The sequence below is a fragment of the Phacochoerus africanus genome, chromosome 3 (assembly GCF_016906955.1).
Source record: "Phacochoerus africanus isolate WHEZ1 chromosome 3, ROS_Pafr_v1, whole genome shotgun sequence".
Lineage (NCBI taxonomy): Eukaryota > Metazoa > Chordata > Mammalia > Artiodactyla > Suidae > Phacochoerus > Phacochoerus africanus.
This window is the reverse complement of record NC_062546.1, coordinates 143370013-143482373: the sequence shown is the minus strand read 5'-3', so window position 1 is coordinate 143482373 and position 112361 is coordinate 143370013. Positions and strand designations below refer to the sequence as shown.

General features: G+C 38.3%; 1 protein-coding gene across 2 annotated transcripts; it reads left to right on the top strand.

Annotated features, from left to right (window-relative positions):
• Positions 1-5333: 5333 nt before the first annotated feature.
• Positions 5334-105051, top strand: SLC25A12 (solute carrier family 25 member 12). Of its 2 annotated transcripts, XM_047772879.1 has the most exons (18): positions 5334-5412; positions 6370-6423; positions 26651-26793; positions 39592-39707; positions 48132-48271; positions 58586-58732; positions 61036-61174; positions 61840-61933; positions 63811-63895; positions 75615-75696; positions 77225-77383; positions 80634-80686; positions 80923-81003; positions 96783-96923; positions 99289-99427; positions 101840-101998; positions 102114-102204; positions 103948-105051. In XM_047772879.1, exons 1-18 carry the CDS (start codon positions 5401-5403, stop codon positions 104144-104146), a joined length of 2034 nt encoding a protein of 677 aa, XP_047628835.1. In that variant the 5' UTR covers positions 5334-5400; the 3' UTR covers positions 104147-105051. The 2 variants fall into 2 exon arrangements, with proteins under 2 accessions (XP_047628835.1, XP_047628836.1); XM_047772880.1 differs by lacking the exons at positions 5334-5412; positions 6370-6423; positions 26651-26793 and adding an exon at positions 44553-44656.
• The last annotated feature ends 7310 nt before the right edge of the window (positions 105052-112361 follow it).

The window sequence follows — 112361 nt, the reverse complement described above, 5'->3', positions numbered from 1 at the left end:
TAAACATCCAATGGATCACTGAAAAAATCAAAGAGGAAATAAAAAATACCTAGAAGCAAATGATAGTAAAGATACAACACTCCAAAACCTATGGGATGCAGCAAAAGCAGTATTAAGAGGAAAGTTTATAGCAGTACAAGCCTACCTCAGGAAACAAGAAAAAGCGCAAATAAACAAGCTAACTTTACATCTAAAGCAGCTCAAGAGAGAAGAACAGACTAGACCTAAAGTTAGTAGAAAGAAAGAAATCATTAAGATCAGAGCAGAAATCAATGAAATAGAAATGAAGAAAATATAGAAAAGATCAATGAAACGAAAAGCTGGTTCTTTGAACAGATCAACAAAATTGACAAACCCTTAGCCAGAACTTATCAAGAAAAAAAGAGAGAGGACTCAAATAAATAAAATTAGAAGTGAAAAAGGAGAAGTTACAATGGACATCACAGAAATACAAAGGATCATAAGAGACTACTATGTGCAACTACACGCCAATAAAATGGAAAACCTAGAAGAAATGGACAAATTCTTAGAAAAGTACAATGTTCCAAGACTAAACCAAGGTGCAGTAGAAAAGATGAACGGACCAATTGCAAGTACTGAAATTGAAACCGTGATTAAAAAACTTCCAACAAACAAAAGTCCGGAACCAGATGGTTTCACAGGCAAATTCTATATCAAACGTTTAGAGAAGAGCCAACACCTCTCCTTCTGAAACTATTTCAAAAAATTGCAGAGGAAGTGACATTCCCAAACTCATTCTATGAGGCCACCATCACCTTGATATCAAAACCAGACAAAGATACCACAACAAAAGAAAACTACGGGCCCATTTCACTGATGAACATCGATGCAAAAATCCTCAACAAAATACTAGCAAACCTAATCCAACAATACATGAAAAGGATTGTACATCATAATCAAGTGGGATTTATCCCAGGGATACAAGGGTTCTTCAATATCCACAAATCAATCAGTGTGATACACCACATTAACAAACTGAAGAATAAAAACCACATGATCCTCTCAATAAATGCAGAAGAAGCTTTTGTCAAAACCCAACACCCATTTCTGATAAAAACCCTTCAGAAAGTGGGCATGGAGGGAAACTACCTCCACGTAATAAAGACCATATATGACAAACCCACAGCTAACATCATTCTCAATGGTGAAAAGCTGAAAGATATCCCGCTGAGATCAGGAAGAAGACAAGGATGTTTGCTCTGGCCACTACTCTTCAACATAATTTTGGAAGTCCTAGCCACAGAAATCAGAGAAGTGAAAGAGATAAAAGGAGTCCAAACTGGAAAGGAAGAAGTAAAACTATCCCTACTTGCAGATGACTCATCATTACTATACCTAGAGAATCCTAAAGACTCTACCAGAAAATTGTTAGGGCTCATCCACGAATTTGGCAAGGTCACAGGATACAAAATTAATACACAGAAATCGACTGCATTTTTGTATACTAACAATGAAAAGATCAGAAAGAGGAATTAGGGAAGCAATCCCGTGTACCATCACATCCAAAAGAACAAAATACCTGGGACTAAACCTACCTAATGAGACAAAAGACCTGTACTCTGAAAACTATAAGATGATGATGAAAGAAATCAAAGATGACACAAACAGATGGAAAGACATACCATGCTCTTGGACTGGAAGAGTCAGTATTATCAAAATGACTGTACTAGCCAAGGCAATCTACAGATTCAATGCAATCTCTATCAAATTACCAAGGACATTTTTCACAGAACTTGAACAAAATATTTTAAAGTTTGTTTGGAAGCACAAAAGACCCAGAATAGCCAAGCCATCCTGAAAAAGAAACATGGAGCTGGAGGAATCAGGCTCCCTGACTTCAGACGATACTACAAAGCTACAGTCATCAAAACTGTATGGTACTGGCACAAAGACAGAACTATAGATCAGCGGAACGGGTTAGGAAGTCCAGAATTAAACCCATGCAACTACAGTCAACTAATCTATGACAAAGGAGGTAAGAATATACAATGGAGAAAAGACAGCCCCTTCAATAAGTGGTGCTGGGAAAACTGCACAGCCACATGGAAAAGAATGAAATTAGAACACTCCCTAACACCAGACACAAAAATAAACTCCAAATGGATTAAAGATCTAGATCTAAGACCAGACACTATAAAACTCTTAGAGGAAAACACATGCCAAATACTCTCTGACATAAACGACAGCAACATCTTCTCAGATCCACCTCTTAGAGTAATTACACTAAAAATATTTTTTTAGACTTTTAATTATCAAGTTTCCAACTTATAGTTGTTCCACAGTTTTAAAATTCTTTCTTGTTTACAGGTATCATTTGCAATTTAAAGAGAGTTATAAATGACTACTTTGGCATTTTATTTGTTTTTAATGGTTTTTTTGGTGTGTGTTTGTGTGTTTTATGCCTGCACCCGAGGCATAAGGAAGTTTCGTGGCTAGAGGTCAAAGCTCAAATTGGAGCTATAGCCGCTGGCCTACACCACAGCCACAGCAACATGGGATCTGAGCCATGTCTGTGACCTATACTGCAGCTCACATTAACGCTGGATCCTTAATCCACTGAGTGAGGCCAGGGATCGAACCTGCATCCTTATGAGTACTAGTCAGATTCATTTTCACTGACCATGACAGGAACTCAGGCATTTTAGTTTTAAAATTATGAAAAGTTTGAATTATTTCTACCTCCTTTCTCCAAATATATTGTGAATTTTATTTAACAGGTTGGTCTTTTGATATCCCATTAACTTAATTTTCTCTCAATCCTGATCATCTACAATTGAGGCAAAAGTAAGTTTTAATTTGTTTTTATATCTAATAGTGCTATTAGCTAATCATTATAACAGAACAGATTGCAAAATTTTGGGGGGTAGAAGCTCTAACATATGCTTTTGTATTCCTTTTAATACTTAGGTCATCTTATATCACTTACTTTTATACATTTGTTCTTTTTATTATTTATTATATTTGGATAGATTAAAAAAATCTAGCAAAATTCACCTTAATTTAGGCCAGTTGAGCTCTTCTAACTTCTCTATATGGCAGTCTTAGTTTTAAATTATTTTTTATTTGTCTTTTTTTGTCATTTCTTGGGCCACTCCCACGGCATATGGAGGTTCCCCATCTAGGGGTCCAATTGGAGCTGTAGCTGCCAGCCTACGCCACAGCCACAGCAACACGGGATCCCAGCAGCGTCTGAAACCTACACCACAGCTCACCGCAAAGCCGGCTACTTAACCTACTGAGCAAGGCCAGGGATAGAACCCGCAACCTCATGGTTTCTAGTCGGATTCATTAACCATTCCATGACGGGAACTCCAGTTTTAAATTATTATATCATCTCCATTGTGACTAGATTGGCACCAGTAAAACCCTGGGGCTTGCTCAAAGATCAGCTTTTTTTTTTCTCTTTTTTATTTAGGAATATTCTTATTCTGGCCTGGTGAATTATTGTGGTAGGTCCCGTCTAAATGTATTGTTGTCTTCCTCTCTAGGAGTAGCCAGCCTGACCCTAAATATTCACTCCAACAGTATGATTTTGTCAATAACAGTGTGTTCCAATAGAAAGTAATCCCGTCGTTAAAAAAAAAAAAAAAAAAAAAAAGCGGAGTTCCCGTCGTGGTGCAGTGGTTAACCAATCCGACTAGGAACCGTGAGGTTGCGGTTCGATCCCTGGCCTTGCTCAGTGGGTTAAGGATCCGGCGTTGCCGTGAGCTGTGGTGTAGGTCACAGACGCGGCTCGGATCCCCCGTTTCTGTGGCTCTGGCGTAGGCTGGTGGATACAGCTCCAATTAGACCCCTAGCCTGGGAACCTTCATATGCTGTGGGAGTGGCCCCAGAAAAAGGCAAAAAGACACACACACACACACACACACGCCTTCCTTTCCCTTAAGTACTTTTATTCAAACTGAAGGACTTTGGACTACAGACAAGACTTCCTTTCTTTGGAAGGTAACATAAAATGAACATCTTGGGATTGGTAAAATAAGAGAGAGCAGAGAGAGTATCAGGGATATAAGGTGCTAGCAGAACAAAATATGAATTTGTAAATCTTTATGTCCAATTACATTATCAAAAAAACTTTGAAGAAAGAGATGTAATGGTGGCAGTCATATCAACTGCAGCAAAAAAGGTTCATTTTAGGAGTATTAGTAAAATATCATTCCTTATCAACAATTTCCATTTGCCACTCCTCTTTCCTCATTTCTACTAATTTGGATACTTAATACAAATAGTAAGATTAGTGAGACTGGAGAAAAAGGAAACTTCCTATAAGAGCCCACACTGGAAATAGAAAAGAGAGGTTATAGTGCTAAATGAGATTAAGATAAATCTTGGAGTTGTTAGACTTTTTTTTTTTTAAATAGGGGACATGCTTGGTTTAAAGACACAAAAAAAATACACATACAGTTGGAATTGTGGGCAAGTACTGGCCGTCTGAAAACTCCTGGGTTAATAACTTCAATAGGTACTTCTGTATGTTATTAATCTTTGCATTCTTTATAAGCAGAACTGTTATCTGGCGTATAATAGATGCCCAGCAAATATTTGTTGAACGACTTCATATTCGACTCAATATAGTCATACTGGCAAGATTCAGTTTCAGAGAGATTATTTTCATTCAATATAGAGCTAATACTTCTTAGATGGGGCTAGAAACTTTTACATAGGGTCAAGTTGGGCCAGGATTCAGTGCCAGCCCTGTCAGATGGATTCTTTTTTCCCCAGGCATTTGTGCCCCACTTCATTGCACAAAGGATTTGGGTGATAAGGAATGTGAAGTCTACTAAGAAGGCCTTATAATAGCGCATGAAACACCGGTATATTAAGCCTATTCATTCCATGTCAGTCTAAGGGCTTATTTCTCATGTTTACTTAGGTTTTCCCCAGAGTGAGTGGTTCCTAATTTGTTTTATTATCAGTATTTCCCGTTACTTATCATCGATTCTCTTATTTTTCTTATTGAGATAAGTTCTTTGATCCTTTCAAACCTTGCTCAATCTAGGCCCCAAGTGCTCCTTTAAGTCTCTGGGGAAAACGACTTGGGTTGAAGCCAAAGCTACACCCACTAGGAGGCCTTGAGAAACCTGGGGATCTTTTGGCGGCGACCCAGTGGTCCGTAACCACCGTGCGCGTCGGAATCCCACGGGTTGGCACCGCAGTCCTCCCAGCGGGAGAAGCGCTCCCCTCCGCGCAGCAGACCGACTCTTTCTGGCCCCGACACCGAGCCTTTTCCTGGCCCCGCCCGCCCCAGGCTCATTTGCATAGAGACGCGCGCGGCGCCGACGAGCGGGAGGGCGGGCGCGGTCGGGGAGGCGGCGCGCGCGCGCCCTGACAGCTCGGCCCTGCTCGCTCACTCGCTCGTCCCCGGCTTCCGAGCACAGCATGGCGGTCAAGGTGACTCTAACTCTCTGCTGCTCCTTTATAGCATAAGAGATATTCCCGGGACCCCGCCTGCAGCCCCTCACCTCTTTCCATTTACTTTTTTGCTTAGTTCTTAGATAGCATGTCCTGGAGCTCCAGGGAGAGCTGTTCGGCGCTTGGACCGGGAGGGAGAGGATGCCCGACTGGGGGAGGGGAAGGAGGAGGGTTTGTGAGTTGGAGGGGTTTATGAGGACCACAGGTCGGTGAAGGAAGTAATATTCTGCCCTAGGTACAGGGGATTCTGAGCCCGGAGTTGGAGGGCATCAGAACGGGAGTAGAAAGAAATGGCATGTATGGCCGAAGATACCTCAGGCATCTGTCTATTGCGGTGGGGGAGGGGGTGAGTTAATTGAGTAATTTGGGGCCTCTGGAGCCTGGGGCAGTGGTTGGTTTTTCACCACAGGTGATAGGATGTCTAAGTATTTGGAAACGTTGTAGCAGCTTTCATTATTTTAGGTTGTGTGGAGAAAGAGGGGCGTGGAGATAATTATATTCTGCTTTGCTTTCCATTGGGAAGACAGGCCAGTAGGCCATGAGATTAATTTGGGTGTTTCAACTTTCCTGTTGTTTCTACTATTGCTGACCTCTTGATTTGAAAGTGCGTGGTTTCTAACTGTGTTGCTAGTGGATGTGGAGTAAAGTAAGAGATTTGATCTTCATGCCCTTCCCTTTCCAGTCCAGAGGAAATCTTTCCGGTCAATTTGCTATATCTTAGGCTCTTCACACCTGTCTTTCCACCTTGTGGTAGCAGATCTCCAATTTGACAGTTGTTATCAGTATTAGTGCTTTTGGTTTGCTTTAAATTAAATGCCCCTATAAAAGATAAGAGCATTGATTGAGAGCATCTGTGAACTCTGATCTGAGGAGATTACATGTGGTCTCTAGTGAAGCATTAAAGGGCTTTTTTTTTTTTTCCCCCTTTCCTTACAGGTGCAGACAACCAAGCGAGGTGATCCTCATGAGTTAAGAAATATATTCCTACAGGTAAATTGGTTTTTGTGCCATGCTTTTTCTTTGGGGCGGGGAGAAGGGAGAAGGTATAAGTCCAGTACTTTTCAGGCCTTAACTTTCAGGAATATTTTATTTTCATGTATCCTTAAGAAACAACAATAGACAATACAGATTACAATCTCTTATTTTATTAGAACTTGATAAAAATTCTCCAAATCTTTTTTAACGTGACTTAAGATTTGTAAAAAAAAAAAAGAAAAGAAAAAACCCAAAACACTAAAAAGAATTTCCAGCTTCCCTTAAGCATTGTGACCAAAATAAAATTTCCAAATGTATTGATACTCTTGTGCAGTTGATAGGTAGATGGTTAAAATTCTTTCTTCCCTGAAAGTTGCATGTGTATGGTTTTCCTACTTATATATAATTCTCTATGTAATTTGTTACAGAGATAAGAATATTATAGCTATTCTTAAATTGTATGTGTCTTTTCTCCCTCTCTATTATAGCCATAGGCTTTGGGGTGTTGTGTTACAAAGTGTTACTCTCTGATTCTTGGAGGAATCCACCTTAACTTCTAAGTTTTTAGGATCAGTGACTTGGCTGTAGACATTAAAAAAAAAACTGGCTTAGTTTTTGTTTTCTTAATTTTTAAAAGTTCTGCATGTAGGAAATTGTACTTAAGAAGTACATGTAAAGGGAGACAAGCTAAGATGTTCCACTAAATACTGTGTTCTTCTCTAAAACCTGCTTTTGAGACCTTTCTGTTCTGAACCTGGTTCTTGTATAGAGCCTTTGACCTTGGGCAGGTCCCTGCTGGGTATTAGTTTCCTCTGTAAAATGAGAGGTGATCTCCAAGGTTCCTTCCAACTTCAGAAGTCTATGATTCTATATTAGGAACAGGTTCTAACATATGCAGAGCAGCCTGGAATAGATGACATTTTTATCTGAGACATGGATTGCTTAACCTATTGTTAGGGAGGAGGTTGCCTAAATGACCAGTTTAGTGAAAATGAGAATCTCAGATTTTATAAAATTTGATAAAGGAAGGCATCATTTCCAGAGCAAAAGTAATTATAATAGACATGCTCTGTTTATGGCTTGAAACCTTTATTCTTCATAAGTGTTCTTGAAAATAAACAAAAAAGTGTCAGTATTAACCATGCCATATACACAGTTGTTTTATGAGGAATTCATGTGATATCATTAATTTTATTTCGTAAATTAAGTAGGCATGGAAGAAGTCAGTTGAAATGCTGCATGATGTAGTGACAGAGTCTTGACTCAGGTGTCAGGAACACTGGGTTCAATTCCCAGTCCTGCCTCTATCTGGTTGTTGTACCTGTAGGGTAACTATCCAGCCTTCCTGGGCTTCATCTTCTCATGTTGGACTCAATGGGATGTAAGGGAGTGGGAATTGAAGTCCTTTCAGCTTTAAACATCCTATGGGAAAAAAATCTGTAATTCTGTATGGATTTGGCTTTTGGAAGGGAGGGGAGGTTGAAAGTACAAAGAGAAAGCTGGGACTTTGCCTAGCTTTTTGAAAGCTTTTAAATCTTTTTATACATTATTTTGATGATGTTCTTATTTTTATATTGAAAGTTTGTGGAATTCATAATTGCACATTTGGCACCAACTATAAAGCATTGACCCAAGAACTATTGATGAGACAGAGCAGAGCTACGTACCTTAAGGAAACCATAATGTAGCTAGAAAGATACAATATAGTTAGTTGAACCAATTTGAAGGCCGTTAGCAAGTGACATCTTAGATTTTTAAATTTCTGTCTTAAATACTTCAAACTGTGGTTACTTGAAGCTATAGGGTCTTGTTCAGAAACAGTTTTGTTTTAGATGCATGTGATTTATTAATATCTCAGTGATAATAGTAAACAAAAATACATACTATGTATTTCTTTAGCAACTTAACATATTTACCCCCACGAATATTTACTGAGGATTATTTGCTGTGCGCCATATATGCACTTTTATTTAGTTTAGTAGTAGTAGACACTAAGCTATTGAATAATTAAAGGGAAAGATTGAGCCAGTTCTTGAATATGACTACCTCCTCTTTGAGACCTATTTTATCTTCCAGTTTGTGGTTGAGGGAGTCAAAAATAGTGAAGGCAAATGCCTAGCCTCTGGTAGGACAATCGAATTGGCTTTTCTAGCTCAGAGTGGCCATGTATATTTAATTATGACAATAGCTGTCATTCTGCAGTGTGCTGGACATTGACCTAGTCCTTTGAAGGTATTATATAAATTTTCATAACCTTAGGAGGTAGATTTATTGTCCCTGTTAAACAGGTGAATTTAAATGACTTGGTGAATATCACTTAGTTCCTAAGTGGTAGAGACTGGTTAAAACTCAAACTGTAGAACCCACGTATTTAACCCTTATGTCTTTTCTGCTGTATAGCAGGGTGACCCAGTCAAACATACATGTATACATTCTTTTTTTCTCATATTATCATGCTCCATCACAAGTGACCAGACATAGTTCCCATTGCTATACAGTGCTAACCCTTATGTGGGATCTTGAAATGGGGTGACTTTGAAAGCTAGAATTATGTGTCTAATGGCAGCCTGTGTTTGTTAAGAGTTAAAGAAAAAAAAATCTGGTGACTTAGGTGATGAAAAAATTACCTTTATATTGTGACTACTATACTATGGCCAAGAAGTTTGGATTTGAAACAGTAGGAAGGTGCCATGGGTTTCTGAGTGGGCACAATTTAAGTGGTGGATTCTGGCAGCAATTTGTATAGGTTGGATAAAGTGTGGAGAGGTTGGAAGTAGGTAGGGAGATCAGCTAAGAGGCTGTTGAAATAATTCATATGGGAGATAATGACCTGGAGTGGCTGATAGCTCTGGAAGTGGAATGGAAGGACAATACCAAGGGCTTTGTAAGGAGTGGATAGGTTGAATTTGGTATAAAATATGAAAGTAAAGGAAGGAGTAGTGAATCTGGCATTTGTGGGATAGAAGTTCATTTATAAGGTATCTATTTTGGGAATTTTGGAGAGGGGGAGGAGTTAAAGTTTGGCTGCTAAATAAATGTGCCCAATAAGTTAAAGTCAGGACAGATACAAATTTGTACAGGTGGTAGACGAATCCTTGGGAGGATTAATTATAAACGAGACAAGAAATAAGGGGCTGATTTAAACTGCTACTGATGTGGAAGGAGGAAGAAGGGTACTAGGGAGAGGGGTCCTATGGAAGTTTAAAGTAGCATTTCACAAAAAGGATATAATCAAAGACTAGAATCTAGATTATTCTGTTATTAGTATAATTTGATTTTGGTAGGATTTGGGGGCCACTTGAGCTTACATTCGAGCTACTGAAAGACTACAGAGGAGATTTCTTTTTTATTTTTTTTAATAATGATTTTTATTTTTTCCATTATAGCTGGTTTACAGTGTTCTGTCAATTTTCTCCTGTACAGCACGGTGACCCAGTCACACATACATGTATACATTCTTTTTTCTCGCATTATCCTCCATCATAAGTGACTGGATATAGTTCCCAGTGCTATACAGCACTATCTCATTGCTTTTCCCTTCCAAAGGTAATAGTTTGCATCTATTAATCCCAAATTCCCAGTCCATCCCACTCCCTCCTTCTCCCCCTTGGCAACCACAGGTCTGTTTTCCATGTCCATGAATTTCTTTTCTGTGGAAAGGTTCATTTGTGTATTATAGAATACAATTGAAAGTTCTCTTTTGTAAAATTTAGATCTATGGCATTAACTGTCTAAATTCACAAATAGTCTATATGGCTCAAAAAGTCATTTGTTTTGTAAAGAGCAAAATATTCCTATTTAAAAGTGCTAGTATAACTATATTTAATGGAATTATGTGTGCAAGTTCATAAAAGTAAAAGATTGTTCTGAGAATAGGGAAATAGGTTAATTTTTTTCTATTTTCATTGTTTCTCACATTGGATGAGCTCTGTTTTCTGTTAGTTAAAATAATATTTACCAGGATTCTGCTTTTTCCTGCCTCCAAGTTCATAACATGGGAGCACAACAAATGAATTCTTGTGTTATAGACTGCTGTAATTTTATAACTAGCTGTCAAGCTAATATTTTACTATTACTACCCTTATAGCTGTCATTTCTTGATTTATGTCTTCTTTTACCCACATGCTATCATTGACCCAGATTTGCTACATCAAAAGTCTGGAGTAGTAAAAGGAGACAATAGAAGCAATAAAAAGGGAGGTGAGGTGAGGACAACCAGAAATGTCACAGGCTGTTTGTTATCAGCCTAAGAGATTTAAAAACGAAGGGTTAATCTGGTTTGGTTTGTGTTTTGTGGTAAAGTAGGTTTATCAAAAAAAAAACTTTTAAATGAATAATTTTTCAAAATCTCTTTTTTAAGTTGATAGACTTTCTGTTGTTCATCTATCAATGTATTCTATGGTAAAAGCAATACATGTTGAGACTGTACTGTTATATATGCTAGACCAAAAATGCAGCACTCAAATATTATTTTGATCCTTTTTCTATCACCAGTGTAAAAATGAAATATACAGTTATGAAAATGCATTTTTTCACAGATTGATTCTTCCTTAGAGTTTCTATAACAGATATATTTTTAATCGAAAGAAATATTCTTTTATTCAGTAAATATTTGTTTACATATTATGTATTTATTTACTTTTGACAGTAACCTGGGGCTGAGAAGGAAATTAAGCAGGAGACTTTTCTGTTTTGTTGAAATATGAGTTAGAGCTATGTTTTCCAAAGTATAAGTTTTGAACCACAATGTTACTGTTACAATGAGACTATCAAGTATTGAAAGATGATAACATCTACTGAGGCCAAATGTGAAGAAAAAAGGTGCTCTCATACTGTGTTCGTGGAAACAGAGACTCTTTGAAAGCAGTTGGCAATGGTTTAAAATAAAAAAGATATCGTTTTAAACAAACAATCCTACTTTGGGGATATTTATCCTAGGGAAATAAAAATACCCATAAGAATACATGCGTATAGTGTTGTTTACTTGCAACAATCAGTTGTTCCTCAGAAATAAAAAGGGACAAAATAAGTGCTATCAAAGGGCAGTGGTAGAAAAATTACAAGGGAGTTCCTATCATGATGCAGCGGAAACGAATCCAACTAGGAATCATGAGGTTGCAGGTTTGATCCCTGGTCTTGCTCAGTGGGTTAAGCATCCACCGTGGCTGTGGTAAAGGCCGGCAGCTGTAGTTCTGATTCATCTCCTAGCGTGGGAACCTCCATATGCCACAGTTGTGGCCCTAAAAAGCAAAAAAAAGAAAAAAAAAAGAAAAAGAAAAAGAAAAATTGTGAGATAACCATATCAAGGAAAATCATGCAGATAATAAAAAGAGGCCTATTCCAGCTGATTTAGAGGGATTTCCAATGTACTATAAGTGAAGAAAGGAGGACAGAATGATTCCGGTTTCCTAAAAATCACTTCATATATGTTGTTGTAGGTATATTTAAACGTATATGTATGTTTGTATGATTTAACGGACATTAAGAAAGGTGTGGAATGATAGAAAATGTTAACTTGATTGGGGAAATATTTTGAGGGAAATGAAAACAAAGTCTCAATGTATATTATTAAATTTTGAGCGAATGAATAATTTAAAAAGTGAGAACTTAGTAATTCAGAACCTGAAGTTAAAAGGGAACTTCCCAGCGTAAAATGGATTGAAGAACCAGTGAGAGACAGGAGGGAATCTATAGTTTTCTTAGAAGGGTTTTCACCAGTTCTTCAGACTATAGAAGTTGAAGGTGAGAACCTTTATCTTTAGTTTATAAAGGATTTGCCATAAACTATATAGAGTTCTCATTTAAAAAAAAGTGCTAAGCATTAAGGGCATACTCGTAACATAGTGCAGACTTTAATCTTGAGTCAACTGGACAGATTAAAAAAATAACTGAAAAGATGAGAAAATTAGTGTTATTAAATGCCATCTTATGTTCTAAGAATCCATTTTTTCTTTCATTCGTCTCTTTTTTAAAATTATAGTTGATTTACAGTGCTATGCCAACCAATCAATACCTTTTTAATTGCCTACGATGTGATAGGCTGGGCATTATGGTAGGTTCTAACTTGGTAGATAGGAATTCAGCGAAGGTAGGACCTCACATTCTAGGTAGGGTTGAGACCGACGTGGCAAAGCCCGCACATTAAAAATGGACAAACAAAAGAAACAACTACAGATTGTGACAAGTCCAATAAATGGAATGATGGAAACGGTGATCGTTTTTCAAGATGATGGCCAGTGAAGGCCCCTGAGGAAGTCCTGTTGGGGCTGAGAACGAAAAGGTAGAAATAGAGAATTCCACACATGCGAAGTTCACAAGAACCAAGGCCTAGATGTGGATAGGGTTTAGTATGCTTAACAAACCAAAAGGAGGCCAGGGTGTCTGAAGCATCAGTGAGTGAGAGGGTCAATGACTATAAGAGATAAGGATGAAGGAGCCACATTAAGCAGAACCTTGTTTGGAGTTCTTGTCCTGGCCCAGCAGTTAACGAACCTGACTGGTATTCATGAGGACTCGGATTTGATCCCTGGCCTTGCTCAGTGAGTTAAGGATCCAGCATTGCCGTGAGCTGTGGTGTAGGTCGCAGATGTGGCTTGATCCCACACTGCTGTGACTCTGGCATAGGCTGGCAGCTACAGCTCCAATTGGACCCCTAGCCTGGGAACCTCCATATGCCAAGAGTGCAGCACTAAAAAGAAAAAGGCGGGGGCAGGACCTTGTTTGTAGGCCATGGGGAAGAGTTTGGGGGTTTTTGTTTCTTTAATTTTTTTCAAAAAATGATAGTTCATTTACAGTGTTGTGCCAATTTCTGCTATATAGTGAAGTGACCCAGTCATACATATACATACATTCCCTTTCTCATATTATCCCCAATTATGTTCTGTCTCAAGAGATTGGACACAATTCCCTGTTCTATACAGTAGGACCTCATTGCCCATTGATTTTTTTTTTTTTTAAGAATGTCATGGAAACTGCTGACAGTCTTCTACCTTGGAAGTGGAATCACTCCATTTATATTTTAAATGATTATATTTAAATAGATCATACTGAAATGTAAGCTTTCTCATACATTTTTGTGCTTTCTCATGGATGACTGCTTTGAGTTGACTGTGGTTCTTCCAATTTAATTTCCTCTTGTCCATAGCACTTTTAGAATATTTTTTTTTTTTTTTTTGCTTTAAGACCACACCCACGGCATATGGAAGTTCCTGGGCTAGGGGTCAACTGGAGCTACAGCTGCCAGCCACAGCCACAGCCATGGCAATGCAGGATCTGAGCAGGATCTGACACCGGATACCCTACTCACTGAGCAGGGCCAGGGATTGAACCCACATCCTCATGGGTACTAGTTGGATTCATTTCTGCTGCACCATGATAGGAACTCCTAGAAAATCTTGAACTGGGTCTCAGTTGACTTTTTTTCATCCAGGAGGCAATTGAGTGTGGCTGGAACCTACATGGATTTTGTAGTCTAACCTGAATTTGAATCCTTATTTCATCCTCTTTTGTTGTGTGACCTTAGATGTTTACATTACTTTTGGAGTCTCTTTCCTAATCTAAGAGAGGATAACTACACCTAGCACGTAGGAATGTTATAAAGATAAATGAGGTAATATGTAAATAGTGCCTGACACATGGAGAATGTACTAAAGCTTAGGTCTTTGTCCCCTTCCTTTTTTTTCTGAGATGAGAACTTTTTTTTCCTGAGTAGGGTCAGAGTCCATTGTGTTCATCTGGTAACTGTGCTGGATGTATAAAGTGACTAAGATGCTAGTATGTGTTTATGTGCATGTAATCAGTTATGTTTTTGAGATACATATTCAAAAATCTTCACAAATCACTACATTCAGGAATGCCACCTTAAGAGGTGATTTCTTTTAAGTCTGTAGGCTCTGAGGAGGGGTAGAGCCAAGGACTAAAACTGAGAGTCTGGAAGATATGTATAGCTTTTTCTTTTGAACCTTCAATTGCTTATCTGAACCAGAGAAGGAATAATAGTCCAACCAAGCAATACCAAGCAAGATGTGGACCTGAAAGATACTTGTAATTCATTCTTATGTGTATAATTTTGAAAAAAAAAAATCATCTTCTATTTCTGTCCATCTCTCTTCACTTAGTATGGCTGAAATTTCTGAAGCATCAATTCACTGAAACCAGTGCCATGGGCACTGGTATTGGGCTTCTAAAACTGTGCTGTTATTTACTTACTGAGTCACTGTTATGTCTTAGGCATTATTCTAAGTGGTTTATACCATCATCGTATGTAATTCTTAGAACAACTCTATGAGGTAGGTGCCATTAACATTCCTATTTTATAGATGAGGAAACTGAGCCCCAGAAATGTTAAACAACCTCCTCAAGGTTATATGGTAAATGGAGGAGACTTGCATTTTGTATTTTAATGCAGCTTGCCTTTTTTATTTAATATTGTGAGACAACACAGTATGGTAGTACATATAGGATCATCTCATTGCTTTTCTGTAGGTTTTTAAAAAGGCTTTTTCTTTATTATGGCAGATTTCAAGCATATGTGCATTTAGAGAAAGTAGTATAATGAATTGTCATATGCCTGTCACTGAACTTCACCAACTATCATGGCCGATTTTGCCTCATCTGTATTGCAACTGCATTGGATTATTTTGAAGCAATTTCCACACACCTAACACTGTACTGTAAATACTACAGTATCTATCTCTAGAAGATGGTGACTCTGAAAAACCAACCAAAAAAACCTCAATACTATTATCATACATAATTTTTTTCCCTTGAAACATGGGTTTCCATTCAATGTTGAAATTTCCATGCTTGTGTCATTTTTTTGAAAAGTTGCTTTATTAGGAGTTCCCGTCGTGGCGCAGTGGTTAACGAATCCGACTAGGAACCATGAGGTTGCGGGTTCAGTCCCTGCCCTTGCTCAGTGGGTTAACGATCCGGCGTTGCCGTGAGCTGTGGTGTAGGTCGCAGACGCGGCTCGGATCCCGAGTTGCTGTGGCTCTGGCGTAGGCCGGTGGCTACAGCTCCGATTCAACCCCTAGCCTGGGAACCTCCATATGCAGCGGGAGTGGCCCAAGAAATAGCAACAACAACAACAACAACAACAACAAAAGACAAAAGACCAAAAAAAAAAAAAAGTTGCTTTATTAAAATCAGGATCTCGGTGTTCACATTGTGGCTCAAGGGGTTAAGAACCCAACTAGTATCCTTGAGGATGTGAGTTCGATCCCTGGCCTTGCTCAGTGGGTGAAAGTATCTGGCATTGCCATAAGCTGTGGTATAGGTTGCAGATGTGGCTTGGATCTGTCATTGCTGTGGCTGTGGTGTAGGCTGGCAAATGCAGCTCTGATTCGACTCCTAGCCAGGAACTTCCGTATGTCATAGGTGTGGCCCTAAAAAAGGAAGGAAAAAAAAAAATCAGGATCCACGCCAGGTTCATACATTGCATTTGGTTGCTCTGTATCTGCTCCCTACCAGCGTAAAGGTCCTTCTTTCTCTATGGCAAAAGTCTTGGTATTTAATCAAGGCTTACCAATAGTAAAGCAATCTATACTCCTAGGAGCTGTAATGTGATTGTCAAACACATGATTTGTTAAGGGTTATAAATATATATATGCTCCTTATATGTTTCCATGGTTACTTAGACCGCAAGATTGAAATATTTATTTTAAGAACAATGCAAATTAATTATTCAACTCAATCTGCCCTGAGAAGCATTCTAGTTCCAGTTATTGAGTTCTCTGGAGTCCTTATTTTATTTCCAAGGTTTTGGACCATTTTTAGGGGCAAAATTATTTTGGTAAACCTAGTTTATTATGGTAGCTTCAGTTGATTTCAGTGATTAACAAGGATCTTGCACCTCCTCACTCTGTTAGAAATTGCATTGTTTAGTACCTAACAGTGGGACGTTACAGTATAATGGACAGTGAAAAGACGTAAATAAAGGGAAAAGAAGATAGTATTTCATGGAAGCATCTGAGTTAGAAAGGCATACTTCTAGAGAATTTTCTTTGCAAAATTAAGAAGGTTTTGCTTATAGTATATGTGAAATATGCAGCTTACAGTGCTAATTAGATGTATAAAATTGCCTTTTCCTAATGCATGTGTAGATTTTAGTAAACATCAGAAAAATTTTGTCACTAATTAAAATCTCTGTTTTAAAAAATCAGTGTGGCACAATAGAATTGTTAAAATTGATGTGGCCATATGTGTTAAAATTTATTTTTTTCTCATTAAAATATTATTTCCGATAGATGAACGCCGCACTGTATTACCATAACAGGGTTTGTGTGGTCAGATCTGTTGTGGCCTTTCTTGTTACATAGAGTGCTTGTGTAGTGAAAAGGCCATGCATTCCTGACTAAATTTGGCTTCTATTAGGAGTAAGGCCGTGATAGTGAAGAACAGCAAGAGGATTAGCTTCATATGCTCAGTGCTTGCCTTGGTACATGTTTCTCTTCCATTGCTCATGTGATTTATTTTTCTATATGGAAAGTGCTCTATGTGATATTTGTCATCACTGAACTTTGTGACATTGTCATTTGAAGGTTACTGAAGTCGAAAGGATGTTAAAACCTGAAAATGTCAGTTTATCTCAGTTGGAACAGAGTCGTGGAGGAGCAGTTTGTTTTGACTCGTATTACAGCCATGTGTTGGATAAACAGAGATAAAGCTGCCTAGACCAGTTAGGACTGATTTTCTGGTAAACCCCCAAAAGCAGCAGCCAACCCCAAGGAAACCTTGGTTTGGAGAAAGGTGAGGAGTTGGAAAAGTAACTCCTTGTTTGGGCAAAAGCAGAAAAATTCAGTATGCAAGGAGGGAAACTGGGATCCTCAGCTTTTCTGCTTTGAAGCATTTTTAGAATAATTGTTTCTCTTTTCTGGCCAAGGCATTTGGAAGTTCCTGGGACAGGGATTGAACCCATGCTTCAGCAGTGACATTGTCAGATCCTTAATCTGCTGAGCTAACAGGGAAATCCTAGAATAACTATTTCATTTGCATTAGCTTTATAGTTTCCAAGTACTTTTGTGTTCAGGGTATCATTTTTTTTCCTCTTAAAAAATATCTACCTTTCTATAACTCCTTGTTAAAAGAGTCAGAAGCTGTGTGTTTGCTCAAGAAATCTCTACTGGTTAATGGTGCAGGGAATTACAACATTTTTCTGACCCTAGTTTTGGTGTCAATTATACCATTGTTTCTGAGCTGCTTGAGGGCAAGAAGTATGTTTGTTTTTTGATCTCTGCATCTCTAGTACAAGCCATAGTGCCCAGCACAAAATTGGTATTTGAGGAAGTTCCCATCGTGGTTCAGCGGTTAGCAAACCTGACTAGCATCCATGAGGACTTGGGTTTGATCCTTGGCCTCACTCAGTGGGTTAAGGATCTGGTGTTGCTGTGAGCTGTGGTGTAGACCACAGACGCAGCTCTGATCTCGATGTTGCTGTGGCTCTGGTGTAGGCTGGTGGCTACAGCTCTAATTGGACCCCTAGCCTGGGAACCTCCATATACTGCAGGTTCGGCCCTAAAAGACAAAAAAAAAAAAATAGTGTTTGATAACTATTTTTTTTTTGTCTTTTTGTCTTTGTTGTTGTTGTTGTTGTTGCCATTTCTTGGGCCGCTCCCGTGGCATATGGAGGTTCCCAGGCTAGGGGTTGAATCGGAGCTGTAGCCACCGGCCTCCGCCAGAGCCACAGCAACGCGGGATCCGAGCCACGTCTGCAACCTACACCACAGCTCACGGCAACACCGGATCGTTAACCCACTGAGCAAGGGCAGGGACTGAACCCGCAACCTCATGGTTCCTAGTCGGATTCGTTAACCACTGCGCCACGACGGGAACTCCTGATAACTATTTTAAAATGAATACACAGTAACCTGAAAGATTTGATTTAAGCAGATTTTCAGTTTAAAAAGTAGTGCTTTTAGATAATAGTTTTGTTGTACATACTGAAAAAGAAAATCCTTAATCTTGATACATTGTATGAATTTTTTTTAAACTAACCACCTTTCTAGTCACAGCCCATCAGAATTTTCCTTTATAATCTCTGGAAAATATTTTAGAAATATAAAACTGTTTTGAGTTTAAACCTTTTAAACAGGTAGTTTATGTCACTTAGACTATTTGGGTTTGTTTACTCAGTCATGTCATTGAATTTTTAAGTTAACATTTTGTTTCCTTACGCAATGGAAATTAGGGTTGTGTGTAAACTCTTTGTAAAGTCTACTCTATGGTTAACCAGTGATGTAGTTGCATACATTCTAAAGGTCACTTAAGGTTAAACTTGGTAAATTGCGGAGGAGTTACTACTATGCAGTTTACTCCAGTCAAATGAGATCTTGATATGTTGATCTTTTGGCTTGATAGGCAAAACATTTCTAGATAACATGATCCTCTGATTTAGAACTAGGGGTCGTTCAATGTAAGTACAACATCAATCTGTGCATGAAACCCTACCATCTTTTATTGGCAATAACTTTGACTCAATGTATAAGGATTCTAATCTTTCATTAAGATTCATTTTCTTTCTTCAAAATGTCATGGCTTTTTCAAGCACATATGAACTATACTCAGTGTAAATTCAAATATTTGTGGAAATGTCAAATCTGTGTGTACTTTTATTTTAAAATACTTGGGTTAGGCTTGGGAAAAGTTTAACAGAGAAAATAGACCACCTATTTTTATTCAGATACTGTCAGCTACTTCTTGTCTATGTCTTTCACATGTCCTTGACTTCTTGCCCAAGAGAGATTTATGAGTGCTTAAGAAACATCTTTGAAATGGCAAATGATTAACTCTAAAGTTATTTGGAGTAGGGATATAATATTTGGTTAATTTCATTTAAAGTCATTTTAGTTCAGTCTTTGAAATGATAGAAATGAAATAGAAATGATATTGTGAAAATACTAAGTTACTATATTAAATTTTTAGAATAAGTGTTAGCCTAGGAGACTGAAAAAGTTTTGCTTTTTGTCATTATTAGTATAAGCAGGCAAGTCATTTTGATTAGCAGAAAGAGAGGGTCTCCATAAGGCCTCTTAACCTCTTATTTCTAGTTATATGTGTTACTTTAGGCCATTGCTTACTTTTTTGGTTTGTGTAAACATTATTTGCCAGTCAGTTAAACTAAGCATTAAAAGTAATGACGTTATTTAAAATAAATAGGGTCATTCCTATTTTAAAAAATACTTTTGGTTTAAATGTATCACCTGTTTTAGAGGTACCTGCTTTTCTGTTAACATAATGCCTGAAATGTTTTAGTCATAATGCTTGACTGTGAGTAGATTCTAGTTTCAGTTCTAAATTCCCTCTTCTGTTTTGTCTGTTCAGGCAGCAGGCTCACTGACATTGCCAAGTAATTGTCTCTAATTTAATGAGTTAATTAGTTAACTGTCTCCTGCAGAAGTCAAGTGCTGACTCCTTGCGGATGAGAAGACTTTTTTTTTTTTCCCCCTCTGAGCTATGCACTTTATCTTTCAGTTAAAATCAAGTTAAAATAGACTAGGAGAGTTGGGGAAAACACTAGCAGAATACCTCAGGGTAAATGATTCTCTGGCATCATTTATAACCCCAGATATTGGCAAACCTGTTCCAAATACATGTCAGCAGAAGCATTTGTTTTCCTTGTTGGCAGCGGTGTCCTTGGTGGTTTGTGCTAAGGCTGTTCTATTCCATGATAGTTTTAGTCAAGAATGTTGTGAAATCCTGGTGATGTCAGTAAGTACAGTATACTTTCTGTGTTTGTGTGAGTATATATATTCTGCGTGTGTAGTGGTCATAGTCCTGGCAATCAAATTCGAGTATTAGTATTAGATATTAGACATCTCTGTGATAAAAAGAAATGGACAATTAGTTGCTATATTTTGTTTAATACTAACTGAAATGTTTTCATGTTGTTTCTTTTGAAAATCGACGTCTACGAATTAAACAATTAGGAAGCAAGAGAACAAAGATCACCATAACCTATCCCTTGTATCTCTTATATTTTCTTTTTCTCTCTCTCTCTCTTTTTTTTTTAGGGCTGCACCTGCAGCACATGGAAGTTCCCAGGCTAGGCGTTGAATCGGAGCAACATCAGATCTGAGCCGCATGTGCGACCTATACCACAGCTCATAACAATACCGGATCCTTAACCCAATGAGCGAGGCCAGGGATCCGACCTGCTTCCTCATGGAGACTAGTCAGATTTGTTACTCCTGAGCCACGGCAGGAACTCCTCTTAAATTTTTTTTGTAGGAGTCAGGCCCATAATTCTTTGTCAAAGGATATGAGCATTTTTATGGTTCTTTATTTATGATATATTGCTAAATCTCTTTTTAAAAGGACTAAATTTGAAAAAGCAAAATGTACACAACAGTGTAAATAGTATGTTATCATTTATGTAAAAAAGAAATGGATATGAATATTCATATATATGTATTTGTGTGTGTATTTATTAGCATAAATAATAGATATAAAATTTACTTGTTTATGCACAAAACGTCTCTGGAAGGATATACAAGAAATTGAGAATTGGGTGCCTGGGGACAGAGGTGGGAGGAAGATTTTTCACTGTATACCCTTTTTTTTTTTTTTTTAAATAATTTTTTTTTGTCTTTTTTTTCTATTTCTTGGTCCGCTCCTGCAGCATATGGAGGTTCCCAGGCTAGGGGTCCAATCGGAGCTGTAGCCACTGGCCTACGCCAGAGCCACAGCAACGTGGGATCCGAGCCGCGTCTGCGACCTACACCACAGCTCACGGCAACGCCGGATTGTTAACCCACTGAGCAAGGGCAGGGATCGAACCTACAACCTCATGGTTCCTAGTCGGGATTTGTTAACCACTGCGCCACGACGGGAACTCCTGTATATCCTTTTTAATTTCAAATGGTACGAATTAATATTATTGAAATCATAAATAAAATAAAAAGCCTTTAGCAATGAATGATAGTACTCATTGTTTTTTCTTTTTTCTTTTTTGGTCTTTTTAGGGCCACCCCTGAGGCACATGGAGGTTCCCCAGGCTAGGGGTCGAATCTAGCACAGAAAGGCCAGATCCAAGCCACATCTGCAACCTACACCACAGCTCACGGCAACTCTGTATCCTTAACCCCCTAAGCAAGGCCAGGGATTGAACCTTCATCCTCATGGATATTGGTCAGATTGGTTTCCGCTGAGCCTTGACAAGAACTCCCCCCCATTGTTTTTTCATTTTCATTCCCACTGCCTCAGTTCAGGCCTCAGTCTCTTTTACCTGGATCTTTTTTTTTTGGTCTTTTTGCCTTTTCTAGGGCCGCTTTCGTGGCATATGGAGGTTCCCAGGCTAGGGGTCTAATTGGAGCTATAGCCGCCGGTTTACGCCACAGCAACTCGGCATCTGAGCCTCATCTGTGATCTGCGCCACAGCTCACGGCAATGCCGGATCCTTAACCCACTGAGCAAGGCCAGGGAGCAACCTCATGGTTCCTAGTCGGATTCGTTAACCACTGTGCCACGACGGGAACTCCTCACCTGGATCTTTGCGGAAGCCACTACCTGATCTCCCTGCTCGCAGTAAGTTTCTCTCTCTTTCTCACTGCCATCAGAGAGCACAGATCAGATCGTGTCTCTCTCCCCTCCTGCAATTTTTAGTGGCATCCGTGGTCCGTAGGATAAAGTTCAGACTAATCAGTTTAGCATTCCAAGTCTTCCACTATTTGGTCTCAAACTGCCTTTTCAGCTTCACTTTCTTCTGCATATCTTTGTGTACCTTCTTTTTATTACCATTTCTTTCTCCAACTGACTCCCTTCCCCCTCAAAAAGAAAAAAATATTTTAAAACATTTCTGTATTTGTTGACTTTTTTTTTTTTTAAAGCCCGAAATATCCTTTCTCTCCATTTGCAGTTGAAATTGAATTTTACTTTCAGGGGCTATTCTGAATGTTACTTTCTTTTTTCTCCTGCCAACCATCCCACATGTCCTCAGAATGAATCATTTTATTTTGGTTTCCATTGTGCATTTGTCATACTCTTGTTGGTGCTCATTCTAGTTAGTGGTTGACTTGTCAGTCTCTTTAAATTCTATTTTTAAACTTCCTTGTGTTGATTCCTCTTTCCAGTTGCAGTAGTGTCCCTGACATTGTACCCTTCCCTACTCCTGCCTGTCCTTAACTCTGGGGTTTTTCTTGTCTTGGTAAACATGTCAGATTATGTCATACATTGAAGAATGAGGAGAAGAAGCAATTGACTAGAATTGGTAGAATCCACTCACTATCATTAGCAGTGCCATTCAGTTTATTTTCTCTTTAGCCTATGTTTGCATGCCTATTGTTTTGAAATGTTAAAGATTATTTCGTTTTCATTTTATATAGATGTGTGATGTATAGAGGCCTGGGAGGAGAATGGCATTGTTGAAGGACTCATAGCCGTTCTTCTCCCTCTGTTCTTCTCATTATATTTATAATTGTTAAATTAATATTTGGTATCTACATTACTGTGACTATATATACTGTTTATTTTGAGCCAAGCATGTATTATAATATTTTTAATTTTTGTACAACAAAAATACTTGTTTATAATTTACTTTTCTTTTTTTTGTCTTTTTAGGGCTGTACCCTTGGCATATGGAGGTTCCCATGCAAGGGGGCGAATTGGAGCTGCAGCTGCCAGCCTATGCCACAGTCACAGCAATTTGGGATCTGAGCTAAGTGACCTATAGCACAACTCATGGCAAGGCCGGATTGTTAACTCACTGAACAAGGCCAGGGATCAAATCTGATGGATACTAGTTGTTTTCATTACTGCTGAGCCATGACAGGAACTCCAATTTGCCTTTTTATAGAGTTAAAAATTATTTAACTTTTCACTTAGTGATTTGAATTATTACTAATTCACTAACAAGTATTTATTGGGTGCCTACCATGTGCCAGGTATTATTCTTGGGGCTTGAGATATTTCAATGAACAAACTGGACAAAGATTCTTTCTTTTGTGATATTTACATTCTAGTTGGGAGATTGACAATAAACATAATAAAGTAAAATATGTAGTGTATTAGAAGATAATAGGTGCTGAGGGGAAAAAAGCAGAACAACAGAATAATAGGAATGAAGGCATGGGTGGTAATGCTAAATAGGATGATAGAGAGTAGGTCTCTGGAGTTCCCGTCGTGGCGCAGTGGTTAGCAAATCCGACTAGGAACCATGAGGTTGCGGGTTTGATCCCTGCCCTTGCTCAGTGGGTTAACGATCCGGCGTTGCCGTGAGCTGTGGTGTAGGTTGCAGACGCGGCTCGGATCCCGAGTTGCTGTGGCTCTGGCGTAGGCCGGTGGCTTACAGCTCCGATTCAACCCCTAGCCTGGGAACCTCCATGTGCCGCGGTAGCGGCCCAAGAAATAGCAACAATAACAACAACAAAAAAGACAAAAGAAAAAAAAAAAGGAAAAAGAGTAGGTCTCATTGAGAAGATAAGGGCTTTAGCAGAGATTCACTCTCCTCCCAGTGTTACTTTCTTGGATAACCTGACATTGCAGTTTCCATAGTGGCTTGCCCTCTTGGAGCCCCCATCTGCCCCAGCCAGACCAGCACCCTGCAGGCCTCAGCACAGCTGTCTTGGGATTTCTCTTGGCCACTTTACTGGGTTGGATCATTTATTTCTTGGATCCTCCATCTTTCTCTTACTTGGTTCATGCTGTCTCTCTCTCTCTCTCTCTCTCTTTTTTTTTTTTTTTTGGATTTCTTAGGGCTGCTGCACATGGAGGTTCCCAGGCTAGGGGATGAATTGGAGCTACAGCTGCCGGCCTATGCCAGAGCCACAGCCACACCAAATCCGAGCTGAGTCTTCGACCTACACCACAGCTCACAGCAACTCAGGATCCTTAACCCACTGATCGAGGTCAGGGATCACACCCACAACCGCATGGTTGCTAGTGGGATTCATTTCCAGTGCACCACAACAGGAAGTCCCATGCTCTCTTTTTGATAGAGCAAACTGTGCTCTAGTTTCCTGAGAAAGGATACATAGAAGGGAAAAAAGTATTGAGAACCTGGATATCTCAGTACTTTTAATCTGTCCTTAAAATTGAAAGTTTGGCTCAGTTTAGAATTCTAGGTTATAAATCATTTATGCAAGAATTTTCAAGGCCTTACTGCCTTGTCTTCAAGCTTCCAATCTTCTGTTGAGGAAACATTGATATCTATGATTCATAGTTCTTTATATATGTGACCTTTTTTTTTTCCTCTCTGAAAACTTCAGATTTTCTCTTTATTCTAATGTTCTGTGATTTTATGATGATGGGCCAGGCCCTGGTGTGAGGTTTTGTTTTGATTTATTATGGTTGGCATTTAGTGGGCCCTTGTATTCCTCCTTTTTTTCCATTTTTGGCTGCCCTGCTGCATATGGAGTTCCCACGCCAGGGATCAGATCTGAGCTATAGCTGTGACTTAAGCCATAGCTGCAGCAACAAGGGATCCTTAACCCACTGTGCGGTGCAGGGGATCAAACCTGTGTCGCAGGCTCTCAAGACGCTGCCAATCCTATTGTGCCACGGTGGGAATTCCTGGGGAATTTTCTGATGTTACTACTTTGATAGTGGATTGAAGTAGCCAGACTAATCAGTTGCAACCCAAGGAGGAGGGCTTTGGTTGTTTGCATAAAATCCTTAAAATAATGAGGCATTTATTTGATAAGCAGGTATTATTATTTTATTCTCTAAAATTATCAATAATAGGTAGAACTTTTTTTCTTTTTTCCAGCTGCTGGAACTTGGAAGAAATACTTGGGAGGAATGGTCTTATACTTTTCTCATTCATTTTACTTAAAATTTTTTTTATTGGGTATAGTTGATTTATAGTGCTGTATTCATTTGTTAAGCACAGTAAAGTGATTCAGTTATATATTATATTCTTATTCATATTCTTTTCTATTATGGATTGTCACAGGATATTGAATATAGTTCCCTGTGCACAATAGGACCTTGTTTATCCATCCTATATATAATAGCCTCTGCTCATTGCCAGATTCCCAATCCTTCCCTCTCATTTTATTTTTAAGGCTTATTAGCAGGTTATGTCTCTACTCCTACCCCCGACCCTTGTAGGCAGGAAGCCTCGTGGTGTCTCCAGATGTTATCTTCTCATTTTCAGGTCTTGCTTACTTTGGCTGCCCTTTTGCCTTTCTTTGTCTTTCTTGTATTTTTTTTTTTTTCACGTATACATACACACAAATTTGAGATAAAAGTCACATAATATAACATTTACTAATTTTTTTTTTCTTTTTGGGGCCATTCCCATGGCATATGAAAGTTCCCAGTCTAGGGGAGGAATTGGAGCTACAGCTGCTGGTCTATGCCACAGCCACAGCAGCACAGGATCTGAGCCGTGTCTGTGACATACGCCACAGCTCACGGCTAAGCTGGATCCTTTAACCCACTAATAGAGGGCAGGGATCGAACCTGCATCCTCATGGATACTCGTTGGGTTCTTAACCCACTGAGCCACAACGGGAACTCCAAAAGTGACTATTTTAAAGTATACAAGTTAGTGTCTTTTAGTTTATTTACAATATCATGTGGCTGTTAGCACTATCTAAATCTAGAACATTTTCTTCACCCCCCCCCCCCAAAAAAAAACCCCTCTACTTGTTAAAGCAAATACTTTCCATTCCCTCTCCTCCTCACTCCTGGTAACTACTCTGTGGATTTGCTTAGACACTATGGATTTGCTCATTAGACACATTTCGTATACTTGGGGTCGTGCAGTATGTGGCCTTTTCTGTGTTTTTTTTAATCTTACTGTGTTTTCAGGCTTCATCCATATTGTACCATGTATCAATACTTAACTAGTGTTTTTTGTTTTGTTTTGTTTCGCTTTTTAGGGCCACCTGAAGCATATGGAAGTTCCCAGGCTAGGGGTCAAATCAGACATGCAGCTGCTGGCCTACACCACAGCCACAGCAATGTGGGATATGAACTGTGTCTGCAACCCACACAATAGTTCAGGGCAATGCCAGATCCCCGACTCACTGAGCAAGGCCAGGGATTGAACCCGCATCCTTCATAGTGGATACTAGTCGGATTTGTTTCTGCTGTGCCATAACGGGAACTCCCTTAATTAGTGTTCTTAAATCAGGCTCTGGGTGTTTGTTTTTTGACTACACTTAGAAAAATTCTGCATTTATTGTCCTTATTTCAATTTTGAGACTGGCCTTTAATTTACCTTTTCGCAAAACATTTGTTGGCTGTAAAATGATCATGATTATTTTAATTTTAAGTATATATTATTTATTTATTTTTTTAGTATGCCAGTACTGAGGTTGATGGAGAACATTACATGACCCCAGAAGACTTTGTCCAACGCTATCTTGGGCTGTATAATGATCCAAATAGCAATCCAAAGATTGTGCAACTCTTGGCAGGTGTAGCTGATCAAACCAAGGATGGGTAAGAACTTTTGTACTTTTTAAAAATACTAATGTTCTTCAATATCTTATTAAAAAATAGGAAAACCTATAAATTTACCCATGGCCATCTGGAATTTTAATAAAACATGTCTTTTCTTCAAAGTTCATAAAAACTGTTCACTGCCATTATCAAGTATACCAGATTTTTTTGAGAAAAAAAATTACATGTGAAAGTCATATTTTATATTGAATAATCTGAGCAGAATGGTTTTCAGATTGAGTATATTTCATTCATTCATTCATTCATTCATTCAATAAATAGTGAGTTCCTACTGTATCATTTAGGCACTGTTCTAAGTGCTAGAATTCCATCAGTGAATAAATCAGAAAAACAATAAAAAATTTTAAAAGTAAATTATAACATTGGGGGTTATAACTGCTATGAAGAAAAATCAGGGAGGAATTTTTGTTGACTGATTTATCTGCATATCTATCTGACAGATATTTATTGAACAACCACCATTTGCCAGGCACTATGGAATTAGAAATAAAAACAAAATGAGGTTCCTGGCCTTAACAAGCTCATGGCTTAGTGAGAAAGAGGATGAGTAAAGAAAGAAAAAAAGTAATACTTTGGGAATAAGGTGTTATAATAGAACCATACGAAGCATGCAAAGGACGGCTAAGAAAGCATGGTTAACTCTGTTTTAGGTGGTCTGAACAGCATCTTAGAAGACACGATGCTTGCGTGAAATCTGGCAAGACAAAAAGGAGCTTGCTGATGGTTGAACAAATAGGAGAATTACAGGAAAGGGAACAGTAGTGACCTGAGCCATCAAGGGCACAGGCATGTTTGCATCTCATACATGGTGGGAAATTTGTTATAAGTACTTTGGTGTGGCTGTGGCATTACTTTGTTGCTGTCAGAGCTGTGATTGGAGTGCATCAGAACTATTTTTAGCCTGGCAGTGTATGGGTGGGTGCAGTCACAGGAATTACAAGGTGCATCTTACTGGAGTGTCAGTTTACTCAAATCAAGGGGAAAAGACATTTTTATATTAAAATCAAATATGACTATTACGGAGGGAATGAAATATTTATATGCTTTGCTTTGTGAGTTCCAAGCTACAGCCCCAGGACTCCAATGGCCTGTTTCTTTCTCCTACCTCTAAGAGGTACTTGTTTGAAAAACTTTTAAAGACTCCTTATTGCCTAGTTTTTCAAAGTTATTTCTGGAGTTCCCGTCGTGGCGCAGTGGGTTAATGAATCCGACTAGGAACCATGAGGTTGCGGGTTCGGTCCCTGCCCTTGCTCAGTGGGTTAACGATCCGGCATTGCCGTGAGCTGTGGTGTAGGTTGCAGACGTGGCTCGGATCCCGCGTTGCTGTGGCTCTGGCGTAGGCTGGTGGCTACAGCTCCGATTCAACCCCTAGCCTGGGAACCTCCATATGCCGTGGGAGTGGCCCAAAGAAATAGCAAAAAAAAAAAGTTATTTCTGTTATCTCAGATATGATCAGATTTTAGAAAAATTGTAGGTTAGATTAGGACAAGACTTATGTGCAATGAAATCCACTTAGAGGGCTATTGTAAAAAAGTAGAAGTGTTGGTTTCTGAGTTCTTTGAATCTGGAGTTACTGTGTTCATTTGTATTTTCTCATAGAATCTGGCACAGTGCATGAAATTTACTATGAGTATTTTATATCTTAGGAATATTTTATATAATTTATCAATGATAATGATACTAGCGAATTTGTATACTTTTTGAGCCTAGTCTCTAAAAAAGTCATATCAACTGCTGAGTTACTGTGGACCATAAAATCATTGGGCCTCTCAATATTAATTAGACAGTAAGGCCTATAAAAATTAATTGTATTTAATCAGAATGCCTTCTTCAGGAGTTACCATTGGGGCACAGTGGAAACGAATCCAACTAGGAACCATGAGGTTGTGGGTTCGATCCCTGGCCTCGCTCAGTGGGTTAAGGATCCTATGTTGCCATGAGCTGTGGTGTAGGTCGAAGATGCAGCTCGGATCCCAAGTTACTGTGGCTGTGACGTGGGCCGGCAACCATAGTTCCAATTTGACTGCTAGCCTGGGAACCTCCCTATGTGTGGGTGTGGTCCTAAAAAGCGGAAAAAAAAACCCCTTCTTCAGAATTACTAAGTCTCTTTTAGAAACATGTAGACTACTTATTGCCATTATTTTGGTCTGGGACTTGCTATCAGATTTCCATATCTTTTCAGATGCTTCTTTTTGTGACCCTCTGCTCTGGTGCATCTCAGTAGTTATCTTACCTGAAGCTTCATGTGGTTCTCCCAGACTTAGTTGTGTTGTTAAAGTGTGGTCAAGTGGAATCAAGTGTCTAAGTTGCCAGAGTAGAATAGATCAAAAATGGGTATTGACCAGTAAGGAATCTAACAATATATATATATATTTTTTGGTCTTTTTAGCTATTTCTTGGGCCGCTCCCGCGGCATATGGAGGTTCCCAGGCTAGGTGTTGAATCGGAGCTGTAGCCACCGGCCTACGCCAGAGCCACAGCAACTCGGGATCCGAGCCGCGTCTGCAGCCTACACCACAGCTCACGGCAATGCCGGATCGTTAACCCACTGAGCAAGGGCAGGGACGAACCCGCAACCTCATGGTTCCTAGTCAGATTCGTTAACCACTGCGCCACGACGGGAACTCCCAAGAAATCTAACAATATTGAATCATATTTACATTTAAAAAAAATGTTTCTCTTTTGAAAAGGTAAATCTGTTTTTTTTCAAATTTTATTTTATTTTTTGGTTTTTTTATTGAAGTATAGTTGATTTACAATGTGTTAATTTCTGCTGTATAGCAAAGTGGTTCAGTTATAGATACATATATACATTTTTTCTTATATTTTTTCCATTATGTTTTATCTCTGGATATTAAATATAGTTCCCTGTGCTATACAGTAGGACCTTGTTTATTTCAAATTTTAAAAACTTTTTTTTTTTTTTTTTAAGGGCTGCAGGTGTGGCATATGGAGGTCCCCAGGCTAGAGGTTATGTCGAAGCTGCAGCTTCTGGCCTACACCACAGCCACAGCAATGTGGGATCAGAGCTGCATTTTGACCTACACCACAGCTCATGCAATGCCGGATCCTTAACCCACTGGGCGGGGCCAGGGATCAAACCCACATCTTCATGGACACTAGTTGGGTTCGTTTCTGCTGAGCCATAATGGGAACTCCCAAAAACTTCTTAAACTTCTCTTCTCCCTCTTTCTTTGAAAGGAGTCAGATTGAGATTAGGTAGGAAATCTGATTCATAGAGTTAGGTCATAAAAACTATGACCTTATGATAAATATATTTATGAATCATTATTTCTAGAAGCAGAGATAATTGGAATTTTCTAGAAATAGAGATTTTTTTTTTTTTTTTTTGGTCTTTTTAGGGCCACACACGCAGCATATGGTGGTTCCCAGGCTAGGGGTTGAGCCACAGCGACGCCAGATCCAAGCCGTGTCTGCAACCTACACCACAGCTCACAGCAACGCTGGATCCTTAACCCACTGAGCAAGGCCAGGGGTTGAACCTGCGTCCTCATGGATACTAGTCAGATTCACAGAAACAGTGGTTCTTAACGTCCTGTTCATGGATGGTCTTCAGAGTTTCCTGAACTTGCTAAAATATAATGCAAAATGAGTGAATTTGTATCTGCATTTTTCTGGGGAGAAATTATAGGTTTTCAGAAAAGTCTGTGACTTCATAAACGTTAAATATCAGTTAAAAGTTTCTTTAACTACTTTTAATTTAACAGAATCAAAGGCTTTGATAATGTTTAATTTATTCCGAGTAGCCAGCCCTTCCTCATTTAACATTTAAGGAAAATGAGCTCCAGAGAGGTTGATTGACTTGCCCAGTGGCACAAGATTAGTTCTCTTAATTTTTAGTTCTTTTTCCTTGTAATCATTTTAAAAATTACCTTTTCTCCATTGTTCTGTTTCCCACCCTTTTACCCAGGGCAGTGATAGAAAGTTAGAATAGTTCAAGAGTTCCCACTGTGGCACAGTAGGTTAAGAATCCCACTGGAGCAGCTTGGGTCCCTGCAAAGGTGCAGGTTTGATACGCAGCCAGGTGCAGTGGGTTAAAGGATCTGGCATTGCCTCAGCTGCAGCATAGATCATAGCTGCAACTCGGATTCAGTCCCTGACCCAGGAACTTCTGTTTGCTGTGGGTGCAACCATTAAAAAAACATTGAATAATTCAGTTGGTACATTTTTCCGATCTCCAGGAAGGTATTCCTTGGTTCTGTTGTAGTTTTTTGATGATGAGTCCTTATAGGTATGTAACTTAAAATAATACTATATAGTATTATTTATAATTACACCAGACTAGATCTCAATTAAGAACTCACATAAGGAAGTTGCTGATTAAGTGGGAGGAAAAGTGGGTTTAAGAGTGATCAATACCATGCCCTTTTTGTGCTCTTCCACTACCCCCTTGTTTTCTTAGCCCCCTTTCTCTCCTATGCTGCTTTTTCTCCAATAGATAGTAACAAAAGCAAAAGTGTGTTCATGAAGGTGCTTGCTATGGAGAACCATGTAGAAGCAGCATTGTATAGTATCTATGGCATGATGAGTTGTCTAAAAGTAAGAGCCAAGCATTGTTGGTGAGATTGTGGCTGAAACTTTGAAGTTCTGATTATATAAGGAAAAGCAAAATGATTTTGTGCATTAAATGCAGATCAGGGACTATTATTGTGTGATTTAATCTGAACTATTTTGACAGTTGCTTGTTTGAAACTGTAACTTCTAGAATGCTAGTTTATATTTACCTCTGTCAGAATTTCATCAGGAAGCTCTATTCTCTTGTAATGTGGAAAACTGTATTTTCTTTTCTTAATTTTTCACAAGTGTTTTCCTTTAATAGTCTACATGAATATAGAAAAACCTCTTACGAAGTAATCTTGGTGGTTTAAAAATTACAAAATTAATGTATTAATATTTTGAAATTTTGTTAGTTTGCATTCAGTAAATTATTATTATTATCATTATTATTAATTGGCTTTTTAGGGCCACACCTGAGGCATATGGAAGTTCCCAGGCTAGGTGTTGAATTGGAGCTGCAGTTGCCAGCCCACACCATAGCCACAGCAACATGGGATCCAAGCCCCATTTCCAACCTACACCACAGCTCAGAGCAACGCAGACCCTTAACCCACTGAACAAGGCCAGGGATCTAATATGTTCCTCATGGATACTATTTGGGCTCATTACTGCTGAACCACAACAGGAACTCCAACCCTGGATTACTTTAAAGCAAATTTATGATGATGTATTTCATCTGTAAATATCTTAATATGTATTTCTAAAAGATAAGAAAAATGACCAAGCCAAAACAAAACAAAACCTCCTCAGAAATATTAATGTCTTAATGTCATTGGGTATTTGGATTATATCAATATTTGATTTTCTTATAAATTAAATTAAAAAATTGTTTTGCTTGAATCAGAATCCAAATAAGGGAGTTCCTGTTGTGGCTCAGCAGTAACAAATCTGCCTAGTATCCATGAGTACGCATTTGATCCAGATCTGGTGCATTGATGTGGCTGTGGCAGCTGCAGCTCTGATTCAGCCCCTTGCCTGGGACCTTTCTTTTGCCACAGGTTCGACCCTAAAAAGCAAAAAAAAAAACCCCAAAAACCCCCAAAAAAACAAAACCAAAAAAAAACCCCAAAAGGAATCCAAATAAGATCTGTATTGTATCTTGTAATTAATTAATTGCTATATCTGCACCCTTGGCATATGGAAGTTCCCAGGCTACAGGTCAAATCAGGAACTGTAGCTGCCGGCCTACACCATAGCAATGCCAGATCCGAGCCATGTCTGCAACTTACCCACAGACCACAGCAATACTGGATCCTTAGCCCACTGAGCGAGGCCAGGGATCGAAACTGCATTCCCAGGGATTGCAGGGATTTGTTACCGCAGAGCCATGACGGGAACTACCCTCTTCGGTCTTTAATGAGGTCCTCCTCCGTATCTTGAAAAGTTATTTATTTATTTATTTATTTATTTATTTTGGCAACTACAGATTGTTTGCCTTATATTTTCCCAGAGTCTGCATTTTTGCTGATTGTGTTTCTGTGGTAATGTTTAATTTAACATGTTCCTTTGTCCTTTCTATTTTCTCTAAATTGTTGATTACATCTAAATTAGTGGTTCTCCACACCCCCACACCATCCACAAAAATAAACTCAACATGGCTTAAAGACTTAAATGTAGGACAAGACACCATCAAACTCCTAGAAGAGAACATAGGCAAAACATTCTCTGATATCAACCTTACAAATATTTTCTCAGGTCAGTCTCCCAAAGCAACAGAAATAAAAGCAGAAATAAACCAATGAGAACTAATCAAGCTGACAAGCTTTTGCACAGCAAAGAAAACCATAAAAAAACAAAACAAAACAAAAAGACAATTTACAGAATGGGAGAAAATAGTCCCAAATGATGCAACTGACAAGGGCTTAATCTCTAAAATATACAAACAACTTATATAGCTCAACAGCAAAAAGGCCAACAACCCAATTGAAAAATGGGCAAAAGACCTGGATAGACATTTCTCCAAAGAAGATCTACAGATGGCCAACAAGCACATGAAAAAATGCTCAACATCACTGGTTATTAGAGAAATGCAAAGCAAAAACTGCTGTAGGTACCACCTCCCACAAGTCAGAATGGCCATCATTAATAAATCTACAAATAACAAATGCTGGAGAGGGTGTGGAGAAAAGGGAATCCTCCTTCAGTATTGGTGGGAATGTAAGCTGGTACAACCACTATGGAAAACAGTATGGAGGTACCTCGGAAAACTAAATATAGAACTTCCATATAATTTAGGAATCCCACTCTTGGGCATCTATCCGGACAAAACTTTCCTTGAAAAAGACACATGTACCCATGTGTTCATTGCAGCACTATTCACAATAGTTAAGACATGGAAAAAACCTAAATGTGCATGACAGATGACTGGATGAAGAAGATGTGGTATATACACACAGTGGAATACTACTCAGCCATAAAAAAGAACAAAATAATGCCACAACACAGTAACTGCAGCAACCTGGATGGAACTAGAGACTCTCATACTGAGGAAAGTTAGTCAGAAAGAGAAAGACAAATACCATATGATATCATTTATATCTGGAATCTGATACATGGCATAAATGAACCTTTCCACAGAAAAGAAAATCACAGACATGGAGAACAGACTTGTGATTACCAAGGGGGAGGGAGTGGGATGGACTGGAAATTTGGAATTAATAGATGCAAACTACTGCTTTTGGAATGGATAAGCAATGAGATCCTGTTGTATAGCACTGGGAACTATATCTAGTCACTTATGATGGAGCATGATAATGTGAAAAAAGAATGTATGTGTGACTGGGTCACCTTGCTGTGCAGTAGAAAATTGACAGAACACTGTAAACCAGCTGTAATGGAAAAAATAAAAATCATTGTAAAAAATAAATTAGTGGTTCTCAGTGTGGTAAATGGTATTGGCATCTAGTCCATAGAGTCCAGTAATGCTGTTAAACATGATGCGATGCACAGGAGGCTCCCACAACAAAGAATTATCCAGCTTAAAATGGCACTCTTGAGTGCCAAGGTTTAGAAATTCTGCTATAGAGAGTTGATCAGATTCACATGTAATTATTTTTGGTCTGGTATCTCTCTTGATGTTAGGGTCTATTGATTATTGCCCAGGTCCATTAATGTGTTAGGGGTTTACAATGGGTAGTGATCTGTCATTCTTTTTTTTTTTTTTGTATTTTTAAAAAATTAAAGTATAGTTGATCAACAATGTTATACCAGTTTCTGCTGGACAGCAAAGTGACCCAGCCACACATGTATATTACATTCCCCCTCTTATGCCATCTTCCATCATGGTCCATCCCAAGAGACTGGATATAGTTCTTTGTGCTGTATAGCAGGACCTTGCTGCTCATCCATTCCAAACATAATAGTTTGTATCTACCAACCACAAAATTCCCAGTCCATCCCATTCCCTCCCCCTTCTGCCTAGCCAACCACAAGTCTGTACTCTATGTTTGTGAGTCTGTTTCTGTTTTGTAGATAGGTTCATTTGTGCCACATTTTAGACTCCACATATAAGAGCTATCATATGGTATTTGCCTTTCCGTTTCTGACTGACTTCATTTAGTATTATAATCTCTAGTTGCATCCATGTTGCTGCAGATGGTATTATTTCATTATTTTTGATGGTTGAGTAGTATTCCATTGTATATATGTACCACATCTTCTTAATCCACTCATCTCTTAATGGACATTTAGATTGCTTCTATATTTTGGCTATTGTGAACAGTGCTGCTGTGAACATACGGGTGTATATGTTTTTGTTTTTGTTTTTTAGGGCTGAACCTGTAGTCTATGGAAGTTCCCAGCCTAGGGGTCCAATCAGAGCTGCAACTGCTAGCCTATGCCATATCCATAGCAACTCAGGATCTGAGCCACACCTGTGACCTACACCACAGTTCATGGCATCAATGCCAAATTCTTAACCCCCTGAATGGGGCCAGGGATCGAACCCAAGTCCTCATGGATACTAGTCCATTTCATTACCACTGAGCCACAGTGGGAACTCTGAATGTGTCTTTTTTAATTGTAATTTTTTCCAGATGTATGCCCAGGAGTGGGCTGCTGGATCCTTCCTTCTTTCCTTCCTTTCTTTCTTTCTGGCCACATCTGCAGCATAGGGAAGTTCCCAGGCTAGGGGTCAAATCAGAACTGCAGCTGCTGGCCTGCACCATAGCCACAGCAATGCTTGATCTGAGCCACGTTTGCAACCTATACCACAGCTCATGGCAACACCATATCCTTAACCCACTGAGCAAGGCCAGGAATCCTCATGGATACTAACTAGTTGGGTTTGTTACCGCTGAGCCATGATGTGAACATCTATCATTCTTTCTTTAAAAATTTTTATTGAAATACAGTTGATTTATAGTGTTGTGTTAATTTCTTCTGTAAAGCAAAGTGATTTAGTTATGTGTATATATATATAATATATATAAAAATATATACTTTTTCATATTCTTTTCCATTATGGTTTGTCACAGGATATTGAATATGGTTCTTATGCTACACAGTGGTACCTAATTTATCCATCCTATACATAATAGTTTTCCTCTGCTAATCCCGAACTCCCAGTCCTTCCTTCCACCACCCTCTCCCCCTTGGTAACCACAACTCTGTTCTGTATACCCATGAGTCTGTTTTTGTTTCATAGATATGTTGATTTGTGTCGGGTTTTCTGTTTGTTTCTTTGGCTGAGCTTGTGGCATGCAAAAATTACTGCTCCAGGGATTGAACTTGCGCCGCAGCAGTGACCTGAGCCATAGCAGTGACAACACCAGATCCTTAACTGCTACACCACTAGGGAACTTTGATTTGTGTCTACTTTAGATTCCACATATAAGAGATAATGATGTGGTATTTGTCTTTCTTTTTCCAACTTACTTCACACCATGATAAGCTCTAGATCCATCCATGTCACTGCAAATGGCATTATTTTATTATTTTTATTTATTTTTTATTATTATTTTTTGGCTTTTTAGAGCCACACCCACAGCATATGGAGGTTCCCAGGCTAGGGGTCTACTCGGAGCTACAGGTGCCGGCCTATGCCACAGCCACAGCAACACAGGATCTGAGCTGCATCTGTGACCTGTACCATAGCTCACGGCAATGCCAGATCCTTAACCCACTGAGCAAGGCCAGGGATCGAACCTGCAGCCTAATGCTTCCAAGTTGGATTAGTTTCCGCTGCGCCATGACAGGAACTCTTGTGCGTAACATGTTTGATCCATTTATCTGTTGATAGATATTTAGGTTGTTTCCATGTCTTGGCTGTCATGAATAGTGCTGCTATGAACATAGGAATTCATTTATCTTTTTTTTTTTTTGGATTTTTTTTCTTTTTTTTCTTTTTAAGCTGCCCTGCAGCATATGGAGTTCCTGGGTCAGGGATTGGATCTGAGCCACAGTTGCAACTTAACCTGTGGCCACGGCAATGCCAGATCCTTAACCCACTGTGCCATGCTGGGGATCGAACCTATGTCCCAGTGCTCCCAAGATGCTGCTGATCCTGTTGTGCCACAGTGGGAACTCCCACGTATCTTTTTGAATTATAGTTTTGTCTGGGTATATGCTTAGGAGTGGGATTGCTGAATCAAATGGCAACTCTATTTTTAGTTTTCTTGAAAAAGCTTCACACTTTTCCACAGTGTCTGCACCAGTTTACATTCCTACGAATAATGTAGGAGGGTTCCCTTTTCTCCACACCCTCTTCATCATTTATTATTTGTAGACTTTTAAATGATGGCCATTCTGACCAGTGTGAGGTGGTACCTTATTGCAGTTTCGATTTTCATTTCTCTAAAAATAGCGATGTTGAGCATCTTTTCATGTGCGTATTGGCCATCTGTATGTCTCTGGAGAAATATCTATTTAGGTCATCTGTCCATTTTTCAATTGGTTCCTTTTTTGTTGTTGAATTATATAAGTTATTTGTATGTTTTGGAGATAAAGCCCTTGTTGGTTACATTGTTTGCAAATATTTTCTCCCATTCTGTAGGATGTCTTTTTGTTTTTTTATGGCATTTTTTGCTGTGCAAAAGCTTGTAAGTTTGACTAGGTCCCACCAGTTTATTTTTGCTGGGATTTAAATTGTCTTAGGAGACTGATCTAAGAAAACATTGGTACAATTTATGTCAGAGAATGTTCTGCTTATGTTCTCTTCTAGAAGTTTTATGGTGTCTTGTCCTTTTTTTTTTTAAAAAAAAAAAAGCAAACATTTTTTGGAGTACCCATTGTTGCATAATGGTATCAGTGAATCTGGAGTTGCTGCAGCTTAGTTTGCGACTGCTGCTCGGATCTAAACCCTGGCCTGGGAAGCTCCATATACTGCAGGGCAGCCAAAAACGCTGTACCTGTGGCATGTAGAAATTCCTGTACCATGGATTAAACCCAAGCCATAGCAGTGACCCAAGCCACTGCAGTGACAATACCAGATCCTTAACTGCCATGGCACAAGGGAACTCCGGTGTCTTATCTTAAGTATAAGACAAGTAAATATAAGTCTTTAAGCTATTTTGAGTTTATTTTTTTGTATGGTGTGAAGATGTGTTGTAGCTTCATTGATTTACATGCAGCTGTCTAACTCCCCACCACTTGCTAAAGAGCCTGTCTTTTCCTGATTGTGTAGTTTTGCCTCCTTTGTCGAAGATTGTCTATAGGTGTGTGGATTTATTTCTGGTCTGTCTCATGTCCCATTGATCCATATGTCAATTTTTGGCCCAATACTTTGTTGTTTTGATTACTATAGCCTTGTAGTATTGTCTGAAGTCTGGGAAGGTTATGCCTTCTGCTTTGCTCTTTTTCCTAAGGATAGCTTTGGCAATTGAGTCGTTTATGGTTCCATATAAATTTTAGGATTATTTATCCTAGTTCTGTGAAAAATGTCATGAGTAATTTGATAGGGATTGCATTAAATCTGTATATTGCTTTGGGTAGTATTGCCATTTTTAACAACATTAGTTCTTCCAAACCAAGAGCATGGGATTTCTTTCCATCTGTTTGCATCCTCTTTAGTTTCCTTTATTAATATTTTATAGTTCCCAGCATATGTCTTTTACCTCCTTGGCGAGGTTTATTCCTAAGTACTTTTTTTTTTTTAATTTTTATTTTTTAGCTGCACTTGCAGAAGAAGTTCCCAAGCCAGGGATCGAATCCACACCACAGTAGCAACCTGAGCCATAGAAGTGACAACACTGGATCCCTAACCTGCTGTGCCATCAGGGAACTCCTGATGTGATTTTAAAAGGGATTGTTTGGGAGCTCCCACTGTGGTACAGTGGGTTAAGGATCCAGCATTGCTGCAGCTGTGGTATAGGTTGCAGCTCCAGCTTGGATTTGATCCCTGGCCTGGGAACTTGATGAATATAGATATGCCACGTGTGCATATAGTGACAATTTTACCTCTTCCCTACCAATTTGAATACCTTTGGTTTTTCTTATCTGACTGCTGTTGCTGGTACTTCCAGTACGATGTTGAAAAGAAGTGATGAGAGTGGGTATCCTTGTCCTATTCCAGAGTTTAGCACGAAGGCTTTTAGCGTTTCACCATTGAGTATCATATTGGCTGTGGGTTTTTCATAAACAGCTTTTATCATGTTGAGATATGTTCCCTTTATACCAACTTTTGTAAGGGTTTTTAGCATAAATGGATATTGAATCTATCAAAGACTTTTTCTGCATCTATTGAGATGACCATGTGGTTTTGTCTTTTCTTTTGTTGATATGTGTATCACCTCAATTGATTTGCATATGTTTAACCATCCTTGTGGCCTTGGAATGAATCCAGCTTGGTCATGGTGTATGACCTTTTTGATATGTTGTTGGATTTGGCTTGCTAATATTTTATTGAGAATTTTTGCATCTATATTCATCAAGGATATTGTCCTGTAATTTTCTTTTTCGGTAGTGTCTTTGTCTGGTTTTTGTATCAGGCTGATAGTAGCCTCATAGAATATCTTTGGGAGTGTTCCTTCCTTTTCAGTCTTTTGGAAGAGTTTGAAAAGGATTGGTAGAACTTCTTTGTCTGTTTGGTAGAATTACCCAATGAAATCATCTGGTCCTGGACTTCTGATTGTATCTTTCTTTATTATCTGGAATACTTCCATAAAGAGGAACTTCCTTTCATCAGTTTCTTGGTTACCCTGTGCTATTGTTCATACAGTAAAGGCAGGTTACCAGCCAATAATATTTTATATTTTATTCCAGATTGATCTCCTATCAAGAATTTTTGGCATTTGAATCTGTTTTATGTGCTCCAGATTCCATGTTCATAGTGGCTTTCCAATTATTTGACAAGAGTGGAAATGGAGAGGTGACGTTTGGTAAGAAAAAGAAAAGATTATATAGTTAAGTCAAGTTAGTGAGGCTGGTTCAGTCTTTAATTGCTAAATTTAGTAACTGCACAGAGATTACTGCCTTTTTAAGAGCTAGTCAATAAATGAAGTATGAATTTTCTAAAAGGATTTACATAGGTAAAATTTAAATGGTTTTATTTTCTTTAAAATATTAGACTATTGGAAAAATTAAGGAATCTAGGAATGTTGTTGCTTCAGCTCATTAAGTCTCTGCCAATTTCACATTCCTGAAGTAGGTGGTATAAAATTATCTTGTTAGGGGCCAGCCTGGGCAAAATTTTCATGAAACAGACTGAACAACATAGACTAATCATCTCATTCTTTAAGGGATTTTTGACTGGATAGTTCACAATTTCTTTTTAGCTTCTTTGGAAAATTGCTACAGTGTCATTTTAACACCCAAGAATGGACCTAAAGGAGTTAGGGCAAGACTAGTTAGTATTTTCTGAACCCCCATTTTAGATTTTTTGGTTTTAGGAAACAAGGCTAGGATATTAAAGTTGCCATGTGAATTGGATGTAGAAATCAATTTAGGAGTTCCCGTCGTGGCTCAGTGGTTAGCGAATCCGACTAGGAACCATGAGGTTGTGGGTTTGATCCCTGGCCTTGCTCAGTGGGTTAAGGATCCGGCATTGCCGTGAGCTGTGGTATAGGTTGCAGACGCGGCTTGGATCCCGCGTTGCTGTGGCTGTGGTGTAGGCCGGCGGCTACGGCTCCAATTTGACCCCTAGCCTGGGAACCTCCGTATGCCATGGGAGCGGCCCAAGAAATGGCAAAAAGACAAAAAAAAAAAAAGAAATCAATTTAAATCCTTTTGTAGGCACATAATCTAGCATATTGTGGATGTCTCAAAGCATATAAACTATTGGGATTTCTATTTTTAGCCATATGTTAGTTTTTTAAAGAGACTTACTTGCAGAAATTAGTTTGTGTTTAGTAAGAGTATCAGTTTTTCCTGTAATACGTTTTTCAGTAAAAATAATTTAGTGTTTTCAAGAACGTAGAGCACTCCTCCCTTTTTAAAAAATTTTTTGGATTTTTAAAAAATTGTGCTAAAGCAATGCATAGCATAAACCTTAGCATCTTAGCCATTTATAAGTGTACAGTTCAGTAGAGTTAAGTATATTTACATTGTGAATCAGATTTCTAAAACTTTTTCGTCTCGTAAAACTGAGTTTAAGGCCCTTTTGTAGTATGAATTGGCATCTATATGTGGTAGAAAAACTTGAAAATCAGGCTTCCCTTGAGCCATAGTGCTACATATTTATTCACTGTAATGTTTGTTATAAAACAAATATCCTCTAGTTAAACCCAAAGGAAGAAGTTTCACTGCTATGGTAAGAATGTGAGAAAGTCCAAGTATTTGAAAGGACTGGTGGTTCCTTTGCCATCATCTCAGTGGGCACACAGTCTAGCTTGGCATTGATTGTTTCCTTCCTTCTGCCACTGACCCAATTGTCTTCAGTATAAGATTTTCCCAAATAAATAGAGCTCTTTAGGTTTCTGTGTATATCTTGTCATTCTCCCTGCTTTAGAGCACTCTGGCCATTCTGCCTCCTAAAGAATGTTGACTTTCCTCAGAAACACATAGATTTTATAGTTTAAAGCATAAAAATTTATCACCTCATCATTCAGCATTAAAACTGTACTACTAAGAATGCTACATTTTCTGTTTTCAGTAGGTATCACCACACATGCTCATATGTGGCGAAATGGCTTGGGAAGTAACTTGATATAACTATCTGCATTAGTGACAGTATGCCTGTGCTTCTATCCTCTGTCCATTGCTTAAAAATTAGATTTCTCTTACATACATAATAAGAAAAAAAAATTAGATTTCTCAAAACCAAATTCTAATTTATCTTGTCCCCTTTACCTTGGTATCATGATTCTTTGTCTCTTCCATTTGATTGTGCTTCCCAATTTCTATTTTAAGAAATAAGTCACTCAAGTCAGTTTATTCAACAGACTAACTATAGAGACTCATGCCATTGTTGATTAGTACATTAAAATGTATAGGAGGTAGCTGAGTAGTTTATACACACCTTATTATTTCATGCAAATGAAAGCTTGTAGTTATTAGATGCCAATGTTGGCATTTTCTAGATCTTTTGTTTTTCTTTCAGACAATGATTTATGATTAAAATTTCAAGAAAATGTAGATAGGATTAAAAGCAGAACAAATCAGTTTTAGTTTTTATAGCACCTTGGGATGAACTGAAGAACCCTTCAGAATCCCTCATTCTTTTGCTCCATAATCTTAGAGATAGGAAGATTCTTATGGAGTAAGATAGAGTTGAACCCCTTTCAACATTGTCCTTGTGGTTCCTGGCCAACTGGATGGTTCTCTTGATGGTGCTCATCTGTTTCTTGGGAACCTTGGCCATTTCCCCTCCCTGCCCTCCCTCCCTATTTTGAGGGTCCATTTTTCAACAAAGCTTCTTAACTAAAATGAAAAGAATCGTAATGAAGGAGAGAAAGTTTAATTTTACATTAAGAAAAGAAGAAAGGCATTGAAACTGTTACAAATGCTTTTTAACAAGATTTCTAAAGCCCACTCATTTCAGGCTGTATTTGTGACTACCAAATTTCAGCATAAGGAAATAATTAACTTGGAGTTTATTTTAATAGGATTTTGGATCTGTGATAAAGGTCAGTTTTCATGTTTGTACTCACTTAAAATGAATCATACTTATGTATTTATAGACATATGTTTTGGTAAAAGGAAATTTTAGATGTATTCTAACTCATGATCCTTTTCACCAAATGGCCTTATGTTTTCTGGTTTGGAGCTTATTTAAAGTATAGTTTTTGCTTGTACACATCAGGAAAGAAAGGTGGGAGAGAATACTGAATGCAAGGTGTAGTGGTGTGGGGCAAGACTATTATGCCATTGGTATATCTCATGGACTATGATGATGATGATGTTATCTGTGTACTTGTATATATTGTTCTCATCTATGCTTTTGTTTTTTTAGATACGCTTTTTACACACATCAAATTGTGTACTTAAGTTGTGTGCATCTTTGCGCATATATATATACATATATTTGGTAATATTGAACAACGTTTACTTGAATGCTGGACAAGTTTTTTTCTTTTTTTAAGTAGAGATACCTCTGCTCTGAGGGAGAGGACTTACACTGAGACCTTGATAATCCATTTCAGAATGTATAAGCTCAAGAGAGGGTTCTGGAGTTTTTAAAAGAGGGAATAAAATCGTTAGTTGTTTCTTCTTTGGTGTTCTTTTAATGAAACTTTTAATGCATGCTGTGGATGATTACTTAATGGCTTGAATATCTGCTACTGCCTGGTGGCATGAGCCTTATAGGGGCCATTGCATGACTGGTATGTGCTAGATATAGTGTAAACTTGCCTTGGTCTCACTATTGTCCACTAGTGTACTAGATATTGTGCTCAATAGAATTAGACTGAGGCTAGATAACCAGCTATTCTACATTGTGTTGTCAGTACTTGCCATGCATTTGTCCCAAGTTAAAAAAAAAAAAACCTATTATTTTAACAAGATTGTAATCATTCTAAAAAATACCCGATAAACACTCTTATCTATTAACAAATAAATGAATATAAAACATGTTATATATTCTGAATTTCTATTGAAAATCTCATCAACATTGTGTTCCAAAGTGTTTGCCTCGGAAGGAAACTTTTCCAGGGGCACATCTTTATTCCTTAACTGTAGAACCCTCAAAAAGTAGGGCTTCCTTTTGATTTTGTACTGTGTTTGACCACCAATATGTATAGCAAATAAAAATGTGTTGCATTTGTGCCTCCAAAATACTTTTTTCTCTAAGGGGAATAATAGATTGGGATGTTTTAGGCATGACCACTGCTATTATTAAAAATTCAATGAGATGGAAGTCTTGATACAAAAAATGTCATATTCTCTCTCTCTCAGTGGAAACAAAGTTGTAGACATGGTTTAATATGGAATTCTTTCAAAATAAATACCTAGTTCAATTTCCTAAGAATTAGAGTTTCACTTTGATGTTCAAATTAAATCAGGAAAAAATTTTGAGACTCCTTTCACATATCACAGGGAGGGTTGTATTAATTCTCAAGGCTATAGAGTAGCTTAGAGTTAGAGAGGACATGGTGTTACTACTTGGTTTTAAGCCATTTGGTGATCGATTGTTGAAGCATCTAGCTTTTATAGTAATAGATGCTCTTTAAATGTAAACTCATTTTTCCTGAAAAATGGACCTTTACATATATTTGGCAGCGGGACTACTCGGTTGACTGTACAGTAATCCCCTTTGGAGGTAGGTAAAGGGTTAATAGAAATACTTTCCCTCAGTAAAACAGAGCAGGTCACCCAGGAAACTAATAACCCACCTGGAAGGAGAACCGAGAAGTCTGGCCTGACATGCTGTGTTGGCTGGGCCTTCTACAAGTTCCTGTTGTTGATCTTTTTGTTGTTGTTGTTTGTTTTCCTTTGTTTTCTTTTTTGGTCTCTTAGTTGTTCCTCTTCTTTCCCCCCAAGTTTTCCTTCACTGAGAAACTCTTTACTTCCATAAGTCTTGCCATTGTTTTTGTTCAGTAATAATCAAGGTTATTCATTGTTCATGGTGGGAGTTCTTCTGAAAGCCTCTCTGACTTCACTTTAAGAACTGTGCAGGTGAAACTCAGATATTGAGGACTTTTTTTCCCCCTGACAATAAAAATGTTTGGTCTCAAGCCTGTAAGTTGGAAGCAGTGGCTCCTGCTGGGCTGGAATCCTTGGAATCAGGATGTCGTTGGGCTGATGGTAGGTGGGCTGTGTCACAGGGCTGATGGCTTGTATACCTACAGGAGGAGTTCTCTGGCCACACCGTTGGTACAGCAGCTCCTTCCAGGCTCATTCATGGAACAGGCATGGTGGCAGTCTTGGAGAAGAGTGCCAGCCCCGGTCAGAGGTAATTTTGTACTGCAGAAAGGTGAACAAGACCAATAGGAAGCTCCCATAAGGACCAGGGGAGGGATGAGGGTGGATGAGATGGGGAGACACAGTATGGGCTGCTGGGGAAATGATAACCTCTGTTAAGACATATTGACATAATATCTATGCTTCAATGTGTATTTCATCTAGTCCAATCATCATAAGTGACTGCTACAGCTAAACTGACTAATGTTATATGTCTGTGAACATTTTTACTTAACCATTTTCACCATTACCTGCCCTCCTGATAAATCATTGGGCTCCTCTCCTTTAAACAATAATGACAGGCTACTTTTGCATCTGACCCCAGTTCCCCTTTCAGAGGAATTATAAACCATCTCTTTCATAAGCCCACGCTCTCCAGGAAGTGAAAAAGTGGGCTGTTGTTTTCTATATGTCAGAAAACGAATGGATTCCTATTTCCATTAGCAAGGCCACCCTAGTATAAAACACTAGATCATGATCTTGCTGCCAGTAAGATGTGACTGTCATATCCCTTTCATCCATGCCAGAACTGTCGCCACTGAAATAGCACTCCTTGGAGAACTAAAGACCCTTGTTTGCCACTGGAAAGACGGGATTCTCTCTGGGGGGAAAACTTGCTTTGTGGTTTCAGTTGGATAAATTGGGAGATTATTTGAGATTATTGGTGTTCCCTTTCATGTCATGCAGAACATGATAAAACTGAGTAAGATGAAGAACATGAGTTCTTTGGGCTCTTGCCTCACACAAGTCAAGTATAAGCTGACATCCTGGTAAAAGTCAGTGAAAGTTATGGATTTGACTTCCAAACAATAGTTGTACTAACTATTTCAGTAAGCTTCCTGATTTAGCCTTAGGCAGCTGGTAGTGGAAATAATAACAGAAGGGAAGTGGGCTACATCAGGAGGTGCCAAGTAGGTTTGAAATTTTATTAGTTCTAGAAACTGTAGTTGTAACCTATGCCATGGCTAAAATAAAAGTGTTTGGGAGTAGTTAATAAACCACAGCACATAATAATGGTTATAATAAAACCATATACGAAGCTGTCAATTGACCAGTGTGGGAGAAGTGGGAAGAAATGTTCAGACAAATACTCATGGAAAATAACACTTCTGTATTTGACGAAATGAATATGAGTAGTTTAAGCCATCATTTTAATTGTTTCAAAGGTACAGCGAGATCTTATTTAGAGATTGCTAGGAGATTTACAAAATAGGATTTTAGTTAAAAGTTTTTATGTTAGAGCTATTTTTCTGAGCTATTTTTTTACATATTGCAGTTTGGGTTTAGAAATATCATTTTTGTAATAGAAAATTTTCATAGTTAATTGAATTTTCTTAAGTTTGAAAAATTTTGAATCTTTGGCTTTATTTGATAATAGTTTCACACTTGAGATTCTGATATTTTCTAGTCATACAAAGGGAATTCAACTTTATTCCACTATTGTATAATATGTGCATATATATGTATATTTTTTTTTGCTGCATCCATGGCATATGGAAGTTCCCTGGCCAGGGATCAAACCCATGCCACCGCAGCAACCCAAGGTGCTGCAATAGCAATGCCAGATCTTTAACCCACTTGCCACAAAGTAACTCTGCAGTGTGTATGTTTGTTATCAAATAGTTGATTTGGGGGAGCTGTGACCTTTAAAACAAAGGTTATATGATAATTTATTCCCTTTAATAATTTATCTTTATATTCCTTAAATGTATGTTGTAATTTATCTTTAATTTCTTCATAATTCCCTTAGTTTAATGCTTTGTTAGAATTTAAAAATAAGAAATCAAATTAATTAATTTGGAAACAGAAGCAGCTAATTAATTAAGTTAGGATCCTAAAAATCTTTGCTAATCTGTCATAATAATTTTAGCTCTAAATATTTTTTCCAATCTGTGTTTTAGTTATTTTTGTAAACTTTAACATGTTTTACAACTTGTCGAAGTTTCATATAGATTTAAGGGTAATATTTTGTGTTGTTTAGGATCCCATGAATTGCTACTGAGTTAATCCTTTGCTTTTATAAACAAAAATTCATATATTTAATTTGTATTTATAGAATGTGAAAATAATTGACATGATTTGAAAACTCTGAAATACTGTTGCTACTTAGGCAAGAAATAAATACTGCATTCTATTTGAAAGAAAAGATGAGAATCCCATCTCCCCAGTGACATCCAATGCCTTCTTCCAACTTATTGATTGCTATGACTTATTCAGAGCTGCCATATTGAGTCCAGACTGGTAGGATTTCCAGTTCAGGATTCTTATACTTCCCCGATCCCCCACCATAACAATGCTTTTACTTAAAAAAAAAAAAAAAAAAAAAAAAAGTGAAACCAAAGGGAATCCATTAAACCATTTACAGTATGAGGTCTAAATCTTATTCAGAGAATTTGCAGAAATTAGAGAAAACAGTATAGTTGAAGATTATTAAACATTAAGCTTGTGTTTACTAATTCTTTAGTGTAATTGATAGCTATTGATGGTAGAATCCTTTCACTAATATAATTGGCTTAAATTTGAAAATAATTTTGCTCTTAAGACATCAGTAAAACAGGCTTCCTGCTTTCTTTGTTAATTTTTTTTTTTTTTTTGGCATGAGCTTCTAAATTAGTCTATCCAGTCTATGCTTGTTAAAGTACCAGTCATTTGTGAATTGACTTTTATAGTTAAGTGTAGAACTGTGTAAGGAAGTGAATGACATTGTTAGTGCATGAAGACAAGCTGTCAGAGGGTTTTGGTTGTATATTACACAGTGTGACTGGTTCCTATCAAAAAGTTAGTATACTGTGTTTAGTCCTTCTTTATTTAAAAGTGAATCACTAATTTCACTTATCTTAAAATAGTTTAATAGTTGAGACTAATAATCATGGTTTTTATGGGGATTTTGAAGCTTTGTGTCAAGACCATATTTTTGACAATATCAGAAGCTTTTAATAAGGTGCTTGCTGCTGAGCTAATGATATGCTTTTGGTAGTATTTCTTATACCTATCTTCAATAGACATATTCAGGCTAGTGTGAATGTAATAATCAAGCCTCAATCAAGCCATACTTAGTATGACAAATATTGCATTATACTGTAATTTAGGTATTCATGCTTCTGATAAAGGGCTTAATTCGACTCCTTGAGGAACCGGGAAAACACTATTGATTTTATACGCAATGCAAAGTAGCAGCCATTTATAGTGCAAGATATAAATCACTTCCTAATTAAAATTAAATCAAGAGAAATTAAGAATCTCATGGCCTTATATGTAATGGTACACAATCTTAACTGTAAAATTATATTTTGTATCAATTGTGTTCCTGTGCATGGGTTTCTGAACACAAAAATTTTGCAGCTAATCTTAGAAGCAGATAATATTGACTTTTAAAATCTCTCTCAATTTCTTTCTGTAGGAACATTGCAGTGGACCAAGCTACTTATTCCAGATATAATTTATTTATTTTTGTTTTCCCTTTTAAGAAAATGTCAAAGAAATTTTTGGACAGACAATTATTCATCATCATATTCCTTTTAACTGGGACTGTGAATTTATCCGGCTACATTTTGGGCATAATCGAAAGAAGCATCTTAACTACACAGAATTCACACAGTTTCTTCAGGTGAGCTTAGTTTTCATAACCAGTGTGAATATGTGCCATTCCTTCTCCATCTCCTTCCCTTTTAGTTTTATTACAAAAAATAGCAACCTCTGTGGCATTTCACCCCCATTTTTCATTTCCTACTCCCAGAGGCAATTTATTTAAAATTTTTTAATTGTTTCTTTCAGCATTTTCTTTCTTTCTCTCTTCCTTCCTTCTTTCAGGGCTGCACCTGCAGAATATGGAAGTTCCCAGGCTAGGGGTCAAATCAGATCTGTAGCTGCTAGCCTACACCACAGCAACACCACATCCGAGCTGCATCTGAGGCCTACACCACAGCTCACAGCAATGCCGGATCCTTAACCCACTCAGCAAGGCCAGGGATGGAACCTGAGTCCTCATGGATACTAGTTGGGTTCATTACTGCTGAGCCACCAGGGGAACTCCTCAGTGTTTACTTTCATAGCTTTAAATAATAAACATGTGCTGGCACTTCTGCTTTTTAATTTCTCACTTTTAGGTATTTTTCTAATTTAATTTGAACTCTGGGACATTAGGAGCTAGCTCTTTTCATCTTTCCTTCTCTATCACGGACTTGGACATTTTCTGTCCCCACTCTCCATACAATTATGTCATGATTCTGCTTAAATCAGTAATCGTATTTGAATTACCACAATTTTGCAAATACTATGCATGACTAAAGTGATTACTTTTCTTAGAGATTCTAATGGTAATTCTTTCTCAAACTTTGCCTCAGTAAAATCTCATTTTAATATGTTTTTTTTTGTTGTTTTTTTGCCATTTCTTGGGCCACTCCCGCGGCATATGGAGGTTCCCAGGCTAGGGGTTGAATTGGAGCTGTAGCCGCCAGCCTACACCACAGCCACAGCAATTGGGGATCCGAGCCATGTCTGCGACCTACACCACAGCTCACGGCAATGCCGTATCCTTAACCCACTGCACAAGGCCAGGGATTGAACCTGCGACCTCATGGTTCCTAGTCGGATTTGTTAACTATTGAGCCACGACGGGAACTCCTCATTTTAATATGTTTAAAACCCAGTAGGTATTCTATCAATTTCATCCTCTTAGAGCAATCCAGGAACTTTCTTTTATTAAAAAAATTGAGGTAAAATTCTCTTAAAATTAACCACGTGAAAGTGCACAATTTATAGCATCTAGTACATTTACAGTGTTGTACAGCCACCACTTTTATCTAATTCCAGAACCTTTTCATTACCCCCGAAGAAAACCGTGTACTGATTTAGTAGTCACATCCCATCCTTGCTTCTCTTTAGCCCCTGACAACCACCAATTTACTTTCTGTTTCTGGATATTTCATATAAATGGAATTACACAATATTTTTGTGTGTCTGGCGTTTTCTTAGCGTAATGTTTTCAAGAATTATCTGTGTGTAGCATGTATTAATTATACATTCCTTTTTATGGCTGAATAATATTCCATTATATGGCTATATTTTATTTTGTCTACTCATTTGTTAGTTGCCTTTAAGCTATGAATAGTGCTGCTATAAACATTGGTGTACATGTATTTGAATACCTGTTTTCAAATCTTTTGAGTATATCCTTAAAGTGCAGGATTACTGGGTCACATGGTAATCTTATGTTTAACTTTTTGAGGAACCACCAGACTGTTTTCCGTCACCCCTACACCATTTTCTTGGAACTCTCTGGCCTGCCTCACAGTCAGATGCTGGACTTTGTACTTATTACATAGCTGTCAGTTTGTGATCTCCCTTCACCTTCATCCTCAGGAGTCCATTTGCCCTTGTGTTATGTGGAACCTCTCATTTGCTGAATTTCATCTCTTCCTTTATTACTTCCTCTTTTTGGTAGAATACTTCCTGCATGGGTTTCCTGAGGAAAATAAAATATTTTTTCGTGAGACTTGATGTCTGAAAACCTCTGCTCTATTGTTGCATTTAGTTTGGCTGGGTATAGAATTTTAATAAGAATTCGTTTTCCTCCTAAGTTGAAAATATATCTCTTTTGTGTTCTAGCTTACAGTGTTGCTACTGAGAAGTCTAGTACCATTCTAATTCTTTCTTTTTTTTTTTAAACTTTATGGCCACACCTGTGACACATGGAAGCTCCCAGGCCAGGGATAGAATCCGAGCCACATCTGTAGCCTACGCAATAGCTATGACTTATGTCATAGCTGTGGCAACGCCAAATCCTTAATTCACTGCGCCTGGCTGGGGGTCAAACCAGCAATGCCACAGAGACAAGCTGAATCATTAACTCACTGCACCACAGTGAGAATGCCTGCACTACAGCAAGAACTGTGGCACAGCTGGAACTCCCCATTCTAATTTTTGATTCTGTTTTGAAGCTTTTTTTTTTTTGTCTTTTTGCTATTTTTTGGGCCGCCCCTGCGGCATATGGAGGTTCCCAGGCTAGGGGTCGAATCGGAGCCATAGCCACCAGCCTACGCCAGAGCCACAGCAACGCAGGATCCGAGCCGCGTCTGCATCCTACACCACAGCTCATGGCAACGCCGGATTGTTAACCCACTGAGCAAGGGCAGGGACCGAACCCGCAACCTCATGGTTCCTAGTCGGATTCGTTAACCGCTGCGCCACGACAGGAACTCCAGATTTTTTTTTAATTTTTCTATTTTTAATTTATTTTTATTTTTTATTTTTGCTTTCTTCACTTTCTGGTTGTCCCTTGCCCTTTTGCTCTTTAATCTTAAAAATGTAGTTATCTCCTCTTCTTTATCCTTGGGTTTCTGTTTTGTTTTGTTTTGTTGTTTACTTCTTTACTGTGATTTTTAGTGTAGAGTTTTGGAAGACAGCAGGGCTAAATGTGCTAGTTCAGTCTCATCCAAAGTCTCAGTATTTCTGAAGCTCTCCTATTTTCATCTCATAGTTAGATGAAATGCATTTCTAAGAGTACAAGATCTTTAGCGTAACTTCCTTTATTTATCCTTTCCCTCAATTCCCCTACCCACACTTTCAGTCTGAAAGCAGATTTATCTTTTATTTGTAAGAGAATTTTTCTCTCTTTAGAATATCTTTATCTTTTATATGTCCAGAACATTGTTTTTCTTCATTAACATGATCACAGTATCTGTTGTACCCTGATGTTTTGATTATACTATACAAATGGAGAATTTGGGAGTGTTTTTCTTTCCTTTTCTTGGATGGGGGGGAAATTACACCTGCAGCATATGGAAGTCCCTGGGCCAGGGGTTGAATCTGAGCTGCAGCTGCAACCTACACCATTGCTGTGGCAATGCCAGATCCTTAACCCACTCCTCTTGGCTGGGGGACAAACCCATGTCGCCATAGTGACCTGACCCATTGCAGTCGGATTCTTAACCTACTGCACTATAGCAGGAACTCCGTGGAGAGCATTATATGCATAATTTTTTTCCTTTATTTTCTTTTTTAATTCCCTTATCTAACTTTTTAACTTTTTAGTTTGAAAGACTTCAAAGTATTTAAAAATGGAGAGAACAGTATAATGAGCCCCTATGTACCCATCTCCCAGCTTCAACAATTATTAACTGTTGGCCAGTCTTTTTTTAATTTATACTCTCCACTCTGTCCCCTACAGGATCATCTGGAAGCCAATCCCATATACTCTATAGTTTCATCTGTGATATTTCAAATATGTATCTTTAAAAGATACAAGAGCATCCTTCAACTGTTGACCTAATAGAAAATAGAAAATGTATTCTTCTAACATTACTCTTGGCATGAGGATTCTGCTTTTTCTTTAATATTAAGGTGTACATTTTCTTCAGTACTGAGTGTCATTAATAAGGCTTAATCATGCCCATGATTGCCACTGGGTATTTCTGAGAGGCTAAAACATAGGCATGGAGAAGACAAAGACATAACAAGGCACAAATAGGGAGGAAAAAAAAAAGGAGTTACGAAGGGAAAACCTATTAAGATAGGGAGTGGACCTACATCTGCTTCTGATGTTCCTCAGGAATATCCTTTCCATGGGAAACACTTTCAACCATTTTTCAAGGCAGAAATAAAGACAGAAAATTCCTGCTTCATTTGAAGGAGGATATGGTTGGAGTTGAGGTGATAGAAAGGTGGAATGACTATAAAGTAGAAGAAGAGAAAATTTGCAAATTGGAGATTGAGCAACATTCTCATAAATAATGAACGGTTCATAGAAGAAATCAAAAAATATTTTGAGACAAATGAAAATGGAAACACAGCATACCAAACTTATAGGATATAGAAAAAGCTGTTCTAAGAGGGAAGTTTATAGTGATAAACACCTACATTAAGAAAAAATTTTATGCAACCTACCTTTATACCTTAAGGAACTAAAAAAAGAATAAGCCCAAAGTCAGTAAAAGGAAGGAAATAACAGAGATCACAGCATAAATAAATGAAATAGAGACCAGAAAGATAATAGAAAAGATCAGTGAAACCAAGAACTGTTTTTTTTGTAAAGGTAAAATTGACCAACATTTAGCTAGATTAAGAATTTATTTCAAATAAAATTAGAAATGAAAGGAGACATTACAACTGATAATGATCATAAAAAACTGCTGTGAACAGCTGTACACCAACAAATGAGGTAATCTAGAAGAAATGGATGAATTCCTAGAAACATACAACCTACCAAGACAATCATGAAGAAATGGAAAATTTTAACAGACCAGTTAACTAACAAGGAGATTGAATCAATAATCAAAAACCTCTCAATAAAGCAAAGTCCAGGACCAGAGGACTTCACTGATGAACACTACTGAATATTTTAGGAAGAATACAGAAACAGACTCATGGATATAAAGAATAGACTTGGGGTTGCCAGGGGAGAAGGGATTGGGGAAGGGATGGAGTGGGAGGTTGGGGTTAGCAGATGGAAGCTATTATACATAGAGTGGGTAAACAACAAGTCCTACTGTATAACACACGGACCTACATTCAGCCTATTATAAACCATAATAGAAAAGAATGTTTAAGAAAGAATGTGTATGTGTATAATATATATGTAACTGAATCACTTTGCTGTGCAGCAGAAATTAACACAGCATTGTAAATCAACTATACATCAGTAAAGACAAAATTAGAATAATACCTTGATTAAAAAAAAAAAACCTTACACCAGTCCTTCTCAAGCTTTTCCAAAAAACAAACAAACAAACAAAAAAACCAGGAAGTAGACTTCTTCCGAATTTATTGTACAAGACCAGTTTTACCCTCATACCAAAGCCAGACAGGGATACCACAAGAAAAGAAAGTTACAGGTCAATATCCGTGGTGAAGATAAAGATATTCTCAACAAAATATTAGCAAGCTGAATTCAATAGAACATTAAAAGGTCATACACCATAATCAAGTGGGACTTATTCCTGTGATGCAAAGATGGTTTAGCACATGCTAATCATTAAATGTGATATGCCATATTAACAAGATGAAGGATAAAAACCATGATCATCTCGCTAGATGTAGATGCAAAAAAAGCATTTGACAAAATTCTATATCCTTTTATGGTAAAAACTCTTTTAACAGATTAGGTATAGATGGAATTATACCTAATAAAGTCTGTGGATGACAAGCCCAAAGCTAACATTATACTCAGCAGTGAAAAGCTGAAAGCTTTTTCACTAAGATCAGAAAACAAGACAAGGATACCCACTGTTGCCACTGTTATTCAAAAAGTAATGGAACCCCTAGCCAGAGTAATTAGACAAGAAAAAGAAAGAAAAGGCATCCAAGTTGGTAGGGAAAAATTAAAATTGCCTGCCCTTGTAGAGGATGTAACATTATATGTAGAAAACCTTAAAGACCTCACACACACAAAATACTGTTAGAACTAATGAACGACTTCATTAAAATTGCAGAATACAAAATCAGTATACAAAAATGAGTTGCATTTCCATACGAATAATCTGTTGGAAAGAAGTTAAGAAAACAATAATTAACAATAACATTAAAAAGAAATTTAAGGAAGTGAAAGATCTGTAATTGAAGACTGTAAGACACTGAAAAGAAATTGAAGACAACATAAATGGAAAGATATTTTGTTTTCAAGACTGGAAGAATTAAAATTGTTAAAATGTCCATACTACTCAAAGTGATCTATAGATTCAACACAAGCCCTATCAAAATTCCAATGGTGTTTTTTACAGAAATAGAAAAAAACAATCCTCAAATTTATATGGACCCACGAAAGACCCTAAACAGCCAAAGTAACTTGAGAACAAAACTGAAGACATCACACTTCCTGAATTCAAAATATATTGTGAAGGTATAGTATTCAAAACAGTATGATATTGTCATAAAACAGACACATAGATCAGTAGGACAATAGCCAAAAATATCTGATGAGGGATTTATATCTGAAATCTACTATCATTCAACTCAGTAGCAAAACAAAACAAAACCCCCCAAATAGCCCAATTGAAAAATGGGCTAGGGATCTGAATAGTCATTTTCCAAAGAAGATGTACAGATGGTCAACATGTACATGAAAAGCTGCTCAGCATTGCTAATCATCGGGGAAAAAAGCAAATCAAAACCACAATGAAATATCACCTCATACTTTTTAGGATGTCTGTTTTTTAAAGATTTTTTTTAGGGCTGTACCCATGGCATGTGGAAGTTCCCTGGTTAGTGGTCGAATCAGAGCTGCACCTGCCAGCCTATACCATAGCCACAGCAACATCAGATCCAAGCTGCATCTGTTATTTGCAGTTCATGGCAACACTGGATCCTTCAGCCACTGAATGAGACCAAGAATTGAACCCGCACCCTCATGGGTACTAGTCGGGTTCTTAAGCTACTGAGCCACAATGGGAACTCCAGGATGTCTGTTTTTAAAAAGACCAGAGACAAGTGCTGTCAAGTATATAGAAGAAAGAGATGCCATTAATGTGAAAGTAAACTGGTATAGCCACTATGGAAAACAATTTGGAAATTCCTCAAGAAATTAAAAATAGAGCTGCTGTGATCTGCAGTCCTGCTTCTGGGTGTACATCCAAAGGAAGCAAAATCATTATTTTAAAGAGATTTGTACTCCTATGTTTATTGAAGCATTATTGCAACAGCCAAAGTATAGAAATAACCTAAGTGCCCTTTGACAGGTGAATGGGTAAAGAAAATATGGTGTGTGTGTATATGAATATCTGTATATATCCCATTGTATGTGGTGTATATGTATGTGTGTGTGTTTATTATTTCACATACACGCAGTGGAACTTGTCATTTGCAACAACATGAATGAACTTGGAGGGCATTATGTGAAGTGAAATAAGCCAGACAGAGAAAGCAAATGCTCCATGGTGTCAAACGTAGAATCTTAAAAAAAAAAAAAAAAAAAAAAGTTGGCATTCCCATCGTGGCACAGCAGAAATGAATCCGACTAGAAACCATGAAGTTGTGGGTTTGATCTCTGGCCTTACTCAGTGGGTTGAGGATCTGGTGTTGCTGTGAGCTGTGGTGTAGGTCACAGATGTGGCTCAGATCCCGTGTTGCTATGGCCGTGGCCGTGGCTGTGGCTGTGGCTGGCAGCTGTAGCTCTGATTCGACCTCTAGCCTAGGAACTTCCATGTGCCATGAGTGCGGCCCTATAAAGAAAAAAAAAAAAGTTGAACATGTGGTTTCCAGTGGTTGCCAGTGGCTAGGGAGTGGGAAAAATAGGCTAGAAAAAGGACTATTGTAAGATGAATAAGATCTGAAGAGCTAATGTATAACATGATGACTATGGTTGATAATACTGTATTGAATAATTGAAATTTGCCAAGATAGTAGAAGTGTTCTCATAAAGGAAAAAAAAAATAAAGGGGTGGGGGAAGTTCCCATTGTAGCTCAGCGGGTTACCAACTACATTAGTATCCATGTCGATGTGGGCTCGATCCCTGGCCTTACTTAGTGAGTTAAGGATCCCATGTTGCTGCAAGTTGGGGTGTAAGTTTCAGACACAGCTCAGATCCCACATTGCTGTGGCTGTGGCACAGGGTGGCAGCTGCAGCTCCGATTTAAACCCTAGCCCAGAAACTTCCATATGCTGCAGGTGTGGCCCTAAAAATAAATAAATGAATGAATGTGTGAAATGATGATATGTTTAGATTAACTCAGTGGTGGAATCCTTTCACAGTATATACAAATCAAATCATCATCTTATACACTTTAAATATATTACAGTTTTGTCACTCATTTAAGTTGAAGTTTTTAAAAAAAGGGATGGAAAAGAGAAAACTTTGTCAAATCATTCTGGTTGTTTATTCTGTACTCTTTATATTTTGTACATATTTACCAGGTGAGTTTTAGTTTCTCTACTTCTATTGGTCTTTTCAAGAAAAATCCAGATATTTAGATGTTTGATGATAGATGTTAAAATGTTTATCCTTTTTATCAGAGTTCCCATTGTGGCTCAGTGGGTTAAAAAACAGTGTTGGTGAGGATGTAGATTCGATCCCTGGCCTCTCTCAGTGGGTTAGGGAGCCAGCATTGTCTCAGGCTGCTGTGTAGGTTGCAACTGTGGCTCAATCCAGTGTTGCTGTGGCTGTGGTGTAGACCAGGGACTTCCATATGCCACAAGTGTGGCTGTAAAAAGAAAAAAAAACTTAGATGTTTTTCACTATGTTATTAAATATTTTTAAAGTTCAGATTATTGAAAGACTTAGTAGGTTTGATATATTTGTCTCTAGCTTATCAACCTTCTAAGAAAAGATACTTGAAAATCTTATTTTGTCTTAAATATAAAAATACAGAAAGACATATAAAACAAATGTATTGCTTAATGAATTATGAGACAAATAGCTATAAAGGCGATTTTAATGTCTTTGAATTACTATTGAGATCTAGGAAAATGTAATTAGTAAAATGCTGAAATTTCTATCAAAAACTATTTTAAGTGTGGACACTTGATTTGTAGGCTTTTGTAAATTAATGGTAATGCAAATTTCAATGTATAATTTTATCTATGAATAATATTTGTATATATTTAGACAGGAATACTATTTCCAGAGTTGCAAATATTGTGAAAATTGGCATCCAGTTTCATCGTTATGTTGCGATAACAGAGTTTGGCTTTTGTCCTAGGTCTTCAGGGCAGAAATGCTCTAATTTTGACTTTTATAAAGTACTTAGGGTATTATTGGCGCATTTTATTTATATTACCTATTATAAAGTTTGGCTGCTCAGTTAGTTTAAAAGTTCAGAGATTTTGTGTGTTGTTACTGTTTATGAATAACTGTGCCCAAAGCCACACAGAGGGATAGCTGAACATGAGTTATGCAGTTTGTTATTCCTAAGTTTCATGTTGGAATTCAAGCTTCAGTTGGTTTAATCCACATAGGCAGAACCCTCAGATGAGGAGGGCCAACTGTAATTCAAAAAGTATTCTTGGACAACAAGAATGCTTTTAAGGAGTTCCCGTCGTGGCGCAGTGGTTAACGAATCCGACTAGGAACCATGAGGTTGCGGGTTCGGTCCCTGCCCTTGCTCAGTGGGTTAACGATCCGGCGTTGCCGTGAGCTGTGGTGTAGGTTGCAGAGGCGGCTCGGATCCCGAGTTGCTGTGGCTCTGGCGTAGGCCGGTGGCTACAGCTCCGATTGGACCCCTAGCCTGGGAACCTCCATATGCCGCGGGAGCGGCCCAAGAAATAGCAAAAAGACAAAAAAAAAAAAAGACACACACAAAAAAAGAATGCTTTTAAGCAGGAGAGTTACTATTTATTTTTTGTTTTTATTTATTTATTTTTGCTTTTCAGAGCTGCAACCATGGCATATGGAGATTCCCAGGCTAGGGGGTCTAATCAGAGCTATAGCTGCTGGCCTCTGCCACAGCCCCAACAATGCCAGATCTGAGCCACGTCTGCGACCTACACCACAGCTCACGGCAATGCCAAATCCTTAACCCACTGAGTGAAGTCAGGGATCGAACCTGTAACCTCATGGTTCATAGTCAGATTTGTTTCCTTTGTGCCACAATGGGTACTCCTTATTTTAATTTTTAATTTTTATTTTTTGGTCTTATTGGCTTTTTAGGGCTGCACCCGCAGCATATGGAGGTTCCCAGGCTAGGGGTCTAATTGGAGCTGTAGCCCTCCGGGCTACACCAGAACCAGAGCAACGTGGGATCTGAGCTGCGTCTGCGACCTACACCACAGCTCACGGCAATGCCAGATCCTTAACCCACTGAGCAAGGCCAGGGATCAAACCTGCAACCTCATGGTTCCTAGTCAGATTCGTTAACCACTGCGCCACTATGGGAACTCCTGTTGTTCATCTTTGTAGTAAATAGGGAAAGGATGCCTACCTTCTTTTCTAAAACATACACTTGAGATGTGCTCTAATCAGTCTAATGACCTCTTTCTAACTTTTCCCTCCAGGAACTGCAGTTGGAACATGCGAGACAAGCCTTTGCACTGAAAGACAAAAACAAAAGTGGCATGATTTCTGGTCTGGATTTCAGTGACATCATGGTTACAATTCGGTCTCACATGCTTACTCCTTTCGTGGAGGAGAACTTAGTTTCAGTAAGTAAAAAGCAATCACTTCAACTTTCTATTTCCTTAAACCCTTGGAACTCTTGTCCTGGATTGCCTCCCTGCACCTATCTCTCACCTGCTCTGACCTTATGCTTGATTGGTAGAAGGTAAACACTTGTGTGTAAGGGAGGCGGTGGGGGTGATAGCGAGTAGCCTTTCCCCAGATCATAGCTTTTTTTTTTTCAGCGCCACCATCTTGCTCTCATATATTTCCAAATTGTTTATTTCCATTTACAGAGTCCACCTAAAGAAAACAAGGGAGTTTGTAGACAAGGGTGTGCAATTACTTTTTCCAGTGGGCAGTTCTTCTCCCGGACACCTCTGCCTTTACCTTTGGCCTCTTTCCATCCCACCAGGCTCCCAAAGCCTTGCTATAAGGATGGCTCTTTCCTTTGTTGCCTGCAGGGTGCTGTTTGCTAGAGGGATCATCACTGGCCTCTACAGTGTTTTAATCATGGCTGTGGCAGAAGGTATGGAGGAAATATGTGGGCGTCAGCCTCTGTGGCTCACTCCTCTCTCTGCCCCTTCACCTGTGCATTCAGTCTGCATGGACCAGACAGTTTTTTGTTCTCTAAACTGCTAATCTCTGTAAAGCAATCATCTGGACCAATAGCAAACTGATGTCATCCACTTCCTCACAAAAGAGTGGTGAAACTTTCCTCACTTATCAATTTTCTTGTTCATGTGTTACACTTAACGTATAAGTTTTTGATTGCTGCTTGTTTTAAATGGAGGGAAGCCAATGGATGCTTTTGTTTTTTCAGCTGAAGATCATTATCCCTGATTTAGACTGGGGTAGAAAGATCAACTTCTGTTCTTTTTCTTCAGTGAATTTGAACATGGAGCATGTCACTTTCTCCTACACATTTCACCTCCTTGACACTCATCTTCCACTCCCCCTACCTTCACCCCATACCCCAGCCAAAAAATGAAAGAAGGAAGGAAAGAAACAAAGGGAGAAAGGGAGGGAGGAAGGAAAAAAAATCCTACAAAGAAGGACTCCATGCCTTAGGGTGAGGGAACCCATTTAATCTTTTCCAGTTGGGTTAGATAGACCTGTTATTGCCTCAGTTTACCAAATGCCATTTCAATTTCTGGAGGAATGTATTAAGTAATTTGAATCTGGCTTTTGGAACACTGGTATCCAAATTTAGGCTAATAGAAATATCATATATGTTTGGGTTAACGTGTGTGACGGATGGCAGGGGTGGGAACCTTTGCCCATTATTACCTACACTATTCTTAATAGACCTTTATGATTAAGGTTGTCACCCTGGAATTTCCATAAGTATTTCTTTTTCAGGTTGGGTTTGGTTTTGTTTTGACTGCAGCATGTAGCAGCTTGCTGTGGGCTCTCAGTTCCCAGACCACGGATTGAACCCTGGGCCACAGTGGTTAAAGCACTGCATCCTAACCACTAGACCACCAGAGAACTCCCTCTTTTGAGTTTTTAATACAGAACATTTTTAATCATCTGGGTTCCTTTGTGTCTTGGCTTAAAAATGAGGCTTTTGCAAACCATGGAGAATACTTTCCTTTGAGTTTATGCCCAAGTGTTGGACAGAGGGAGGAATTACCTCCTCACGCTGCAGAGGTAATAAAGGCCTTATTGTCCCCCATCCTTCCTCAGGCATTAGAGAATCTCTTTAGTGCTATTCCAGTAAAGACACAACATGCAGCAGATAAATCATCCCTAGATTTTCTCTGCATCTTTTGCAGTTTTGGGTAGTTGTGGTGGAGATTCAGAGCCCAGAATAGATTGTTCTACATCTAAATTATAACAATGGCCTTAAAAAAGAAAAGGTTAGGAATTTGATGCAGTGAAATAGTCTTAAAAATTAAAATTACCACTGTTTTTTGTATATGTATTTGGGAAAAAAAAAAAGTGACTTAACAAATGCTCCTTATATTGCACATTGAGGTTTGGATTACCCAGCACTAGCCTGAGTTCCATAGTTGAAGGCCTTGAAAATCCTGTTTAAATAGTCATTGGTTTTGATCTGTGATAATTGTATTTGTTGTTTCTGACCTTATAGGTAGATGAACCATGAAGTCCAACTTCCAGATGTTGCTTTCTTCCCTAAAACCTAAATTGCATAGACTTCCCTGAGAGCATGAAACACACTGACAGTGTTTCAGCACGATACCTTCCTTGTGTTTATGGACTGGTTGTTAATCGTTTTAATAATGAAGGCTCCTCTGGATTTTCTTTGAGAAAAGTTCAGTATCCATAAATCTGAGTTTTTTTGTTTGTGTTTGTGTTTTTAACTTTTGGTGTTGTCATTTCCTAGGCAGCTGGAGGAAGTATTTCACACCAGGTTAGCTTCTCCTACTTCAATGCATTTAACTCCTTACTGAATAACATGGAGCTTGTTCGTAAGATATATAGCACTCTAGCTGGCACAAGGAAAGATGTTGAAGTCACAAAGGGTAAGATTTAAAATATGTACATTGATTTGAAATTCAGCATTTTCACTTTTCTTTATCTAGGACATGAGGTTGATTTAAGTTTACTATTCTGAAGCAGATCTAGAAAGTATGTTACCATGTGTGTATGCTTCACTTGGGCCATAATGGTCTCTGAAAATCCAGGTGGATTTGATGGGATGCTGAGGTCAGGAATGGAGAAGTGGCTTTGACAGTTTTGAAAAAAAACTTTAGACTGTCATACAGGTCAGTGGCTTCTTTGTATGAGGAAAGGGTTGCCACAGAAGATTGGGCAAGCCTACTCATTTTGCTGGATTGTAGTAGGGTGTTTTAGGTGACTGGACAATAGCCAATTCTTTTAGCTTGTAACTCTGGAAACCAAAGCGAATAAACAAGAGAAAGGATTCCAAAAATATTGTTTTATCTCTGAAGTTAATTTGTCTTTATCTGGTATACTGTTTCATCATCTTAACATTTTATCTTTTGCCAGCTTTCATATTTTCACAGTTATTTTATATGTAGTTGAACATAGATATTTGAAATTCAGTTTTAGACTTTCAAAATAATACTAAATTGCTCTTAGCTTTCAGATAATAGTTGGTTATGGTAGATCTTTGTTGTATGTTAAGAATATTTCAAGATTTTAAAATATTTTCTTTTTCTTCCAGAGGAATTTGCCCAGAGTGCCATACGCTATGGACAAGTCACCCCATTAGAGATTGATATCCTGTATCAGCTTGCAGACTTATATAATGCTACAGGGTAACTATTCTAATAATTTCTTGTAAATTTTTTTTTTGACTGCACCCACAGTATGCAGAAGTTCCCAAGCCAAGGATCAGAACCAAGCCACAGCAGTGACAGTGCTAAATCCCTAACCGCTGGGCTACCAAGGAACTCATTCTTGTGATAATTCTCAAGACAGTTATTTTAACATGAAACAATAGTATTCTTTCAGTTTATTTATTTAAACAGCAGTTTATTCGGTATATAAGTCCCAAGAAAGAGACAAGCAGATGTGAGAAACAGGGGAGGGGAGACAGAATAAGACAGAGTATAGGTAGGAGGAGAATGGAGGGAGGGAAAGGGAGAGAGAATAAGAGGGGAACAGAGAGAGGAGGGGAAGAAAAGAGGAGGGAAGAAATAGAGAGAGAGGTAAGAGAAAGGGAGTAAGGAGTTGAAAGGTGTGAGAGAGGGAAGTGAGGTAGGAAGAAAAATGAGAGGACGAGGGTAGGGAAGTAAGAGAGGGATGGAAATTTTGATTTAATCTGGATTCTCTGGAGGCGTAGGAATTTTTAGAGGATTTGTGGAAATGTGCCTTAATTTATAAAATAAATTGAGGTACATGTTCAGGAATCTTTATCTTTTTGTTGTGAGCCACACAGGAAGTCCAGGAATCTTATCTTTTTGATTCAGTGTGAATGGGCATTTTACTAAACAGCATATACCATTTTGTGTTGGAGAGTGTCATTTGCCATCTGGGACATTATCATCATGGTTATCATCATAGATAAGCTCAGATGTTTTATGCCTCTATTTTATAGATTGAAAAAACCCAAAACACACAGAGGGTATTTAATTTGCCAAGTCTTATACAAATCCAGGTGAAAAACCCTTGTCTTTGGGCACCCAGTGGGACCTGTGGGTTAGGGAACTTAATGATCGGTTAAGTTATCAGGGTTTTTTAGTCACTTCTAGTAATTATTTAAGTGTAGGATTTCTGAAAAAATGGGTTTTAATCCTACAGCTGAGTACTAATAGAAGTTGAGGGTAAATAGATAATTCCTTGCCTTCATGCTGCATGATGAATTGTTGAGCTGGGGATGATTTTGAATAAACCAGCAAGTCTTTGATGATTGACATGAAATATCAGGCCATGTCTCGCCCATCTAGAATTCACATTTTTTGTAAAGGTGTTGAATCTACAGCATCATAATAAATTCTTTGAAAAAATGCTTCTCAAAACTGGATCTGAAGTGACCTACTAGCTGGTTTATGGAACTTACCTATTTTAAAGTAAAATTTTTCAGAAACAGTAGTGCATTCACGTGGTTCAAAACTCAGCGAGTTTAAAAGGGCATGCCATGGAGTTCCCTAGTGGCTCAGTGGATTAAGGATCTAGCATTCAGCCTCTGGCCCGGGAACTTCCACATGCCAGTTGCATGGCCAAAAAATAAAAAATTTTTAAAAATTAAAAAAAAAAGAGCATACCATTAAAAAGTATCTCTTCTACCCTTACGTCTTTACTTAAAAGCAACCAGTGTATATTAGTTTTATATTTATCCTTCTCAAGAGACTTTGCACTTATGCATTAAATATGAATGCTAGGAGAATATATTTAGTATGTATGAATGCTCAATGTTTATACTTTGCTTCTAGCAAAAATTATTTCTTTAATTTTAACATCTATCTTTGAACTATTTAATTTGTGTACTCCACATTATCTCTCCAGAGTCTTTTGCTTTTTGTGTGGCAAACAGGATCTGAAGATTTTTTTCTCACTAAAATGATCTGTGTGAATAGAAAAATGCTACTTTTAAACCATAGTTCTTTTTTGCTCCCTTTTTTTTTTGAAGAACGATGATCTTAGTATGAGGAGTTTTTAATGATTCTTTCTTTCCCATATTTTTTGCCCGAAGGCGCTTAACTCTGGCAGATATTGAGAGAATAGCCCCATTGGCTGAGGGGGCCTTACCTTACAACCTGGCGGAACTTCAGAGACAGGTAGGAGGAGTCTCATAAACAGAATCACCTTCAAAAATGCTGAAACAGTATATGTACACGACAGCCTCGAGCTTCTGAATCCATGAAAATTGCTTTATAGAGAAAGACTTTCCTCAAAGATTACCTTTATGGACTGTTACCCTCCACCCTCATAGAGTATTTTTATGGGGCAACTAGGTTTATGTTTGTGGTTTTTTCTTTCAGCTTATTAAGATAGGGAAATAAGACTGCAAACATACGTGGGCTTGGCTTCCCTCTCCCTAGGAGGAATGGTCTTTTCCTTTCATTTGTCTCCTGACATTTAAAGATTAGTGTTAAGTTTGCTTTGTATCATTAAACTGATTATTTATAGAGTTTTCAAAATACAAAACATTCCTTTAATGAAATAAATCTTTCACGAGAATGTGCCTTATAGGTACAGCAACGCAGGAAAACTAATTAATGAGCCAGAGAGAAAACCTTGATTAGTACATTTTTGATAATATCAGGATTATTTAAATGTTAAGAATGTCAAAAACAGTAGCTTCTGAGTCCTATAAAGTTAATGCAGTCTTATGTCTGGTTTCAAAAATACTATCTTGATAGGAAAAGAAACCCCATGATATTAACCTTAAAGAGTGAAATGGAGCGGTTTCTTAACAGTCTTCTTTCAAATTGAAACCGTATTTCTGGAGCACTTGGAGGAAATCTCTGTTGCATCGATGGTTTTGTGCAGGGCTGAGGGTTATAGGAGGGCTAGTCTTTGTCCTCCTGGTTGTTTTTCTGTTCTGATAGACATGAGACCTGTGTCCCTCATCATTCTTTAGGAGTCTATGATATCCTATGAGGCTAGGAGACATAGGGAGGGCATGGGGAGAGGGGGAAATAAGACAAGAAACAAGAAGAGAGAGGAAAAAAAGCTAAATGAGCATGCCACGGAAAGAGCCTAGGCCTCCTTTTTCTTCACTGCTGCCACATCAGTGAATAGCCAGATATGCTAATGAAAGATCAGGGTATGTAAGTGTGGTTCACTTTAGGAAGTTTCAGTAGCAAATCTCTCTTCTACTCAAGCTCTCTGATTCTGTCTCTGAAAAGAAGTAGAATTTCCAGTTTTAACTGTGCATAATAAACAAGAACTTTTGTAGTCAGGTAAGTAAATTAAAAATGGAAATATTGCTTTTATATCTGTATTTTGTGTTAATATTTTGCTTGGTGTATAATAAAGATTTCTGTATATTAAAATATATTTGTAGCCTACAGCAATGTAGCTTCTTTACTGCCGTCAAAGTTTATTTTCATTATGAGTTCTCAGATCCTTTAAAAAGAATAAATTAAGGAGTTCCCGTTGTGGCTCAGTAGAAAATGAACCTGACTAGGACCCGTGAAGATGTGGGTTTGATCCCTGGCCTTGTTCAGTGGGTTAAGGATCTGGCGTTGCCATGAGCTGTGGTGTAGGTCACAGATGCGGTTTGCATCCTGCGTTGCTGTGGCTGTTGCTGTGACCAGCAGCTGCAGCTCTGATTTCACCCCTAGCCTGGGAACTTCTATGTGCCACATGTGTGGCACTAAAAAGCAAAAAAAAAAAAAAAAGAGAGATGAATTTATTCCAATTCATTGATTTATAATAAGATTTAATAAGAATATTTACAGTTCTTAATGAATTTAATTTTATATTTTATAGTATTTGTCTATGAAAATTTTTTCTTAAAGTTTGAAAAGTTGCATTTCAGGAGTTCTTACTGTGGCACAGTGGGTAATGATCTGGCTTGTCTCTGTGGCATGGCCGGTTCAATCCCTGGCCCAACACAATGGGTTCAGGATCCCATGTTGCCCCAGCTGTGGTGTAGGTGACAGATGTGGCTGCGATATGATTCCTGGTCTGGGAACTTCCATATGCTGAGGGTGTGGCTGAAAAAGAAAAAAGGGAAAAGAAAAATCACATTTCAAAAGAAGATGTTTTCTAGTATTACATGCCTATTAATATGATTTTCCCTGGGGGTGTCCTTAATATTCATAATTAGGGAATATCTCATTTAGCTTATTAAGAACAGTGAAATGAAATGAATTTAAAAGTCCCAAAGTCATTTCCTCCTTTCTCAGCTTTCTGCTGCTCTTTCTTTTTGTTTTACCCATCTTTCTTGTACCTGGCAATTTTCATGGAGGCCAAAAAATGAAGGCTGTTTTTGTAATCTTTGGTGCTCTAAGTCTACAGCGCTCACATTTCTGAGTCCTGGGGAAGGTAATTTAATTCTGCTGCTATTGTAAGTTTTTTTGTTTGTTTGTTTGTCTTTTTAGGGCCACAACCACAGCATATGCAGTTTCCCAGGCTAGGGTCTAATCGGAGTTGTAGCCGCTGGCCCATGCCACAGCCACAGCCACAGCCAAGTGGAATCTGAGCCACTTCTGTGACTTACCCCACAGCCCATGGCAACACCAGATCCTTAACCCACTGAGCAAGGCCAGGGATTGAACCCGCAACCTTATGGTTCCTGGTTGGATTCATTTCTGCTGCACCATGACGGGAATCCATGTAAATTTTCTTGAGAAGAGATTAGAAGATGATCTGCTTGCCTTCAGTGGCAGCACTGATGCTTAGCATGAATGGCCTCAAAGTTCTTGTCAGGTACTTAGAAAGGAGCAGTGATAAAAACCACTACTATCCTCTTTCCCTGGGTTTCTTATTGGCATCTAGGGTGGTGGTCAAGTGGTCTGCCTTTTCTCTAACCTGTAGGATGGGATCTGCAATCTCCAGAGACCAGGTGGAGATCCTGGGTGTTCTTATATTGGTTCCAAAGGAGGAACCTCAGAACTTAAATTGTTTTTTTTCTCCTTTCATTTATGTCAGCTACATTGGGTAGCTGAAGGTTAGGAATAGAGAAATAAAAATGAGGGTTTTAAAATCTATTTTTTTCCTGTAAATTATTGTAAAACAAAATCTGAGAAAGTAAGACTCATGCAAGTCATAAATAATTTTTAGAATTTCCTAGAAACTAATTAATGAAGATTATTTAAGAGAGTTTCAAATTAATATGCCTGGTTACATACATTGGAAAACCTAACTTTTCTGTCTTTGGGATCTGGTACAAGTTTCCATGGACCTCAGTTTCTTCTTTTGTAAAATTAGTATTTTCAAATATTTCTAAGTATCATTCAAGTTCCTGCATTCTGTAAAAATGATGGAATCAATAGATTTTTTTTTCATTTTCAGAATTCTCAATGTAGCTTCCTTTTTCCTTGTAACATTAAAAGCTTTATAAGGAATACAGTCTAGGCTAGGACCCAAGTAGAGTAATTAAAAAATATACCTAAGTTCCGAGTTCCTATCATGGCACAGTGGAAACAAGTCCGACTAGGAACTGTAGGTTTCCGGTTCGATCCCTGGCCTTGCTCGGTGGGTTAAGGATCCAGCGTTGCCATGAGCTGTGGTGTAGGTCGCAGATGTGGCTCAGATCTGGTGTTGCTATGACTGTGGCGTAGTCTGGCAGCTGTAGCTCCTATTAGACCCCTAGCCTGGGAACCTCCATATGCTGCAGGTGTGGCCCTAAAAAAAAAATATATATATATATATATATATATATATAATATATATATTCTTATAGCAAAGTAATAAATTTTCTGCAGTTTTCAGCCTAGAAAAAAACTTTAATTTTTACAGTTAACGTGTTTTTTTAGATTTATGAGGCATTCTAAGGCAGCCATGTAGACCACTGTTTTAGTGACTCATTTTTAAAAGTTCACAAGGCCACAGAATTATAATATTGCTAGCCATAACTGTTTCCATGTTACTTCCAGAAGACATTTTTAATATCTTATAATTTTTCCTATACTACCAAACTAGGAATACATAATCATTTACATTTTGTATGTAGAGTATTCCCCTATAGGAATTTACCTGAAACTTAGATTTAAAAATAGGGTTGATAGGAGTTCCCGTCGTGGCTCAGTGGAAACAAATCTGACAAGCATCCATGAGGACTCAGGTTAGATCCCTGGCCTCACTCAGTGGGTTAAGGATCTGGCATTGCCGTGAGCTGTGGTGTAGGTAGCAGACGAGGCTCAGATCCCATGTTGCTGTGGCTCTGGTGTAGGCCAGCAGCTACCACTTCAATTCGACCCCTGGCCTGGGAACCTCCATATGCCATGGGTGGGGGCCCTAAAAAGACAAAAAAAAAAAAAAAAAAAAAGAAAAGAAAAACAGAGTGGACAACATGTTTTGTTGTATCTCTGCCTTTGAAAATTGTTATGAAAACAAATGGGCATGATGCAGAATCTGTAAGTTCAGAAATAAAAGTTACAAGAGAGGCAGAGGTTAACAACTTGGGTACTGAATATGGAACGTCTTTCCTCTCTGTTTCCTCATTTATTAAGTAGAGACAGTAGTATCCATCTCATAGGGTTGTAAGAATTACACCAGATGATGATGCACTTACACCTACTAATCATGCAAAACATGTTAACTGCTATTATTGTTGTGGTTGTTACTCTTAAGCCTGTCTGAGCAAACTCCAAGTTGGGCTCAAAAATAGATAGGACACAACTCCTTCATTCACCCTCAACTACTTTCCTTAGATAGAAGGGGATTGGAAGAAAGGAAGATTTATATCTTTTGTATTTTCTTCTTTATTGTCTGAAATGTTTTACTTCAAAAAATTTTTGTCCTGGCTGAAATTCTGTTGTATTCTTTCTTTCTTTCTTCCTTTCTTCCTTTCTTCCTTTCTTCCTTTCTTTCTTCCTTCCTTCCTTCCTTCCTTCCTTCCTTCCTTCCTTCCTTCCTTCCTTCCTTCCTTCCTTCCTTTCTTTCTTTCTTTCTTTTTTTTGTCTTTTGTCTTGTTGTTGTTGTTGTTGTTGTTGTTGTTGCTATTTCTTGGGCCGCTCCCGCGGCATATGGAGGTTCCCAGGCCAGGGGTTGAATCGGAGCTGTAGCCACTGGCCTACGCCAGAGCCACAGCAATGCGGGATCCGAGCCACGTCTGCAACCTACACCACAGCTCACGGCAACGCCGGATCGTTAATCCACTGAGCAAGGGCAGGGACCGAACCCGAAACCTCATAGCTCCTAGTCGGATTCGTTAACCACTGCGCCACGACGGGAACTCCTCTTTCTTAATTTAATTGATGGATAGTCATATAGAAAAAAAAAAAATCCCCACTTCATGCTATACACACAAGTCTGTTCCAATTGGGATGTTGTAAACTTGAAAGATAAAAGTTTAGAGAAGATAACATATGAGGTTATATTCATAATTGAGATATAAGCAAAGATTTCACAAACAGGTTACAAAATACAAAATACCTTTGTCATAAAGAAAAAGATTAATATGTTGGACTTCATTAAATTTAAGAACCTTTGTTCATTAAAATATATCACCGAAAAGGTGAAAAGACAGGCTATACAAGAGGAAAAGACAGGATATCCAAATGGAGGAAGAAGGGAAGCTAGGGAAGGAAGGAAGGAAGAAGAGAAGAAGGGAGGAAGGGAGGAAAGAAAGTTCAATATCAGTAGTAAACAGAAAAAACACACTTTAAAGCTACAATTAGACACCTTTTTTTTTTTTTGTCTTTTTAGGGCCACAACTGCAGCATATGGATGTTCCTAGGCTAGGGGTTGAATCAGAGCTACAGCTGCTGGCCTATGTCACAGCCACAGCAATGTGGGATCTGAGCCATGTCTGTGGCCTACACTACAGCTCATGGCAACGCCAGATCCTTAACCCACAGAGCAGGGCCAGAGATCAAATCTGCATCCTCATGGATACTAGTTGGGGTCGTTACTGCTGAACCATGATGGGAACTCCCAGTTAGATGCCATTTTATACCATCTGGATTAGCCAAAATTATACTCTGACAGTGGTAAGTAAGTATGGGAACTGTCATACACTGCTGGCCTCACGACTTTGGAAAGTATTTGAGAGTACCAGCTACAGTTGAAGAGACACATGCCTTGTGACTTGACAGTTCCTCTCCTCGGTGTAGTCCTTAACAGGAATAAGTACATATGCTGTTTAAAGTTTACATAGCAGCATTATTTGCAGTAGCAAAAAATTGGAAAATGTCCCAATATGTATCAATAGTAGAATGGGTAAATATGTTGCAGAATAGAGAAGACTAGTGAGAAAAATAGAAATTTTCATTTGGGCAAAATGAGTTAAATAGAAGGAGGTTGGTTACAGAGAAGAGGATGTGATGTTTTTGGAGCATGAAGCACCTTAGAGGTGGTTAAAGACCAATTCTAGCCCAATATGAGAATGGGTAGACAGACACCTTTTTTTTTTTTCTGTATATCCCATAATTACTTTTTCACCTATATGGGGTAAATTATCTATGATGAACTCGCTTGGACATATGCATACTTTTTAAGAAAGTTTTATTTCTATGGGAAATTATATTCAAGCTATAGACCACTCACATAAAGAACTTTTGGAATATAAGCTGGCTTGGGTTCTGTCAGAAAATTATTAGAATAGTTTTTCTATTTCATGTATAGCATTTCTCAGACATAAGAGTTTGTCCCTTTTGTGTATTTTGCATTCTAATGGACCTTCTTTAGAACTTTTGATTTATGAGTAAAGAGAAAACATTACAATCCACTTGCTGATCACTTTTTTTGGAAACTTTTTTTATTTTATTTTTTTAGGCATCACCTGCAGCATATGGAAATTCCCAGGCTAGGGGTTGAATCAGAGCTGCAGCTGCCGGTCTATACCACAGCCATAGTAATGCGGGATCCAAGCTACATCTGCGACCTACACCATAGCTCATGGCAACACTGGATCCTTAACTCACTGAGCAAGGCAAGGGATCAAACCTGCGTTCTCTTGGATACTAGTTGGGTTTGTTTCTGCTGAGCCACAACGGAGACTCTTGGGAAACTTTTTAACCTCTATCACCTATGATAGTTTTACAATAAATGGCAGTCTGTTCTCAAAAAGGAGAAAACTGGGTTTTTATACTAGTTTTATTTATGCATTTATTAGCCATTTATTTCATTTAAAGTATTAGAATTAAAGACTTACTACAGTCTTTAATACAGTTTAACCTCCCCTCTTACTGAGAAGAAAGTATACATGGTTTTTCTTTATCTCCATCTCCTAGACTGTCACAGCTTTGGGTTTTAATCTTGTTTTGTGAGGTCAAGAGTATTGCATTCAAATTGAGGCATATTAAATTCATAGATGTGATTTGTAGACAGAAGAATTTCTATTTTTCCTAAGCTTATTTTTCCATTACAGTCATACATTTCAGTTGGTGTAGTCTAGTCTCCCCCCACACACCTCGTGCTCGTTATAAAAATCTCCAGCTTTTCCTTTCTTTTCTGTCTATCAATAGTGTGCCATTTGGAAGAGGCAGTTCTCTTTATTGGTTGGCATACTACATGAAGCAACTTGGTTTGGGCAGGGTGCTTGACTGGTTTACTGACATGATACTGCCTTATCTAATTCTCATTTATAATATGAGGTACATTTAACCATGAACAGAATGAGATCTCCTCTCCAAATAAGATCTCAGGCCATTTCCTCGTTTCCTAACATACACATGTGCTTAGGGAGCAGATTAAAAATCGACTCTTATTTTGCCTTGGAAAACAGCCTTGGTTAAATATCACCTTCATGATCATAATCATAACCTTAAGGAAAAGAGTGCCTTTTCCTTTGGCCCATTTGCTCATGTGGGCAGTCTTCTTAGTGCTGAGATTTTCTCTCTGCCTAAATGCTAAAAAAATTCAGTACATAGTCATTAATAGGGATGGCAGCTACAGTATCATTCTACTTATGAATATTCATGAAGTGAAATCCATAGCATTAATTACATTAATTTACATACCTGAATATAAGTGAATCATAAGTTATAGCGATAGCTAAGCCTAAAAAAAACCTCTTGGAAACCATATATTGTATGTTTTTAAAAAAATAAATGCTATTTAATAAGGGTGGAGGTGACATTTCTTTCAAAAGGCATTTGGGTATTTATAGTTAGAGATGTTTTTAGGTAAGAATTAAAGCACAGTATAATCCTACAGTTTTCATAGGATTTTGTAGGGCTTATAGACATTCTTTAAAAGAAGAACATATATGGAAAATTTATGTGATTGAACAGAGAAGAAACTTTTTGTGTGAATAAGGGAATTTGTGGTTACTTGATTCTTTTTTTAATTGAGGTATATAGTTGATTTACAGTGTTAACATTAGTTTCAGATGTACAACATAGTGATTCAATACTTTTATAGATTATACTCCATTGAAAGTTATTAAAAATAATGACAATATTTCCCTTTACTGTGCAATATATTCTTGTTGCTTACTTACTTTATACATAGTTTAGTTGTCTCTTAATATACCCTTGTCTTGCCCCTTTGCTAACTACTTGATTCTTATTTGGGATCATAGCCTTTTTTATTCAGTGAGTTTTCACTCAGTATACTCTTTTGAAGGTGTCATGATTAAAAGTAATTTATTTTCTTTGAGAATGAGATTTATTTTCACCCAGTTTTGTGACTGAGAAATGCTAATTTCAGAATAAGTTTTATGTGTGTCTTTTGAGAAGTTAAAAATATATATGCTATTATATAGGTAGTATAACAACCACATTGGTTTTAAAAGATTTTTAAATCTAAGCCAAAGTGCCATCACATATTTAAAATATGTGATGTTAAACATCATCTTTATCTTGAAGATACAGATTGTATTTGTTTTCAACTGAATTTTCTTTGAAACAGAGTGTTAGAATTTACTGGTTAGACTCATTGTGTTCATCAATATCTGAAAAACTAATACAGTACTTTAAAGTGATATCAAAAAGGGTTTTGCATTAACAAATGCAAAACAAAATTTTTAAAAATCATTTTATTTCATTATTTTATACTTTCTATTTTCATATATGTTTAGAATGTATATTATATATAATTTTATAATATATATTACTTAGCTTTTTGTGTATGTGACTAGTACAGTGAAATGTGCATATAATTTATATACAAAATCATATATTGAGGGTCATGTTTAAAATCTTTGTCTGGCAGGAGTGTTCAATCATAAACAGTTGTTGGAGACAATTGACTTAAAGAATGATAGTGAATGCAGTGACATTGCTCTGCTTATCCCCCTTTCACAGTGAGACCTTTGGCAAGTCACCTGTCCTGTACATAATGTGGTCATCTTATCTTTGTACGTATAGCGGACTGACTAATAGCATAGTACAATATGGTCTCACTGTGGGTAGAAATTGCTGAGAGTAAGCATCCCCCTTTATGGTCTCACAGGGACAGTGGACCCTTGTGGGCTGCATTAGGTTACCAGTCCTGAATGCTTGGTAAAGTACTTTCACCTTTTGGGGGACAGAAAATCCCTAGACAGTCTAAAATTAGTATGATTTTTATGGTAATAAATGAAACAAGAAGTAATTATCTTTTGGATGGCATGTTTTTGGATGCTCTGTGAATGAATCAAAATTAGGCTTATACTCAGGATTTTTTTTAAGTGGGTTACAAAATTTATTTATTTTTATTATCTAATGAATGTTATTACATTTATAGGTGTACAACAATCATATCACAACCAAATTTTATAGTATTTCCATCCCAAACCCTCAGTGCGTCCTCCCACCCCCCAACCTGTCTCATTTGGAAACCATAACTTTTTCAAAGTCTGTGAGGCAGTAAGGATTTTGTTAAAATATTCTGTTCTTTCCCTTATTAAATTTCAAATAAAAATATCAATCTTAAATTACTAGTTGTTCACTTTTGTTACAGCATATAAATCAAACATAATGGATGGCTATGTAGTTGCTTGGGCTAACTTGCTAGGAAGCCTTTTTATTTGTTTATTTGGCCATATCTGCGGCATGTGGAAGTTCCCAAGCCAAGGGTCAAATCTGAGCCACAGCTACGACCTATACCACTGTATAGGATCTTTCACCCACTGTGCCAGGCCAGGGATAGAACCCATGCCACCCAGAGACAATACCGGATACTTAACCTGCTGTGCCATGGTGTGAACTCTAGTTTCTTCCATTCATTAAATTCAGTTTTGGATGTAATAGGTGTATGCTTTCACTTAATTGGATTATAATAAAGTTGGTATATTGATTGGGACATTAACATTTATAAAATATGTAGTGATTTTTTTTTTGAAGTAATGGTGTTTGACTAATTGCCAAGTTTTCCAAGGGCTTCATAATGAACTTTTCATCAAATGTTACTTACTTTCCTTCTTACTGTAGAATTTATTGAACCACAACACTGTGGCAAGCATAAAGAGCTTTTAAAGATCTCTGCCTACCGAAATCACAATCAGACATTAAATACTTAGGTATCAGATGCTTTGTTAAAACAGATTTGTTGCTTACTGTGGTACACAATTTACAAAACAAAAAGATAAAACCTTTCTTTAGGCCTATTCCCAAATTACTTATAAATATTTGGTTTTGCCATATTTATCTTGGTAAATTGAACTTTGAAGAGATCATAAAAGTGAAAGCAAATCAGAGAAGACTGGCTTACTTTTTTCTTTCATTTAGATTTTAGACATGGAGTCCTCCATTAAATTATTCTAATGAAAGTATCTAAACTTCCTGTGTTTTAAAAAGCTCATTCAAGTTAATATTTTTCAAGTTTTCTTGGTGTAAAGCAATATTGTATTCCTTCATTTCAACTGTTTATACGTGTGATTGCTATTTTCATACTGGAATATTAAAGAACAAGACTGACATGCTAATATAGACAAATTATTTCAGATCCTTTATGCTGTGGTATATACCATTCTTAATCACAATAGGATTTTCACATTTTCAACATAGATTTTATGTTAGAACAATAAATGTGGCTGGGACAGTGGTTCTCAACCTAACTACATAGCAGAGTGATTTGAAGCCTTTTAAACACTTAAAAGCCCTAGGCCTCCGGAATATATTTTTTAAGGTCCCTCGGATGTTTTCTTTGCACAGGCAGAGTTAAAGAATACATAGGTCTTGGAGAGCAAATGTTCGGTAGCCTAGGTGAGAATTTCAGTACTTATCTAATGATAACCTCAGTGATTGAGCTTCAAAGCCACAAATGAGGGGGGCAAAGGCTCTGAACCCTTGAAATAGCATCTGTTAAAATTTTTCTCTTTAAGATTAGTGAAAGGTTGTTTTTGCCAGGATTTTCATGATATACAATAAATGTAGATTTTGTGCAAAAAATATTTCCTCAGTAAAAAAACAAAAAACAAAAAAAACCTCTAGCCCCCAAGAGAAGTCTTTGACCTTCCTTTACTTATCATCGTAAACAATTCTAGTTATGTGATTTGTCCAGCCCTACTACATGAAAAGCAGCAAAATCAAATTAGGAGGCTATTGGTAAAAAAAGTAATAGCTCTCAGGCATGGGAAGATAGCATAAACAGCTGTGGTAGATCTTGATGCAGTAACTGATGGACGTTTGAATATATTGACCTTAGGTCATTAGAGATGGTAGATTATGAGCAATATTCTCTGATTTAGGAACCAAGGTAGTTTTGGTACATTTTAGAAAGATTTTTAAGTTTTAAATTGGTTAAAGTAAAGAAAGGAGAGAAGATTTTTATACCTGAAATGTATAAACCTGGCGTGATGGGGGGAAAGCTACTGTGTCTGTTTGGCTAGATACGCTTTTTAAATGCTAGTAGTAGAAATATCTATTTCAGAATCTTAAAATAGCCAAATTATAGCTATTTTCATTTGCTGTATGCTTTTCCAAAATTTTTTACGTGCTTTCTTCTTCCCTACAGCAATCTCACGGTTTTGGCAGGCCTGTCTGGCTCCAGATTGCTGAGTCTGCTTACAGATTCACTCTGGGCTCAGTTGCTGGAGGTGAGTGACATGTCTGCGTGCTATTTCAACCTTGTGTTCAGGTAATATTATCTCACTAGACTGGGACAGATCAGCAGAGGTGCAGTTCATTGTTCCCAAGGGTCACGACTGCAGGGCTTTCTGAAATGTTCTTTATTTTTACCTACAATCAGAGGACTTGTCATAGCACGGCCGTGGCCTCTCTGGCTCCAGTCTGTCTTCTGTGAAAGTCTTGGATGCATGTTGCACTCACTTTAATTATACTGGTTAAAGCCAGTGTGAACAAATGGAGAATGAGGCTGTGTTTATGGTGTTAGGAGTGAGGGCAGGTAGGAAATCAAGATTTGGGGTACAAATCCCAGAACTTTACAAAATAAAACAACCTCTCAAAGTGATTTGTTTTTGCTTTTGTTTTTTGGGGTTTTTTCTTCTCTTTTACTGGTTGAAGAATATCTTGTAGGTTATTTGCTGAAATGAATCCCTCTCTTTCCTGCTCCTGGGCAAAATTTGAGAGGCTTTTTTTTTGCTTCAGTCTCTCCATAGAAAATGTGTAAAATCTGAAGTTGCTTTGTTGAGAAGCACCTTGCAGGTGTGATTAAAATACTTATGATTTTCCAAAACAAGCCCGAACTGATGAAACTATTATTCTTTTCTTTTCAGTCTCAGTTTTAGAAGTTGCAAAGCATGTTTTTATTTTCAACAGTTGAAAAATACAATACTCTAATTCATGTTTTAAATTTTTCAGTCCCTGTGAAATTCTAAAACCTGGCCTTTTAAAAAACCAAAAAATAAAAAACCGAATTCTTTAAGGGGGAGGTCATGTTGCAGTTTGGTTCCAATATTACAGTTGTAACTAAGCATAATTTACCAAAATGCTGTAGTAAACTAGATTTTAAAATTATACACACCTATGTGTACATGTGTAATTATTTTAAGAGGTAACTGGTATAATGTATAGGCATTTAATGGACAATACAAAGAAATATATATAATAATTTAATGTTGTTACAGAAAATTGAGCATTGATTATCTAATGCTGGGATGACTTGAAAATCCACTACAGTGCTCTGAAGCAGCTGTATTTATGGTTCCTAGTGGTTGCTAGCCTGTGATCCCTTAGCTGTGTGTGGGAGAAAGAAAAATTATATAAAGTCTCTTGTGAGAATAGATACTGTGTTCTATTTTCTAGTCCTTTGAGATGAAATTTGTTGTCCTTATAGAGTCTCTATTTAATTGTGCTCTCTCCTTTTTTTTTTTTTTTTTTTTGCTTTTTCTAGGGCCACTCCTGCAGCATATGGAGGTTCGCAGGCTAGGGGTTGAATTGGAGCTGTAGCCACCGGCCTACACCACAGCCACAACAGTGCCAGATCCGAGCCACGTCTGAGACTTACATCACAGCTCAGGGCAATGCCGGATCCTTAACCCACTGAGTGAAGCCAGGGATCGAGCCCGCAACCTCATGGTTCCTAGTCGGATTCATTTCCGCTGCGCCACAACAGGAACTCCAAATTGTGCTGTCTTTTAAGCCTAAAAATTGTTTTGTTTGTAGCTGTGGGAGCCACTGCAGTGTATCCTATAGATCTGGTGAAGACCCGCATGCAAAACCAGCGTGGCTCCGGCTCTGTTGTGGGAGAGCTGATGTACAAAAACAGTTTTGACTGTTTTAAGAAAGTCCTGCGTTATGAGGGCTTCTTTGGACTCTACCGGGGTGAGTAAGCAAATCTCAGCAGCTAAAGTTAGTGATTTTATCTCACCAGCAGCAGATTTGAATTCACTTGTTAAGAAAATCAACGTGTAGTCTGTCCAGTCAGACAAGGGCTGTTTCTCTCTTTTTTTCTCCTTGCTTGTTTCCCTGTTTACATTTTGCTGGTAACTAGCAATATTAGTCTGCAGACAAGGTCTTTATTTCTTCTTCCTGCAATCCACACCTAAGTTTGTCCCAACATGGGTCTGTGGTCACTGTACTCTTACAAACTAAGGCACATGTCTGCAGGTGTGGTACGAGGATGGCAACTAAGAAAGAGAGGGCTTCTTTTCTCAAAAAAATTAGAGAGGAGAAAGACCTTTTCTCTGTGAAATAGAAACCAGGCTGCTGCTTGAAGTTGAGTTTACCTTTTATCCACTTGTTTCAACTGAAAGAAATAACCGAATGTTTTTGTCTCTTCCAAGGAGACCAACCATTCATAATCCCTTCCAGTGAGACATCTGAAGTTAAAAAAAAAAGAAAACCTTTCTGCTCCAAGTCTCATTCTTGCTGCTTTTCTCCCTTTAGCTCAGAGGCACTGAGCGAAAGCAGAGAGATTTTCTTTTTCAGGGAATGTTACCACCAACTCTAAGCTGAGCCCAGTGCTGTCGGCACCAGAGGCAGCAGCCCCATGCAGAATTCTCCCCACCCCGTTGGCTTTGTAGGAACTTGTTCTCTTTGGAGAGGGAGACTTTCATGTACATTTTTCACATTAGAATTTAGGGTTTCCTTTGGGAGGGAGATTAATTTTTTAATCCCTTTGGGCGCCACTTGGAATTCTTTGAAAAATGCTCTACATGCTCAAGTCCAGGGCATTTATGTAATTTACTGTACTTGTTTGTTTGCACACACAGTCTCATTAATCCTGAGCTCATTCTGAGCCCTGTTGAACTGTTTGGCTTAGAACCTCTTCCTTGGAAAGAAAGACTGGGCCTGCACAAAGCTTTATGCTTATGGACAGGAGGAAAAATACCTCTGATTAGCATTATGTGCAGATATTCAAGAGAGAATATAGTTTATATGTCCTTATACTTGAAGGAGAGGGTCATGAGGATATGCATTTTTGCCATTATATATAGAACAAGAGAAGAGAGTGGCTCTGGAATCAAACCAGGTTCAACTACCCTGCTCCTGAGAAAGAATGTTAATGAATTTTATTCAAATATTCAGGACTCTTTGCCTGTCTAAATTCTAGCTTTCTAGCATTACTTCACGGGAAGAGGTATGCATTGTTTGGAATGCAGATCTCTTTATGTGAATGCTTGTTTTAAACAAGTTTAAACATTGCATATCTAGATTTTATTTAATAGGGACTCTGAGGGTTAAGTGGCTCTAAGGTTATTTTCTTCTTTGACATTTCAATCCTTCTTTGTTGAACAACAATCTTCCTTCCTCCTTGGTAGAAGAGACTTCCTTTTATTTATTTATTAGATTTTTTTTTTTAATTTTTATTTTTTGTCCATGGACTGTGGATGTTCCCAGGCCAAGGATTGAACCTGTGCCATAGCAGTGACCTAAGCCACTGCAATGACAACACCAGATCCTTTACCCTCTGCACCACAAGGGAACACTGAAGGGACCTCTCTTTGAAGATAATGTCCTCTATTGGAAGGATCCTAGATATATATTCTGTCCAGTTTAACCTTCTCAGTGGATAGATGCTTATAGAAGATTTCATTTGGGAGAGATGCCATGTTAATTAAATGGGTCCAATATAGCAAGTTGCAGGGTAGGAATGAAGGGATTATTAGCTTTATTTAGGATGTGATCTGATAAAATCAGTCCTTTAAATGAGAGACTCTTATATTAGGGGGAAAATTGTAGGTGTCCTGTATATAAACACTATCTATGATTGTTGAGATTGTCATGTATTGCTTAGAACTGGTTCATTTTGTGAGATGATTACAAAATTGTTGCCAGATTAGCCTAAATTTCTTTGTAGGCAATAATGATAAAATGACATAAATCAGTATTTTGTTTAAATTCCATGAGCCTTATTGAAGCAAGTTGTAAAACAAATACACATGCTGACCCCATTGTGTGGGAGTCAGGTTAAGTTATAGTGCCTGATGATCATGAGAGTTAGAAAGTTAAGACTGCCATCTGCTGATTTATTCTTTTAAATCAGTCTGCTACCCATTAAAGGTGTGTGCAGATTGGTGTTTGTCATTGATAATTCAGTTTGACTGACAGTAGCCCGTATGTATGATTACTTGCTGGCTCTCAAGTCATAGAAAATCACTCAGCAATATCCTTAAAGTAGGCTTAAGATCAGTGGTGAGCATGCAAACACTTACATAACTCTCCCTTGGCTGGTGATTTAGAGGATATAAAATGTTTATTGTTAACATCTTTAAAAAGTGTATGCAAAAAATGTATGCTAACCATTTGGATAATCTGTGTGCTTTAGAAAGTTGAGCCCTATGAATAGCTACAGATGTTGAATTGTTGATATGTTTTTTCTTCTGCAGCCAGCCTAGGAAATTTAACTTTCTAAGAATAATGATTTCCTTTGTTTTTAGAGAATTCTTTTGAAATGTCTTAAGTTTGGCATATATTAGTAAACATGAATACAATGGGCTGTTTTTGCTTGATATCCATTAAATGGAAGTTAGAACTGCATTTTTCTTTGCAGTTTTGGCTTTCTTTTGAATAAATGAGTACTGAATTCTGCGTTTCTCCAAAAAGAAAATTATGGGAGTTGGTATAATAACCAACTGTAATAACCATGACACTGTATGCTATTACATAGGTAGTATCATTTATGGCAAAATCTGGGTCTACTTAACAGGACATTTGCAAGGCATTTCTAAGAATATAGCATTGGCTTTTCTAAGGTGTCTGTGTGTGTTCGTATGTTGTTGGTGGTAAAGGGAGGGATTTGGTTTCGTTCTTACTGGAGGTGTTCTGGGACTGGAGAAGATCCATGGGTTCCCTTTCTTCCTCATATTTTGGGGGAGGTTTAGATAACTGGGCTTTAAAGGAAGCATGCTTAAGAAAGGATTTATAGCCTCAAGAAAGTATAACATTATATTTGACATAAATAATTATTACATACCTATACATAGTTTTTAGGATAATCCACTTTTTCCCATTTTTATGAAAACCCTCAAATGTTTGATGGGTAAATAATATGTGGAAGTCTACTTTGTTGGGCTTGTGTGTTCATGTCTAGTACATCTCTACTGCTAACAGTTTCTCTCTGTTTACCTAGGTCTGATACCACAACTCATAGGGGTTGCTCCAGAAAAGGCCATTAAACTGACTGTAAGTTTCTTTCTCGTTGAATTTATGCCATTTGTTTAGATTATCATTAGGCCAGAAATTGAAACTGATGCTGCTAAGACTGGCACACTATCAAGGCATTTGTAAAACTTTATCTGTAGACATTTGATGATTTTTAATATTATGAGACAAATATTTGCTGATTTGGAAACCCAGTAATGTGCCACAAAAGGAAATGGTTGGGGATTCTGGTTAATTGATACTGTCTTTCTAATTAGGTTAATGATTTTGTCCGGGACAAATTTACCAGAAGAGATGGCTCCATTCCACTTTTAGCAGAAGTCCTTGCTGGAGGTTGTGTAAGTATTAATACTGGTAATTTCTCATGGCAAATATGTTCCTTTAGCCTTTTCGTGCGTCACATATAATACCTGAGTGACATCCCCCTTGAGCTCACGAGATTCTAAGTAGATTTTCTCAGTGATCATATGGAATGATTTTTTCATTTCATTAAATAATCCGATTGGTTTTGAGTGCAGAAAAGAGGCAGTATTTTTGTCAGCTCAGTCTCTCAGAAACTCCTGAAGCATTACATTTTGAAGTTGCAATTCTGTTTCTTCTTAAATACCACAGAAAACAGAGTAGTGGCTAGAGTTACCATATAGTTTTATTGACTGGAAATTTAAAATAAGTGTGAAATGGCTGATTTAATTGGGCCCTTATATTTTAGGTGTAGCAGTAAGTAAGCCATTGTGGTATGATTATAATTTTCCTTCTTTAGAGACCAGAGAATATAGCAAACAATCATAACCAAGTTGAAGCTGTTGACAGTTCTGAAACACAGAGATTCTATCTTTAAATGTGAGCATGACATTAGATTTAGACCAATTCTCAAATCTAAACTTGCAGCTCAACTAATTTTGTTTGTGGTGTTGATTTCACATTTGGCAATTCATGATTTGTTTAGGATTTATTTAGTTCATTTTGTCCCTGAAACCTTTAATGACTTCCAGTTGAATTGGCTGACAGCCTTGGCTTAACCTTCCTCAGTTACTTGTGGAACCTGAGGTGATGAGGTCAGGGAACTTTGCAGCTTTTAATTCACAGAAGATTCCCTGCGGGTCAGAGAGAGAGGCTGCTCTGGACTTTCTTTCATATTTGTCAGCCTGGCACATACCTGAGTCCTCCCTTCTTTGCAACCAAAGTTCTTATGCAGGAGGTAGCTGGGCGCACTCTGTGTGTGTGTGTGTGTGTGTGTGTGTGTGTGTGTGTGTGTGTGTGTGTGTGTGTGTGTACACATACATACGTATGCATGTGGATTTGCCTCTAGACCTACATGCATATCCAAGTGCATTCTCAGGAAGAAAACTCACTTCTTTGACTAACTCTCTTTTCTCATGAAGGACAAATAATGGACATAGACTAAGACCTTTGCTTGGGTCTTCCTATAGTTTCTCTGCTTCCTTTGCCCCAATTAGATGGTGCAATTCTTTCTCCTCTAAATGAAAGAACCACTGCAAATCTGAAATACTCTTTTTCTGACTGGTTTTAGTTTTAATTTAGTTAAGAAATTTCCTAACTAGGATTTGCCACAACACATGTATACATTTGTCAGAAATCTCCCACCTCATGCTCTCTATGTTCCATGTAGCTGATTATTTGTTTCCATTTGTAATATAGCCAGAGGTTTTTGCCTGTGAAGCTGATTTGTTCCCTTGTCTGACATGTGACCTACAAGGTTAAATTATAATCAGATATTTGCTTCCTTTGTTCTTCTCAGGTATGGACCCTGTTTCTAGATTTGAACTTGGGGAATTTCTCTTGAAGTATGGGGTGCCTCGAGGGTTGTGCTGACCCACTAAATCTCTTCCTTAATCATGACTCATTTCTGCAAGCTTTGATGGATTGTCTAGCTAGAAACCTACAGCGTGAAAAGTAGTTGGGTTGGGCGCTAGGCGAAATGATTAGGTTGTCTACAGTTCTTCACCACAAACGCTTTCTGCTTCCCTCTTCCCTAGAAATCTCTTCATTCACGGAGGAAAGAAAATGTGCAATTATTGAGTTTATTCTGATGAATTCAATCATATTACAGTATAAATGATTGTTAAAGCATAACCTGCTACTTCTCCCAAAAGTCTGCATATTTCAACAGAGAATAAAACCTTAAACAAGAAGGATGAGTCTATTTATACACTGTCAGGCACTGTGAAATGTAGAAATACTCTTTTTACTGAATGAAACCTGGTAAGCAGCCACCAGAGAAGCCCTGGGAGGAGTGGCTGCCGGGGAGTCGATCACAAGAACCCTGGGGATCCTGGGTGCTAGTGGTGATAGAATGTGCAGTGTCCCTGCGTGTTTTTGGCAGAATTTTAGCCAGTGTTTTAGTCAGTGCCACCAGGTGAAAAGAGTGCGGCTATTCTTCCAAACATCGCTCAATTTTAAAGGTGTACCTCATGTGTTAACCTAATGCAAGTTAATTCAGAAGAAATGGCTCAAATGGAGCCGTCAGTATTACCTTTATAGGTTTTTTCCCTAATGAAAGGATCAGGTAGGACCAGCATCTCGAGTTCCTTATATATGGGCGGGAGGTTCTACTGCTATGAAAATGGCTGCACTGTCCTTTAGGAAAAATGATGTGCACTGACTAGATCATGAAATGACTAAGAAATGAAAACATCCAGTCCTTCAACATTGTTTTTCTGTGGTTTGTGGTGTTTTATGATCTCTTTTCAAAAGTATGCAATATTAGATACATGCGAAAGAGTATATATTATATACATTAAAATTTATAATAAAATGAGCATCTGTGAACCTACCTCTCAACTGAAATATTACTATTATTATTTTTACTTTTTAGAATCACACCTGTGGCATATTATTATTATTATATTATACTATTACTATTATTGACACTGGTTTTTTGCATTTAATCTTGCTTTAATCTGCTACAATGCTAATAAGCAGTTAAGGACTTTTCTTACTGGGCTGACCATTTTATAGTCATGGTCTCATTATTATTCCCAATCAGAGTTGAAGAAAATAAAACCTCATTTAGTGAATGGCAAAGTTGAGGTTCAAATCACTTTTGTCTACAGATCTATATTAATTCATATTTGGTATGTTTTCATTCTTTCATTTATTCTTTCTCATTTAACAAGCTGTCAAGCCTGAGAAGGATTTAGAGTTTCTTTCTGTGCAGGGAACCAAACTTAGGATATGTTCATATCTCATAGGAAAATGGCTCCTGATCATTCTCACCAGATAAAACTTAATCTTAAATCTAATCATATTCCACTGTGGTAATTTGAAAGTAGAATTCCTTATCATGATTTACTTCATTTCTACATGTCACCAAAGAAAATATGTGCTTATGATTATAATTCATCATAATAGCTACCATTTCTTGAGCATCTTGGACTGGACTGAACATTTTAGAGGCATTATCTCATTATTATTCCCAGCTCAAGTTGAAAAAACTAAAAGCTCAGTGAAATCAAGCACTTAGTAAATGGAAAAATTGAGATTCAAATTACTTCTGTCTCAAAATCTATATTCTTTCATATTTGATATGTTTCCCTTCATTCAGTCTTTCACTCATTCTCTCATTTGTTAAATGTTTGCTGTGTTTCAGGAAAAGTTTTAAAATAACAGCTTTATTGAGGTAGAATTCACATATCAGAAGTTCCCGTCGTGGCTCAGAGGTTAATGAACCTGACCAGTAACCATGAGGTTGTGGGTTCAATCCCTGGCCTCGCTCGGTGGGTTAAGGATCCAGCATTGCCGTGAGCTGTGGTGTAGGTCACAGACACAGCTTGGATCCCACGTTGCTGTGGCTGTGGTGCAGGCCGGCAGCTGTAGCTCCGATTTGACCCCTGGGCTGGGAACCCCCATATGCTGTGGGTGCAGCCCTAAAAAAGACAAAAAGACAAAAAAAAAAAGAATTCACATATCATATAGTTCCCCCCACTTAGAGTGTACAGTTCAGCAGTTTTTCTTATATTCACACAATTGTCCAACTGTCAGCATAGTGAATTTTAGAACATTCTTGTTCTCTACCCCCACCAAAAACCTAGTACCCCTTAGCTATTGCCTTCCAGCTTTCCCACCTTCTCCCCACCATGCCTTAGGCAACTTCTAGTATACTTTCTGTGTCTATAGATTTCCCATTTCTGGATATTTCATATAAATGGAATCAAACAATATGTGGCCTTTTGTGTCTGACTTCTTTCACTCAGCATGTTTTCAAGGTTCATTCATGTTGTACGTATCAACACTTGAGGCCTTTTTATTGCTGAATAATATTTCATTATATAGCTAAGACCATATTTTGTTTATCCATTCATCAGTTGTTGAACATGTGGGTTGTTTCCACCTTTTGGCTATTTTGAATAATGCTGCTATGAACATTCATGTAAAAGGTTTTATGGGAGTTCCCTAGTGGTGCAGTGGGTTTAAGATCCAGCTTTGTCACTACAGCAGCTTGGGTCACTGCTGTGACGTGTGTTCAGTCCCTGGCCCAGGAATTTCCACATGCTGTGGTTGTGGCCAAAAAAAAGTTTTGTGGACATATGTTTTCACTTCTCTTTTGTACATACTTAGGGGTGGAATTGGTAGGTCATATAGTAACTCTGATGAGTATTTTGAAGAACTGCTAGACTGTTTTCCAAAGTGGCTGCACCATTTTACAATTCTACCAGCAATGTATGAAGATTCTGATTCCTCTACCTCCTCACCAACACTTACTATTATCTACCTTTTCATTATAGCCATCCTCATGCGTATTAAATGGTATCTTACTGTGATCTAATGAATGACAGTATTGAACATCTTTTCACGAATGTTTTGACACTTATATATCTTTGGAAAACAATATATTGAGAATCTTTGCCCATTTTAGTTGGGTTATCTTATTATTGAATTATAGGAGTTCTTTATTTTGTGTACTTTATCAGATATGTGATTTGCAAAGGTTTTTCACTATTTTGACTGTGACCTTTGAAGAATTGGACTTCGATTTTAATGAGGTCCAATTTCTCTATATTTCCTTTCTTTCTTTTTTTCTTCTTCTTCTTTTTTTTTTTGCTTGTGCTTTTCTTGTCATATCTAAGAAATCACTGCCTAATCCAAGATCATGAAGATTTATACCTTTTTTCTTTGTTTTCTTCTAAGAGTTTTATAATCTTTAGCTCTTATATTTAGGTCTTTGATCTTTCACACAAATTTTATTTTGGCTGTGCCTACAGTGTACGGGCCAGGGAGCGAACCTGAGCCAACAGTAAAAATGCCAAATGCTTAATTGCTAGGCCACCAGGGGAACTCTGTTTCACACTTTTTTTTTTTTTTTTTAATTCACCACCCCATGGCAAATGGAGTTCCCAGGTCAGGGATCAGACCTGAGCCATAGTTGTGACCAAATCCTGAACTGTGGAAACACCAGATTCTTTAACCCATTGTGCTGGGCTGGGAATCAAACCTACGTCCAGGCACTGCAGAGATGTCCCCAATCCCATTGCATCACAGTGGGAACTCCCACATGATTTTTTTTTGTTTGTTTTTTGCTTGTTAGGACTAAACCCACGGCATATGGAGGTTCCCAGGCTGAAGGTTGAATCAGACAGAGCTGTAGCCGCTGGCCTATACCATAGGCACAGCAACTCAGAATCCAAGCCATGTCTGCAACCACAGCTCATGGCAGCGCCAGATCCCTAACCCACTGAGGGAAGCCAGGGATCGAATCCACGTCCTCATGGATGCTAGTCAGATTCATTTCCATTGCACCACGACAGGAACTACTCCCACACAAATTTTTAACCTTAATTTTTTCCAGTCTTTTGGCTTGAGCAGAGATACTATCAAATGAAAGTTTTATTTTTCATTGTCAACATTTCAGTGTATTTCCTCCTAATGCTTTTATAGACATGCTTGTGTGCATGTACACACACACATTGATTTTGTTAAACCAGATAGAAGTTTTGTTGACTAAAACTTCCTGATTGGAAGGAAGTTCTCACTTTCTAAGGGCAACAGAAAATCACAGTGGAGCTTCTTACTTGAGAAATAGGTATACGCTTTGGGAATAGAATGATAAACAGTATGAATTTTCAGATTTTAATTTTTTTTTTTGGCCACACTTGCATCATGTGGAAGTTTTTGGGCCAAGAATTGAACCCACACCACAGCCCATGACTAGAGTCATAGCAGTGACAATGCCAGATCCTTAACACACTGAGTCACGTGGGAACTCCCATCTATATTAGAATCTTCTCAAAAAGAGTTACCAGCTCAAAATTTATGATTTAGATGTGATAGCATAAGTTTTTTGTTGTTGTTGTCATTGTGTCTATACTTGAACTTTAGATTTAATAATTTCTCAACCCTTTTTTTGGTGGGGATAGGCTAAGAATATATGTATGTGGACACAGTTACTCAGAAATATCTGTTACTAGTACATTGAGTAATGTATATGTAACAATAGGTTTCATAAATTTTTCTCATTGTTCTTACAGGTAAGCCATTCTTATCAGGCCATATGTTTTTATTTTTCTATTAGAAAGTCTCTCTTTATATACGTATGAACATATATATATATATATGTGTATACACATATAATATACATCCATATCAGACATAAATATAATTGAGTGTTTAATTAAGATATCTGTTGTGGGCAAGAGTAAGACTTTGATGTCAACTTAGAATTTTTCAAAGTCCTTTTATATGCACTATTGTCACCACTTATAAAATAGGTAGATGAGAAGCAGAAGCTCAGAAAGGCAAACTCTCATCCCAAATCACACAGCTAATATAGGCTGCTGTTTTCATGTGTACCCAAGTATTTTTCTTTCCTTTTTTTTTTCTGTATTTTTGCCTTTTCTAGGGCCTTTCCCGCGGCATATGGAGGTTCCCAGGGTCTAATCAGAGCTGTAGCCGCCGGCCTACACCAGAGCCACAGCAACACAGGATCCAAGCCGCACCTTCGACCTTCACTACAGCTCATGGCAACACCAGATCCTTAACCCACTGAGCAAGGCCAGGGATCGAACCTGCAGCCTCATGGTTCCTAGTTGGATTTGTTAACCACTGAGCCACAACAGGAACTCCAGTATTTTGTTTTTTAAGACCAACTTCTTTTACTTTATAGTGCTCTCTTGAGGAATCAAATCTAGATAAGCTCATTCAACTTTGTAGTGTCTTTTCTTCCTTTTTTGAAGAATATTACATGGATATATATAATAAAACTTTAGCATATATCTAATTATATATACACACATATATATTATTTAGACATAATTAATGTATTAAAATATCTAAAATGTCAGCTTAATGAGGTTTTTTTTAAAAAAAAATACAAGTCATTAAATTTATTTATTTTTTGTCTTTTTAGGGCTGTACCTGTGGCATATGGGCCTTTCCAGGCTAGGAGTCGAATCAGAGTTGTAGCTGCTGGCCTGCACCACAGCCACAGCAATGCCAGTTCCAAGCCACTTCTTAACCCATTGAACAAGGCTAGGGATCAAACCCATGTCCTCATGGACACTAGTTGGGTTCATTACTGTGCCACGACGGAAACTCCCAACTTAGTGAGTTTTAACAATTGTACGCACTACTCAAGATACAGAATATTTTACCCTAGAAAATTAATTCATGCCTTTTTCCAGTCAGTCATTCCTCCTTTCCCCCAGGCAGCCACTGTTCTAATTTCTGTCAACAGTTTCATTTCTTCTTGGATTTCATATTAACAGACTTCTACAAAATGCATTCTTTTATGGCTGGCCTCATTTGCTCAACAAAATGTTTTCAAGAGTTATCCTTATTATTGTAAGGGTATCAGTAGTTGCTTTTTTTGTGTGTGTGTTTCTGTTTTTAATTTTTACAAGCATTATTCCATGAATAATCAACTCTAGATGTCCTCATGGTTCCTAGTTGGATTCATTTCTGCTGCACCACTACGGGTTTAATTTTTTTTTTTTTAGTTTTATTGAAGTATAGTTGATTTACAATGTTGTGGTAATTTCTGCCATACAACAAGATGATTCAGTTATACACATGTCTATTCTTTTTCGGATTATTATCTCATATAGGATATCATCGAATACTGAGTAGAGTTCCCTATGCTATACGGTCGGTCTCTGTTGACTATCTGTATGTTCAATTTAAAAGAAACTGCCAGTTGGTTTTTTGAAGTGCATGATGGACCATTTTATAGTCTCATCAGCAGTATGCAAATATTCCAGTTACTCAACATTCTCACCAACGTTTGATATTTTTAGTCTTTTTATTTTAGTCGTTCTAGTCAGTATGAAATGATATCTTATTGTAGTTTTAATTTGCATTTCCCTGATGCCTGAAGATATTGAGCATCTTTTCATGTGTTTACTGGCTACTTATACATATATATTTTTGCTGAAGTATCTATTCCAGTCTTCTGCCTATTTTTACTAGGTTATTTATTTTCATTACTCATTTGTAAGAGTTCTTTATACATCACGGATACAGTCCTTTGTCAGATATGTGTTACGAATATTTTTCGCACTCTAGGACTTGCCTCTTTAATTATCTTAGTGGTCTCCGTGGTGGTTTTATTTATTTATTTTTTGCTTTTTAGGGCCGCACCCACAAAACGGAGGTTTCCAGACTCGGAGGCTAATCGGAAAAACAACTGCCAGCTTACACCATAGCCACAGCAATGCCAGATCCGAGCCATGTCTGCGACCTACACCGCAGCTCATGGCAACGCCAGATCCTTAACCCACTAAGCAAGGCCAGGGATCAAACTGCAACCTCCTGGTTCCTAGTTGGATTCATTGCCACTGTGCCATGACAGGAACTACCATCCATGGTGGTTTTATAAAAGAAAAAGAATATGTAGAGTTTACACACTGATAAACTTAAGTGGGGAAAATCTTAGTATCTTTGCAAGTCAACAAAATAGTGTTTAAAAGTGTTGGGGGACTGACCTATAGGTATTTTCTAATCATCTTTCTACTAAGTATCTATTTGTATGTTGTTACACTCTAGCCAGAGCATATACCATACTGATCATTTTACCTCTTTTAGAGAGTGGATACTTCTGAATGGATAAAAGTCGTAAAACTCAAAATGTATTTATTGCTCAACAAAGGCCCTCTATAACCCTAGTGTCTGCAGGTGTTTTCACAGCCCTGTATGAACCTACTCCTGGAGAACACATCCTTTTTTCTAATTTCCTTTGGCCATGCTATGCAGTGGCTTGATGTGGGATCTTAGTTCCCAGACCAGGAATTGAATCCAGCTGCAGTAGGGAAAGTCTTGAGTTCTAACCACTGGACTACCAGGGGACTCCCAGCACATCCCTTCTCTTGGATAGGGATTCTTTCAATCTGCATAGTGCTCTTACCTTAGTGCATAAGAAGCCTGTGAGGTAGATAGGTCAGTTGTGGGAATCTCTACTGTCATATTAGGAAACTAAGGAATGGAAAGGTTATGACCTATCTAAGTTTACAGAGCTAACGATCTTGTAGGTCAACAGCTTTCCAAACCTGGAATCTTTCCATTCTTCCACCTTCCTCCCTTCAGCCTAAGTGTGCACATGCACACACACTCCTATCCCCGTGCCCATGGAGGTGCAGCAAGATGCCCCCTTGTTAGTTGAAACATTTACTAATCCTGGGAGCCACAATCTGCAGCTAGCCAGCTTCCTAGGCTATGTCTTTCTCAGCAAGCTGAGCTTGCATCTCTCTATAAAGATCTCTTTGGAAGTAGTTTCTTCAGATCCCATCCCCAGGAATCAGTGTGATCCCAACTTCATGCTTCCATACTTATGTGAACACATATACACATGCACACACGGAAAGTCCATATATATTTATGTCACAGTGGTGGGTACCCAGGGATTTTGATTCTTCCTTTACCCTACGTAGAGGTATGTGTCATTTAATCTATTTATATCCACGCACCCTGGCATATCATCATTTAGCAATGAGCAAATTATAGTTTATTCCTATTAAACTATCACTATCCTAGACAGCTTTAGAAGGAGCCACCGAATTTCCCATTGCTTTAGAAAATATCCAAGAACGTTTGGTTGGTAGTGTTTTGAGACAGAATCGATGTCTCTTCCTATTCCTCTTGAGTTCTAGTAACAACTAATTCTGTGACTTTTACTAGTTTTCCTGGTTATTTTAAATGCTTGTATTTTGTACATCTGTTCAAGGAGCTGGTGTGGCCTTAAATTGAAGTTAGATTTTCATTGACCTCTGTAAGGGGAGATTTTACAATGATTGTTCAGATTAGACATTATGTGGTTGGAAGGAAATAGTTCCAAACTATGACACAACAGATCAAAGAAGGAAGTAACCAAGGGACTTGGCATAAGCAGGGCAGGGCCCCCAGCCTCTTAGTGGATTTTGCCCCAGGGTAGGGTTATGAGGGCAGAAGGTTGAACAAGCCTGATACAGCCCATTGGCCTCATACACATCATGGCGACTTATCAATATTACATCCTTTTCTAATAACTTTTGCTGTCAGATTTATTTGTTTTATTTTCTCATTTAAAAAAATTGTTACACAAGATTAAATTGAAGGTTTTCCATTCTTTACGTTTCTGTTGTATAAGCCTCATTCAAAATGAGATTTGTTCCCTCTTTTGTGTCATTTGTAATTTAGTTCTAGAATGAAGAATTGACAACTTAATACTTAAAGTGGAAGCATCAAGGTCAGTTTTAGTATTAATGCATATCTCTTAAAAAAATAAGCAGCAAGTTTGAAGAGGGAAATTTAGCAATTAAAGGTTAGGGGTTAATTTGGTGAGTTGGTGAATGAAAAAAATTCACCAAAGGCATTATATGGAGTGGTAGGCTATCTAACATAAGCATTAGTACAAGAGGCAGCAAACTGTCACATTAGACATTGTTCATTTAAGAATAAGCTGGGTGTCATCGTGGTTTCACTTGAAACCAACATAGGTGTCTACTGTTTCAGATCACTAGCTTTATTTGGTTAGACTTTTTTGGATGTTCATATATGCATAGGCTACAAACCTTTTAGAAGTTTTGGATCCACAGATAACTGTGCTGACTAGTTTTTTAAAGTGCAATTTAAGCATATGAATTACCAAATTTACCATGGGAAAGGATGTGTGAGAGAGGACTAGTCTATAAAAGAAGACATTGTTTCTAAGACCAGTTCTGTTTCTTATTTGTCGTCTTGGTGGGGGAGGTGGTAGAGGGGGATGTGGTTTGTTTTTTGGTTTTGAGTAGTTTGTAATTCATATAAGTTTCAAAATTTAAAAGGTATAATGGCATATGCTTTGCACATTCTTTCTCCTAGCTATTTATTTCTCCTTCTAGGAATCATCCAATGTTTTCATTTCTATGCTATTCTAATTTTGATAAACTTAGGTAAATTTTGACAAACTTGCGATCAGTGGGTACCTAACACTTTTTGTTCTGTTTGTCCCTTGGCATGATTTCATTACCTAATCTTATTGCCTGATTAAGAGCATATAATTGTTTCCACTTAACTATTTCCTTATTGAGCATTTAATTTTTTTTCTATTTAATTTTGTTACTTTTTAAAATGACAAACACTGGGAGCTCCTGAGTGGCACAGTGGGTTAAATGATCCAGCTTTTCAGAGTTCCCATTGTGGCACAGCAGAAAAGAATCCAGCTAGTAACCATGAGGTTGTGGGCTCAATCTCTGGCCAAGCTCAGTGGGTAAAGGATCTGGTGTTGTCGTGAGCTGTGGTGTAGGTCACAGACACAGCTCGGATCAGTGTTGCTGTGGCTGTGGTGTAGGCTGACAGCTGCAGCTCTGATGAGACCCCTGGACTGGGAACCTCCATATGTCGTAGTTGTGACCCTAAAAAGCAAAATACATAAATAAATAAAATGATCCAGCTTTTCTCTTGGAGGCACCAGTTTTATCCCCAGCCTGGTGCACTGGGTTAAGGAACTGTGTTGCTGCAGCTATGGCATGGGTCACAAGCTCTGGTTTGGATTTGATCCCTGGCCCAGGATCTTCCATATGCCAGGTGCAGCCAAAAAGAAAAAGAAAAAAAAAAGCAAACATTATCATGCTTGTAGAAGTACACGTACCTTTTTTTTCCATTGAAAAGCTACTATATATTTATTTCACAATTTTTCCTATAAATAAGAACTAGGGGACACCGAAAGGATTTGTACCCAGAAGCCCCACAGGATACTCATCATAATTCTTGCTCTATGTCACTAGATTGCTTACCAGAGTGAATGAATTAGTTGTATATCTTATTCCCCCCTCACCCGTCCCCAATATGTATGAGAGTGGTCAACCTCCAAGTTTAAAAAAGAACAGTGCATATTTGCCTTGTATGTTTACTGTTAAGTGTTATAAAAATATGGAGTTCCCATTGTGGCCCAGCGGTAACGAATCCGACTAGGATCATGGGACGCAGATTTGATCCCTGGCCTCACTCAGTTGGTTAAGGATTCAGCGTTGCTGTGAGCTGTAGGTGCAGCTCGGATCTGGCACTGCTGTGGTGTAGGCCAGCAGTTGCAGTTCCAATTTGATCCCTAGCCTGGGAACTTCCATTTGCTGTGGTGTAGCCACCCCCCCCAAAAGACTAAAAATAGCAAAAGTTTTAATAATTTAATAATTTAAATAGTAGTCTTTATATTTTTTTTCTAAAATTATTCAATGTTTCTGTGTTATCCAACTCAGGTTTGGCTGCTTGCTGCTTGAAAGGCAATACTTAAGAGGAAAGTGTTGGTTGGAAAAGAGAGGTTGTTGCTTTATTCAGGAGGCTGGCAACCTGGGCAGAAGGTGGGCTCATGTCCAAAAACCAGCTCCAAAGATTCGGTTCTTATAGTGTCTCTGTTTTATTGTTTACACCCTCATTTGCCGTATTTCATCATTTGTGTGTGTGAGTGTGTGTGTGTGTTGAGCGGTTGTGTCCAGTGCATTGGTGGGACTTAGTATATGTGCCAGGTAATAGGTCTTCAAAACGTACAACAGTTAATGTGTTTGTGTGTGCTTTTTTCAATTTAATGATTTTTATTTTTTTCCATTATAGCTGGTTTACAGTGTTCTGTCAGTTTTCTATTGCACAGCAAGGTGACCCAGTCACACATACATATATACATTCTTTTTCTCACATTATCATGCTCCAACCATAAGTGACTAGATATAGTTCCCAGTGCTACACAGCAGGATCACATCGCTTATCCATTCCAAAGGCAGTAGTTTGCATCTGTTAACCCCAAATTCCCAGTCCATCCCACTCCCTCTCCCTCCCCCTTGGCAAGCACAAGTCTGTTTTCTATATCCCTGATTTTCTTTTCTGTGGAAAGGTTCGTTTGTGCCGTATGTTAGATTTCAGATAGAAGTGATATCATATGATGTTTGTCTTTCTCTTTCTGACTTACTTCACTCAGTATGAGAGTCTCTAGTTCCATCCATGTTGCTGTAAATGGCATTATTTTGTTCTTTTTTATGGCTGAGTAGTATTCCATTGTGTATATATATACCACATCTTCTTCATCTGTTCATCTGTTGGATGGACATTTAGGTTGTTTCCATGTCTTGGCTATTGTGAATAGTGCTGCAGTGAACATATGGGTGCATGTGTCTTTTTTGAGAAAAGTTTTGTCGGGATATATGCCCAAGAGTGAGATTGTTGGGTCATATGGTAGTTCTATATATAGTTTTCTAAGGTACCTCCATACTGTTTTCCAGAGTGGCTGTACCAATTTACATTCCCACCAGCAGTGCAGGAGGGTTCCCTTTTCTTCATACTCTCTCCAGCATTTGTTATTTGTGGACTTATTAATGATGGCCATTCTGACTGGTGTGAGGTGATACCTCATAGTAGTTTTGATTTGCATTTCTCTAATAATCAGTGATATTGAGCATTTCTTCATGTGCTTATTGATGTGTTTGTGTTTTAAAATGTAGTTATTTCCTTCTTTCAATGGTACTGTTGTAATAGAAAGCTTGTCACATGTACATTTAGAAAGAAATTTTAAGAGTTGCTAAAGAAATACAAATCTCAATAAAATGGCAGTTATTTTCAACATAGTCCTTGAGGCGGGGAGGAGGAGGGAGCTGTGGAGTGGGGGAATGCTGGTTGGAGTTGCTCTGCAGGATGTTATAATTTACTAATGATTAAAAACATGAAAGAACTTTGTATTTATTTAAACATAATGTCCATATTTAATAAGTAGCACCCAGGGGTTGAGATCATCTGGTGATCGCAAATTTGGGGGATTATAATAAAATTTGTCCTTTTTTAATCTGCTTTGGTTTAGAACATAAAGCGCTTTTTCCCAAAGTCTTCGCAACCATTATTTAAATAAGAGATTTCGGGCAAGTAGTAAACTTTTTCAATTGGTTTGGTCTTTGATACTAGCTACGGGAGCAATTACTTGGATTATCATTTTAACATAAATTTTCACCCAGCAATCCTTTTGAAAGTATTGTTTACTTAGATTGAAACATTGAAATACATCCTCCTGCCTGCAGTGCAACAGATTAAAAGAGAGAGAAACAGGGGCAAATCAGTATGTAAAATTGGGTCAGTCGTCATTCAGGGACCTATGTGTCCATGGTCTGGATTGTGTCGAGTTCGGAGTGGCAGGAAATCCAGAGAGAGATAGCAACTTGCTGCACCCTCAGTGCTTGGTGGACAAAAAGAAGATTCGGGCCCTGGGGGATGCAGGATAATAAGCCACCCACGAAGAGCAAAGGAATCTTTGTGTTGGTGTTGGCGGTCATGGATGTTGATAGGAGTAAGGGTTGGAACAGGGATATTTAGGGGGTTTATAGCCCCAAGCCAGTGAGGAGAATGGGCTGGGGCTTATGCTGCCCCGTGGAAGGGGGTCTAGAGGGCTGTGGGTTTCAGAAAAATGAATAGGAATGTGGGTGAAGGTAGAGTATTATTGAATGCTGCTTGAGAGTTTTATGGGTGGTGTTTGTAGTCCTTATGTACCTGTAGAATTACACTGCCCGGAGAGGCACTGTTTCCTCTTCCACATGTGACATGCTATTACAGTGAAGTTGTGATTATATAATGTGATTATGATTATAGGAATATGGTTCTGATTATATAATGTAAACAGCTACACTTGAGATGAAGGTGTGTATATGAGATTTTTTTCACTTCAGGAATGGAAATGTATATATTTGTTTTTTAAAGTTTTATTTATTTTTATGTGTACACACACATAAACACATTTTTTTTTCTTACAGAAACCCAAAGAGTTGGTAGCAGTTTCGTTAAACACTTTTTCCCTCTCTCACTAGTTAACAGATTTCAGGTGCAAATACACTTTCATTCTCCAAATTCAAATATATCTGTCAATCACCTATGGCTAGAGAGTGTGGTGCATGACTTTGATTTGCCCTCTGTTGTACTCATGGTAACTAGGTGCTCCACTTCCCAGCTCTGTCTTGAGTTTTTCTGGTTTGGTCTTGAAATGATACTGAAATTATCTTTCTAAATTACCTTCTTTTGTATGGGTATAGTTGTGTATCTGTCTCAGAGTTTTGCTCAGGATAATACATTTTAGAATTTGAACCAGAGGAGATTTTCCCCTTTGACTTAAGGCACCTCCGTGGGGCAAAAACACGCCTGTTTTAATGGCCCTACAGTCTAAGGGACGGGGAGCAGGTGGCTGAGCTACAGAGAAGACTTGCTAAGAAGAGGAAAGAAATTACTGTATATCTGAATTTTAGCTCGGGCTTGGTGAAAGATTCCAACCAATCTTCTACCATCTCCTTCCCTTTCTTTGGAGTTCCCACTGCCATATCTGGCTTCACTTTTGTTTTCCAAATGAGCTTATTAGTTTTGCCATTTTGAATATGGCTGGGTTGACCCGGAAAAGACTGGTCTGGGACACACTCTTGATACTTCAAATAGAAACAAACCCAACTATAGATGTAATAATATTCATTGAGTAATAAAGAAAAAAACAAACAAACAAACCTAGACATGGATTCGCTAGAGGCAGAGTTTGGGGCCATTCCTGGGAGCCCTCCAGCATAAGCTGACTCTCATTCCCCTGTAAAGAGGGAGGCATAAAGTTGTACAACGTGGAGGCGTCTCCTGATTTTTCTTGGTTACACTGCCGGTCGAGCTCTGATTTGGAAATCTGCTTCTGTCTCTCCTTTCTTGCCTGCAGGCTGGTGGCTCTCAGGTCATCTTTACTAACCCTCTGGAGATAGTAAAGATTCGCCTGCAGGTAGCTGGAGAGATCACCACAGGACCCAGGGTCAGTGCCCTGAATGTGCTCCGGGACCTGGGACTTTTTGGTCTGTATAAGGTGGGTATAAGTTTCTTGGCTTATCTCAGTGGAGAGGTTTTAATGTACTCAATAGAAATGTGAAAAACTGTGGAAGCTGTACTCCTCCTCACCAAATGGAAAAGGAATCTTGTGCAGCAGGGTAGTCCCTGGAGTAGAAAAATCAAAAAACAAAAAAAAATCAGGACACTTCTTTTGGAGGCAGGGGGATATACAAACACGCTCTCCTATGGTTATCTTCAGGCTTTTATGAAGCTGCCAGCAGGGAGGCCAGCACTATAGACCCAGCTGGCTTCAGGCTCACAGCCTTTTACTTGATGGTGGGTTTGGGAAAAGTTTCTATGGTGGTTTTTTGTTTTGTTTTTATTTTTTGTTTTTTAGAGCCACACCCAAGGCATGTGGAGGTTCTCCCAGGCTAGGGGTCCAATCGGAGCTACAGCTGCTGGCCACAGCCACGGCCACAGCACCACAGGATCTGAGCCATGTTTGCGACCTATACACCACAGCTCATGGCAACATCAGATCCTTAACCCACTGAGCAAGGCCAGGGATCGAACCCGCAACCTCATGGTTCCTAGTCAGATTTGTTTCTGCTGTGCCACGATGGGAAGTCCCTTTGGTTTTCTTTTTGGGATGGTTTAGGGCTTCAAAATAAATCTTCTGTTTGAGTCTGAGTTATCTCTATTGTTATCTTCCCAGTAGGAGCTTCTCTTTGTCTTAATAATTTGACCACAGTGAAACAGTAGTAGAGTTTGGTAGGATTCAGGTCTTTTTAAGAAGTTAAGTGGTGGGATTTGTCAATAATGAATTCCATTTAAAAAAAAAAAAAAAAAGCCATACCAGAGTGTACTGTACTTTAGCAAAATGCCAGTCAACACATTCCGTCCCTGCAGGTATACTTACTCCCATCATTACAGATCAGATGTAATGGAGCAGAAGCTATTATTTTTCTTAAACAGGGAAGAGTATTTCTTTCTATTCTTTTGCCTGGTATAAGGGGGGAGTATCGTAAATTTAGCTTTTATAGACAACTGTGTTTCCACAGCATCTGATTTATTTATAGATCTGTCCCTGTAGAAATGTATACATTGCCTTCTGTAGCCGCAAATTGGAAATTAGAAATTCTCTAGATAAGAACCACACAGCTACCAGGCTCATAGGAGACTAGTAAACCAATGATGCCTATCCTGAGAGAGTTTTGAACATATTCTCTCCCCTCCACCCCAACTTCTACCCTTTTTGGAATTCCCTTTGCAAGCTGAGTTTACTTAATATTGTTTCTCTCAGTATCATTCTTCATAGAGTCCCAGGAATTTTTTTTCTTTTGGTCTTTTTAGGGCTGCACGCGTGGTATATGGAAGTTCCCAGGCTAGGGGTCAAATCTGAACTGTAGCTGCCTGCCACAGCCACGTGGGATCCAAGCCACGTCTGCAGCCTACACCACAGCTCACAGCAATACCTTAACCCACTGAGCAAGGCCAGGGATCAAACCCGCATCCTCATGGATACTAGTTGGGTTTGTTACTGCTGAACCACAACAGGAACTCCTTTAAAAAAAAAAAAAAAGAAAGAAAGAAAAAAATTTTTGAGTTTGCCTTTTTAAAACAGAGCCAGCAGGGAAAACAAGTACCAAAGATGGAGTTTTTGCCTGGCCAGCTAAAGCCTGGGCAGGGGAATATTGTGGGCTGAGGAGGATGTTTGTTGCATCCTCAGTCACTGAGACACGTAGACAGTGGGGGTGGTTTTCTACTCCCAGGGAAATTTCCTGCTAAAATATTTTGTCTGGGTTCCCTACCTGCCCCACCTCCACCTCCGGTCCTTTGCTATTTAGGACCTGAGGAATGAGGAAGGAAGTTTGGTGATTTCTTTCTCCCCTTCCCTAGAACGGCCACCTTCCTTTGCCACTGCTACTGCACATGGCTTCTTACCTGGTACTTCAGGAGCTCTAGGCTGAGGTTAGTTTGGGGGCTGCCTTTGCTGGCTGCTTTGAAATCAAGCTATTAATACTTGGTTTCTAAGTCTGTTCCCAGCCACACCCCATCCACTTGCACTCACCAAAGCCAAACAGAACAGGCAGCCTAGAGGTTTGAGGGTTGCATTTTTATTAACCTTAAAAACTGGATCTCTACTGGAAATGCCAGAAGATTCTTTGCTGTCAGAATACCATCATTATCCATTCAGCTACCTCTAGGACTCCAGTTTGCACCCATCTTTCTGAGACTTTGAGCCAGGTCTGATTCTGTCTGCCTGGCTAGTTCTCCCATTTCCCTTCCACATCAGTCCCAATACTGTTTGAGGGCCACCTCAGGCTTGTCACCCTGGGTCCCTTGTGGGCATCCAACCTTGTTTACACATCTGTTTGAACTGTTTCCACACCGTGTGACAGGGTGCCAAAGCGTGTTTCCTCCGAGACATTCCCTTCTCTGCCATCTATTTTCCTGTTTATGCTCATTGCAAACTACTTCTGGCTGATGAAAATGGACACGTGGGAGGTTTAAATCTCCTTGCAGCTGGAGCCATGGCAGGTAACTACAGTCTTTTTTTCTAAACCCCAAAGAACCCTGCTCTTCTCCTCCCCGCCCCATTCTCTTTAAGAAGTACAGAATCTCTGTGTACTTTTTCCCCCCTGTATTTCTGGAAGGGTTATTGTTTGTATCTAACTTAGTTTAACTGTGATTGCTTTTTCTCCTTTGTGGGGTGTGCTGTAATTCTGATGAGAGTTAATTACATTTGCATAATGTGGATAAACAGCTTAATGCAGCTTAGCAACTCGGAGCCAAATGAGTTCTGCCCATCTAAATTGGGCTTTCATCATTAACATGTTTCTTAGCCTCCTCTGCCCCTGAAACCTTGGGTGCAGCCAAGCTAAGCATTAAGATGAAAAAGTTCTTCATCAAATCAGTTGCTCTGTTGTACCTCATTCTGATGCACAGGTCTAGCACAGGTCTAGCACTTTCTAATTGTGTATTAGAATCCATAAGATTTGGCTCAAAATTGAGTTTGCTTTAGGAAGCTGTTCCTGTTCCTTCTGCCATCATCCTCATCAGACCAAGTAAGCAGTACTTCCCCTGTGAACCACCCTGCCCTTGGGTGGCATCTCTTCTCTGCCCCCTAGCACTTTGTCTTTTATTAATGGTTGTTTGCATAAGTTTTAGTCTCTGTAGTAGGCTGGGAGCTCTTTAAGGCCAGGGTTTCATTCTGTTCATCCTGACCTTCCCGGGTGGCCAGCACATTAATAATCTCAATAAATGTCAACAAATGAGGACATTCATCTGGTCTGAGATACCAAATTAGGCACAGAAGAGATTCCATCTGAGAGGAGACTCACAAATGCAGGAAGGGACCAAGATGCTTCCTTCTGATCACATGCTCTAGCCTTCCTCTCGAGTTGTGAGGGAGCGGACCTGGGATCGAAGGGGAGGACCAGGTGTCCTTCACTGCACCCGCCCTCGGAAATGACAGAGGAAGGAAAGGGCATGTGTTTTCCCCAGTTACAGCCGGTCAGGCATAGAAACGGGCAGGGTGAGCTAACACGAACCCAGCGCTGGGCCCACATGCTCAGGGTGGTCCTGGCACTGGGTGCGTTCTCTGGGTCAGCAGCAGGAGCCCTTAGTTCTGGGGGTGTGGGGTGGACTGTATTCTTTTCACCCATAATGAGAAGGAATGACTTGTGATGATTAAGAAACTCTGCCAGGGAGCTTTGAGCCCTTATTTGGGGCAGTCCTTTGCAGTCATTATTTGAAAGCCAGTAAAGCTACCTGCCAGGTCTTGGCACCAAGTGTTCATCTAGCTCCTTTCAGGTACTCACCAAAGTCTCCCAGTTTTAAGTGAGAGCCAGCAACTCTCTGCTCTCCAGTGAGCAGCAAAGAACAGTCTAACCACGGACAGGCATTTTGCCAGTGGTTGATGGAATCATGTAGACATTTTCATGCAACTGTCAGCACCACCCTCTTCCCCACAGACATTTGATGAATTTTTCTAATTTTTTACCTGTAAAGCTTTGCTGGCAGGCACTTGAGAACATTCGAAATTCAGAGCATTCCAAAGGCAGCAGTTTACCTAGTTTCATCTGAATAAGATGTCGGGCTGTGGGGGGAGAACATTTGCACCCTCTCTATCGGAACCCCCACCCCCCCAAAGTCTGCCAGCTCCTACATCTGCCCAGTGATGACTTAGTGATATTCAGGCCAAATTGAATTTTCTCCCCCCTGAGGAAGATTATCTTGCTCCTTTGTCCCATGTTTTGTTTTCTACGTAAAAGGTGTGGTTGTGAAATCCATCTTGTGTGTCCTGCTGCTGATCAAAATCAACGTGGCCCCAGGGAGCTGGGGCGAGCGCAGGGGACCGGTGACAAGGCCCTTTGATGATCAGTTCCCCTACTGTTTCTTAACTGGTTGGTTGTGCAGCCTCCTCTGTTTCAGTTGTAATGACTTCTGTCATGTAAGCATATCTGAAGGGAGGCACAGCTAACTCTCAAGTTGGGGCCTCAGCTGAGTGAGGGGCTATGAGTATTGATATTCATCTTGCACAGTCAGGTGACAAGAATCAGCCAAAACCACTAGAGTTTGGTGTCAGGTATATGTAACAGCCCATTAAGTTGACATTATCCTCATTTCTTATTATTCATGAAAATACTATATCATATTTAGGCAAAGAAAGGAGGTTAATTGCTGCATTTTTTTCCCCTCTCACAGTTCTTTGGGATCAATGCAGATTTTCCTGCTTCAGAAAGGAAGAAAGTAAAAAGAGTTTTGCCCTGACCCCCACCCCCCAAGCAGCTGATAGGCATATATATCCTTTTTCAGGTGCTCAGGTGTCTACTTAAGAAACTCCGAGTTAAAGCAGTTAAAGTTGCTAATTGTGTTGTTAGATGTTAGCAGTATTTCTATCCTTTGTAAGGTACTTTGGGGAAATGAAATGTGCCTTTCTCCTGAAAGGTGTACCTGCTGCCTCTCTGGTGACCCCTGCTGATGTCATCAAGACAAGACTGCAAGTGGCCGCCCGCGCTGGCCAGACCACATACAGTGGTGTCATCGACTGTTTCAGGAAGATACTCCGGGAAGAAGGGCCCTCAGCGTTTTGGAAGGGGACTGCAGGTAGGGGCTGGGGCCACAGGGAAAGGCTGGCTGGTACTGGGGTCCTGCTCCCGTTACTCACTGGTCCTCTTTGCCACTGTCATCCTGCTGTTAACTGCCCCCATCTCTCTTTCAGCTCGAGTGTTTCGATCCTCTCCTCAGTTTGGTGTTACTTTGGTAACCTATGAACTTCTCCAGCGGTGGTTTTACATTGATTTTGGAGGCCTGTAAGTGTTCAATTCCCTTGTAAAGAAAGCACCAGAAACCAAAACAGATCTTTGTTCAGCCTACGAAAGCATTTTGGAACCCTTAGAAGCTGACAGGACAGAAGATTGCACAGGGCCAGGGCATTTAAAACAAGCAATAGGCTTGAGCAACTTCAGTGTTAGGGAAATAAGACCTTTACAGGGTGACATCATACACAGTATTATATGGCTACTTGGGGAAAGTTTAGGGAGGCAGCAAATTAAAATGTAATGTGGATAGTTATCTTTTTAGTATAAGCAAATATTGAGCTTCATGAATTTAGCTCCTTATTTGGATTTTATTATATATGGCCTTTTCAACAGAAGTAATATAAATTTGTATTAGTTACACTTTTGTAAACTTTCTCAAGACTCAATCAAGCCCGTTCACACTGCCAGGATTTCCTTATTCACCATAATTTATTATTAGATAGGTATTCTTAGAGCTCATTTTTCAAAAAGAAAATAAGTTTCAAAGAGATGTTATGCCATGGACCTAATCACTGGTGAGATCTAAGCCAGAAATTGGGCCTCCTGAAGCCTAGTACTTGAAGCTTGTGCTGGGGAGAAGAGGCATCATTTGTTAAATCTGCTGGGTGGGGAAGGTTATACCCAAAGCAAGCACTTACTGGGGTTCCCCAGTGGCCTAGCAGTTAATGATCTGGCATTGTCGCTGCTTTGGCATGGGTTCGACCCCTGGCTTGTCAAAACAAAAAAACCAACCCAGACAATTCTCAGCTTTTTGGTAGAAGATCAAATCTTATATATGAGTCTCTACCTCATAAACCTATGCACTCATTTCTTTCTCAGAAGCCAGATAGGGAATTAGCTGCTGAAACAAGAAATAGAAGGAGTTACACAAAGGAAGTAAGAACAGTAATCTTACAATTCCAGGCTTTTCTATAAATTCTTTTTTTTTTTTTTTGGCCTCTTGAAGCTTAGTACTTGGGCATATGAAAGCTCCTGAACCAGGGGTCAAACCCATGCCACAGCAGTGACAATGCCAGATCTTTAACTCACTGAGCCACCAGGGAACTCCAAGCTTTTCTATACAATTTTTTTCTTTCTTCTCTTTTCTTTTTTTTTTTTTTTTTAGCCACACCCACGGGATATGGAGATTCCTAGGCCAGGGGTTGAATCGGTGCTCTAGCTGCTGGCCACAGCCACAGCCACAGCCACACAAGATCCAAGCCGCATCTGTGACCTCCACCACAGCTCACGGCAACGCCGGATCCTTTTCTATACATTTTATGCTCTGTAAGAGTAAGAATTATACTTATTTCTCTTTAAATAACCTTAGTAATAACCTTCATGAGTCTATTATTTTCAAAGTTAGCTTTAAAATTATGTCAAAATAAAAGAAAAATGTGAATTTTTTATGGTTAATTTATGCTGAGCGTAGAAAATTTGGAAAACAGAGAAGCGTAAAAGAGAAAATCATCCATAATCCTACTTCCCAAAGTGGTACTATTTGAGTGTATTTTCTTCTGATGTCTTTTCTGTGGATCTATTTATATATATGCAATTGAGGCCATTTATCTTCTAAATCAAATATGTGAATGTGTTGCTTTCAAAGCAGCTATACCTCGTGACTAATACAGCATGAATGACGAGGAGTAGTTGGATAGACTCTTCCTTGTGGCACGTGGGTCAGACTGAGTATTCAGTTGTGTGCCATCTTCATCAGTCTGGAGCACGCTAACCATTGGCTTTTCCTGTCAACAGCAAACCCTCCGGCTCCGAACCCACACCCAAGTCACGCATCGCAGACCTTCCTCCTGCCAATCCCGATCACATTGGTGGATACAGACTCGCCACAGCCACTTTTGCTGGCATTGAAAACAAGTTTGGCCTTTATCTCCCCAAGTTTAAATCTCCCACTGCTGCCGTGGTTCAGCCAAAGGTGGTGGCGGCAGCTCAGTGATGAGAGACCCGCCCGAGTGTGGCAGAGTGGCGCCCTCAAGAGAGAGGACTAGGAGAGCAGCCCCATAATGTATCCAGTCAGCTGCATGGTGCTGACGGAGCTGAGGAATTAAACTATTCTTTCTATATGGCATATACATATATTTGTTTATAAACTAATCATTTGCCCAGGAAAAAAAAAAATACAATGCTGTTTGAAGCTTTAGTTTTATGTGTTGAGATGTTTTCTAAGCCTTGGCATGAATTAGTGTTCTAGACTGCTTCGCACAGCTTGCACTTAGAGTGACTGTACATATTGTACATCTTTGTACAGAGACATCTTGGCACCTCATCCCAACAAATCACATTTATAGAATGTAATGCGGTTCTGAGTGGCTTGAAATGTACAGAATGTTTCAAAAGTGTTTTATTAAGACTCACACTAAAACAAATGTATTAAAATTAAATTCATTCTCTTATTGGTGACTTATGGAAATAAAGCATCAATATTGGATGTATTTAATTCCTAGCTTGTTTTCCATTCTGGAATAAAAAGGTATTTGCTGATAAGAGGCATAATGAGACCAAGTGCTGATACCATTGAATAAGAGATCCTTTGGAAAAGATGCATGCCAGTGGATGCCTGAGGGCCAGGCTCATGACGTGTGTGCTGATGTGTTTCCATTTGTATTTCATATGTGTATAGCTTCTCCCCTGTCCATCAATCAAAAGGCATTTCCTAGACAGCTCCTCTCCTGTCAGTGTGCATATGGAAACAGGGACGTCTCCAGCATTACTGGCTTAGTTTTGCCTTCCTCTGGCACAGCAAGGCAAGGGCCCAGCTTTCAAAGGAGTAAAGAGTACATTGGCAGGTTTCACTCATATGGGGATGATTCCAATCAAAAATAAAATGCACACCAAAATGTATGCATGGAGTTGGATTTTCCTTCATAAATATACTGGTAGTGTTTTTATTTGGCTTCAGCACCAATTCCCAATAACTCATGATCAGCTTTGCCTCTTCCCCACTTTTATAGGAAATAGTTTGCTTTAGAAAGGGCTGTGGTGGAGTGAGGGAATGAAGAAGAAAGAGAAGAGTGCTGTTTTGTGATTTAGTGGGGTCTGCTGTTATTACGAATCCAAACACAAACTGCTTATTCTAAAAGTCACTCACCAAGGGTGTGATTACTAGTTTAGATCTAAACATGCATCTTGACAGCCACAGCTACACTTTGCTCTGCTGTGATTTGATGTGTAGCATCAGAATTTATTTACTTTAGCAGAGTGCTTTGGGAAAACATTACTGCTATTGCCAATGAGCCAGGATATGAGAATGTATGCAAATATTTTCAAGCCGTGAGCCTGGAGACGGACCAGGTCACTTAGTATCCTACACATGGCTCCTGAATTGATGGCTGACAGCCCTGTAACACACTATAGGCTCTCCTGAGGCCCTCCAGGAACAAAAGAATTAGCTTTGAAAGCAAGTTATTTCCGAATGTATTCAGTCGTTCTCACTGGAATGGAATAAACAGCAATACAGTTGTTTGGCTGTTACCACCTGTTAAAAACATGCAAGTAGTCCATGCATATGCTCTCACAAAAGATTCAGAAAATATATATGTATGTAGAGTAAGATGTGAAAGTGCCCTCTCTACTCAGTTTTACTTGTTCCCTCCCCGTCCCAGAGTTAATCACTGCTAACAGGTTAGAGTATAAATTTGTAGTCTGTTTTTCATACTTACGTGTGTGTACATATTTATATTTTAAAAATAAGATTATGCTATTATGTGTTGTTTTGTGACTTGCTTTTGTACACTTAAAGTATTTGAGATCTTTCAGTGTCAGTTCATAATGAGTTATCTTAATTTTTAATAGCTGCACAGTATTACAATGTATGGGTTATGATACTTTTCACAAACACTCCCTCATTGACATTTATTCATTTTTTGTCACTGTTGCAGGTAACGCTCTAGTGAACAGTAAATGTCTCTGTACACATACTTTGAGTACCCGTGCTAGTATTTCATTAGGATGGATATTTAAAATTAGAATAGATACTTCATGAATTATATGAGTTTTACACTTTTATGTATATTGTCACATTGTTCTTTGAAAAGGCTTGACTAAATTTATTTTCCTTCTGACAGCAAATGGAGAACCCCTGTTCGCATCCTCAGCAAAAAAGGATATTGTCATTCTTTTATATTTTAGGCAAATCATGATAGGTGGTCATTTTTTTTTTTTGTCTTTTTGGGGCTGCACCCTTGGCATATGGAGGTTCCCAGGCGAGGGGTCTAATTGGAGCTGTAGCTGCCAGCCTATGCCAGGGCCACAGCAACGCAGGATCTGAGCCGTGTCTGCGACCTACACCACAGCTCATGACAATGCCGGATCCTTAACCCACTGAGTGATGCCAGGGATTGAACCCACAACCTCATGGTTCCTAGTCGGATTCGTGAGCCACTGAGCCACGATAGGAACTTCGGTCAATGTTTTTTTAATTTTCATTTTACTAATTACTAATGAAGTCAGATGTCTTTTCATACTTACTAGCCATTTGTGTATTTTCTTTTTTTTTCCCTGTCTTTTTTTTTTTGAGGCCCACACCCACAGCATATGGGAGTTTCCAGGCTAGGGGTTGAACTGGAGCTACAGCTTCTGGCCTACACCACAGCCACAGCAACACGGGATCTGAGCCACATCTACAACCTACACCACAGCCCACAGCAATGCCAGATCCTTGACCCACTGAGCAAGGCTAAGGATTGAACCTGCATCCTCATGGATTCGTTCCCGTTGTGCCACAACAGGAATTCCCTGTGTTATTATTGTGGGATATGCAGAAATTACATGAAACATCTGTTTATGTATGTATACACCAACACACACACAACATTTGGCCGTACCCATGTCATGTGAAAGTTCCTAGGCCAGGGACTGAATCTGTACCACAGCAGTGGCCTGAACCACAGCAGTGACAATGCCACATCCTTAACCTACTGAGCCCCCAGGGAACTCGATATTTTTCAAACAAATTACCGCAAGGTGAACACCCATGTAACTACTCAGGTCAGGAAATAGAATACTTGCGACAGCTCAGAAGTTCCCCCATATGGTCCTCCCATTATGGCCCCTGCTGTCCTCTTTAACACCATCCCCACTCCTCATTTCTTTGTTTTTCTTTATAGTTTTTCCACCTGTATATCCATTCCTAAACACAGTATTGAGTTCCTGTTTTTGAAATTTATGTGAGTCAAATTACACTCTACACTTCTGAGACTTGCTTCCTTTTCTAAACATTTATATAATATATTTATACATTTCTCTTTATATATTATAAACATATAATTTGTTATGTAAGGTATACATAACAAATGTATATTGCTTATTCTATTGTATGAATATGTTACAATTTATTTTGCCATTTTACTCCAGATATCTAGGTTGTTTCTAGTTTGGGGATCTTACAGATAATGCTGCTCTGGCTATTTTGTATGTGTGATTTGGAATATGCACTTTTAAAAGGGTATGTACCTAAAAGCAGAACCAAAGAGGCATCTTTTTATTTGATTTGATTTAGCTAGACCATGCCAAATCTATTTCCCAGAGATGACTGTACTGATTTACATTCCTCCAAGGGTGTGTTGGCTCTTTAATTTTTTACTAATCTGCTGGGTGTATAATGGTATTTTATAATTTATAATTTAATTAGCATTTTCTTATATTTTCCTTATATCAAATGAGGCTGAACGCCTTTCATATACTCAGATGTATTGCCACATTGTTCTTCAAAAAGACTTTACTTCCCAGCTGACAGCATGTGAGAATGCCTTTATGGTTATTGGCTATTTGGATTTCATCTTTGGTGAGTGAAACATGTGCTGAAGTCTTTCATCTGTTTTTCTTAATAGTTTGCAGGGAGTTCTTTATATATTCTGGTTATTACTCCTTTGTGAATTGTATTGCAAAATTTTCCCCAATTTGTGCCTTATCTTTGCACAATGTTTTAGCATTTTAATTTTAATATATTCAAATATATCAATTTCCCCCATATGGTTAGCTTGTTTTATATTTCATTTAAAAATTTATTCTCTCTAGGTTATTGCTATGGTTCATATTTTCTTCTTAAATGCTTTATAGCTTTGACTCTCTCACTGAGGTCTCATTCTACTTACAACTCTTTTTTTTAAGTATAGTTGATTTACAGTGCTGTGCTAATTTCTGCTTTACAGCAAAGTGGCTTATTTATACACATGTATATATTTTTTTATTTAGTATTCATTCCATGATGATTAATCCCGAGACTGGATATGGTTCTCTGTGCTATACAGTAGGACTTTGTTGTCTATCTATTCTAGATGTAATAGTTTGCATCTAACCCCAAACTCCCCGTCCATCCTACTCCTTCCCCTCTCCCCTTTGGCAGCCACAAGTCTGTTCAGCTTGTCTGTGGGTCTGTTTCTGTTTTGTAATAGTTTCACTTGTTCCGTATTTTATTTTATTTATATATTTTTTTGTCTTTTGTCTTTTTAGGGCCGCACCTGCAGCATATGAAGGTTCCCAGGCTAGGGGTCTAATCAGAGCTACAGCTGCTGGCCTACACCACAGCCATAGCAACATGGGATCTGAGCCGCGTCTGCGACCTACACCACAGCTCACAGCAACGCCATCAGATCTTTAACCCACTGAGCGAGGCAAGGGATTGAACTCGCAACCTCATGGTTCCTAGTCGGAGTCGTTTCCATATTTTAGAGTCTACATATAAGTGATATCATATGGTATTTGTCTTTCTCTTTCTGATTTATTTCAGTTAGTATGATAATCTCCATGTTCCTGCAAATGGCATTATTTTGTTCTTTTTATGGCTGAGTAGTATTCCATTGTATGTATGTAGCGTATCTTTTTAATCCATTCATCTGTTTATGGACATTTAGGTTGTTTCCATGTCTTGGCTATTGTGAATAGTGCTGCAGTGAATATTTGGGTGCATGTATACCTTCGAATCATTGTTTTGTCTGGGTATATGCCCAGGATTGTTGGATCACATAGTAATTCTATTTTTAGTTGTCTGAGGAACCTCCATGCTGATTTCCATAGTGGTTGTACTAACTTACCTCCCACCAACAGTGTAGGAGGGTTCCATTTTCTCCACACCCTCTCAAGCATTTGTTATTTGTAGACTTTTTAAAGATGGCCATTCTGACTGGTGTGAGGTGGTACCTCACTGTAGTTTTAATTTGCATTTCTCTAATAATTAGTGATGTTGAGCATATTTTCATGTCTGTCGGCCGTCTGTATGTCTTCTTTGGAAAAATGTCTGTTTAGGTCTTATGCCCATATTTCAGTTTTTGTTGACTTGTGTGAACTCTTTTTATATTTTGGAGATTAAACCCTTGTTGGTCATTTGCAAATATTTTCTCTCATTCCATAGGTTGTCTTTTTTTTTTTTTCTATACAAAAGCTTGTAAGTTTAAGTCCCATTTGTTTATTGTTGTTTTTATTTCTTTTGCCTTGGGAGACTAACCTAATAAAACATTATGGTAAGATTTATGTCAGAGAATGTTTTCTTTATGCTCTCTTCTAGTTTTATGGTGTCATCTTATGTTTAAGTCTTTAAGCAATTTTGAATTTATTTTTATGTATGGTGTGAGGGTGTGTCCTAACTTTATTAATTTACATGTAGCTGTCCGCTTTCCCAACACCACTTGCTGAAGAGATACAATATAATTTCATTGTATCATCTAATATTCAGTCAAAATTAAAACTTCCCCAACAACTTCAGAAATGCCTTTGTTTTCCAGGTGCAGAATCTAATCAAGATTGATACATTATGCTTGGTGGCGTTGCTCCTTTACGCCACCAATTCTGGAATAATCCCTTGCTTTTTGTTTGTTTGCCTTTAATGCTATAAGTCATTTGTCTTACATAAAATCCCATGTTTTATATACGATTCTTTCTTTGTGGTGTTGTATAACTTGTCCCAGTTCTAAAAATGGGAAGTTTAGTGATAAAGTTAATTTTTCTTTTTAACAGCTCTGCTGAGGCATTCTTCACGGAGGTATGTAACCAACACCACCATCCAATTTTAATATGCTTTCATCACCTCTCCAAAAGCAAAATACATCATTTTATATTTCTACTTTGTATATTCTAGTAATGTATAAATTTACAGTTTTCCCACATCCTCACCAACACTTTATTATTATCCATCTTATAGTTATTGGGTGGATGTGAAGTAATACTACATTTTGGTTGTAATTTGCGTTTCCTCAATAGCCAAAGATGCTGAGCATCTTTTCATGTCGATATTTCAATTTCTTTATGTCTTTAATCTATTTTGAAATGGAGATTGTTCCTTTTATTATCGAGCTGTAAGATAAGAGTTCTTTATACAGTCTAGATGTGAGTCCTACATCAGATTTGCAAGTATTTTCTTACGGTCTATTTTTCTTTTTTTTTTTTTGTGATGAGTATTAAATTTTTATTTCATTTGTAGCCTTACCTCAATTCCGAGTAGTAGATTTTTTTTGAAGTTTATTTTTATATTTTTTTACAGAATAAAATACATCTATTTAAACACAATTACATTCACACAGATTATTATATCATGGATCTTAAGAAACAGATTAAGTGACTCCCTCTGGAGAAGTGGAATGGAAAATATGCTGAGACAAATAGGAAATTTATTCTATACTTTATTCCATTTTGTATGACTTTCATCTTTATTATTTAGTATTATCTATTACATTTCAATTTTTTCTTTAAAAATTAGCATTATATTAAAATTGTGTATATTATGCAACTAAAAATTATAAAGAAAGCCTTATATACAGTTAAATATTTTATATAGCATAATAAAAAGAATAATTTAACTGGTGAAATAGCAAAAATAATACACCCTCTGAAAATAAGTAAAATATAAAATGCATAAATTGATTAAAAAACAGTGTGACTATATAAATATGTCCTCACAATTTGTTACATCTTATTGATTCTTCAATATAGGCATTACACCATTCTAGGTGATGTGATAAACAAGACATTATAGACCTTACATTGTACCATGGAGAAAAATGGTTATTAATAATACAATTGTAGAACTGTATTATTTAATTGTACAGTTGCATTATTTAATTATAATTATCATAAATTCTTTGATGGGGAGGAAATCAAAATCAGATCTAAGAAGACTTCAGCATTCCAAGAATGATGTCAAATGACCCCCTTCATGGTGGATTATGCACTTATTTACTATGAGATATATTTCTTCTCCAGAGATTCCTTGTTTGTGTATCAGTTGTAGATTTTTGGTTTGCAGTTATTCTGAAGTTTTGATGTAAGAGTCTATATGTATATGAGATTGTTTTAAGTTGTTGTTCTCTTAATTGCAAGTTCATCTCCAGTGTCCTGCATTTGTACCCACCTCTTCTCATGATGTCTGATTTTGGTGGTATAATTGTGCATGGATGATTTCGTATCTTTACTGTATATATACTTTTACTGGTGAGCCTTGTCATTTGCGGAATTTTTGTTTCCTGTTGCTGTCTTTTCTTTTCTGCCTAGAGAAGTTCCTTTAGTATTTGTTGTAAGGCTGGTTTAGTGTTGCTGAATTCTCTCAGCTTTTGCTTCTCTGTGAAGGTTTTGATTTCTCCTTCAAATCTGAATGAGAGCCTTGCTGGGTAGAGTAATCTTGGTTGGAGGTTTTCTCCTTTCATCACGTTGAGTATATCATGCCACTCCCTTCTGGCCTGCAGAGTTTCTGCTGAAAAATCTGCCAATAACCTTATTGGGGTTCCCTTGTATGTTACTTGTTTCTTTTCCCTAGCTGCTTTCAGGATTTTCTCTTTGTCTTTAATTTTGGTTAGTTTGATTAATATGTGTCTCGGTGTGTTCCTCCTTGGGTTTATTTTATATGGTACTTGTTGCACTTCCTGGATTTGAGTGAGTGGTTCCTTTCCCATGTGAGGGAGGTTTTCAGCTACTATCTCTTGGACTATTTTTTCTGCCCCCTTCTCTCTCTCTTCTCCTTCTGGCACCCCTATAATATGGATGTTGTTGCGTTTCACGTTGTCGCAGAGTTCTCTGAGACTCTTTTCATTTCTTTTCAATCTTTTTTCTCTTTTCTGTTCTGCATCCGTAATTTCCACTAATCTGTCCTCCACCTCATTTATTTGTTCTTCTGCCTCCTGTACTCTGCTGTTAGCTGCTTCTAGTGAATTTTTTATTTCAGTTAT

What these genes read in the sequence shown, in the direction of transcription:
- SLC25A12 (XM_047772879.1), top strand. An exon ending in GACTTATATAATGCTACAGG is followed by an intron (nt 61,934 to 63,810) that starts GTAACTATTCTA and finishes TTTTGCCCGAAG; the next exon opens with GCGCTTAACTCTGGCAGATA. An exon ending in TGCAGCTGGAGCCATGGCAG is followed by an intron (nt 99,428 to 101,839) that starts GTAACTACAGTC and finishes TTCTCCTGAAAG; the next exon opens with GTGTACCTGCTGCCTCTCTG.